Source organism: Schistocerca cancellata, chromosome 6 (assembly GCF_023864275.1).
Source record: "Schistocerca cancellata isolate TAMUIC-IGC-003103 chromosome 6, iqSchCanc2.1, whole genome shotgun sequence".
Classification (NCBI taxonomy): Eukaryota; Metazoa; Arthropoda; class Insecta; order Orthoptera; family Acrididae; genus Schistocerca; species Schistocerca cancellata.
The window spans coordinates 683319723-683463901 of record NC_064631.1 but is presented as its reverse complement, the minus strand read 5'-3'; the positions used below and the strand labels follow the sequence as shown (position 1 = coordinate 683463901).

The following is a 144179-nucleotide window of genomic DNA, read 5'->3' as shown; positions in this document are numbered from 1 at the left end:
TGTGAGACAAGGGTGACATTATATTGCAAATTTAGTGTAAAAAGTTCCATATTGTCTGAATTTGTCCTATACTGACAGGACATTCTAGTCCAGTCGATTTTCTTATGTGCAAAAGTACACTAGCCAATACCAGTTGCACAAAGGTAGTGCCACATTACAAACTATCCGGTAACAACAGAATTATTGGTGAACAATGTACAGTAAATAATATGTAATAACCTGAGAAATTCAAAAAGAAATAGAACAGTATTTGGAAAGAGAGTAACATTTTGAAAATAACAAATGACGCAAGTAGAGTTTTCAGTTTCTATGAAAGCTCACTTAATTTTTTCCCCCTCTCTCTTCTCCATTATCAAGGGAAAAATGTGATAACAAAAGTGCAAGAAAGTTGTGTACAATGTTGGAAATGATGAAAAAGAAAATCTCACTATGCTTCCTCCTCCATGTGAAGAGTATTCCTGTAATAATAGCTAATAGCATACCAAGAATGTGAGGGTGTCACAGTGAAGATTTGTTTTCTGGTACAGACATCTGATACAACTATTCCACAGCAAAATATACTTTCAATAGGTGTGGTACCAGTGCACTCCCATAGGATAACAGCATATTATGTCCTCCAGGAATCATATTGGGTACACCACATACAGCATAAACTGTACAGCAACTACAATGCTTTGTGAGCAAGTAATAAAAGTCAGTATCTTTAATTTTAACGTAACTCTTAACTCCCATAATTACCTGCTTAAAGGTGTGCTTGTACTACAGGTTATTGGTAAAGCAAATACTAATTGAATAGGTCTTCACACTTTTAATACTTAGCAGAAATTCTGAAAAAGTAAATTGTTTTATTACTTTATCACCTCTATGGCGAATGAAGAGGTACTGACTGGCTTCTTTGAACATTTAATAGATGCCTTCTTTTTACCTGTAATTGATAAAGAGCCATTCCAAGTTCTGTACAGAACAATCTCTCACATTTTTCATGAGGTTTGTTATTCTGTACACTAATATTTCTTCTTCTAAATGGTAAATAATGCAATCAGACAGTGTTGGTATTAAAGGTAATTCATGAAATAAATTATATTTAAACCAGAAAATTAAAGGTTCCACATGGCACATGAAAAGTACCATTCTACACACATGTATGTACAGATTCCAAAATGTCTGTGAATTTGAGTTACAAACTTTTTTAAATAGAAATATGAAGATCACAGTACTTTGGGTCTGCAATAACACAAACATAAAATACTTTAGTTCCATATGGGAAGCTTTGTTCTTTATGTGACTCGTGCAACTGCTTTCACTCTTAATGGAAAACTAAATGGTTTATGTTGAAGTTAACTAGCAAAGAGTGTAACCATTTTTGCACAATTTCTGTGAAGTAAGATTCCTTAATGTTATTTCCTTCCTTTGTCATCATAACTTCATAATTTCAGTTCCGTATGGGACATATGAACTAACAAAATGAAATGCTTTTATTACTATGATCAGACAAAATCTTTTTAACATATAGTACACAGTTCAAATCAGCAAAAAGTGTAACTGTATAATTAAGGTAAATGTTGATGAAAATTAGGCATGTAACACGAATACTGAAATGTCCTAGATTTCCAAGTGTACCTGTAATCACTATATTCTGTACTTTGTAGTGCTAGAAAGATATTTGCATTCTTCCTCCCCCCCCCCCCCTTCCTCAACACAGCAAAATATAATAGAAAGACATCCTAGCAGAATAAAGACAAAATTCAGAAAATTAGGTTCTAAAGTAATAAGAATGCTTACGATCAATTGGCACATTGTGTTCGTTCTAGGAAGTATTAAAACAAGAATTAACAGAGTAACAATTTTATTGCTCTTATGTTGCAGAGTATCCACAAACATTACTGTTTGAAACATAGGGCCACTGCATACTCCATTAGATCACACCCATCCTGTGATTAAACTGTTTTCTTACAGTGAAAAATTCAAGTTGACATAGCTATTGAGGGAAACATTTTGTCACACTTAAAGCCATCTGTCAAATACGTCTCAGAACATTTTTTTTTTCATTAATTTCACACAAATCACCTGTTTTTAATGCAAGTGCATATTTTGTAACACCAAACATCTTAATATAAGCTTGTATAATAAACAATTATAATTTTGTTACAATATCTACACAGGACATAAAGAGTTAATTTTACTTCAATGTGATTCATCTTTTGAAGTTCATCATTACACAACAACAAATCTATGGACAAAATAGTTCTAAAAAATCTGCCAAAATGTCACACCCATCTGCATAGAATGTCCCATTACATAATATTTTCCAATTTTAGCACTATACATGATTAAACAATATGAGTTTATTTAAATTCTGCCTTATACTTGATTTGTTGTTTAAAATTTTCTCAGCTGCTTTTTTTCCATATGTTTTTAAGCGTATGCAGGAGTATAGGGATGCAATCTTACAAACAAGTTGAGCCTCATGTACGTTCCTCAATCCTAATTTCACAATGGTAATCATGACCAAGAGCAGGAAATGGGTAATCTACAAATTTATTTTTAACACAATGCAAAATCTTGGCCTGTACATATTTCTGTCGCATATCCCGAGCAATCAGAAACATCTGAAACAGTTTCTGAGTATTCTACAACAGAGTACACACAGTCACTTGTTTTAACCAGTTTTCCCCGGTTAACAAAATTTACAAATGCATTTTTATTGGCCATATTGGGAAAAGCATAGAGAGAATCACATTCTAATGCAGATTTAACTACTGGTGGCTTCAGTATGTGAAGACAGTCTTTGCATGTGATCTGCCTTGAAAGGCGCAATGACACATACCCTGCAATATAATACAGTATGTTTTGCTTGTAAAATGAGAACTTAATCATCAACTTATCATCAAGAGGTGACACCACTTCTCTACTTCATTTTCTGCAGCACTTTCATCACTTTTTACTACATGCTTTCTTGCATAAAAATCATAAACAGGTGGCAAACAACACACATTAAAATTTGAGCAATTCCCATTCATTGCAGTGACACTGTTACCCAAGAGCAACTTTCTCATGGCACATTTGAACTGGTATGCATTTGTATTGTTCCAAACACCTCTGGACCGAATGCAGGAAAAAAAAAGGTCTATGTGGTCTTGTGATAGTTTATATGTTAGAAAATACTTCAGAGGAGATTCAACACAAAGCATACTTGTCAGAGCTATGTGCCTGACTGATTGCATATTGAAAATTATCCCAAAAGCAAAAGTATTTCTTGCATGGAGCAGTGACGGAACACCAATGATTTTTAAGCTTTTGATATAATTTTCAGTGTGTGTGAAAATAGCAAGCCAATAAGATTTGTTGTCATCCCTCAGGGGGCTCTTATACCCTTTACCTAATGGATTTCTGGAGTTCAGAATATCAAAAACCCTATCAATATTATACAAGAATTCTACTGTTGCTTCACTTCCTTTAAAATTTGAATCACCAACCCTCCTCAAAAACTTTATACTATCTGCCACACTAGAACTCAAAAGTCTGTGGAGCTAATGAAACAGTCATTTTTCTATTTACATAACTTATATGTTGTCCTGATAGTTTGTTGGCAAATGTCATACCTTCTTGTTGTACCTTGTTCAATTGCTGAATGAAATGCCAGTTGGAGAGTCAATAGCAGATACTTCTGCTAGAGCATTTCTGGCAAACAATCATATGACACATGTCCAAGATACAATAAACATTGTATTTTTCCACAGGATGAGGAAAGTAGCTTTTAAAATCACCCTTGGAAAAATTTAAAGTACAGCCAAGTGAACGTAAAGTGCTTATATTTACCTTGCAGCCATCACATGTAATACACCAAACCCTAATGCCAGAACTATGCAGCCTCTCTAAAGCAGATTTTATCAATGTGGCCTGATTATTTGCCTGTACACCGTTGATAAAGAAATAGGCAATCGGGCATTTAAATTTGCCTTTAATAGAGACAAGCATGAAAACCAGAGCCTAAGATGCCTCTATTACTTCTTTTGACTGAGGCACTTCCCTACCAAAGTCTAAAAAACCTGTGTATTGCTTAGTTCCTTGGTCCCAAAGTACTTGCTTCCCAATTGCCATACTGTCTACAATTAGACATGAATCGCGGAACTGCTCCCTTACAATTGGGTTCAAATCAATGTACTTAAAAACATCTTTTAAGAAGCCAGGTTCACAGTCTATACTTGCCACCCATTTGGAAATTAATGATTTATGGGGCAGAGGCATTAATTTTTGCAGGTATTCATATGCTTCTGGTGAATAAAAGTTCACAGTCATCGCAAACATTTTCACATTTGTTGTGTATCTATTACCCTTTGACAAGAGAGAGTTGTTCACTAAATTGCACACTAATTCCACTTGTGTTCCTTTCTGATGATTAAGGAAGTTATGTAACTTCTCAGGAATATGCCCCTTCTCCTTCAATGAACTTATGATGTCATCCTTGGAAAACACTTTCTTCTCTCTTCTTCGAAGTTTTTTACGGGCGCACTTCAGTTTACGTTTTAATTCATGCACACTGTCTGAGAAAAAATTGCAAGTTTCGGTCGCCTTGTCTTCCATTTCTACTTTCGACTGTATACCACAATCAATTACTTAAGAACCAACTGCACTCTGAAATAAACAAATAATTTCGTTATATATGATTGAAATAACTCAAGGCTTGATGAAAAAATATTATAAGAAAACTTTGGGGATGTGAAAACATCCTTATACTAACGTTTTCGACACAATTCGCAGCTTCTACATTGGATAAATGGGACATGCTTTCCACAGAAGAATTCTCATTGACAACATTCTCCACGCAATCAGTAGCTTCTGCAGTGGGCAAATCGAGCACGGATTCCAGGACAGAACGCTAAAAACAAAAATATGGACCTGTATTACAACACTGCTTAGACCTATGTAGCCCATTTGTGTCCGTACGAAATAAATTCACAAAAGTCAAAAAGCATACACATAGCAAGGAAATTCATTAGCTACCTCAAATGGAGAAGCATCGTTGTCACTCAAAATCCTAACAACATGTCGTCGTGGCTGTTTATTTGGTGGCATCAAATGTGCCGGAAAGTCAAAAACTGATGGCACTGCTTCGGGTCTGAAACGTTTCTTCCATGTTCCAGGGCTCACTACGTAATCACCTTGCCGGAAAAGGTTTCCGCAAAGAAAACTGCAAGACGTAGGATTAAAATCTTTCCACTTCATGGAAGTAATCCACTTCTTTAGCGGCTCGTATTGTATCGGTAGTCCTATTACCTGTGAAATGGTAAGTCACTTTCCTTACTCCATCGTTTCGTACAGTTGAAAGCGGAACAAGAAATCACCATTTCGATAATCCTTAATTCCTTATACACCGTACAGACCGAGAGAAACTTCTTGGCAAATTCGAATAGGGCGGGCAATACAGACGACAGTAATCAGCTGGTAGAGCCATCTATCGGTAGGTCAGGTAGTTGAGCATCCCTCATTTCGCTAGCTTTAGACGCCTGTGCGCTCCACGCGGCAGAGTTACCACTACCAAAGATCCTACACACTTTGATTCTTCACACGACCTATCGATGTAATCGTTCGATAGCGTAGTTTTCCCTAGGCAAGACCCAGCGTAAAAATACAAATAATATTAACAAAACAACCAATTATACATCGACATAAGTGCATAAATCTATATATACAAACAGTAAAACAATTACAATATTCAAAGAGACAGAAATGTCATATCTTGAGGTAACAAAGCAAGGAAAAAAAATAATAGTACAATAGATGGAAATAGGAGGATATGCATTTCCGGCGTTACAACTGTTTAATGATTTGAATATTTAGAAAAGAACAAAAATAATTGGGAGTTGTGTAGGTTAGACAGGGTTTTCATGTATTGGGGTGATTTTGGTTAAAGTTAATGCATATGTTGCTAGGTTTAGATCGAGGTTAGGTCAAGCTAGTTTTCATTCAAATCCAGGTTTAGGCCAGGTAATATGTGAAGGGTAATTATCTCCGCGAACAAATGAAGTTACATAATTGGTTTTTACGCATACATGTCTGGAGTTCTGTAATCATTGACATACTCGCCAGTGGCGTAGCGTGAGGGGAGACTTTGAGACTTAGTCTCCCCTGTATTCGTGCTTAAAAAAGATGCAATAACAATTCATAACAGAAATATAAATAACTTTCTACTAAGAGCACTAAATGTGCGAAGATATCATTGTAGGCCGCGCCGCCGCACCCTGAGTAATGGTGTATCTACCTGCTTGAGACTCGACTGCTCCCAGTCTCTGCCTCCCTTCCCTTACCTGGATGTGTGCGCCTGAGCGTTCTCGGCTCCCCTCCACTTCCCCTCTTCCATGAAGGCCGGTGCGCTGCACTTGCCAGCAGGTATCGAAACTAGGTAGCATTGGTAGATGGATAGAATCATATCTGCAAAACAGAAAACAGAAGGTGATAATTAATGGTGCCAATGATAGTCCCATTTCTTCTGATTGGGGCACATTAAAGTGTGGTGTGCCTCAGGGGTCCATCCTAGGACCTTTGCTTTTCCTTATCTTTATCAATGATCTCCCACTTTGCACAGACACCGAGTGTAAATTTACTCTTTTTGCCGATGACACCACTATTCTGCTTGAAAGTCGAACTAACAGTGACCTAGAAAATAAATGTAATGCTGTACTCGTTGACATCCTACACTGGTTTAAGTGCAACGGACTAACTCTAAACATTCAGAAAACTCAGTATATGCAATTTCACACATCTCAACAAGAAAATGAAGTATGCCACTTAAACTGTGGCAACCAAAATATACTACACTGTGAATCATCTAAGTTCTTGGGCATTCTAATTGATGGCAAGCTGAACTGGTCTGAGCATATCTTAGACCTACATAGAAGGCTCAGTGTGGCAACTTATGCTCTGCGTGTAATCACCCCCATTGGTGATGAGGACGCTACTAAAGCTGCCTACTTTGGTTATTTTCATTCTATCATGTCGTATGGCATAATATTTTGGGGCAACAAGCCTTTAGCCAAAAAAATATTTACTGCACAGAAGAGAGCTGTTAGAATCATGAGTGGTGTTCATCCAAGATATTTTTGCAGAAGTCTGTTTCATAAGTTACAAATATTAACACTTACCTCTCAATTCATATTTTCTTTGATGATTTTTGTTTCTAACAACCTATCTCTTTTTAAAACTAATAGTGAATGTCATGATCATAATACTAGGTCTAAAAATGATCTACACAGGGATCTGAAACATTTAAGTCTTGTTCAGAAAGGTGTTCATTATTCAGCCACAAAAATTTTCAACTCCCTTCCATCAGGTATTAAAGATCACATTAATGTCTTACCTACTTTTAAATGTAAATTGAGAGAATACCTAATGGTAAATTCCTTCTATTCTCTTGATGAGTATCTACAGATAAAGCAATGATTTTTTATACTGATAAAAATTTGTTTGCTATAGATCACATTAACTGTTTAATTTGGAAAATGTACTATATTTCCTTTTTAGGTATTGTTTTATATTACTTGAGCTATACCTTTGATTTGATTTTAACCTACAAACTTACTCATAGTCTTATGGTACATTTTTGTCATTTTATATATGTGTATTATTTGTTTAATTTGGAAAATGTACTATATTTCCTTTTTAGGTATTGTTTTATATTACTTGAGCTATACCTTTGATTTGATTTTAACCTACAAACTTATTCATAATCTTATGGTACATTTTTGTCATTTTATATATGTGTATTATATCTGTTGTATGTAATCATGACTCATTCCACATCCTTGTGATTTATCACAATACGGATTAATGGAATACGAAATAAATAAATAAATAAATAAATAAAATAAAATAGTCTCTGCAAAGTGAACAGTCGTGCGGTTTGTGTTCATAGTCATTCTTGGGTGATTTTAGTGCATATTTTAGTTTTGTCGCCAACATGAGGGAGCCAGCAATTGTACACCTTATAGAAGTTTTATTAAAAACGCCTTTTTCTACATTAACATACGAAAAAAAGTGCGAATTGAAGGACAAATGACCTACTCCTATACTCAGCGTACTTTTAAGTGAAGCCAAACAAAAACGCACTTTTCAGACAGCCTGGTACGAAAAGTATGCTTGGCTGACTACGAATGCAGTTAATAACAGATTATATTGTTATATATGTCTTCTGTTGGGTGGTGAAAATGAATGATGCAATGAGGGCATTTGTACAATAAATAACTTTGACAGGAAAGCACAAAAACATCAGACATCAAAACGTCACCTGCAGAACAAAGAATCATTTCAGTTATTCGGCAAAAGTAGAATTGAGCACGCCCTTTCTGAAGCCGCTGGTCTTACAGCAATAAAATACAATGAACAAGTTGCATACAACAGGAGAGTATTGGCTAGACTTATTCAGGCAATTGTATTTATTTGTAAACAAGAACTACCCTTTCGCGGCCATCGAGAAGACGAATCCTTCAGCAACAAAGGAAACTATCTGGAATTGTTGGATTTACTATCTCCAGGAGAGCAGTTAATCCGAGACCATCTGTCATCATGCTCAACCTTTAAAGTAACGTCTCCAGATATACAGAATGATGTAATAGAAATGATAACTCTGGCACTTAATAAGAAAATAAAATCTGAAATTCAGATCTGCAATTTCATTTCGATTCAGGCTGATGAAACATTAGACGTATCTTGTAAGAGTAAAATGAGTATAATATTCAGGTACTGTATTGCAGACAAAATTGAGGAAAGATTCGTTGGATTTTACGATGTCTCTGGAGATAAAACTGCTGAAAGTTTGTCAAACATTGTTCATGCAGTATTGAAAGAATGGAATGTGGAAGGAAAGGTGGTTAGTCAACCAAGCGCTTCAGTAATGGCGGGCAGAGGAAGAGGACTACATCAATGGTGAAGCAGTTCTGTCCCTATACGCTGTTTCTTCATTGTTACGCACACCAACTGAATGTGGTACTGTTACATTCCTCCAAAATCATATGACAAGTATGCATGTTTGTAAGTGATCTTGCTACATTCCATTCGTTTTTCAGCAAATCATCAAAACGAACTGTATTGCTAACTGAGACAGAATTTAAACTGCCACATGCAAGCAACACTCGCTGGAACTTTCGTTCCAGGGCAGTTTCAACATCTAGTCATTTCTCAGGACGATCTAGTGTTTTTTAATTATATATTTGATGTTACAGACTCTCAGTGGGACCCAGAATCTTTCAGCTGTGCTTTGGGAATGCAACGACAGATAGATGATCCTACGTTTGTCTACTTGCTTTGCTTCTACAGAGGGTGCTTTGTTTATGTTGATCATCTCTTTAATGTTATTCAGTCAAAATTTACAATGAAATGAACACCCTTAGCTGCTTACAGGCTGTGAAACCCACATTCTCAACGTATTGTCCCGCACTACATTCGTAGTGCCCCTGCCCATTATACTCATTACTCATCGCGCGTTGCTGACATGTCCGAAAAAACATCTTAGTCTATATATAGTATATATCTTAGTATATATATAGTTAAGGCTCACTGACCACTTGTCCATCTTCTTCTGTGCGAATGCACAGAGCCCGAACTCTTACGGGAATCGGCAACGCGCAGGAGGCGTGCCAGAGATAAATCCCTGCATTCGCGCTATCCTCTGTGTCCTCGGTTGTTCAAATGGATAGAGCATCTGCCATGTAAGCAGGAGATCCCGGGTTCGTGTCCCAGTCGGGGCACACATTTTCATCTGTCCCCGTTGACGTATGTCAACGCCTGTAAGCAGCTAAGGGTGTTCATTTCATTGTAATTTAATTCTAACGAGCTGCATGGTCTGAAAGAACAGATACCATCTTAGTATATATATCAGTCAAAATTTGTCAGTATAGCTGCTTGCCACGACGAAATACGAACTGTTTTGAGAAACTTACGACAATTAAGAACGGAAACATTCGTTGATGAATGCATTAAATGCAGCTTGTGTTTGAATGGCAACTTATCATTCCGTGACAGTCTAAAAGACATCTCTCAGGTCACTAACTTACGAGATACTGGATTTGCAAATTGTTCAGATGGAAAGAAGGTTTCAAGACTTTCCCCAAATTCAGTCTGTTGAACTTTTGAACGAAAAGTGTTTCCCGAACTATCAAAAAGAATTCCTAAAGTTGAAACTGCTTCAATTATTAGTACAGTACACTTTTTTCAAACAAGCTGAAAATGAAATGTGTAACATATATGCTGATGAGAAAAAACACTCATCTCGAAGAATCTTCTTAATGTACCTTGTCAACAATGATTTAGATTCCGTTTATGAAGAAACAACGAAAGTTCCTGAATTTGGTTTTGACCCTACCTGCAACTACAGCAAGCAGTGAACGAAGCATGAGTACTCTCAAATGAGTGAAGAATTATTTAAGGAATTCAATGTCCAACATGCGGCTGTCATGTTTGAGCACGTTAGCAATAGAAAAGTCACTACTTGGAGAGCTATTCAGTGATCAGATCTTTGTAGACCGAGTTATAGCCTTATTTGTGGAAAGAAAAGACAGACGCATTGCACTTGTGTACAAGAAAATGTACCGTATTTACTCGAATCTAAGCCGCACTTTTTTCCGGTTTTTGTAATCCAAAAAAACCACGTGCGGCTTAGAATCGAGTGCAAAGTAAGCGGAAGTTCTGAAAAATGTTGCTCGGTGCCGCCACAACTTGCTTCTGTCGTCTAATATATGTAGCACTACACAGGCGTGCTTTGCACGCACAACGATAAATACTGGCGCCAAAACCTATGCGTCAGCAAATAAATTAAAAGAAAAGGTAGAAGACTGTAAACATTATGCCATGTATTCTTTCGTGTTTGCTGCTATCATTTAAATCCTGTCTGTCTAATAAACTACGAAACTAGAGTGAGACAACAGCAAACGCGGAAGAATATACATGTAAGTCATGTTTATATTTGTATTATTCTTATGCTGAATAGTGATACAGTCAGGAATGAAGCATGATCTATGATGACTCTAATTTCTGTGCAGAATGTAATGTACTAAAGAGGTGTCTGCACAGATTTTCAAACGGAGAAAAATTTTCGCTAAATTCTCGTTCGGAATAAATTCTATCGTACGCAGGCTATTATTTGGTTCTTGTTAATCATTATCAAAGCAGTGCAAGTAACAACAAATAGCAGTCTCCTGCCGTTGTTTCGGTTATGAGACAATTCCTCTCTCTTTTTTTTTTTATTGTAAGCCGCGGTAGCGCGAACAAAAGCAATCCATGCCGCGAGCGGCAACACTCATTATCAGAATGCGACAAACAATGCATGCCACAGTACAATAATACGTTTTCAGCTTAGAGTGACGTAAACACCTATAACAAAGAGAACGGCACTTATCAGATCAAAGCAAAATAAGCAATTGATTCAAACCAGACGAAGCACTTGAAAAAGGAAGGGTACCCATATAAATACGGACGGAGCGCCAGACACATAGCAATGACTACTTGGTAAAGCTTAACTGTTAAGCTTACGACTCGAACCACACTGCTGTAGCTGTATCTTCATCCATTCAACCTCAATTATGTCTCATGTTACCATGGACCAACTTTGTTTCTACTTGGAGGGGTGGTCTAAAACTTTTCTCTCCTCTTGAATTTCGAGTCTCAAAATTTCAGGTGCGGCCTAAATTCGGGAAAAAATTTTTTCCTTGATTTCGAGTCTCATTTTTCAGGTGCGGCATAGATTCGAGTGCGGCTTAGATTCGAGTAAATACGGTAAGTGCTTCTTCTCTTGCTGCTGGATTTCTACAAATGTCATTGTTTCTTGAACAAGTTATTATTATTATCTTTCTTTCCTCAGACGTAATGTCTGGTCAAAAATGGAAAGTGACACGGACCTTGATGAAGCGTGACTTCCTTTTAACTGTACGGTATATGTTATATTGCATTTAGCAACTTTCGGGTAATTGAACATGTATCAATAATTACGGATTTCTGTAGTTGTATATATAAGTTTGGATGTAGCTGTATTGCATTGATGTACTGGTGGATATTGTGTGGTATGACTCCTGTAGTTGATAATATAATTGGTCTAATGTCAACTTTATCCTGATGCCACATGTCCTTGACTTCCTCAGCCAGTTGGATGTATTTTTCAATTTTTTCTCCTGTTTTCTTTTGTATATTTGTTGTATTGGGTATGGAAATTTCGATTAGTTGTGTTAATTTCTTCTTTTTATTTGTGAGTATGATGTCAGGTTTATTATGTGGTGTTGTTTTATCTGTTATAATGGTTCTGTTCCAGTATAATTTGTATTCATCATTCTCCAGTACATTTTGTGGTGCATACTTGTATGTGGGAACATGTTGTTTTATAAGTTTATGTTGTAAGGCAAGCTGTTGATGTATTATTTTTGCTACATTCTCATGTCTTCTGGGGTATTCTGTATTTGCTAGTATTATACATCCCCTTGTGATGTGATCCACTGTTTCTGTTTGTTGTTTGCCAAGTCTGCATTTATCTGTTGTGGTATTGGGATCTTTAATAATATGCTTGCTGTAATATCTGGTGTTTATTGTTTGATCCTGCATTGCAATCATGAATCCTTTCGTCTCACTGTATATATTGCCTTTTCTTAGCCATGTGTTGGATGTGTCTTGATCGATGTGTGGCTGTGTTAGATGATACGGGTGCTTGCCATGTAGTGTTTTCTTTTTCCAATTATTATTATTATTGTTATTATTTGTGGCGGTGGTAGTGGCAGTAGTAGTAGTAGTAGTAGTAGTAGTTGTTGTTGTTTTATTTTATGCGTTTTGTTTCATTTGTTCAAATTATTGTTTATTGTACTATTTTTTCTCCCTATAATAACTGCAGAGTCTCCCCAACCTTTCCAACCACGCTACGCCACTGCTATTTGGCTTTTAATAGCTCAAGTGCCTTATTTGTACCGGGTTAGCTACTTAAACCACATAAATACTGATCAATGATATTTGCAAAACTGTTTCACACACAATTCAGAGAGGTACATAACAATAAACAAGCCTGCAATAAACACATATTTAAACAAACAACTAATATTTATTGTTCCACAGATGAATAAATAAATAAATATAAATAAATAAATAATACGTTACTTGAAGTATACTTCACCAAAAAGCATTTTGCCACTGTTGCTGTGTCTGAAGGTTCCAGTCCATGTCTTTGTGAAACATTACAAAAGTCTTACAACATACAAATAAATCCCACATACTAATTAATCTGACAAGTCTGAAAGTCTGACAACATACAAATAAATTCCATTTACTAATTAATCTGACTCTAGCTACAACACTTTTTCCACTTTAGTTTGCAGCCATATTGCAATCCATTTCATTCTACAATATTAAATTTGGCAATGGTATGTAAAAAAAATCCTCTTTTTAAATGTAGTGGAGGGCAAGTTTCTTCCTGTTCCATTCCCACATTGGGCATGGGAAGAATGATTGTTAGAATGCCTCTGCGCCTGCAGTACTTATTCTAATCTTATCCTTATGCTCCCCATGTGAGCAATATACACAAGGATTGTAGTATATTCCCAGAGTCATTATTTAAAGCCGGTTCTTGAAACTTTGTTAACAGACTTTGTCAGCATAGTTTACATCTATCTTCAAGGGTCTTCCAGTTCAATTCCTTCAGTATCTCTGTGACACTCTCTCACAGATTAAACAAACCTGTGACCATTCGTCTGCCCTTCTCTGTATACTTTCAGTGTCCCCTGTTAGTCCTATTTGGTACAGGCTCCACACACTTGAGCAATATTCCAGGATGGGTCACAAGAGTGATTTGTAAGTAATCTAGTTTGTAGACTTACTGCACTTCCTCAGTATTTTACCAAACAATCGAAGTCTACCACCCGCTTTACCCACAACTAAGCCTATGTGATCATTCCATTCCATATCCCTACAAAGTGTAACATCCAGGTATTATATTCATAGGATACTACATTTTTTCCGTTTGGTGAAGTGCATAATTTTACAGTTTTGAACATTTAAAGCAATTTGCCAATCTTTGCACCACTTTTAAATCTAGCTTCTTTCAAATAGAACATCATTACGAATAACTGCATCATCTGCAAAAAGCGTGATGTTACTATTAATATTGTCTGCAAGATCGTCAGTGTACATCATGAACAGCAAGGATCCCAGCACACTTTCCTGGGACGCACCCGAAATTACTTCTACATCTGTCGATAATATGCTGTGGCCTCCCTATCAAAAAGTCTTCAATCCAGTAACAAATTCCACTTACCATATGACCATACTTTGGACAATAAGCGTAGGTATGGTACTGAGTGAAACACTTTTCGGAAGTCAAGAAATACTGCATCTACCTGACTACCTTTACCCAAAGCTTAAGAAAGAAAATTTTAAGAGAGGTTAGGACTGAGACAATTCTTCAGTTTGAGAAAGAAACCAAGAAACATAATTCTAGCTTATTACATCAGCATAAACAGCTACTGGTTAAGAATTTTCAACAATCAGCTGATATTTCAACTCTACCCAATTTTAACTCAGTCAATGTGAAATGTCAGCTATCTTTATTGCATCAAAATATTCAAGGACTGAGAAATAAAATTAATGAATTAATTATCTGCATAGCCTCTCTGAACATCATGTGACCACTGGTATAGAACTTTTAAGTGTTACAGGCTTCAGATTAGAATCTCACTTTTGTAGAGCAGAAATAGAGAAAGGAAGAGTTGCCACATTCATCAGGAACTATCATAAATTTAAGAACATAGACATTCATAAATTTTGCTTAGAACAGCATATGGAAGCATGTGCAACTCAAGTAGAATTTCACAAAAAATCCTTCATAATATTAAGCGTATATTGAGCACCTGCAGGTAACTTTGATCTGTTCATAAACCACCATGTACTGACCCATTTAATAATCAAAATCAAAGAAATAGTGGTTGCTGGTGACTTCAATGTAGAGTTCCTTAATAAAGACTCTCCCAATAAGAATTTATTTGAGTTAGTAACACTATCATTCAACTTAATTCCCACTGTAAAGTTCCCCAGTAGGGTAGCCAATTACTCACAAACAGCTATTGATAATATCTTTATAGAAAAGTCCAATGAACAAAATTATATTTGAAAACCAATAGTCAATGGCCTCTCAGACCATGACATGCAGTTCCTTCTGTTAAATGTTAATACTGAACATGATATAAACTCTGTTAAATCTGAGCTCAAGAGGGTAATCAATAAGCCAAAAATTGATTATTTTAGGACACTCCTCAGAGAAATTCACTGGAGTGATGTTTACAGTGCTCATTGCATGAATGAAAAATATAACACTTTTGCTAATAAAGTGCTTACCTTATTCGAGCACTGTTTTCCCCCAAAACTAACCAAGGTTAGAGCAAAGTCTACAAAGAAGCCATGGATTACTCAAGGAATAGGGGTATCTTGTAAAACAAAAAGAAAACTATATCTGTCAATCTGAAACAGTTCTGATGTTGATGCTATAGCACATTACAAGAAATACTGCAAAATATTAAAGACTGTAATATGAACATCAAAGCAAATATATTACAAGGAAAAGATAGTCATATCAAATAACAAAATAAAGAGTAAAGGGGTATAGAGTAAAGGGGGAGACTGGTAGAACCAGACATGAAGAGGGACAAATAGCATTAAGAGTAAACAATACACTGGTAATAGATGGGTATAGTTTTGCAGAACTTTTTAACAAACATTTTATAACTGTTACTGAAAAGATGGGGTTGTCAGGTTCTGTAGGTGCTGCCATGGGATACCTCAGGCCAGACATTTCAAGTAACTTCCATAATATGAATCTGATTCTCACTACCCCAGCAGAAGTAATGTCCATCATAAAAATCTTTAAAATCAAAAACATCTAGTGGGTATGATGAAATATCAACAAAGTTAATTAAAGAATGTGATTCTGAGTTAAGCAACATATTAAGCTATCAGTATAACCAGTTGTTTATCAGTGGAATATTTCCTGAATGGTTGAAATATGCAGAAGTTAAGCCACTGTTTAAGAAGGGAGATAAAGAAATAGCATCAAATTTCCGTCCAATTTCACTTTTGCGAGCATTCTTAAAAATTTTAGAAAAAGTAATGTACAATCAGCTTTATAACCATCTTATCTCAAATAACATACTGTCAAAGTCACAGTTCGAATTTATAAAGAGTTCTGATATTGAAAGGCTATCTACACTTACAGTGAAAATGTGCTTAATTCATTAGACAAAAAATTACAGGCGACTGGTATATTTTGTACTCTTTCAAAGGGATTTGACTGTGTAAATCACAATATCCTTTTAAGTAAATTAGAATATTATGGTGTAACAGGAAATGCTGAAAAATGGTTCAAATCTTATATCTCTGGCAGGAAACAAATGGCTCTGAGCACTATGGGACTTAACATCTATGGTCATCAGTCCCCTCTGGCAGGAAACAAAGGGTGTTATTAGGAAAGAGACATGTATTAAGCTATCACGCATCATCCAACTGGGACCTAATTACATGTGGGTTCCCACAAGGTTTTATTTTAGGGCCCTTACTTTTTCTTGTGTATATTAGTGACCTTTCATCAGTAACATTACCAGGTGCCAAGTTCGTTTTGTTTGCTGATGATACAAACATTGCAATAAATAGCAAATCAAGTGTAGTCTTTCGGATAATAAAATTTTTGTAGACATTAATCACTGGTTCCTAGCCAATTCTTTGTCACTAAGCTTTGAAAAAACACACTACATGCAGTTCAGAACTTGTAAGGGGTGTCCCATGAGTATATGCCTAACATATGATGACAAGCAGATAGAAGAAGTGGACAGTGTTAAATTCTTGGGATTACATCTTGATAATAAATTCAATTGGGAGGAGCACACCACAGGACTGCTGAAGCGTCTTACCAAATCTCTATTTGCAATGCGAATTGTGTCAGACATGGGGGGTATAAAAATGTAAAAGCTGGCATACTATGCTTACTTTCATTCCATAATGTCATATGGGATTGTTTTTTGGGGTAATTCATCATGCCAAGCTTAAGTTTTCCGGGCACAAAAACGAGCAGTAGGAGTTATATGTGGTGTGAACTCAAGAGCATCCTGCAGAAGCCTGTTAGGGACCTAGGGATACTAACTACTGCTTCCCAATACACTTATTCCTTAATGAAATTTGTCATTAAAAATATATCACTTTTTCAAACCAACAGCTCAATTCATGGAATCAATACTAGAAATAAGAATAATCTTTACAAGGATTTAAAGTCACTTACTCTTGTACAAAAAGGTGTGCATTATTCAGGAACGCATATTTTCAGTAACTTGCCAGCAGCCATAAAAAGCTAAACAACAAATGAAATTCAGATCACACTCTTCTACAGGTCCCAAGTGGAATGATCATCACTTTTTTTAATGAATACTATATGACATAAAAAACTTTTTTATTTTAAATTCATTGCATTAGTGTCTGTAAAATGATTCTTTCATATAGTGTTCATTAAAAAAAGTGACTATCATTCCACTTGGGACCTGTGGAAGGTACATTAGCTTATTTGTTTCAGTTGTAAATATATGTCATGTATTATTGTTTTTCTGACATGTTCTACATCCTGGAGGACCTCCTCACTATGGATCAATTGGAATGAAAGTTAATCTAATCTAATCTTTCAGTATGTCCTGTGACAAAAGTGCGAGTTGGGTCTGACATGATCAATGTTTTTGCAATCCATGCTGGCTGACATCAAGGAGGTCATTCTGTTCAAGATACCTCAATATTTTTGAGCTCAGAATACGTTCTAAGATTCTAAAACAATTCGATGTTAAGGATATTGGACGGAAATTTTGTGGATCAATTCTACTACCCTTCTTGTAGACACCGATGTATTTTTTCCAAGGACTGGGCACATTTTCTTGTTCGAGGGATTTATGACAGATCATAGTCAAAAGAGGGACCAACTCAGCTGCAAATTAAATATAGAATTTGATAGGGCCTCCATCAAGCTTGGAGCTTTGTTCAATTTTAATGATTTCAGCCGTTTCTCAACACCACTAATACTTATTTCATTCATATTTTCAGTGGTACAGGGATTAAATGGGGGAAATTCTCCTGGGTTTTTGCTTTTAAAGGAACATTTGGAAATGGAGGTAAGTGTTTCAGCTTTTGCTTTGCTACCCTCAGTTTGAAATACATTGCAAATGTAGAATGTTTTAAAGAGACATAATGTGATGGTCAGTGTGAATTGGCATTTAATTGCACAATTCTTTCACTTCTGTCACTATTATTCTCTGAGCCCCTCATAAACTGCTACTCTAACTACAAAAACCTGCAGCAATTTGCATGTGATGAACGATTTGTACGATAATTCGGAAGTAATATATCACTGAATGGTAAAATATTGTAACAACCAACACGATAAGGTGTGCAGTGGACTACATTTGGCTCAAGTGTCATATGATCACTTACTATTGTTTACCTCTGGTTTCTAATTAAGCCACACACAGTAAAAACTTCAAAACTGTCATTTTTGCCCTAAAGAGTTTACCTATGATGTCCCGAATTGCTCCGTCTTAGTGGTGGAATTGCAGTGTGATTAAATTGTGTAAGTTAAATTCAGTTGTGGCCATTGCAACACAGTGTTCCACACAAAAAATCACAATTCAATTGAAAACAGACATACTGATTCGCTTGGTTGTTACTGTACAACAATGGGTCACCTCAAAACTCCCAGTGTTTTGTAGGTAAATCGAAATTTGTTTGGGATAGAATGATGGAACCCAATTCATTTCATGAAATGACTGTGATGAACTTAAACACAATCACAATTCATCAGAAAATAAACATCTGAATCAATTTTTGATCACTAAATAATCGATTGACTTGGTTCACAATTTGACAGTCAGCTATCAGTCTACACGTGCATACATAGTAGCGAAATGAATTGGAATAGAAATTTGTTGCACAGACTTCGAAACAACACAACAGTAAGAACAAATGTAATTTTATTTTAATTTGGGCTGGAATGCGTATATCCAGATTTCTCTCCAGATCTTCTACGTTTTTCAGTTAAAAACATTCGATATAGTTATTTTCATCCTGGAATCAACCAAGTATGAGGGTTGTACCAAAAGTAAGGTTCCCAATGAGCTACAGCCTCGAGAGAAAGTGCTAGGATAAATCTGACTACAGTGCCATGTGCAGTGGTTCTGCCACTCTTGAGCCCATCCATCCACGGTTTGCTACCGTTTGCTACCATGTGGGTTTGGCAGCCGTCAGAGACGGAAGTGTTGATAGCCGCTCCTGCCAGTTGCGAGGTTTGAGCAGTAACCCGGTTTCTCCACTCAAGGAAGTTACCGCCCATGGATATTCATTGCCAACTGAGTGAGGTTTTTGGTGAAGAGTGCATGTCTGTTCAGCACATATGCAAATGGTGCAGGGCTTTTGCTGAGGGTTGCACCGATATTCACAATGAATGCGGTTGTCCAGAAGATCAACAGTGAGCTGCTCAAAGATCAGAGGGTCACTGTCTGTAAACTTGTTGAATGCATTCCTGAAGCTTCCCAAGCCACAACTGGAAGAACTGTAACAGAAATGTTGGGTTATCTCAAGGTGTGTGTTCGCTGGGTCCTCCGGATGCTGATGACAGACACAAGGAGCAACACCTTGACTGTGCTCACAAGTTTCTTCAACTGTGTGTGTGTGTAGGGGGGGGGGGGGGGGAGGCAACAAGGAGAAGTTGTTGGACTCATTCGTCATGGTACATGAAACATGGATGTTTCATCACATTCCTCAAAGAAAATAACAATCTCCTCAGTGGTGTCACTCCAGTTCACCGCCACCAAAGAAATTCAAACGCAGTCAGCAGGAAAGAGGAAAGGTTATGGCGACTGTGTTTTGGGATGGGAAGGGGATTTTCTTCATTGATTTCATGCAAGCTGGGACGACAGTAAACAGACAGATATTGTGAAACATTGACCAAACTCCGGCGAGCAATCCAGAATCACCAGAGAGGATGACTGATGGAGAGAGTAGTGCTTCTTCACGACAATGCTCGACCCCATGTCACTCGTCAAAAACAGGAGCTTTTGAAGAAATTTGGGTGGACTGTTGTGTCCCATTCCCCGAACAGCCTGGACTTAGCCCCCAGTGGTTATCAACTCTTCCCCACGCTAAAGGAACATTTAGATGGCAAACACTTCAAGAGCGATGATGAAGTCCGAGCAGAGGTCACACACTTCCTCAACAGGTTGGCGGGAGACTTCTTTGACTTAGGAATACAAAAGCTGGAGCACCATCTTCAAAAGTGTGTCGGAAAAAATAGTCAAAAGTGTAAGCTTTTCAACGATGTGTAAAGTAATAACAATAAGCAATGTTTTCTATCTGTAAAATATATGGAAACCTTACTTTTTGTACAATCCTTGTATGTTGTTTCCGTCATCAGGTTGTAGTGCTTCGAGAACTTCCACAAAATTTCCAGAACCACACGTCCTTCTGCCATCCTGAACACACAATATTTTAAAAATAAATGTGAGAGAATGTACATTCTGCACGACACATGTTTGTGTGTGCAGGTTTGAAAGGAGTCATGAGCACGAGGTAAGCGTGACGGTCGAATGGCATCGACAAGTGTTTGCCGCTCGCACCACAGAAGCCGTATTGGAGGAGCAAGAAGTAATCATGTCGTATCCCTTGCTGTTTTAGTGTCTTTAATTATTGTTAAAGAAAAATGAACAATTCATTATAGACATTTAATTGTACTTCTTGTGTAGGGCTTGCTAGAAGTAAGACATGTTCATAATTATGTGGTTGCAAAAACTACACAAAAAATGTATTTAATCAGATCTAATGCTAGACGAATCAGTTGACTTGCAAACATTTGAATATTTATGTGAGAAGTGGTGAATTTGTTCTTTGTGGACATTGAAATATACCAAGGCTAATCTAAAAGTATTCTGTGAGTATCCACTTATTTCAAGAGGGGGGTGAGAGAGAGAGAGAGAGAGAGAGAGTGTCTGATAAATTCCCATAACCAGCTTTATTCTTTGGAGAAGGAGGTTTTGCAGATCGACGCAGCCAGCTATCCAGAGAAGAAGGACGGCTGTGCATATCAGGTAGGTCAACTGATGTGAGGGAGGTGTGGGTTTTGCTTGCAATCCAAAGTCACACTGCTTCTTATCGTCACACAGCATTAGAAGGTATGATCAAGAGTGCATACAGAAATCATGATTTTTGCAGTTTGTCTGAAATTTCTAACTTCTGTTTGTAATTGTTCCCATCTTTTTTTCCTGAAAGCTTTTCCAGGGGTATAATGAAAAGAAAAGGAAAAAGAAAAAAAAAATTATGCATATCCATTGTTTGATGGAGGGCTATGCTGGTGGTAGCTTAGCTACCAGAAGGGTCACCAAAGCCGGACAGGCCAAAGGGGAGGACCCAGACAAAGTGTGTCCCACAATGCCTAATGCTCCCTCTTTCCTATCCCAAACCTGTCCTCACAATGCCCTTTTCCTGTCATTTCATGTTATATGTATAAGACCTCAAGGCAGTGACAGCAGAGAAAGAGTCTTTCAGAATGGTGAAGCTGGTGGAAGAGGTACCTTTTTCCTTAAGGTGCAAAAGGAGTACAAGTAGCGACTGTACCCCAGAAGGGTAGCTAAAGGCAGCGTCTGACTCATAGTAATCAGTTGATTTTAGGCTCGGCAACCTACTGCCAGTGGGGAAAGTAATGGGAAACTACCACATTACATTCCCAAGCAGCATATGGTATGTCTCTCCTTGTGAAAGATTCCGGAGTTAAAACTTCCCCTCAATCGGATCTTTGGGAGGGGAACACATTGAGAGCAGACATATTTGAAAGGAAGAAAGGGACAATGTAGGAAGGAAAGATAAGGATTGGAACATGGAATGTGAGGACACTACTGCAAGCAGGAAAGCTAGAGGATGCAAAACAGGAGATGCAAAGGAACAGATTAGATGCCCTTGGTTTGTGTGAAATCAGGTGGTGAGATAGAAAGTGGAGATAACAAGCCTTTTACTCAAAGGAAATCAAGAGTGGTGAAAACGGAGTAGGAATATTGATAGGCCTAAAGATGAAAAATAAGGTCATGAAGGTACAATACATTGATGGGAGACTTATGATGATGCGACTGAAGGGTAGTTCAAAAGATTTGGTGTTAATACAGGTATATACGCCAACCATACAGCATAGATATGAGGAAGTGGAAGAATATGAGAAAATACAAGAACTCATCGAGAAAGAAAATAGAAATGCCTGCATTATCAGCATGGGGGATTGGAATGCAGTGGTAACTGAAGGAAGAGATGAAGATACAGTAGGAAAATTTGGATTAGAAATAAGAAATGAAAGAGGTGAATGAGTAATTAGTTCCTGTATAGAAAATTCATTATCCATGGCTAACACATTGTTAGAACACCACAAAACGAGATGTTACACGAGAATATCAAATTTGAATAGGGGAAGATATCAATTGGACTATACTCTGCTACAGAAATAGTTTAGGAACTGTTTGAAGAATACCAAAGCTTATCCAGGAGCTGATATAAATTCAGACCACAACCTGGTGGTGGGGGAAATTCAAGTGAATTTGAAAAAAAGTCTGGAGAGGTAAACTAAAAGAAAGACTAAACATAGAAAGACTCAAGGAGGTAGGAAAGGCATCAGATTTGGAAAACACATTTATGGAAAAATGGGAAAGAGGTAATGCTGATAAAAGTGTTAATGACAAATGGATAAAAATGAGGGGAGGACTCATGGACGCTGCCAAAGAAGCACTAGGAATTAAAGTATCCCAAAGTACCAGGAAAGAATGGATATCAGAAAACATGTGAAAAAAGATAGAAGAGCAGAGAAAGTGGAAAATGTAGAAACTGAAGAAGGCAAAAGGAGGTACAGGAAACTGAATTAAGAAGAGAAACTGAAGAAGCAAGGGAAAAATGGATGAAACAGAAATGCAATGAAATAGAGAAAATGGGAAAGAGGGAAAGTATGAAATGATGTATAGACTGGCTAGTGAGATAGTTTTTGAATATAAAAGAAAAAGGAATAACATGTAAATAGAAGGAGTGGATGGTACTCTAGCAGAAGAACCACAGGAGGTTTTGAATATATTGAATGTCAGTAAAAGGGGATGAAATAAAAAGCAAAATTAAGGTTGAAGAGGAGCAATGTGGGTCGGAAGATGGAAAGGGATTCACCATCTTGTAATCAAAAGTAGAAAAGATGCTGAAGGAGATGAAGAATAGGAAGGTATGTGAAATTGATGATTTGCCAGCAGAACTGTTGAAGAGTCTGTAAAACAAGGCAAGAAAAGAAATAGTCTACCTCTGTAATGAGATGTATGACAAAGGGGAATGGCCTGAGGACTTCCTTTCAACAGATATGATACCAATAGAGAAAAAGAGAAACACTAAAAAATGTGAAGAGAATAGGACCATCAGTCTAATCTCTCATGCAGCTAAAGTGTTGCTGAGAGTGTTGAATAGAAGGCTATATGGCAAGCTGGATAGAGTGAGTGCAGAGGAGCAGTTCGTATTTAGAAGAGGAAAAGGAACAAGAGATGCTATTGGTCTGTTAAGAACTGTAGGGGAAAGATACACAGAAAAGGGTAGAGAAATCTTTGCTGTTTTTATAGATTTAGTAAAGGCTTTTGACAGAGTTCAGTGGAACAAGCTGATGGACATTCTGAAGAGGAGAAGAGTAGATTGGAAAGAGAGATGACTGGTAGAGAATCTATATTTGCACCAGAAAGTAAGGATAATGAAACATCAGAAGGAAGCAGCATTGGAAGAGGAGTTACGTAGACAAGGTTGTTGCCTTTCCCCACTGTTGTTTAATGCATACCTTGGAGAGATTATTACTAAAGGTCCAGAAGGGAAAAGAGGAATATGTATTGGTGGAAGGAGAATAGAATGTATAAGATTTGCTGATGACTTGGTATTAGTGGCAGAAAGTGAGTGGACAGTGAAGCTTGTGTGGAATATAGGATGCAAATAAACACAGCAAAAGCAAAGAGTATGGTCATCAGTACAAGACACAGACTGTCCAATATTAAAATAGGACAAGCTACCATTAGTCAAGTAAGTGCATTTAAATGTCTTAGAAGCAAAACAACTGAAGACTTAAGATGTCACCATGAGGTGAAAACTCGAATTGCCATAGTGAAGGACGCATTCAGCAGAAAGAGGAGACTGTTAAGTGGCAAATTAGACAAAGGTCTAAGGAAAAGACTTGGCAAATGTTTTGTCTGGAGTGTGGCACTATATGGGGCAGAAACTTGGACGCTGAGATGACAGCATGAAAAAAGGTTAGAAGCATTTGAGATGTGGATGTGGAGGAGAATTGAGAGGATAAGCTGGATGGAAACAGGGAGTAATGAAAAAGTATTGGAAAAAGTTGGTGAGAGAAGATGTCTGCTGAATGTTATAAGAGAAAGGAAAAAGAAGTGAGTGCTTGGTAGCAGATGCTTTGGAAGGACTGGTTTGTGGGAGAAGACTGAAAGGAAGAAGGAGGCACAAGATGATAGAACACATAAATGGAAGAGGAAATTACATGGACCTGAAGAGGATGGCAGAAGACCAGACAGCCTGGAGGACTACCATATGAAAACCTGCCTTTTGGCAGAACACTAATGATGATGATGATGATTTTTCAGATTGTTAGTTATGGTCTTGAGCATATGTATTCCAATCCTAACGATGGTATGGTAGAGGATGGAAATCAGCATTAAGCGATTCATTATCAAAAATTTTAATGAAACGTAGGAGCACAATCCAACTGATAATTGGTTCAAACCCGCGTCCGGCCACTCCGATTTACGTTTTCCGTGATTTCCCTAAAATCGCTCAAGGCAAATGCCGGGATGGTTCTTTTGAAAGGGCAGGGCCGACTTCCTTCCCCATCCATTTTGAATCTGATAGGACCAATGACGTTTCAATCAACCAACCAACCAAGTAAACAACTTGTAAAGGCACGTAAACACGAAGACAGCATAGTCAAAGATCATAATATCAAAGCTGAACTATAGTGTTCTAGTGGTCGATGGTTGCTACAAGTTCATGCAAAAATACCATAGATAAAAACAGTTTCAGATTTTCCCGAGTTTTCCAAGTAACTTTCCAAATTTTTATTTCTCTAAAAACTTTATTCAGACTATTACAAAAGTTAAAAACAAAAATAGCCAAATCAGTTTGGCCATTCACAGTTGATACAGTAACCAACTAACAGCATTTAATATTTATTTTTATAAACTGGGATAAGGTCATTTATTCAGACATGGACTAAGCGCTTACACAAATCATGGAATGCTGAAGAAGTATTAGCAAGGAAGTGTAGTGGAGACGTATTATCACCACTTACGGTCCTAGATGTGCGGTGAGCTGGCTTTACTGCTGCACCCATACGTTATGTCCAAGGAGGAGGCTTGGTGACTGGTACGTGACTGGAATTGATGAGAGTTATTTTGACAGTGATGTACATTTATTTTGCCATACCTCACTAGATATTACAAATAAATTCTTATCTTTTATGTCCATACTGGCATCTTGCACTGGTAGTATTGCTCGATCACTAATCCTGGAGGGTACACACTCTGGCGATAAGCACATTGGATGACCATGTGAACTGCACAAAACAAAGGTCACATCTCCAAACTGTTGGTTTCTGGGCAACCCACAGAGCAGGGGGCAGTCAAGCTGTTAGATGGAGGGTGGAGAGAGGAGGGGCAGCGGAAAAGGAGAGAAGTAAACTGTGTGTGTTGGTGAAATGGAGGGCTGTGTCGTGATGGAATGGGAACAGGGAAAAAGCTAGATGGACAAGGACAATGCCTAATGAAGGTTGAGGACAGCAGGGTTAAGGGAACATAGAATATATTGCAGGGAGCGTTTCCACCTGAGCAATTCAGAAAAGCTGGTATTGGTGGGGAGGACCTACTGTAGATGACACAGGCTGTGAAACAGTCATTGAAATGAAGACTGTCATGTTGGGTGACATGCTCAGCAACAGGGTGGTCCACTTGTTTCTTGACCACAATTTGTTGGTGGCCATTCATGGGGGCAGATAGCTTGTTGGTTGTCATGCCAACATAGAATGTAATACAGTGGTTACAGCTTAGCTTGTAAATCACATGATTGGTTTCACTGGTAGCCCTGCCTTGGATAGGATAGGTGATGTTTGTCACCAGATCGGATTAGGTGGTGGTGGGACGATGTACGGGACAGGTCTTGCATCTAGGTTTATTACAGGGATGAGGCAAAGGGTTGGGAGCAGGGGTTGGGTAGGGATGGACGAAGATACTATGTAGATTCGGTGGGCAGTGGAATACCACAGTGGGAGGGGTGAGAAGGATAGTTGGTAGGATATTTCTCACTTCAAGGTATGATGAGAGGTAGCTGAAACTCTGGTGGAGAATGTAATTCAGTTGCTCCAGTCCTGGGAGGTTGTGATTAACATGGGGAATGCTCCTGTGTGGCCAAGACAGTGAGCCTTTGGGACATGTTAGGTGATGGGATAGATAATGCATGGGATGTCAGTTTTTGTGCAAGGGTGGGAAAGTAATTACAGACTGTAAAGGCCTCAGTGAAACCTGTGGTATATTTGCTCATCACTGCAGATGCAATGGCCAAGGATGGTTAGGCTGCGTACAAGGGACTTCTTGACACGGAATTGGGGGGGGGGGGGGGGCAGCTGGTGGTTGGTAGGTTCCACATGGACAGAGGTACAGATGCAGCCATCTTTGAGGTGGAGGTCAACATAAATGAAGGTGGCTTTTTGGGTTAAGTAGGACCAGGTGAAACAATAGTGAGAGAAGGTGTTGAGGTTCTGGAGGAATGTGGATAGGATGTCCTCACCCTCAATCCAGATCATGAAGATGTCATCAGTGAATCAGAACCAGGTGAGGGATTTGCAATTCTGGGTGTTTAGGAAGCATTCCTCTAGATGGCCCATGAATAGGTTGGCATAGGATGGTGCCATGTGGGTACCCGTAACTGTACCCTGGATCTGTGTGTAGGTAATGCCTTCAAAGGAGAAGTTATTGTGAGTAAGGGTATAGTCGGCCACGGCAACTAGGAAGGATGTTGTTGACTTGGAATCTGTTGGCACTGGAAAAGGTAGTGTTCAATACCAGTAAGGCCACGAGCATTAGGGATGTTAGTGTTAAGGGAGGTGGCATCAAAGCGACAAGCAGGGAACGGTGTGGGAATGGAATGGGAACTGTGGAGAGTCAATGGAGAAACTGCTTGGTATCTTTTATATAGGAGGGTAGGTTGTGGGTAATAGGCTGAAGGTGTTGATTTATGAGAGCAGAGATTCTCTCAGTGGTTGCACAGTAACTGGCCACAATGGGGCATCCTGGATGGTTGGGTTTGTAGACTAAGGAAGCATGTAGAAGGTAGGAGTGGTAGGGGTTAGGAGAGAGATGGACCCAGGGAGAGGCTCTGGGATGGTCCCTAAAGATTTGAGGAGAGACTGAAGATGCTGCTGGATTTCTGGAATGGGGACACTGTGGTAGGGTTTGTTAGGTGGATGAATCTGACAGCTGGTGGAGTCCTTCTCCCAGTGTTGTGGTTCAAAATAACAGTTGTGGAGCCTTTGTCAGCAGATAGAATTATAAGGTTGGAATTAGTTTTTGGGTGCTGGACTGCAGTTCATAACTGTGGATGTAACACTAGTTTGCATGTTGAGGGATTTGGGAAATGATGGTGAGGCAACGTTTAATGTTTAGAAATTCTGGAAAGTTAACAGGGGGTGATTTGGGGCAGTGGGGATGGAACACGTTTGGATGGAGGATTGAACTGAATCAGGCAGGGTTCAACATTCATCTCTGCTTGAGTCTGATTGTTGATCCTTGCTTAGCAAGCTAAAATCATATTGGATCACCCGAGCTATTCTACAAATTCTCAAATCCTACCTAAATAACAGATGACTCATTGTACCAGTGCAAGGAGCAAACTCAGGTGAAATGAAGTTGAAACAGGGCGCCACAAGATCTGTAATAGGACCTCTGTTGTTCTTAATTTTCATTAATGACACAGGATTCAATGGGAATACCTTACAATTTGCTGTGATACAAATTTGTTCTCAAAAGGAGATAATGTATTTCAGGCTGTGCAACAAGCAGAACTCCTGCTCAGTGAGGCCAAGACCTGGTTTATCATAAACAAGGTGAGAATTAATTAAGACAAAATGCAGAGGATGATATGCAGCCTCATTGGTACTGCAGCACTGGGTGACACAGCAGCTGTTAAGCTCTTGGGCTTTTTCATTATACCAAGTTAATATGGCAACAACACATTAAACATGTATGTTCCAACTCTCATGAGTTCTATACCTCTTGAGGAATCTAAAAAGGATTATATCACAACAGTACCTACTAACAGTATACTATGCAACATTCCACAGCTACACCAGCTATGATCTGTTACTGTGGGGCCATTCTTCAGGTTGTAAGAATGTGCTTTTATTGCAGGAGAAAGCAATGTGGATCACTACCTCAAGCAAAAAAACTGACCATTTTAAACCAATTTGTTGCCAGATTAGGAGTTCTGACTGTTTTCATCCAATAATTTTCAGTTGCCTTTTTCGCACAAAGATGAATCATAAGACCTACAGGAAGAGAAATAAAGTTTATCAACACAGAACTCACTATAAAGACATCACTGACAGACCAATATGTCAATTAACTAAGACACAGAACATAATTCCAATGGTGGCCCTAAAATCACTTAATGTTCTACTTATGCATTATAGTTGTTACCAATTGAACAATTTAGAACTAAAGTTTTGTGTACATTAAAAGAGCAGCCTTTGTATAGTGTTGAAGAATACTGCTCTCGTGACAGAACAGGGTCTAACTGAGCAGCAGCCACAATGCCTATGAAGACAGCAGCAGCTCTTCTATTTTACTACATTGTGTTCCAATATTGATTGTCTTATTATTGTGAAGTATATTGTAATGTAGATCTTAAGTTTATGTTTTATAGTATCAATTTCAGTATCACAGTTTAAATTGCAATATTGTATTCATTTTATTGTAGTAATATTATTGTAAACTTCATGCTGTCTGTCCATTCCTGGCTGGTGAATGACATAGAACTGGTAATAAAGCAATAAGAAACCTTCTCTTGAGGAGTGTGTGGCATCGATAGGTCATATCGACCATAGACAACATTAATCTTTGGGACTCAGGTCGCTCATCTGAGCTGCCATGTTAATTCAGTCTGTTCTTATACCTTGTTCTGTGTGCACATGTATGACAATTGCCAAAATATATGTATGTGCTGTATTGATAATAGTAATTTTCCTAAGCCTGTCCCAAAAGTTGTAATCACCAGGCCTGTCACAGATGACAAAATTGTTCAGCTCTGTAAGTCCCTTGATGAGAGAGACTGGTTCAACCAATGTCATGGTGACACAAGTTATAGTCTTAGTGCTGATTTGTCAGGGAAACTATTATTTGAGAGATTTTTTAAAACATTTCTGGCACAATTTAATGACAACATCCCCATAAAGAAATGCAAATTAACTGACAAAGGCTTTACAAACAGGGCTACAAACAGACAAAATTCATGGTTCACTAAACAATTATCAAATATGAAAAACCAAGTTATGGTGTTGCACAATATATGTAGCAATCAGAAAACAGAACATGCCAGATTAGCCTATATAAAATGCAGGAATGAGTATAAAAAAGCCATTGTGGAAGCCAAAAAAGCACATAATTTCAATACCATTGATAATTCCACAAATAAGTGCAAAGCTGCATGGAAATTAATAAATGGTGTTGCTAAAGATGTGAGAAGCAAAAAAATTAATGTAAGTCCCCAAAAATTCAATGATTTCTTTATTAAATCTGTTGAAAATGTAGGAAATACTATAATCAAACCTGATATCAGTTCATCAGAGTTACTTTCTAAAAATGTTTGCAGAACACCAACAGACACAGGTACGTTTATGTTCTCCGAGGTCTCACCTAGTCATGTCCTAAGCATTGTAAAACGGATGAAATCTTCAGACAGTGTAGATATATATGACATATCCTGTAATTTACTAAAGAAAGTAATAGACTATATTGTGTACCCCTTAACATTCTGTATAAATAAATGCATATCTGAAGGATATTTTCCCGAAGAACTCAAAGTGGCTAGGGTAATTCCAATATATAAAAAGGGAGATATGGACTCACCTTCCAGTTACAGACCAATCTCCATAGTCCCAGCTTTTTCTAAAATACTGGAATGTGTAATTTACCAACAGCTATCTGTCTATTTTGAAAAATTAGGAATAATTAATGAATCTCAGTATGGTTTTAGGAAAAAGTTGTCTACTGTGGATGCTATAGACTTTGTAGTCAAATACTTACATCAAGTGTTTGAGGATAAGGGCTATGCTCAACTCACATTTTGTGATCTAAGCAAAGCTTTTGACTGTGTAAAGCATAAGCCACTCCTAGAAAAACTGGAATTCTATGGCATTAGACATAACAGCCTTAAATTAATAAAATCATATCTCCAGAATCGTAAGCAAGTTGTTTGTGTAGGGAGAGAAATGTCGAGTATAGAGCAAGTCAAGGTAGGTGTTCCGCAGGGATCTGTGCTGGGCCCCTTTTTGTTCCTGATAATGATAAATGATCTGCCGTCGTTTGTCAAGTCCACCACTGTGTTGTATGCAGATGATACAACATTTCTTCATGCTAGTGAGGATTTCAATAGCCTTAAAACTTGTGCAGAAAAGACAATTGACCAAGCATCCTATTGGTTCAAGGCAAATGGATTCCTCCTGAATGAAAACAAAACACAGCAGATGGTCTGTAGTCTTAGAGACAAGCTTCTGTCAGATGATCCAAGTTATGTCAAATTTTTGGGGGTATACATTGATGATAAATTATCTTGGGGTCAACATGTACAATATATTAGTGGTAAATTGTCAAGAGTTATTTACCTGTTAAGGCGACTTATGGATTGTGTTCCTGAAAAATATGTTAGAACATCCTACTTTTCCTTCTTTCAAAGTATAATAACATATGGAATTATTTTGTGGGGGAACTCTAGCAGTGTACATGACATATTAATACTGCAAAAAAAAGCTATTAGGATAATTACTGGTTCTGCATATAAGGCACACTGCAAACCATTGTTTTGTGAACAGAAAATCATGACTGTTATAAACTTGTACATATACTATGTTCTAATTTATACGAAGAAGAAATTACCAGAAACAAAAACCAGAGAAAATGTACACAGCCACAATACAAGAAGGAATAGGTGCCTCTATATTCCCTACCACAGATTGTCAAAGTCACTCAACAGCTACGAAATCATGGGGTACAAATTATTTAATAATCTTCCTCAATCTGTTCAAGAATTACCTGAACAATTATTCAAACAAACAATTCATGACTGGCTAGTCCTCCACCCATTCTATGACATAAGAGAATTTATCAACTGTAATATAATACTATAATGTTAACAAGAAACCTGTTGTTTCTTTCAAATTATTAATTGTATGTTAGTATGTATATGACGTTGTCTATTGCTGTAATGGCCGAATGACAATAAAATTATTATTATTATTATTATTATTATTATTATTATTAGTGGGGACAGTTTATTCTGTATACCGCTATTCGTATCATGTTCCCTTACTGTTGACCCCGAAGTTTCTACGTCTTCTGCGCTGGATGTTGTAAATCAACAGGTTATGCACACGCCACCATGGCCACCTCACCGAACATTTTTTTGAAGATTTGGAAGCCCGACTACGACTGCCGGGCCCCTTCAGTCCTTCGCCAATGGCCGGCTCTCCATTACTGCATAGTGATTCGTGATCTCCAACCACATTAACCTCAAACTTTGTTGTTCTACAATGGTTGAGTGCTACACCGTTAACTCAAACAATGGACTCGGGTTTAGTGTCGCCGGACTGTTCTCGCCAACATGTGAAATGTAAAGTGGATAATATTCAGAACTGTGTACCTACCGATCAATCGTATAATGTTCAAAGTGATCTACATTCGCACATCTACTTTGACTCTCAGTGGGCTGCAACAACAGTTACTGTCATGCTGTGTGCAATGCTGTCATTTGTGCAAAATGCACCCGACCACTATCAGTCACGACCTGTTCTGGTTTTGCCTCATTTGCAGACTAATGATGGACATTTTCATGCATAAAATTCTCCATGCTCACACCCCAGACCTGTTGCTCAACTTTTTGACCACGTGGGTCCAAGTACATCTTTCGGCGTTTCGCCTAGCCAGGGGCGTCTTACCACACCGCTGTGATCTTCAGCAAGTTCCACCGGTAATTTATAATCTGACCCAATGGGTGTGTTTTCAACGTGCATGGAGAGCTCACATTTTTCTCACGTGAGTTACCAAACCACCACCCCCCCTGCCCCTCCTCCCCCCCCCAACCCCCTCCACCCCACACATGCAGGGGGCCTCGGTTCTGACTGCTCAGCCGCTCGCCTCTCCCACAGCTCTTCCTGTGTCTGCCACACCAGCCTTCCGTGTTATTTCTGAGATGGGCAAATTCAAATCAGTACCTGTAACCAACAGTCCAGTTTATCATGCAACCACTTGTTCCCATGGTAACGACTGTGCAAGCCGCGCCGTGTTTTCACGACACGTCAAGGACAATGCAGCCCGCCATTGCTATAGATGTTCTTGCCAGTAACACACCCACACCTACTGTGCCGGCCTGCTGTATGGCCTCTCCTGCCATGGACCAGTCAGTTTTCCAAGGTACACCAACCAAAGCCACCTTTGTCCCCTGCCCCAGGTCATCTGCTGAAGCTGCCACCTTTATAAGAAGACAACCCTGTATCATGGTTTGCGCTTGTCGAGCATCTTTTCGAGTTGCATCACGTGTCCGATGACAACTCTAAATTCGTGTCTCATCATGCACCACCATGATCACTTGGACTTAATTTGCGGTCTACTCCTCTTGCCACTGCCTCCACCAAAGTACGAGTTCGTGAAGAAAACGATCATGGAACGACTCGCCTGCTCACCACAAGAATTAATCATCAAGATAAGTTTCCTTTAATTTCCGTCTATGGTCACAATTTTGTTCTGTTTGACAGATTACCGGTTTCGGTCTTTAATGACCATCATCAGATCTTTCATTCACGATTTCTGAATCTGCAGTGCTGCAATCAGATTTGAAGATCTAATTTGAATGTACAGTACACGCGATTAATAAGTTGGAGAGAAGCCTTAAAAATGAAGATGGAAATATATACATGTATACTTTTGGTAGAAAGAATATTTCCCGTGGTACAAATTTATGAGTTAAAGATTCAACTGCAGATTCAGAAATCGTGAATGAAAGATCTGATGATGGTCATTAAAGACCGAAACCGGTAATCTGTCAAACAGAACAAAATTGTGACCATAGATGGAAATTAAAGGTAACTTATTACATATACGGGTCACTGTGTTTTTTCGCGATGATGTCGCAGCTTGTGAATCATCAAGATCTTGCGCAAGGAACACCTGGGGGACCGAACTCCATCACAACTCTGGTGCCACCTTCAGTTACTTGTGAGTGGACCTACCATGCCAGACGTCACTTTGTGGGCGGTGTGGTCCGCCAAATTGCCTACCAATCTATCGGCTCTCGTCTCCACATCGCAGATCAGCTGTATTCATTGCTACGACAACACCAACCAGCTCACCACTCACCGCTAGTTGGCACAACTGCTCCTGCTTACCGGCCGTCCGCTCGCAGAGGCAGGGCTTACTCTGCCGGCATGTCTTCTACATCGCACGGCAGTATCCACTCGCTCCCTCCACCGTCAAGCACTCCAGGATCACCCACGCACCACGTGCCGGTATACATGCCACAACAAATCGATGAGGACAAGCCTCCTCCACTGCCGTAGTCACCACCACCACCACATCCGGCTCATCTGTACTGCTGGTACCACAAGATTTTCGGCGATAATGCCAAGAAATGCTGATTATCTTGCCAGCACCCAAATGCCGACCGCAGGACCTAAAAGACCCAAGTCCTGCGAGGAACCTCACAAGCGTCCTCATATATTGTACTACATCCACTCATCCGCCCGGCCAAGCGGTCGTTTGTACATGACTGACACTTTGTCACAGCTCGTTTTCCTAGTCGACACTTGTGCTGACGTGTCTATCGTACCCACATCAATGGCTCCCCCCCGTCTTTTCACCGACAAAGTCACTTCTACAAGCTGTCAATGCATCAACATTACAAACCTCACCTCTGTCAAAGTTATGTTGCACCTATCTCCTTCTCTGTGTTTTCTGTGGACTTTCTACATTGCTGACATTGATGAACCAATTCTCGCTATGGATTTGTTGTCCCATTACAAACTCTTTCTGTACACAGTTCATGGCTCAGTGCTACACCATCCCACTAACACTCAGATACTGTGCTCCCGCACTTATGTTCCACATTCTGTTTCTCTCGCGATATGAGAGTTGGTACGTGAGTGCTCCACCCTCGAGGGCGACATTGTGACCTGCATCACCAACCAACGGTCATAATAAAACTCAGCGGCACAACTCCACTGGGAAAACGACGAGCTGAAACAACAAATAGCACACACTTACAATGAGCTAGTCGTGTGTCGTACCTCGCTGCAGAATCTGCAGTCCACAGTCCCGCCACCTAATCGTGTTTCTCCAGCAGACAACAGCTCATGCACTCATCAGGTTAGTCCAAAAACATTAATTGCGTGTGACGATTTGCGACTGGTAGACTCTGCATTCCTGATGTGCTCACCATGTTTGCTGCCATATGTGTCAGACAGTGCTTCTAGTAACAGTTGCACGCATGATACAACCACGCCCACCATGTGGGCAGCCGCTACACATGTTGATAAACATTCCCCCTGTCTCACGCACCAGCCACACGACTCAGTGGCCGTCGCCCCTAGGTACCAAGTGCAAGCTTGACAGCAGACAGTCGGCGTGCATTCCGACCCGCTCCGCACTGTGTGCACAGCCACCCTCTCCAAACAAGCACACGATGTGCTCACGTACTAGACATGTGACTTTTGTGCTTCCTTTTCCCACTTGTACTAACAGCTATGCCTCGTCGCGCCCTACCCATGCAAAAACTTCGCATCAGGACATTGATCAGTCTCATGTGCAGTTCTCAGTTTCTTCTGTCACTGACAGAATGACACACAAGATAGTTACCATTGTCGGCCCTCCTATAAGGCACAAGGTTAGACGCCTTAACCCTTTGAAGTTGTGCGCAGCCCGGCAGCAAATTAACAAACTTTTGGAGGCAGGTATGCTGTAACCATCAGACAGCAACTGGTCTTCACTGATCCACCTCGTCCTCAAACATGATGGTTCTTTCCAAATGTGTGGCGACTACAGACATTTAAACACTCATACTGTCATGGACAATTATCCCGTGCCTAACATAAATGATTTCATGCATATGTTATCGGGTGCTACAATCTTCAGTGGTATTGACTGAAAACGTGCCTACCACCAGATTCCTGTAGTGCCGGATGACATCCCTGAAACAGCTATTATCACACCACTAGGTTTGTTCCAATGTGACTTCATGCCATTCGGCCTAAAAAAACGCGGTGGAAATGTGGCAGTGTTTCATTGACTCCATGTTACGACAGTTCAAGTTTTGCTTCGCATATCTGGACGACACACTCATTTTCAGCAAGTCAGCTGAGGAACATGAAAATCAATTATCCATGGTCCTCCAGACCTTGAACCCCAACAGCGTCAAGGTCAACAAAGAAAAATTTCAGCTGCGTCAGCCTTCCGTCAGCTTCTTGGATTACACCGTCTCCACCGATGGAATACAGCCTCCCAAATCTCGCGTGCACGCCATCACTTCACTGCCACCCCCGGTACTTACAAAGAACTCCGACATTTCCTGGGCACAATAAATTACTACCATCATCACCTGCCTTCTGCCGCTGCTGTGCAGGCCCCACTGACACAGTCACTGTTGGGTAAACAGACTTCAGCACTCAAACCCATTCGTTGGAATCCACCTATGCTGGAGGCTTTCGATGCATTAAAAACTTCTTTAGCTCATGCCGTGATACTTATCCACCCTGACCCCTCGGCCGAGTTGTTTATCACTACAGACGCCAGTGACATCGCAGTGGGAGCAGTACTACAGCAACACAAGGCAGACATGGTTTCCCCTCTTCATTTCTTTTCTAAAAAACTATCAACAGCTCAGAAGAAATACTCCACTTTCAATAGAGAACTCCTTGCAGTCTATGAGGCTGTCAAACACTTCTGCCCCAGTGTGGATTGACTTATCCAACCTGGCCTTGTGTTTACTAAAGCTAAATTCCTTGGGATTGTGGATGAGTTGTGGTGCGACTCTTTTACTGGTACCTTACGCCTGTTACTCTCACCCCCCCCCCCCCCCCCCCCCCTGCGCCGGCAGGCCTTCGACACTCTGCATAACCTCACTCACCCCAAAGTCCGCACCCCTACATGGCTCGTCTATGAGCGTTTCATTTGGAAAAATATAAAACAGGACTGTCAGACCTGGGCACGCAGCTGCGTCCCCTGCCAACACAGCTAAATTGGCTGCCACATCAGCTCACCACTGGGCAAGTTCGACGTCCCTCCAGGACGATTTTGTCACGTACATATCTATCTTATCAGTCCTCTCCCACTGTTGGAGGGCCACAGATACATTCTATCCACAATTTATTGCATGTCCCACTGGGTGGAGGCAGTCCCCTTACCTAACATCACTGCCGAGATTGTGGGGTTTTATCTCCTCATCGACTGCTAGGTTGACATGTCTGACCACAATCACCACCAACATGGGTTGGCAGTTTGAGTCTTCCCTGTTCACCATTTTATATAACATCTGCAGCATAAAGAAAATTCACACCACAGCCTACTACCCATAAAGCAATGGGTTAGTGGAACAGTGGTACCGCACTCTAAAAATGGTGCTCAAGTGCCACAACTGCCTCTGGTCCGAAGCACTTCCATGGATACTGCTCAGCCTCCATTCAGCTTTCAAGCCTGACTTACAGGGAACTATCTCAGAATTCGATTTTGGGGAGAACCCCGTCTTACCAGGGGAACTCATTCAGACTCAGGTACCTGAAGAATTCCCTCCCCTCCCTGGATTTCATAAGTCGCATGCACACCCACTACAAACATGGATGCCTGCACCCAACTATCAGCCACTCCCCACTGGACTCTTACATGCCAATCACTCTCAGCACTTGCTGAGAGATGATTCAGTCTGACAACCTCTGCAACCACCTTATCTCAAACCCTTTAAAGTCCTCCAGTGGGGCAATACAACTTTCGACATCATCATCAAAGACAGTCTGCAAACTGTTTCATTACACTGACTCAAACCAGCATTCGTGGACCCCAACGTCCCTCTGCTGGCTCAGTCTGATTCTCCTAATGACTCTCCTGCCAGTATCCCTCCCGCTGTGGAGTCCGACAATGTTTCTCCTCAGGCCACCATGCTGTTTTGTTCACCCAACGCCTCCCCATTGCCTTTCGCGGGTTTCTCAGACATGTCACCCTCCAACCCATGTGTGGGTTTCGCTGCTACCTCATCGATTACGGAGACATCCACTCCTGTAGTCATCCTGCTCTGCAACATACCCCCACTCCACATGGACGACATTCCAATTGTCACTCTTGATGAGTGAGTTCTCATTCTACTGACAGACACCGTGGCCCCACCACCCAATGACCAGTAAAACATCAGTGTTGTGCATAGTCTCACCCTCCCTCGTGAGGGTGACCCAACGACAATTCGCACCTTCATCTCACCAGACAGCTCAATTAGCATCCAGGCTTGCCACACCTACACCCCCCTCCCCCCCCTCCCCATCCGCCATTCAACCTGCCTGCTTTTGGGCTGGCCCTGCCACCACATTGTCTGTCCTTGCTGGCTCAGCGACTTTGAGGTGGACCTGCCTCCCGTCACTCCGTCTCCACACCCCACCCCTGTTGGGGTGGAGGATCCGGTCGTGTGTCTACCAGCTCGTACGACCACCAACAGCGTCAATGCCCACGTGGTCTTCCCTCAAGACTCACATGTGGTACTCTGTACTGCCGGGGAGGGGAGGGGGGGCTGGGTGGTGTCGATAGGTCATTTTGACCATAAACAACATTAATCTTTGGGACTCAGGTCGCTCTTCTGAGCCCCCGTGTTAATTCAGTCTGTTCTTATACCTTGTACTGTGTGCACATGTATGATAATTGTCGAAATATATGTACGTGCAGATTTTGGTGGGGACAGTTTATTCCGTATACTGCTGTTCGTTTTCTGTTCCCATAGGTGCATATAGAAGCATTGCCAATTTGTAACTATGTCTGATGGAAAGAATTTTGATGTAGTTCGTAAGTTCATTATTGAGATTTGAATGTTTTCGTTACTGCAGTTAATCATCTGAGGCAAACTGGGCATTAACTTTTTTCATTTCATGTATATAATGTAAGCAATATTGTATTTATTTTTTGTGTGTGCAGCAGCAGAAAAGTTGGAATTAAAAGTGATAATTGTTTAAGCAACAAGATATGTGTGTAAAGCTAAATAAAATATTTCACAGCTACTGAGGCTTTATTGTGGATAGTATCAGCAGCATTTTAGATTTTCAGATATTGATGATGGAGATTAGAGATGAATATGGTATTTCTTACACGGGAATCCAGCATTGCTGCACACTATACGGGTATTCACTGTATTTTAGTAGGTTATCATATGCATAATAATTGTTGGAAAGTATTCCAGTGAAGTGTAAGGTACACAAAGCTATATAATACAGATGTGATAAAAGAATTTAAATCCTCTGGAGAGTCTGCTACCTTTGCAGTTTAGGCAGAGTGATGACTGCCAGGTTCTGAGTTAATTGCTTCATTACTTCTTATTTAGCTTTCCATGGAGCAGTTTCTTCCTCTTCAGCTATTCTGTTATCTGTAATTTACATTCCTTTCTTACTGTGTTATCTTATGAAATAAGAGAAACAGGGGAAGCCTGTTGTTTGACACATAAAGAGCATATATTATTAAATAATGATTACTTTACAGGGTGTGACACTGAACATCTTCAATAATTTTTGTAAATTAAACCAAAATTTCTCAAGGGATTGACAAGGACTGTTTTGATACATTGCAAGAGGTGTTACTGAATATGACAAAGCAAACTATATATTTTTATCCCCCACACTTTTTTTTTTAATTTTTCACTGTTAATGTGCTCTCCATGGGATCACTTTGAACATGAAAACATTTACCTATTCTGTGGAAGTCATACCATTTAATGTTCAGTACCACCCCTATCATATGAAAGAGCATGGTATTTTGTATATAAATATAGTTTTGAAAGTAACTTATTAACAATACCTGACTATTATTTAGAAGTTTCCTGTAACCCACACAATATGAAGGGGATAGGTGGGTATTTTGTGTCTGCTTTTGATAATATTGCAATCCAGCCAGTTTCTTTATATTTAAAAATTTTGAAAAAAAATGTGTATTGTTTTTAATGGAGTCTTCTACCAGATTCCACATATGTTTTAAACTTTTTGGTTAAACTTACCCCAAAAATTTCAGTCTCAGTAGTAGATGTCACAACTTTCCTCAGTGAAGGCCCTATTCAAATTTCCAAGTCCAGGACCTTAGTTACACATCTATATCTCTTTAAAAAGTATGTTGAGAGCAAAAATCAACAACAGTGGACAAAATTAACATTTTTATACATATTTTGTGGTGGTCATAAGGTCGGTAGTACATGTTATTGAAGATGCATTGATAGTGCTAAGAGTGTGTTAAAAGGTATTATAATGTTCTGGACCCTGAATACTCATCTGTGCCTCTTTAAAAAAATATCTTGTCCATAAAATTCTACTACAATTGAAGAATTTTTTTTCTTTAGATTTTTTATGGTTGGGCTCAAAGTAACCCTCTACCCTCCCCAAGCCGCCCCCCCCTCTCCCCATCGTAATGCACAACATGGAAAATGCCTCCGTATTGCCAGGGTTAATAACCTGAAACTATTAATATGATTATGAGTTTATTTTTCTAGTATGGCAAAAGGTGTTAACCTACTTATAAAATGAGAAAATTATTCGAAATAGGCCTTTTTGAAACAATCTGCATGACTTTAATCAAACTAATTGAATTACATATCACATTTTAAAGAAACGAAATCAAACAATGGAACTCCAAGTTGGAATATCAACAATGTAGGAAAAGACAGATTGCTACTTACCATAAAGATGACATGTTAAGTTGCAGGCAGGCACAAGTAAAAGACACTTACACATAAGCTTTAGGCCACAGCCTTCATCAGAACAAGAAAGTGAAACACACACCATTCATTCACACAGCAAGCATTCCTCATGCATACCTGATGTGATGTTACAAAATAAAAGTGATGTTGCTATTCAATGGAAAGTTGGAAATTGAGATTTAGCTTACTGTTTTATCAATCACAATTGGCGTAAGAATCATGGATTGACCATTGTCATAAAATATTGCATTATGAGATGTGAATAGTTTTTACTTGCAGTTTCGCGTGGCTTGAGGCAGTCACAACTAGCGTGCCATTGATAAGAAATTGCGTTATCGTCTTTCTAATTACTTCATGATCGTAGATACGATCATACCCGGTTGTGAAGTTATTGTTATGACAAAACAATTTCCTAAGGGACCAGAAAGTTCTTAAGGGCGTAAAAACAACTGTAACATCACACAAAAGGGAAATTCAATATTAAAGCTGATGCAAGAAGACGATAAAACAGTTTTCTTTTTATCAATGTAACACGCACATTGGACTGCTGATCTTGGTGTCTGTATGTTGTTGTTGTGGTCTTCAGTCCTGAGACTGGTTTGATGCAGCTCTCCATGCTACTCTATCCTGTGCAAGCTTCTTCATCTCCCAGTATCTACTGCAACCTACATCCTTCTGAATCTGCTTAGTGTATTCATCTCTTGGTCTCCCTCTACGATTTTTACCCTCCACACTGCCCTCCAATGCTAAATTTGTGATCCCTTGATGCCTCAAAACATGTCCTACCAACCGATCCCTTCTTCTAGTCAAGTTGTGCCACAAACTTCTCTTCTCCCCAATCCTATTCAATACCTCCTCATTAGTTACGTGATCTACCCACCTTATCTTCAGCATTCTGTCTGTAATATTAGCAAAATGCATAATTAAAATGAAAATAATACTGAGGAGATAATAGGAATGAGCACTGCTAAATGATTCAGTATTCCCAGAACAAATATTTATTATAACTAAAACCTATATCGTACCTTAAGCTTAGTACTACAATGACGGTAGATTTTTATGTCCGTATCATGTCCATTGAGCGCTCTTTTATATAGCCATTGTCTTCTTTGAGTCGCTTGTGCATCGTCACGGTAAGTTATAACAGTTCTTTACACTTCACTCAAACTTAGACATAACACGTTTTTATACATTTAGTAAAAATTAGATCAGACTGCCACAAATCTGCGTCCGTCTTACTTGAGAAAAACAGTACAAGTCTTTAGGGCTCAAGGCTTCATTTGTTCTCCAGCGAACAAAATAGTGAAGGATTGCATATCTATCCGTATTTTTCTGTTTATATTGCCGCCCAAAGACGACGAATTACATTATTTAGAAAATTCCACCGTCGCCATGCGACGCCTCATTATACATTAATCATTATTTATAAACAAGTATTTGCCTTCTGGCTGAAAGTATTAACTACTCGTATTTGCTGTTTTAATGAAGTCAAAAATAGCGAATATCACACTGAGCACCAACTATGGCACCTCGGACCAGAACGCAACTTTCACATGGATGGAAGCAGCAATTTGCAGGGTGTGGGGATGGGGAAGTGATAGTGGTGTATGGGTGGGGGGAGAGAAGGGTGCTGTCTGGCAGATTGTGCAGAGACAAGACTGCCAACAGGCACAGTATCATGAGGTTGTGGGGCAGGGAGGTGGAGAAAATGGGGTGAAAAAGGAGAGGAGTGTGGAAAAATGTGTGAATGCATTGGCAGAGGACCACAAACAAAGAAAGTGAGAGGTGAGAGTGAGGAGGAGGTGATAAGATAGAAGGGGTGGGAACTCTTGGGTGGAGGGTGTATGTTACCATAGATTGAGGTAGGGATAATTATGGGAGCAGAAAATGTGTTTTAAGGCTAACTCCCATCCTCACAGTTCAGAGAAGCTGGTGGTGGACAGGAGGATCCAGATGACTCAGATAGTGAAAGAGCCATTGAAATCAAGCACGGTATGTTCAGCTGAATACTGTGCCACAGGGCAGTCTTACTTTGCTCTGGGCCACAGTTTCGCAGTGGTTGTTCATCCTGGTGGACAGCTAATTGTCAGTCATACCAATATCAAAAGTTGTGCAATGATTACAGCAAAACTCGTAAATGACGTGGCTGCTTTCACAGGTGGTCAGTACCTGATGACGCTGGATAAACCTGTGACAGAACTGGAATAGGAAGTGCTAGGTGGATGGATTGGGCAGGTCTTGCGTCTGGATCTTCTTGAGGGGTATGGTCTCTGTGGAAGGGGGTTGGGATTGGGGGTGGCATAGGGATAGACTAAGATATTGTGGAGGTTGGGTGGGTGATGGAACACCACTGTAGGAGGAGTGAAATGGGTCCTGGATAGGATGTCCCTCATTTCAGGGCACGATGCTAGGTAATCAAGCCCTGGCGAAGGATGAGTTTCACTTGTTCCAGTCCGGGGTGGTACTGGGTAATGAAGGGGACACTCCTATGTGGCTGTTCTTTGGGATGGTGGGAGGATTGGGGATGTGAGAGTAAATGGCATGGGAAGTCTGTTTGCAGACTAGAGCTGGGGGATAGTGCCTGTCCGTGAAGGCTTTGGTGGGACCCTCACCATATTGGACAAGGGAGTTCTTATTATTGCAGATACACTGTCCCCGGGTGGCTAGGCTGAATGGGAGGGATTTTTTTGTGTGAAAGGGATGACAGCTGTCAAAATGCAGATACTGTTGGTGGCTGATGGGTTTTATGTGGACAGAGGTGTGAATGGAGCCGTCAGAGAGGAGGAGGTCAACATCAAGGAAGATGGCACGCTTTGTTAGGCAGACCAGGTGAAGCAGATGGGAGGGAAGCTATTGAGGTTGAGAAGGATTGAAGACCAGGTGTCTTGGCCCTGAGTCCAGATCATGAAGACGTCATCAATTAACCTGAACCAGACTAGGGGTTTAACGTCCTGGGAGGCTAGGAAGGCCTCCTCTAGATGGCCTATAAACAGGTTGGCACAGGAGCAGGCCATGCAGGTGTCCATGGCTACACAGTGTATCTGTTTGTATACCTTCCCTTTAAAGAAGAAGTAGTTATGAGTTAGGATAAAATTAGTATGAGGAATGAGGTAGTGGTCTGGAGCCTAAACGATACTGGCAAAGGTAGTGATCAATAGCAGTAAGACCATGACCATGAGGGATGCTTGTGTATTGGGAGATGGCATCAACATCATGAGTAGGGATCCAGGAGATAAAGGAGTGACGATGGGTGGGTGATGCTGATGGAGAGTCAATGATCCCTTCCCCTTCCCCACCCCCTCCAGGTTTCTACTTCCATTCCATATGAAAGTTGCATTCTGGTCCAAGTTGCCGGAGGGCATGAGATGTGCTTGCTTGTGCGATTGAATGGTGTGATTCTTTTCCCTGTTCTGATGAAGGCTGTGACAAAAAGATTATGTGTAAGTGTCTTTTGATTGTGCCTGACTGAAAATTAATGTGTCATCTTTACAGTAAGTGCCATTCTGTCTTTCCCAACATTTTAAAGATATACATTTGTAAACACTCTACAGAAAGTGAAGTCACTGGGAATTAGTGTTCATTCTAGATGTCAGAGCAATTAAATATAATCCCAAATGAAGCCTTCCTTACAATCTAACTTGGTTTCAAGCATAATTTTACAAACATCATTTTTCACTTAACCGGACGCATCAGGAGCATTCACCTGTAAAATAAACTTCATTTGTATCCAGCCTAGAATTCCATATCATCAGAAATGTTATTTCATCATTACTAATAAGTTTTCCAACATAATATTTTACAGTTTTCTTTGTAGGAAACATCAGTAGAACAGTCTGCCCCGATAGCTGACTGGTCAGCGTGACTGATTGCCGTCCTATGGGCCCGGGTTCGATTTCTGTTTGGGTCGGAGATTTTCTCCGCTGAGGGACTCTGTGTTGTGTTGTCTTCATCATCATTTCATCCCCATCCGGCACACAGGTTGCCCAATGTGGCATCGAATGTAATAAGACCTGCACCAAGGCGGCCGGACCTGTCCTGTAAGGGGCATACCGGCCAATGATGCCAAACACTCATTTCCATTTCCATCAGTAGAACATATTTCCCTTGAAGCACACCAGTGTAACTTGCAGCATCTGAAACCTTGTGAGCTTGTCGTTCAGCTTCATACTTTTCAAGTACCATGCCCTTCTTCATTATCATCACTTCCACTTAGGTTTTTGAGCAGTTTGTCATTATTCAACTCATCATCACTTGACTCTGAAATTTATGTTTGTTTCTTCTTTTTATTTCTTCAGAAAGATGGGACAACAGCAGCTGTTTAAGTGGTGACCCTTTCCTTCTGACTTGCAATTAACTCATCTTGACTTGTTGCAACTTGCTCATCTTGACTTGTGGAAGGTTGTGCCAATTCATAGAAATCCTCTACACAAATGCTTTTATCAGCCTGGACTGCTAATTTTGTCCTATAGTCAGATGTCAATTTCTTCCTCTGATTCTATATCATCACCAACATAGATTCATTCAACTTCATTGAAAATTCTTCCAGATCAGTATTGACTTGGCATTCAGGAAGTTTCTTTGGCACTTCATGCTTATTCAGGGGTCGATGCCAGCAGCCCTGAATCCAATTATCAAGTTGGCAGCAGAAGTGGGATCAATTCCATGCGTATTTCAATAGGGAAGGAAACATATCTTTTGATAGATTGCTCTTTCAGAATGAGATATTCACTCTGCAGTGGAATGTGCGCTGATATGACTCTTCCTGGCAGATTAAAACTGTGTGCCAGACCGAGACTCAAATTCAGGACCATTGCCTTTTGCAGGCAAGTGGTCTGCCATCTGAGCTACCCAAGCACAGCTCATGCCCCATCCTCACAGGTTTACTTCCACCAGCACCTTGTCTCCTACCTTCTGAACTTGACAGAAGCTGTCCTTCAATACTTGCAGAACTAGCACTCTTTGAAGAAAGGATATTGTGGAGACACAAGTTTGCCACAGCCTGGGGGATGTTTCCAGAATGAGATTTTCACTCTCAGCGGAGTTTTGAAGGTAAGAGATGAGGTACTGGCAGAAGTAAAGGTGTGAGGACAGGCCATGAGCTGTGCTTGGGTAGCTCAGATGTAGAGCACTTGCCTGCGATATTCAAAGGTCCCGAGTTTGAGTCTCAGTCCGGCACACAGTTTTAAGCTGCCAGGAAGTTTCAGATTGCTGTTTGTCCCACACGCTTCTTTCCATTTTGTAAAATTATTTCTCCATTGGGCCTTTAAACGTCTAAAGAATTCCACATCAAATCAGTGCAGTTAGGTGGCAGGCAGATAAACCTAATATTATTGTCTTAAGCAGCTTGGACAACCTCAGTTTAAAAAAGGCTGTACAGATTTTCTCAAACAATCACCTTTGGACCAATCAGTTGTTTAGCATGAGATAATAAATAGTAAAAAACCCATCTTGAGAAGTTCGTACATCAAACCACCCACTTTTTGTGTTATTGTAACGGGTTCTTGAGGTCCATTGTGGCACTAGATACTCAGGTACTCCACACATTCTCAGCTTTGTGTGTGATGCAAGCAGCAGCAAAACACCAGAAGCTGTACCATAAAACATGACTGAATATCCAGTTTTGGAATGTGCCATTACCCTCTCAAGATATTTGCAGTCACATTTGATCAAAACATTCTTGCTCTGTGGATCATCAGAGAGGTTTGACTCATCAAAGATTGAAATACTAGGTCTTTCAGTGCTCTGTCAAAAACCTTAATGCATAATCATATCTTCCATTTCATCTTCATCTACGTCCTCTTCCATTTCCATAACATTGCCCTCAAGTACATTGCCCTTGTATAGACCCCCCCCATACACTCCTTCCACCTTCCTGCTTTCCCTTTTTTGCTTAGGATTGGTTTTCCATCTAGGCTCTTTATATTCATACAGGTGGTTCTCTTTTCACCAAAGATCTCTTTAATTTTCCTGTAGGTAACATCTATCCTACCCCTCGTGACATATGCTCCTGAATTCTTACATTTGTCCTCTAGCCACACGCTTCTCTCCATTTTGTAAAAGTATTTCTCCATTGAGCCTTTAAACGTCTAAAGAATTCCGCATCAAATCAGTGAGATGTTTGTATTCCTTTTCACCTGCTTCATTTACTGCATTTTTATATTTTCTCCTTTCATCAGTTAAATTCAGTATCTCTTCTATTACCCAAGGTTTTCTACTAGCCCTCTGCTGCCTTCACTATTTCATCTCTCAAAGTACCTATTCTTCTTCTATCATATTTATTTCCCATGTTCTTTTCAATCATGCTCTAATGCTCTGTCTGAAACTCTCTACGGGCTGTGGTTCTTTCAGTTTATCCAGATTCCATCTCTTTAAATTCCTACCTTTTTGCAGTTTCTTCAGCTTTAATTTACAGTTCATAACCAATAGATTGTGGTCAGAATCCACATCTGCTCCTGGAAATGCCTTACAATTTAAAACCTGGTTCCTAAATCTCTGTCTTACCATTGTACAACCTTTCTGAAACCTTGCAGTGTCTTCAGGCCTCATCCACATATACAACCTTCTTTCATGATTCTTAAACCAAGGGTTAGCCGTGATTAACTCATGCTCTGTGCAAAATTCTATCAGGCAGCTTCCTCTTGCATTTCTTACCCCCAGTCCACATTCACCAACTGCTTTTCCTTCTCTTCCTTTCCCTACTATCGAATTCCAATCCCCCATGACTATTAAATTTTCGTCTCCCGTAACTACCCAAATAATTTCTTTTATCGCATCATAGATTTCTTCAATCTCTTCATCATCTGTGGAACTAGTTGGCATATAAAGTTGTACTACTGTGATAGGCATGGGCTTTGTGTCTATCTTGGCTCCTATAATGCATTTACTATGTTGTTCACAGTAGCTTATCTGCACTTCTATTTTTTTATTCATTATTAAACCTACTCCTGCATTACCCCTATTTGATTTTGTATCTTGTTCCTCCTGCCACCGAACTTCACTAATTCCCTCTATATCTAGTTTTAACCTATACTTTTCCCTTTTAAAATTTTCTAACCTACCTGTCCAATTAAGGGATCTGACATTCCACACCCCGATCTGTAGGACACCAGTTTTCTTTCTCCTGATGATATCCTCCTGAGTAGTCCCCACCTGAAGATCTGAATGGGGGACTATTTTACCTCCAGAGTGTTTTTTAGAATTTCACTCAAGGGAGGGCCTGGTTACACTATTCCATTAACCTTAAACATAGTTTGCATGTTACACATGATACCATCTAGGCCCTTTCCATGACTCTGTGAGAGCACGTAATACCTTCTTTGTTCTTCTTACTTGCAGTTGTTATGTTCTCATGATATGTATATTCCCTGCAAGTTATAGTAGCGGTATTTACTTGCTTGTTATTACAAGAATTTTTACTTGACTGGTTTTTAATCTCTGCAATTGGTTAAAGTACTTCGTTTCTTTCGCTATTTTCACATCTTCTAGACTCATCACAAATTAAGAGTTCAAAATTATCTGCTACTGGGAGACTGAAGTTGTTCTCGTTATGGTTAACATGATTGAACTTTTTAGGCCATATGAAGTTATCATTTTGCCCATTTACAACACTTTCACTACACTCTGAATTGACTTCTATCACTTTTTCAAGCTTCTGTACATACAGTTTGGCTAACATAAGATCGTATTTTAATGAAGCAGTCACACAGTTTTCTCGCTACTCCTCCTGTAAACACAATGTATCACAATAACTACAGTGCACATTTCCACAGTCACAAGTCATGTTTCTTTCTTCTAAAGTATTTAAACATTGTCAGTGGATCCATTTTTGTGACCATGGGCATAATTTAACACCATTTCTCACCTTCTTACTACATTTTACACACACAGGATTTAAAAACTCGTAATTTTCCGCAGATCCGTTGATTAGTATGTCTATATGTGGTGCCACCATCAATAATAAACATTTCTTAAGTGTTGTAGAGGAAATAGGATCCAGCTATTCAATACTAAATGAAAGGCAGTGTATGGAAGAGGCAGTACCTATGCAATTTGATAAAATTGAAATTCAACCCACCTCTCCTACTGAAATCAGGAAAATAATAAATTCATTCACAGTAAAAGCTCACATGGAATTGACGGCATTTCCAACAGAGTACTAAAAGCTTGTACCCAACAAATAAGTAGGATTCTCAGCCACATATGTAGTTGCTCACTGAAACAGGGCATTTTTCCAGATAGACTGAAATACGCTATTGTTAAACCATTGCACAAAAAAGGGGATAGATGTAATGCTAACAACTACCGCCCAATCTCACTTCTGACAGCTTTATCCAGAATTCTTGAAAAAGTTGTGTGTTCAAGAGTAGCATCACATATTTGTAATGAAGTACTAACAAAATGTCAATTTGGTTTTCAGAAAGGCTTTTCAACAAAAAATGCTGTATATGCTTTCACTGATTGAATAGTAAATGCATTAAATGACTGAACATCACCCATTGGGATACCTTGTGATCTCTCAAAGGCTTTTCATTGTGTGAATCATGACATTCTTCTAGATAAGCTTAAGTATTGTGGTATGAGTGGGACAGTGCACAAATGGTTTAATTCATACTTAACTGGAATAATGCAGAAGGTTTAAATTAGCAGTACAGATAGTCTGCAAAAACCAGTAGTCCTCTAACTGGGGAGGTATCAAGAATGGTGTCCCACAGGTTTCAATCTTGTGTCCCTTATTGTTCTCAATATATATTAACGACTTGCCTCTCTATATTCATGCAGATGCAAAGCTAGTTCTTTTTGCTGATGATACAAGTATAGCAATCACATCCAATAAGCATGAATCAGCTGAGGAAATTGCAAATAATGTCTTTCAGAAAATTATAAAGTGGATCTCTGCATATGGACTCTCACTAAATTTTGAGAAAACACTGTTTATACAATTCTGTACAGTAAATGGCATAACACCATTGATAAATAAAGACTATGAACAGAAGTCTGTTGCTAAGGCAGAATATTCCAATTTTCTGGGTATGGTCATTGATGAGAAATTGAACTGGAAGAAACACATTGATGATCTGCTGAATGGTTAGGTTCAGCTACTTATGGTGTTAGGGTTATTGCAAATTCTGATGATAAACATATCAGGAAATTAGCCTACTGTGCCTATTTTCATTCATCGCTTTCAAAGGCTTCTTATTTTGGGGCAATTGATCATTAAGAGAGAAAGTATTCATCGCACAAAAGCGTGTAATCAGAATAATAGCTGAGCCTACCCAAGATCACCTTGCGAACATTTATTTAAGGAACTCAGGATATTCACAGTACCTTCACAATACATGTATTCACTTATGAAATTTCTGATTAATAACCCATTCCAATTCAAAAATAACAACAAAGTGAATAACTACAACACTAGGAGTAAGGATGATCTTCACTATTCTGGATTAAATCTCACTTTGGCACAGAGAGGGGTGAATTATGCTGCCACAAAATCTTTGGTCATTTGCCAAATAGTATTAAAAGTCTGACAGATAGCAAACCAACATTTAAAAGCAAATTAAAAGAATTTCTGAATGACAACTCCTTCTATTCAATAGTTGAATTCTAAGATATGAAGTAGTAACTGTAAAAAAATTAATTAATTAATTATTTTTGTGTAAAGAAAACTTATGTTAAAGTGACATGTTCCACATCATTACAAAATGTTGTATTCATGATCTATGGAACAAGGATTAATGTATGTAGGAAACGTCCCTCTTGTGACATGATGCACTCTGGAAGTCGTTGCCTAGGTAATGGTTGTAACCTATGAACCGAAATCCACCCACCACCCTCCCATCTCACAAATGCTTACTGAAGACGGTTTGGATTGATGGGTCAAATCACAGTGCTGAAACTCACCTCAAAGGATAGACAGTTTCCAAAAATTGTTTCCTTGGTCATACAGATGATCAACACAAACACACAATGATGCAGTATTTGCCTCTTCAGGGATGAATCTACTTTACTACACATGCCTCAGAACATGGACATGAGAAGAGCAGAGGAGAGAACATGCAATTCCTGCAAATTGATGTAGAATTGTGTTATGAAAATGCAGACATTCACTGGCAGTGCAATGAAAACTGTGAGACATTGATGGAAAATGAGGAACAGCAAGGTGTATTACATTGCACATTCAATGAGATCAGTTAATACGGGCAAAATACAAAAGGTGAATACAATGGTGAGTGATGTTCTTTATGAGATGGATACACAAGACAAAACATAGCTACAGAACAGCCGAGAATTCACATTGCTTTTATGTGTTCAGTGCATCAATGTTTGGTGCTGGAAAACAAAAGGAATACCAAGAAAAGGCCACTTATTCAACCTGGACCTATTTTCTTGGATAAACACTTCTCAGATAGAAGTTAAGGGATGAGACTTCCCTAACATTGTAAGGAGGAAAGAAAAAGTGAGAATTTCAAGGAACAATTAGTTAATTAATTTGATTTGTATTGTTTTAAACATAAAGTGGAGCTCAAAGATAAAAACAAAACAAAAATGTTGACTTTACTGCTGTCATTGTACACAAAAGTCACTGGAGTCAGGCCCTCTAGATCCAAAAAATGGTGTCACTAAGAAAGCATAGTAACAGTTTCATTTTATTGGTTTATGTTTAGTCTTAGGATAGCAGTTTCAAGTTTTATGCTTGAATCTTAAGATGTGTGTACCTGAAATGCTGGGGCCTGAAAAATGTTGTCTCACAATTAAGCCAACATAGTTGTTAGCCACCAGCATTTCGTACCAAGAGTTAAAAGAGTTGTATAAACTCGTGGTAGTGACTACCCGTAGCTCTATGCTACTACAATGCCCAAGCACTGACAGCTGTCTAAATGGGAATTCCTCAGAGTTCCAGGTAAACATTAAACTGAAATGCCTAGAACCTTTTCAGCAAACTCAGTGGAAAGTGGGCCACATGATATGAGGGCCACCAGGGAAGCAGTTTACACCACACTCCCCCCTCCCAGTTTGAGAGGACAACACATCCAGTGACGTTCACTGTCCACAGTCCATTGACCGTAAGTAAAAGTGTCAGGGCAGGGGTTGGGGAAAGGAAAGCATGCCAGGTAGGACCAGTATTAGTGTAATGTATGGTTTTTGGTGACAGCCAATGTGGCTTACTGAATCTAATATTAGTAGAGTGAAAGGAGAAAAGTATGCAAGACAAGTGAAGAAAATGGCTCTAAGAAAAAGTGCCATGGAATTATTCTTTTAAGGCCCTTCGGGATGACACAGTCATCCCAAGTTCTGATAGTAGGCTCGCAAAAACAAACTACTCACTGAAAAACAAATTTGTTTCATATAATGGTATTATATTAGAAATAAAAATTGTATCTAAGGTCTGTGGATAAATCCACACAATAGCAACCCAATTTCTAAGATATAACTAGATTAGTTGATAAGAATGATTTTATTGTCATATTGAGAAATTGAGAATATTGTTTTAAATACTTTCAGAGTTGATATGAGTTTTCAGAGAATGTCTGCAATTTTTCTTCATAATTTTATTCTATTATTGTTACCCATACTGATTACCCCAGAATCAAAAATGCTCTTATTGTAGCACAAAAAAATGTGAATATGTCCTGGGCAGAGTTAGGGATGTAAAAGAAGGGAACTAGCTTTTCAATTTATCTACCAACTTCAGATATTTAAATGAAAACTTTTTAACTGGTTAGCATTAGCACTCATGTCATGTAATTTAATGTATCATGTCAAGTAAAATAGCATGATAAATGATTTCATGTTGTATAACAAAACGCATGCAATCATGTCATCCAACATGGCATTTGTCATGTTGTGTACTATTACACAAAGTGTCATTAAAGTTTAGGATGCATACATCCTCTCTCCAATACTTCCTACTATAGATGCACCCCCATTCTCAAATACTTCCTATAGCAAATGTGTCCTACTCTCTATAAGCACATAAATTTGTGTTCTTATATCCTTACACCCCTCACCGCACATGTAACAGGAGTGGGCCTAAGAGAGCTCAGTGTGACGGAGAACTGGGGTTAACTCAGAAAAAGGCATGAATATGTCAAGATGTTTTGATTTAAATCTCTTTGAAGCTGCCACATCAGTCAAAAAGCTAGTTTCTCTTGTTTACACCCCTAAAACCAGGTGATGACTGATCTGGTATAGGTTTCTTTATTGTCTTTCAAACCATGTTGCTTACATCATGGCAAGAGATAAAGCTTTCACATAACAACAAGATGCCCATTAACTGCATGTATTTGTCAACCTTCCTACAAAATTTGAACTGATTTGCACAAGTTTGAAACACAGAAGGGACTTTCATTAAAAAAAAAAACCCTCATGAAAAATGTTTTTGTATGTAAAATCAGAATGAAGCAGATTTTTGAAAGTGAGTTTTCAATTTTATCTTAAGAAGGCATTTCTTATTTATGTGATTTGCTTTAAACTTCTTCCATGCATTCAATTTATGTAATAATGAATTTTATGTATTACATTTAGCTTGACTTTAAACCATCATATCTCAACAACAAATAAAGATTATTGGATGAAAAAAAATTGTTTTGACTTTATCCATTTATCTACCTTCATGCAAAGTTAGAACCAATTCACACAATTTAAAGTACAGAAGTAGTGGACTTCAAAGCCCTCCAAAAAAATGTGTTTTCTTACATGTGAAATCCAAACAAAGCATGATTTTCAAATAATTAAAACTTGTCTTGGTCCTAGGTCTGGTACACTGTAAGACCAATTTTGAACCATCATTCGCCCTCCACTACAGAGTTATTTAAGAGTAACTGTTTTTGCACATAAAATCTGAACAAAGGTACTGTGTTTGGACATAGAATCTGAACGGTGCATGTACAAATGGTGCCATTAGCTGAGCATTAATTTCAGACCAATCAAAATCTCTTGCAAAAGGAATTAATCAATTTGCACAATTTGCCTGGCTGCCAGCTCTGGTCTGTCATTCAAACCCTGCTTAAAATACTGTAAGAAAGCTACAATAAGATGGATGTTTGAAAGGCTATACAAATGGCCACTGGTTTGGGCTGCACCAAAAACTTTTTATTCGTGTTCATAGCTCAAATAGGAACTAAGCATCAAGACCCCCAAAACCATGGTTCCATACATGGCCTTTCAGACATATTTGTTACAGCATTTCCACACTGTAATCAAGGATTCTGTACCCGTAATAAGATCTGTCTGTCCATTCAGAATTCCTTGTGCCGGCATGGTAAAGGTGAGACCTTTCTCTAACCTACCGCATGGTGTGCAGGAGAAATGATAGCAATTTTGGCCATCTTTCTGACAAAGAAAGAGTGATTAAATAAAATGTAATTTACATTTTCATTCACAGATTTGGACTGTCCATAAAATCATGAATCGATTGACATAAGTCACTAGTTGATCTGAAGTAGGTTGCTGTTGTCACTAACATGGATGTTGCCACCATTTTAATGTCTTTTCTTGGTAGCAGCCATGGACTGCACAGCTCATATTTGTGCAGCTCTGATCAGTAATAGAGCCACAAGTATTTTGGCTGTGAGTTCATAGTGATGCAATGATTATTGTTCTGATCAGTAGGCCGTATAAAATTAATCATGCTTTCACTACAGGTAATTTGTGCTGCCCCCACCTAGAGTTAAGTTATCTCAATTCTATTGGTTATTAATTATTTTACTTGAACTCTCAGTGCACTCTCTCTCTCTCTCTAAATGGGAACTGGGTAAGTTATTCAGATGTTCATTTATGTTTCAGTTATTTGTTTTACTTGCTTTGACCAGCAGGCACATTTTTTTCATGTCAGGTTTGATTTAATTATTGGTGGAGTAATTGCTTTTATATTGTAACATGCTTCCTCGCATTTCATTGTGTTTCTGGAAAAATATGTATTTAAATTTTTACCATATCAGTTTGTCTTCTGATCTGCAGAATTCCCCTGTCGCTTCCTATAAATGCTCTTTTTTAGCTATCAGAAATCCCTGTTAGTCAAAACGGAGTCCTTTGCTGGCTACAGTAAGGACAACAGTAAATTAGCATGTGAAACTAAGTGTTCCAGCTAACTGGGAATCAGAGGTCAGATAATTTCATAATGCATCAGTCTTCTTGCTATGTGCAATTAGCAAAAACAACAGTATCTACGATAGGAGTGTTATCATGCGTCTACCATATGGTATCCACTAAAGTATATTTTATTAAAAAAATTCTTGATTGTAAATATTGTGTAAAACATTGACTTGTTCCATATTCTGGCAACTCTAATGCTATTGGAATCAACAAAATTTGTAATAAAATATGAAAAATAATAATAAATATAAAAAGCAATAATAAATGTAAATTTAAGGTGGAGAGGGGAAGAAAGAAGAGGAGAGGGGAGGGATCTTTGCTGACAGGTGCTCTGGGACATTACATGGAATCAGCAGCCATAAGTTAAAATGTGTACGAGACTGGGATTAGAACCCAGGATCTTCTGATTACTAGGCAGGTGCAGTAACCACTGTGCCATCCGGGACACAGTGTTATCACAACTGCATGGACTATCTCAGCTCACCTCAAGGCTGATCCACACTCCCATCGAGCGCCACCTATCTGCAGCCCCTGTCCATTTCCTCCATATTCAATCTTCCGAGATTCCCACACGAGGTTGGACATGTTTGTGCATCTACACTGAAGAAGGTAGATCCATCACCCAGCTAGGCCTATCAAATTGTATGAATGGTTTATCTGACCATGTTGCTCAAATGCAGACAACATAGCATGACAAATAGTTGATTCAGATCACAAAGAAAAATACTGTGTAACAGAATCATAACCCCAATCCCCACAGTTCTTAGAAAAAACTTATAGAGCATAAGTACATTTTTAGACAAAGCATGATACCTATGGAGACCACAACAATTATTAACTTAAAAGCATAACAGTATTATTTTTATTGTGATGGTGTAGAATAATGTTAAAATCTTGTTCTCATTTAAAAGGACTACCCTTGAGCTACCTTTATTAGTTTTTTCTTTAAAAAATATCTTTTAAAATTTAAACATACAACAGTATTCATAAAATCACAGCATATTTCAGTCATATAAGTTGCTCAAGAACCGCTGATTTATATAAAATCAACATTCAAACTGTGGCCTTTCCTGCTGCCATTTGCCCCAACTGAAATTAGCACTTATTCACTGCTAATAGACTGTTAATAGGGAGTGCCTATCAGAATTTTCATCTTGATTACTTCAGTGCCCTTCCAATTTCAGTGAATGGTTGCTCAAAACTACAAATGCCACTGGATAGGCAATAAAATATATAAATTTAGGAAGCTATGTTGTCACACAGGCACAGCTATGTTTTCCACCTCAGAGGATTCACCGCTAACTACAGACACACTTCACTATTTGTACAGATGTTTCAGAAGATTTTGAAAATACTGCTTACAGCAAAGTACTGATAAATTTTTCAGAAAAGAACTTATTAACTGCCTCTTAGTTTGGCTTTTGTAGAATGAACCCCTACAAGACTCATCCAATAAAAATTATGTTGGCATAGTCTGAGATGCTGCAGTATGTTCTCACTGTTTGGATCATACAAATGTACTATGCGAACTAAAATGTTTGCATGTATGGAAGCTAATATTCATAATATGAAGTTAATAGTCAGACAGACAAACTACATCATAGGAGGAAAAACGGAGTGAAGTGGCACAGTGGTTAGCACACTGGACTCACAGTCCAGAGGACAGTGGTTCAAATCTACATACAGCTGTCCAGATTTTATGTTTTCTGTGATTTCCCTAAATGCAAATATTGGGATGGTTCCTTTGACAGGACATGGCCGATTTCCTTCCCCATCTTTGAAACAATCTGAGCTTGTGCTCCAGCTCTAATGACCTCGATGTTGATGGAATGTTAAACACTGATCTTCCTTCCTTCCTGCATTGTAGGAGTAAAATCCAAATCCAAATGAGAAATTTATAAAATATGGAGTACTACATTGTTCAGTACTGGTACCTGATCCACTCCACTTCTAGATCTTCATAAAGGCTCTTTCAAAGACTTTAAGGAGCTGTCATTTCAACCAATATGCTGTGGCAACATATCATATTGTGATGTCTGCAGGACATATTCCCAGAATGACTAGAAGAGCCATTGCTAATGTAGTACTGTATGGTCCCATCATCCTTAGGAGAACCCTCACTGCATATGTTTTAGGGTGAAACTGTGTCATACCAGGCAGAGCCAGTGTGCCCAAGCACTTATTGCAAAGCCCACAATGACAATCAGTGTTACATTTTGGTACATTTTAACAGTCTCCAGGAATAAGTTGGCAGTTTTTTGCATGATTTTGGCAGCCTTTAGGCAGATCATACTTACATGAGCTGAGAACTTTTTTCTGTCATCAAGAAAAACTCCTAAATACCTGCATGTGGTGCTTCTTGTAACTGAGGTGTTTTCTAACTGCCCTTAATCAACATATATGTAGTTTTATTTGTAGCTATTGTTAAATTGTTTCTCCTGCACCATCACTGCATCTTTGAGAGCATGTTGTCTCCACATTCTTCAAGCTTGCATCTGGAACCTCCAGACACCATCACCAAGTTGTTATCTGCGTATGCCACAGCTACATTCACTTCAACTGTTCTACCCAGTAACAGTTCAATTGTTAGGTCTGAAAATATTGGTGGACATATAGAGCTTTGTGGATCTTTTTTATTACCTTATGCCAACCAGCAAGCCATTCGACTGTTTGACCATTACAGTAGTTCATGAAAAGGTATTTTGGTATCAAAACACTTCTTGGGCAGTTGGAAATCACAAGCCATCAGATATTACTGAATGTGCCCGTGATGTCAATCATAATTGCAGGACAATATTTATTTTTTTCCCTGACTATAATTTGAAGAGCCTAATTAATGGTGTCATCTATCGATTTACCTTTGCGGAAGACAATCTGATATATGCAGAGACTCTGGAACTACCTGTGCTCTTGAAGATGTCACTCCTGAACTTTTGGTAATGTCTTTATTAAACATATAAATCTATATCTCCTTGGCTGAGCAGGATCTTTATTGAGGCCTTTCTTTATGATAACTGCATGTGCAGATTTCCAAGTCTCTGGTACCCTGCACTGTCTCAACACCTCATTCAACAGAGTTGTTAATGATGGCATTATGAGTTGAGCTACTTTCTGTATCACTTTTGAACAGAGACCTTCTGGATCTGATGCCTTACCATGTTCAAGTGTGGCTATTGAAGTCTTGTTTCAGTTCTTCCATCACAAAGTGCTCCCAGTGATCCTTTTTAGTGTCTCAGACCTTTCTATATGTCTGTTTCAGAGGCCGGTACACATTTAGCCTTCTATCTCTTCCATCCCTCCCTAGTGAGGGCTGGTAATTGTTCCTTGTTTTATGGAATTTTCTGCTCCAAAGTGTGTTAGGATTAGCTGTATATTGCCTCTTCAAAATGTGATTTTCTTGTTCTCCCTGCAAGAGCTCAGTAAAGGCATGAGCCCAGATCTATGTTTTCAGGTAAATGATCTAGGTTGAAAGAAGCTATTTCAGCAATAACTACATGCCAATTAAAATCCCAGCCATCTGATTCTTTATTGCCTTCAGTATTTCTAGAGCTCACAGTTACTGCTCTGATACTGAAGGTTATGACACTATGGTCTATAGAGGTCATATGTTGTTTAACCCCCCTGGACATTAGCTGCTCCCCGATTTGCCAGTAAAATGTCTATATTGGTCTCTGCACTGCTACTATTTGCAAATTTGCTAGCCTGCCCTTCTTTGTTAATCACAGTGATGTTCATTTCTTAGATAAAGTTTTAGCAGCATTACACCTTGTCCATCTGTCACTCTGCTATGTTATTATGTGATAGGCATGACTGTACATTGCTTCAACTCTTAATTTGTCAAGATATTGATCAATCACATGGGAGAACTGCACATATATGCAAGTAATAATCTACTTGAATTAAGGAGTACATGTCTCTACTGTTACAACAACCTCACTGAATACTTGTGTGACTTTAGTGGTTAGGTATCTATGACTGAGAATGGTGTTTGCTGCCTTGGCATATAGTGCCCAACTATTGTGGTCATGTGTGCTGGGAAGTGCAGAAATTTCCTCTTCCCCGTGTATGGTTCCTGGACTGACGCGACATTGGCACACAGTTCCTTTATGATCTTTCACAGCTCACTCATTTCCATTGTGCAGTGCATAGTGCTGGTGTGTAGGAATCTAATGCTGCTAAACATGACTTGTGTGGACATAGCAATTAGGTGAAGGTAGGATGGAGTTGAAATAGACTAATCTATGGGCCTTTGGAAAATCTTTGTATGTCTGTTCACAATCAAAGACTTCATTCCAGTGTGAAAAGACTTGCCTAAGTAACTTGTGAAGGCCTGTAATATTTGTAGGGAGATTGTTACACTCAAACAAAATGTGGTATTGAAAAAAAAAATCTGTGCCTCCTTTTGGGTGCGCAATGTATGTTGAAAATCTCAAGAATTATTGAAACCTCCAGTCTATTTAGCCTGATGCTGCTTTCTGAATCTTCATTTACACACTTCAAAAAAAGTTTTGCAGAACCTTAGTCCTGAGAGTATCAGAACCTGACAGAAAATTGGAATACAGATCAACATAAACATCATTTCTGCCCTTTTTTTATTGCTCATGAAAACCACACATTGCATGTTGTGCCACCATGCAGAGAGACCTGCAGAGGTGGTGGTCCAGATTTCTGTACACACCGGTACCTCTAATACCCAGTAGCATGTTCTCTTGCACTGATGCATGCCTGTATTCATTGTGGCATACTATCCACAAGTTCACCAAGGCACTGTTGGTCCAGATTGTCCCACTCCTCAATGGCGATTCAGCGTAGATCCCTCAGAGTGGTTGGTGGGTCACGTCGTCCATAAACAGCCCTTTTCAATCTATCTCAGGCATGTTTGATAGGGTTCATGTCTGGAGAGCATGCTAGCCACTCTAGTCGAGCAGTGTCGTTATCCTAAAAGAAGTCATTCACAAGATGTGCACGATGTGGGAGCAAATTGTTGCCCATGAAGACGAATGCCTCGCCAATATTCTGTTGATATGGTTGCACTATCGGTCGGAGGATGGTATTCACGTATCGTGCAGCCATTACGGCACCTTCCATGACCACCAGCAGTGTACGTTGGCCCCACATAAAGCCACCCCAAAGCAGCAGGGAACCTCCACATTGTACACTCGCTGTATGTTGTGTCTAAGGCGTTGAGCCTGATCGGGTTGCCTCCAAACATGTCTCCAATGATTGTCTGGTTGAAGCCATATGCCACATTCATCCGTGAAGAGAACGTGATGCCATTTCTGAGCGGTCCATTTGGCATTTTGTTGGGCCCATCTGTACCACGCTGCATGGTGTTGTGGTTGCAAAGATGGACCTCGCCATGGATGTTAGGAGTGAAGTTACACATCAAGCAGCCTATTGCGCACAGTTAGAGTCGTAACATGACATCCTGTGGCTTCATGAAAAGCATTATTCAACATGATGGCGTTTCTGTCAGGCTTCCTCCGAGCCATATTCCATAGGTAGCGGTCATCCATTGCAGTAGTAGTCCTTGGGCGGCCTGAGTGAGGGTTGTCATTGACAGTTCCTGTCTCTCTGTATTTCCTCCATGTCCGAACAACATCACTGGTTCACTCTGAGAACCCTGGACACTTACCTTGTTGAGAGCCCTTCCTGGCACAAAGTAACAATGAGGATGCGATCAAACCTTGGTATTGACCGTCTAGGCATGGTTGAACTACACACAACACAAGCTGTGTACCTCCTTTCTGGTGGAATTACTGGAACTGATTGGCTGTCGGACCCCCTCCATCTAATAGGTGCTGCTAATGCATGGTTGTTTACATCTTTTGGCAGGTGTAGTGACATCTACGAACAGTCAAAGGGACTGTGTCTGTGATACAATATCCACAGTCAATGTCTATCTTCAGGAGTTCTGGGGACCGGAATGATGCAAAACTATTTTTGATGTGTGTGTTTGGTTCTGGTTTATTTATGTCACACTTGCAGTTTTGTTTGGATGTTGTGTTTGCATCTCTCATTGTGTGGCAAAGGTTCATCTGTTGCAGACCCTGATGTATTCTCAATTTGCCTGGAGGTTCTGTTGCTACAAGCCCAATCACTACCTCACAATACATGTCTCTACGTCATCAGTATCATGTGCCGCATGAACTCGCAGGCTCCTGTGCACATGCATCTGCTGCCCTTCCCTCCTAAATTCTTATCCCACACACCTGCAGCCTCTTTCCAAGCCCCTAGATGCCCCTCCTCCCCCTTCATGCCTCTTTCTCCCTCTACCCACCCCACCTAGTACAACCTCTCACTTCAGTCCATATGTTGAAATGCAGTCCCAGCACAATGTATTCAGTTGGCAAATGTAGCTAGAGAGAGGGAGGGAGGGAGTTCCTATTTTCTCTCAATAATGACTCGTAGTAATGTAACCTGGGGCAGTCCTTCAATTAGGAAGACAGAATTTGTCACACAGACATATTTAGTATAGATCACTTGTGGTATTCACTCTAGAAACCTTTGTGAGCAGACTGATACTTTCACAGTAAACTTACTACTTTATGACATTTGCTGTCCACTGTCAATACTGTTTGAAAATATAAAGGTAGGCTGTGAATGAAATACTCTATATTTTGCCTAGCTTTAATGTAGCCCCGAAAGTAGTGCTGCATGCTGTTATAAAAAGGTTTAACCACTTACCCACTAATGTGTAAAATTAACTTCAACCACATACTAAATGGGTACTTTCTTATCAGTTCCTTTACCTCCATAAAAGGATTCCTGATATGTTTGTGTTTGTGTGGAAATGCTACAGCACTCTGACGTCCAGTTCTACATCTACAACCATACACATCAGATCACTGTGAAATGCATGGATGATAGAACTTCCCATAGTACCACATATAAAGGTTTTTTCTCCTTACTTTCACATATGAAGTATAGAATAATGGCTGGTTAAATGTCTCTGTGTATGATGTAGTTAATCTTTTTTTAGTGGTCCCTATGACAGCAATGTGTAGAAGGCTTTAGTGCATTTCAAAATCACCACCTAATAAGGTACTTCAAAGATTATATGTTAGCTGTCACAGGATACATGACATTTATCTTTAAGTGGCTGCCAGTTTAGGTTTTTCAGCATTTCCATGATGTTCTTCTGTGAGACAAACATACCTGTGAGCATTCATGTCACCCATTTTTATATGACTATGTTTAATATTCTCCGTCTTATTTTGCAGGAGTCCCACCCTCATGAGCAAAACTCTGTATGTGGTGCACAAGTGTTTTGTAAGTCATCTTATTTATAGACTGATTGTATTTTTTCAGTATCCTACAATTGAACTGAAGTCTGCCATTTACCTTATCTACAACTGACACAATGAAATTGTTCCATTTCATAGCCCCACAACTAGTAACACACATGTACTTGTATGAGTTGATATGTACTGTATTGATATTTGCATTATGTATGGTGCACAATTTTAGCTTTCTAACTATTTAAAGTGAGATGCCAATCTCTGTACCCCTTTGAAGTCTTACCAAGCACTGGATGGAAAGTTGTACAGACTGTTTCAGGTAGTACTTCATTGGAGATAACTGATCATTTGTGGAGAAAAAAAGTACAGCAAGAGCCTCAGCACACCAGCTACTCTTCCATACAAGATAACGTGTTGCATCATCCCTAACAAGAAATCCTAATTTGACTATCAAATTTAATTTGATATTGCTTAAGATTTTACTTTCATTTAATAAGCACTTGTGTGGTAACAAGTCATATTATTTTCAGAGGTCAAGGAAAACTGCATCTACTTGACTGCCATGATCCATGGCCTTACAGAATATCATCCGAGTAAAGCAACATTGAGTTTTGCATTACCTAAGTTTTCAGAATATTGCAGAAGTATTTCTGTTCAAGGTACTTCATAATGTTGGAGCTTAGAGTATGTTATAGTATTTTGCGGTATAAACGTCAAATACACTGGAGTGTAATTTTCTGTATCACTTAGCTACTCTTCTGTAGATGGGTGTGACCTGTGCTTTCTTCCAACCACTAAAACTAAACTAAACTCCGTCTGGACAGGCTTTGGAATGCCCAACGGTACCATCCAGCTGCCGTGTCATCCTCAGCCCACAGGCGTCACTGGATGCAGATTTGGCGGGGGAGCATGTGGTCAGCACACTGCTCTCATGGCCGTATCTCAGTTTCCGAGACAGGAGCCACTACTTCTCAATCAAGTAGCTCATCAATTTGTCTCACAAGGCCTGAGCGCACCCCACCTGCCAACACTGCTCAGCAGACCAGATGGTCACCCATCCAAGTGCTAGCCCCAGCCCGACAGCACTTAACTTCAGTGATCTGACAGGAACCGGTGTTACCACTGCGGCAAGGCCGTTGGCCTTCTTCCAACCAGTAGCCACAAATTTTTGTTCAAGAAATCTATGATACATTACAGTTAAAAGAAGTTCTAACTCAGGTCCCAATTTTTTACTGAATCTGATTGGGATTCCATTGAGTTCTGAGCCTTTTCCCTCAATTTTAGCAATTTCAGTTATTTATAGCAATCGCGTTTGCAGAGGTGTGACGATTAATATGTGGCTCAGTCCTGGACTTTGAAAGACAACATCTGAAATGCATTTCTGATTTTACTTTGCTAGCCTCAATCCTGGTTTCTACGTTATAAATGAGATTCTAGACGCTTAACTTGCGTGCCACTTACAGCCTTTACACAAGACTACAATTTCTTCGGGTTTTCTAAGGTCTTCCTACAAGATTCTGCCACAATTGTTTTTGAGGGATTCACATATTGTTCTTTCCACAATAAAATGTGTGTGATTTTCGATGTATTTGTGAATCTACTGCGAAGCTTGGTTTAAAAGTTAACTCTTTTGAGTAGTTATTTCTCGGTGTTCATTATCTTTGACGCCATTGGCGCTAGTAGACGTCCAATTTCACGATTTGGCATTAATGGATCTCGTTAAATATTGTTAGAAAACTAACGCCATTTACTTTTTAACATGTCATCGTGAACCTAACTTCGATTACTGATACAAAATAACCCAAAAAGTTATTCTAATAGAAAAAGTTTGCTTGTACTTCTCATCAGTTACACCAAACTATGAAATGATTTTGCTTTTACTGAACCCTACATACAATGTGTCTTACAGTCTCGTATGCAATTTAAAGACAAGTAGCAGCTCTGTCACCTCATTTTTCTATAAAGCATTTTTCTAAAACGAAGCTCCTGGCAGAATTTGGCTAACCTCTGCATGTTTTCCTGGTGTCCATGTCAACTGTGATAATGGATACAAGCAAACTCTCTCTTCCTACTTTTGTCTTACAAAGTGTACGTAACAGATGCGCCTCGTTCTCTAGAAATTCAAATTTTCTTCTTAATTCATTACTCGAAAAGGATGAAGTACCTCGTAATTTGCATTTGTCATTTGTTATCCAGAATGGTATTGGATGTGATAGTCTTTGGTGATATGACAGTACGCTGAAGTAAGATGTAGTCAACAAAGTTGTATATGCCCCCTCAAGCGACGGGATTATGCGAATGAAATTAGCTAGAATTGTGACTTTTTTTGTAGTGATCTTGAACGTAATAGTGCTATTTTGTATATGGAAATTATTATCAACGCTTGACAGAGGACTTTATGATTTTAATCAAAAAACTGATCTTCCTCCAAAGTCTACCAATATATTTTCAGACGATAGTATTGTCACTTTAGTAATACGAAGATTCGAAAATTTTGACAACGATGTTGTTGGAACTGTTGAATCGTTTCTACATCTTTTTCCAAATCTCAAGGTGGTTGTCATTAGCGACGTTCTTCCTTATCCACCCTTCGATTTCCGGCACTTCAATCTCTCTTCGAAAGTAAAGTTGCTGGATTTGGAACTAAGATTAACTGACAAATTTGGTGGAAGAAACCCTTTGCTACAAATTGACACAAAGTATGTTCTTTTCGCCCCGGATTCAACGCGCTTCAAAAGTAAGAGGACATTGTCCAGACTTATTCAAGAACTTAAAAGTGGTATCTACAAAGTATCTGCGGCGTCATTCTCGTCAAGGAAACCCGCAGAATGTTTGAAAGTAAGAGTAAATGTGCGGCAGTGGTATATTCACTATGCACCGTCAACAGACAACGTATGTGAAGCAGTTACCGGTAAGCACGTATTGTTGATCGACAGGCAGTTGCTCGAAAATCTGCCAGCACCGTTCTTGCTTCCATTTCCCGAGGCGCTGTACATCCAGTCTTCTGCCAGGAACGTAAAGGCAAGTCCTTATTGCTGTCAAATAGCCGCAAATGTGTCTTTAAACAAAAGATTGTGACAAATGCTCAAGCATAATTGGAAAAAAGTTTAATATTTATTGTACTTTCTTCATAGTAGCCCAAGACCTGAGCTTTGTATGTGTAATTAAATGAGCGAATGAGTTGACGTTTGTAGTGTGGTGAGAAATAGAGCTAGTTATGTTTTTCCATAGCAGCTTTCTTGTTATTATTTATTATATTTTGGTTTGCAATTATCATCTCAGTGGCCAATTACCTACACTCTGCCTTTACAATCACCTGCCAATAGTAACACAGGTTTGTAGATAATGCAGTTATCACACACTTTTGTAGATAATGCAGTTTGTGCAGTGAAGTACTATCTAGAATAGCTGCATAAATATTCTGCCTGATCATGTCAAGATTTAAATGTAGTGTAGACACTGGCAACTTGCTTTAAATATTTAGAAACGTAAAATATACCCTTCACAGAATGCTGAAAAGTAGCATCCTATGACTAAAACATCAGTGAGATGCAGTTGTGATCATTTAACTTGCACAGATATTTGAGTGTAAGTTTGCAGGCGTATGAAATGTAATGGTTTCGTAGTACCAAGCGAAGGTCGAGCAGGTGGCAGGATTTAGTGACATACTGGGAACATGGAGTCGTCATAAAATGAAGCTTGCTTATAAATCACTTGTGCATCCCTACTGGTCATTTTGTGACCACAACCAGATTTTCTGCTTTATCATTCATTTGCTTTACAACTCAACCAGATTGTCACCTTCCAATCTGACACACACTTTGGACTTTGCTACCAATCAGCCTGTCACTGCAACCATGATTTCAGGGGGTGTCCAACTCATAACATTAGCTGAACCAACAGGGTTTATTGATCATATACACAGAAGGGTTGGACGAGGTAACAGGTTTGTTTGGCTCATAAGAGCATCACAGAAATGCTGAAAAATCTGAACTGGCATACTCTCGAAGATAAATGCCAGTTATTTTATGAAAGCCTACATACAGAGTTTTAAGAGCCAGTATTAAGTGAAGAATATACACACATTTGTCATGGGGACCTCAAGAGAGAGACTAACTGCAGAATGCATTCAGGCAATCATTTTATCACATTCCTTATGCAATTAGAATGACAACTATCCTCAGTTGTATACCTCACACTGGTAAACAAAATATGTAGATGTAGATTACCAGTACAGCCTGTAAATCATTTCTTGTGATTTTGGCTCCTTATTACTAAACTGTCAAGAATGAGAGAACTTGAGACTGTTATTTTGTCAGTTGTTACTAACTGCAAAGGTCAAACAAACCTATGTGCAGTAGCATTGTTGGAGCAACTGATGAATTTGTGTCCTTTGTTCAGCCACTTTGTGGTAGAGTGTATGCTGTAGTTCCTAGTCCATGGTAGGCAAAAGGTGACTTCATCACAGAAAAGATAGTTCACTCCCCACATTAAGGGTAGATCCTCAGTTTGAAGAACAAACCAAAGGTGTTGTGGATCCACTGAATATGGAAGGTGCAGCCTGCTGTCTCCACAGGGCTACTCTCCACTTGGCATTCTGTAAGGGGATGCATCTCGTTTTCAATCCTCCTTTATATTAACATCTAAGTACCTATGCTCAGTTTCTGTGGTGACAAGCAGCTTCTTACAATGCAGTCTTTAGCAATACTGCAGGACTCTGTTATAGGGAATAATTTCTCCATCCTAATGGCCCACTTAATTTTGTGAGAAATATTGAATCTGCCAATATCACTCCCCTGCTTTGACCTGTGACAGCATTTAAATGGCGGATGTGTACCATTCATCAAAATCCAACAATGGAAAATCCAGGATGGAATGTAACAATATTAGAGAAGGAAAGTTGCTACTCACCATATAGCAGAGATGCTGAGTCGCGATAAGCACAACAAAGATTCACACAAGTATAGCTTTCGGCCATTAAGGTCTTTGTCAGCAATAGGCACACGTGTATACACACACACACACACACACACACACACACACACACGTGACTTGCACCCATGTCTGCAGTCTCAGGTAACTGAAACGGCACCGTGAGCAGCAGCACCAGTGCATCATGGGAGTGATGGCTGGGTGGGGGTAAGGAGGCGGCTGGGGCGGGGAGGGGGAGGGATAGTATGGTGGGGGTGATGGACAGTGAAGTGCTGCAGTTTAGACGAAGGGCATGAGTGAGGGTGGGGAGGGGGCGGAGTGTAAGTAGTGGAAAGGAGAGAAATAAAAAGAAATTAAAAGACTGGGTGTGGCAGTGAAATTCTGGCTGTGTAGTGCTGGAATGGGTACAGGGAGGGGGATGGATGAGTGAGGACAGTGACTAACGAAGGTTGAGGCCAGGAGGGTTATGGGAACGTAGGATATATTGCAGGGAAAGTTCCCACCTGCACAATTCCGGAAAGCTGGTGCTGGTGGGAAGGATCCATACGACACAGGCTGTGAAGCAGTCATTGAGATGAGGGATATCATTTTTGGCAGTGTATTCAGCAACAGGGTGGTCCACTTGTTTCTTGGCCACAGTTTGTCGGGGGACATTCATGCGGACAGACAGCTTGTTGGTTGTCATGCCTACATAAAATGCAGCTCAGTGGTTACAGCTTAGCTTTTAAATCACATGACTGGTTTCACAGGTAGCCCTGCCATTGGTGGGATAGGTGATGTCAGTGACCAGACTGGAATAGGTGGTGGTAGGAGGATGTATAGGGCAGGTCTTGCATCTAGGTCTATTACAGGGGTATGATCCATGAGGTAAGGGATTGGGAGTAGGGGTTGTTTAAGGATGGACGAGTATATTGTGAAGAGTTGCTCGATGGCAGAATACCACTGTAGGAGGGGTGGGAAGGATAGTGGGCAGGACATTTCTCATTTCAGGATACGATGAGAGGTAATCGAAGCCCTGGCAGAGAATGTAATTACATTACAACCAACAAGCTGCCTGTCTGCATGCATGGCCACCGACAAACTATGGGAGGTGGGAAGTTTCCTTGCAATACATCCTACGTTCCCATATCCCTCCTGGCCTCAACTTTTATTAGTCAATGTCATCAACCATACAGCCCCCTCCCTGTACCCATTCCAGTACTACACAACCATCATGTCTTTTAATTTCTTTTTATTTATCTCCTTTCCACTACTAACCCCCACCCCCATCCCCACCTTCTCTCCTGCCCTCCATCTAAACTGCAGTACTTCACTGTCCGCCACCCCAACCATACTATCCCTCCCCCAGCCTCTTTCTTACCCCCATCCAGTCGCCACTCCCATCATGCACTGGTGCTGCTGATCCCATTGTGGTTTCAGTTATCTGAGACTGCAGGTGTGTGTGTGTGTGTGTGTGTGTGTGTGTGTGTGTGTGTGTGTGTGTGTGTGTGTGTGCGCGTGTGCATGTGCGGGCGCGCGCGCACGCGTCTGTATGTGTGTCTATTGCTGACAAAGGCCTTAATGGCCGTAAGCTATAATTTTGTGAATATTTTTGTTGTGCCTATCGCGCCTCAGCATCTCCGCTGTATTGTGAGTAGTAACTTTCCTTCTCTAATATTGTTACATTTATCAAAATCCGGTGTATGTTAAATAAGGAGCGTAACAAGACTTATTGGCTCAGTTGAACCTGTTTATGCCAAACATTGACTTATGATGTAGTTTGGCATCTGACGTAACATGTCCTCAGATCTAGAACAAAACCATGACATTATTTATTTCGACTGTATTATTATTTGGACTGTAGATTGTGAAGACAGACTGATCATTACAATAGTTTGGTTGTGAGATGGAAAAGCCAATGAGTATGAAATATTAATTGCAATGACATGCTGATCTCTAGCATGCCTTAAGGTCTGATTTACATTAACAGGTAACAGTTTGGTTTGGAGAATTAGTCACTGAATGTGGCGCTGTGAGGACAATTCAGGTCAGTCGAAACACACAGGCGAGAGTCTTAAAATCCAATGCAAAACTGCTGAAGCATCTTCAACAAAGTGTTAGTTTGAAGCGCTCATGAAAAACAGTGAAGCTCCCAAATATTAAGTACAGATAGGTGATTGAAGCCTGAAATTAATAGCAGTGAGATTTTTGGGGAAGATTTAAGTATGTATTGAAAGGATAGGCAAATGGGAAATGGAGGTGGTGTGTTTGTTCCAGTAGACAAGAAACTCAAATCCATTGGCAGGCCGCTCTACAAAAAGGTGGACACCACAGATGTTAATAATTTCGGCCAGTATCCTTGCTTACAGAAGTTTCAAAAATCTTCGAGAAAGTAATGTACTCAAGAATGGTTAGCCATCTCAACATTAATGGGATACTTAGTAAATCACAGTTCGGATTTCAAAAATGTTGTTCCACTGAGACAGCAATATACAATTTCACTGTCCATGTAATAGTCTTTAAATAGTAAAATGTCACCAATAGGAGTTTTCGGTTCGACAGAAGCGTCCAATCCCATGCGTTGGCTTTGACCCGTGACGTAAGGGTGTTGTCGTGTGTGACGTCATGATGGCGCGGAGTTTGGTTTGTGAGTGGCGTGTTTGTAGATGTTGTCGTGTTGTGGTTTGTTGTGCTCTTGGGTGGTGTATTCAGGGTTTTCGTTTGTGTGGTGTAATGGGCTCAGTTTGCTTTTGCTCATTATCAAGAATTGTTAGTGTGTTGGCTGTGTTTGTACTGGAATTCATTTCAGTGAATTAACGATTTTGTGTGAAGGTTAATTTAGTGTTGTTCGCTGTACGTCGTGTGGTAATTTTAGTAAAATTAATCGGTTGTTGTTTTTGTTCAGGAATGGATATGACGGATAAAATTAACACTGCACAGGTCAAGGGAAGTGTTAGATCCCAATGTGTGGCTGTGTGTGTTGGTATAGGTATCGGGAGATGGTTTTTAGCTATATAGGCCAAAGGAAGTGTTTGATCCTAATTTATGGGATCAGAAGCTGCTGTTGAGCTATATAGGTCAAGGGAAGTGTCCGATTCCAGATGATATTGTGTTTAGTGGTATTTGGGGAGTTTTGCAATGTCGGTTTTTTCCGTCGTTTTGTGTGGTTTTGTATGGGGATGGGTGTCTAAATTTGTTTATATTTAGTTTGCCCCCACCCAAAAACACCCCATTTCCCGCACTTGTCCCATTAGTGTCATTAGGCTTTTTTGGAAAGTGTGTGTGTTTGTTTTTCGATGTATTTTCGTCCTCTTATGTGTACGTAACGACTTTATATGTGCCATATTGGAATCGTGGTTTATGGGTGTTTCTGCCATATTTGTGACGTCGTGGGTCAAATCAGACGGGCGGGATCGGACGCTTCCGTATTTCTGAATTTTCTGTGACTTGTCCAAAGTATTTGAAGGTGTGAATCATGACATTATGTTGCAGAAATTACAGTTCTATGGTATAAATGGAATAGCATATGAGTGTTTTAAGTCGTACCTACAGAACAGGATGCAAAAAGTTTCCCTAGATGGGTCAAGTGACTCTCCTCCAGTAGAATGTTCGCAGCCTTCAATCCAACAAAGAGGGCTTGTGGCTTCTCTTAGAATAGCAGCGTCCACTTGTACTCTGCCTCCAGGAAATAAAACTGCAACCTCACGATCCCTCTTAGCTCTTACTTTTCTTTCTGGTCTACTTTGACCTGCCCCCCTCCCAGGACAGCATTCCATCTCATGGGGGAGTTGTGCTGCTCATCTGGGATGATGCTGATAGTCAACCCATCTCCCCTACTTCCTGGCTTCAATCTGCTGCAGTCCGCATTTTTCTTCCTCACTTGACCTTTTCCCTTTGTACCATTTACATCCCTTTGTCATTCGGTGTCACCAGGACAGACTTCCTCCAGCTTTTGGGCAATTCCCACACACATTTCTGCTGCTTGGTGACTTTAATGTGTTCCATTCCCTTTGGGGCTCACCCAGAACCTATCAGAGAGGTGCCCTCTTGGATGACCTTCTCAGTCACCTTAACCTCATCTTCCTTAACGTGGGAGCACCCACGTTCCTTTCAGACTCCACACATACCTGTTCCCATTTGGACCTCTCCGTGTGCACTGCCCAGCTTGCCTATCATCACAAATGGTCCATTCTCTCTGATGTGTATTCAGGTGACCATTTCCTATGTGCCATCCAATTGCTGACTTGTCCCCCACTTATGTGCACACTCAAATGGCAGCTTTATAATGTCAACTGGAGGCTTTACTATTCCCTGGTGACCTTCGATGAAAAACATTCTCCCAGTTGCAATGACCAGTTAGAATATCTTAACAATGTTATCGTTACTGCCACAGAATGTTCCATTCCTCACACTTCGTCTGTACCGTGCTGTGACACAGTCCTTTGGTGGACTGAGGCATGCTGCGACACCATCCACACGCGGAGACATGCTCTCCACAATTTTAATCATCATCCTACAATGGCAGACTGCATTCATTATGAACGGTTGCGTGCACAGTATCATTGCGTTCTTCGGGATTAAAAAAAAAAGCTAGCTGGATTTCATTTACTAGTTGTTTTAACAATTCCACTCCCTCTTCCGTCATGTGGGCCAACTTCTGACTGCTCTCTGGGACCAAGGTCCATTCCCCAATTTCTGGCCTGACAGTAGCAGATGATGTCATCATGGACCCTATTGCTACTTCCAACACTTAGGGCTGCCATTTTGTGGAGAGTGAGCGCCTCCCACTATCACCCTGCCTCTCTCCATCAGAAACAAGCGGAGGTGGCTCGAGCGATCCCTTCTCTTCCCAGAATAGTCAGTGCTACAATGCCGCCATTACTATGAGGGAACTAGATCATGCTCTCGCTTCATCCCAATCCTCTGCCCTAGGGCCAGACAGTGTTAACATTCAGAAGTTGCAGCACCTTTCTCTTGCGGGCAAGCACTTCCTGCTTCACACGTACAACTGCGTCTTGGCAAGAGGCACATTACCCAGATGCTGGCGTGAAGCCACTGTCATACCTATACCTAAACCCAGTAAGGACAAACACCTTCCTTCTAGCTACCACCTCATTTCTCTCACCAGGTGTGTTTGCAAGGTGATAGAACACATGATTCATGTCCATCTGGTATGGTGGCTCGAGTCTCGCAATTCACTAACCACTGCATGGTTTTCTGCAGAAATCCCAGACTGTGGCTGAGTTTTATGTCGGAGAAAGCCTACGACACCTGCAGGAGGACTGGTATCCTCTGTACTCTCTACACATGGGCTTCTGTGGCTGCATGCTCTGTTTCCTTTAGAAATTTTTAAAAGACCGAGTTTTCATTGTATGTGTGGATTCTGTCTGGTTGGACACCTTTATCCAGGAAAACAGTGTGCCTCAGGGTTCCACGCTGAGTGTCGTCATCGTTGCTATCGCCACTAACCCTATAATGGCCTGTCTCCCACTGGGCATCTTTGGCTCCCTTTTCACTGACAAATTTGCCATTTATTGCAGTTCTTTATGGACCTTTCTCACCGAGTGGTGTCTTCAGCGATGTCTCGATTATCTTTACTGATTCTGACATGCGTGGCAGTATGCTGTATGCAGTCCCTCATTGTCCTGCGTGCCCTCAGTAGTACTTCCCGGGGAGCAATTTGAACCATGCTCTTCTGTTTGTACCGGTCCTGTGTACAATCGAATCTCAAATATGGGTGTTTCGTTTGTGCATCTGCACATCTGTCCCTCTTAAGCCATCTCAATACTATCCACCATCGTGGCAACCCTTTGGCCACTGGCATCTTTTACGCTAGTCCAGTTGAGAGTCTGTATGAAGCTGGCGAACTACCACTGTCTTACCGCCGTGACTTTCTCCTCAGTAGATGTGCATGCAGTCGTTTGTCTACCATGCATGGCCACCCATCCTGTGCCACCTCCTTCAATGACTCCTGTGATCATCAGTATGGGGCATGTCCCTGTGTTCTATTACCTCCCGGAATTCGCTTTCAGCTCTCACACCAGCAGCTTAACTTCACACTACCTGCCACTTTCGCGATGGATGTGAACTGTTCACCATCTTGGTTGGCTTCCTGTGGCGGCTGGTGTTCACCTTGGCTTTCATTCTTTTCCTAAGGACACTACTTCATCCTCACCCTATTGCCTTCAGTTTCATGACTTTTGTCTAGAACTTTGCAACAGCACCTTTGTGTACACTGATGGTTCGTGGACTGACCATGGTGTTGGGCGTGCGTTTGTCATTTGCGCCAAAGTTTTTCACTGTCGGCTTCCGGAACACTGCTCAGTATTCACAGTAGAGCTCTTCACCCTGTATCAGGCTACGCAGTACATCCGGTGACACAGGTTTTTCAATTGCATCATCTACTCTGACTCTCTCAGTGCCCATCAAAGCCTGTATTTGCTGTACCCTGTCCATCCCTTGTTGCAACGGATCCAAGAAAGCTGTCACTTGCTCACTCCTGATGGGCCCACTGTGATGCTTATGCGAGTTCCTGGACATGTCGATCTGACAGGAAGCGAGGCCGCTGATGCTGCTGCCAAGACTGCAGTCCCCATACCTCTGCCCACTAGTTCTTACATTCCCTCCAGTGATCTCTGTGTTGCCGGCTGTCAGCAGGTGGTGTCACTTTGGCATCCCCACTGGCCCTCCGTTCATGGGAACAAGACCCATGTTATTAAGCCTCTCCCAGCAGCTCCTCTTAGCCCCTTCGCCAGGAGTAGATCATTTTAGCTAGGTAGCATTTCTGTCACTGTCTTTTTAGCCATTGCCGTTTGTTAAGTGGTGCTCCCGCACCATTTTGTACTCATTGCCATCAACTTTTGATGGTTTGCCATTTCCTGACTGAACGCCCTTTTTGTGACCACTTAGGTTTACATTTGTTCTTGCCGTCTGAGTTACTGCCTGTTTTAGCAAACGATACGCGGCAGTCAACTGCGTTTTACTTTTTATTCATCGTAACAATATGGCGAAGAACATTTAATCTTTAGTTCAGAACCTCCATTTCTACATGGCGTATTTCATAGACCTTTCTCCACGTCCCTGTTTTTAGCTGTATTCTCTTCTGTCAATTGGGATTAATGTGTAGTTATTTTTAACTCCTATCTATTTCTTCGTGTTCTACAGTTCTGACCTGGGTACATATGACCCTAGTTGCTTTTGTGCCATAAAACATAACAAACAGTCTAAGACTGGTCTTGATGTCGGATGCTCCTTTGTCATTGGCTTTCCGTCCTCTGTCAGGCCACCCTGTACATCTGATGACACAGGCTCCTCAGTTGTGTATTATGTTTAGAGTCACCTAATACACTCCAGAATCTCTGTGTGCTATACACGTACCACCCTGTAGTACAGCAAAGCCAATATATGATGATAGAGCAAGTGTTGTGCTCACATGGGTCCCTGGTCCTGTCAGAGTGTCTTTCAATGAAGCTGCCAATGCTGCTGCCAGTCTGCAGTCAGACTACATTGGCCTTTTAGCTATTATGTGCCTCCAGATGATCTCTGTATTGCCACACATAGGAACATTGTGTCACTCTGGCATGAACAGTTGTCTTTTCTATATGGGAACAAATTCCGGGAAATTAAAAACCCCTAATGGCTTGGATGACTTCCTCTTGCCCCTCTTGGTGCGAGGAGATTCTTTTAGCTAGGCTGCATATTAGGCACTGTCATTTCAGTCACTATCATTTTAAGTGGAAACCCTACACCACTCTGCAACAAACCTTGTCGGTGCGCTATTTTCTGACCATATGCCGATTTATCATTTTGTTTTAATGTATGTTTGCCACCTGAATTATTAGATCTTTTAGCAGATACAGCATGAGCTATAGCTCGCATTTTACTTTTTATTTGTCGTAGTAATATGGTGAAGGAAATTTAATTTTCAACTGTTTGGGCAGCTTCCTCAAAGGGGAAGTGATTGTTTTTAACTATCCCCATGCTCCAGTCGATTAGGCTCTGAGTATTGTCGACTTCAGATTCTTGCAGTAATTGACCATTTTAAGTTATGTCATGGGCCGTTATGATCTCAGCTGTTTTGTGCCCTGAAGCAACAACAAACAAACAAATTACACCACTTTGAGCCCTCTAAATGACTTGTTTCATTCTTTTTATTCTTTATTCCGCCCTTTTCAGCATTTCACTAATGTGTGGTCCCAAAAGTGAAGGTTAATTGAGATTTTACAGTGTTGCAAAAGGACAAAGTGACTGTTCACCTTCTTGATGTTGTGGTTAAAGCTAACAGCTGGTATCGACCATTTCAGTATTTTCTACAGTGACTGCTTCTTAGAATAGAAAGTCAGAGTGCGACTATTAAGTTCGAACTTGATGAAGAAATGGATATTTGTCAGTCTCAGAACTCGTGCAAAATCAACCTAACTGGGAACTATAACAGAAACAAATCCTTTTGTTGCTCATGCGGGAGGAGTGTGCCTATTGCACAAATTGGGTTGGCGTCTTTGGAGGAGTCAGAGCAGTAAGTTTTCTAAAATCAGCCACTGAAAAAAGGCCCATGGTTCCTAAAATGGAACAGAGATCACACTTACGTAGGCAGTGTTAGAGGGGAGACGTGTTGTGTGGCCACCTCCATGATGGATGATGAGCTTCTGCTTCTGATGCTGGGTCCATGTGGTACTGAGGTTTCTGTTGCCACAGCTACACATGTGGCAGTTCGAAAGTAAATCCGTGTGTAGCAAAATCCTGACTCAATTGTTGCTCTGGTTGTCCCTCACTCATTGAATTTCTGTGCCCTTTAATCACTATAGCTTATGCATTGAAATGCATTAATTCGGGCGTATTATAGTATTTGAGAGTTGTAGCATCGCACTTTAGTACCTGAATAGTGTAAAATCGCGTAGTCTCCTTCTGCTGCCGAGCAGTGTGTCAGCAGTGCGCAAGTAGCAGCATTACTGCGTTTACTACGCAACCTTGTATTTTAATAACCGTTTAAATTTTGTGTCGATTTGTTTGTGCTCCGTAGATTAGTTCAGACGTTCTTTGCACAACAGTTTTTAGCATGGATAGGGACTGTGACTGCTGTGTTCGAATCCGGGCTGAGTTGGCATCCCTTCGCTCCCAGCTTCAGGCAGTGTTTGCTTCGGTCACGCAGCTTTAAGTGGTTGCCAATGGGCATCACTGTGGGGGTCCGGATGGGGGTTTGTCGGGAACGGCCAGCTCGTCCCACGCATCCCCCGATTGGACTACGGCTGTGGCTGCCCGGGATACTGCTCACATTGAGGCTGACCCCTCACCCGTGGTAGAGTGGGAGGTCGTCTCGAGGTGTGGCAGGGGGCGAAAGACGTTCCGGAGGGCTGAACGGAAGGCGTCTCGAGTTTGTGTGACAGAACCAGTTTCAGGCTCTGTCTCTGGCTGATACTGATCTTCGGCCAGATATGGCTGCTTGTCCTGTTCCAGAAGTTGCCCCCTCGGTCTGCAAGATCTGGGCGGTCGCAGAGGGTGGGCTTACTGGTAGTTGGGAGCTCCAACGTCAGGCGTGTAATGGGGCCCCTTAGGGATATGGCAGCAAGAGAGGGGAAGAAAACCAATGTGCATTCCGTGTGTATACCGGGGGGAGTCATTCTTGATGTGGGAAGGGTCCTTCCGGATGCCATGAAGGGTACAGGGTGCACCCATCTGCAGGTGGTCTCTCATGTTGGCACCAATGATGTGTGTCACTATGGATCGGAGGAAATCCTCTCTGGCTTCCGGCGGCTATCTAATTTGGTGAAGACTGCCAGTCTTGCTAGCGGGATGAAAGCAGAGCTCACCATCTGCAGCATCGTCGACAGGACTGACTGCGGACCTTTGGTACAGAGCCGAGTGGAGGGTCTGAATCAGAGGCTGAGACGGTTCTGCGACTGTGTGGGCTGCAGATTCCTCGACTTGCGCCATAGGGTGGTGGGGTTTCGGGTTCCGCTGGATAGGTCAGGAGTCCACTACACACAGCAGGCGGCTACACGGGTAGCAGGGGTTGTGTGGTGTGGACTGGGCGGTTTTTTATGTTAGATGGCCTTGGGCAAGTACAGAAAGGGCAACAGCCTCAAAGGGTACGGGGCAAAGTCAGGCCATGCGGGGACCAAGCAGCAATTGGTATTGTAATTGTAAACTGTCGAAGCTGCATTGGTAAAGTACCGGAACTTCAAGCGCTGATAGAAAGCACCGAAGCTGAAATTGTTATAGGTACGGAAAGCTGGCTTAAGCCAGGGATAAATTCTGCCGAAATTTTTACAAAGGCACAGACGGTGTTTAGAAAGGATAGATTGCATGCTACTGGTGGTGGCGTGTTTGTCGCTGTTAGTAGTAGTTTATCCTGTAGTGAAGTAGAAGTGGATAGTTCCTGTGAATTATTATGGGTGGAGGTTACACGCAACAACCAAGCTAGGTTAATAATTGGATCCTTTTACCGACCTCCCGACTCAGCAGCATTAGTGGCACAACAGCTGAGAGAAAATCTGGAATACATTTCACATAAAATTTCTCAGCATGTTGTTGTCTTGTGTGGAGATTTCAATTTACCAGATATAGACTCAGATGTTTAGGACGGGTGGTAGGGACAGAGCATCAAGTGACATTATACTGAGTGCACTATCCGAAAATTACCTCGAGCAATTAAACAGAGAACCGACTCATGGAGACATCTTGGACCTACTGATAACAAACAGACCCAAACTTTTCGACTCTGTAAGCGCGGAACAGGGAATCGGTGATCATAAGGCCGTTGCAGCATCCCTGAATATAGAAGTAAATAGGAATATAAAAAAAGGGAGGAAGATTTATCTGTTTAGCAAGAGTAATAGAAGGCAGATTTCAGACTACCAAATAGATCAAAACAAAAATTTCTGTTCCGACACTGACAATGTTGAGTGTTTATGGAAAAAGTTCAAGGCAATCGTAAAATGCGTTTGACAGATACGTGCCAAGTAAAACTGTGAGTGACAGGAAAAACCCACCGTGGTTCAACAACAAAGTTTAGGAAACTACTGCGAAAGCAAAGAGAGCTTCACTGCAAGTTTAAATGCAGCCAAAACCTCTTAGACAAACAGAAGCTAAACGATGTCAAAGTTAGCGTAAGCGTTCAGTGAATTCGAAAGTAAAATTCTATGTACCGACTTGACAGAAAATCCTAGGAAGTTCTGGCCTTACGTTAAATCAGTAAGTGGCTCGAAACAGCATATCCAGACACTCCGGGATGATGATGGCATTGAATCAGAGGATGACACGCATAAAGCTGAAATACTAAACACCTTTTTTCAAAGCTGTTTCACAGAAGAAGACCGCACTGCAGTTCCTTCTCTAAATCCTCGCACAAGCGAAAAAATGGCTGACATCGAAATAAGTGTCCAAGGAATAGAAAAGCAACTGGAATCACTCAACAGAGGAAAGTCCACTGGACCTGATGGGGTACCCATTCGATTCTACACAGAGTATGCGAAAGAGCTTGCCCCCCTTCTAACAGCCGTGTACCGCAAGTCTCTAGAGTAATGGAAGGTTCCAAATGATTGGAAAAGAGCACAGGTAGTCCCAGTCTTCAAGAAGGGTCGTCGAGCAGGAGCACAAAACTATAGACCTATATCTCTGACATCGATCTGTTGTAGAATTTTAGAACATGTTTTTTGCTCGCGTATCATGTCGTTTCTGGAAACCCAGAATCTACTCTGTAGGAATCAACGTGGATTCTAGAAACAGCGATCGTGTGAGACCCAACTCGCTTTATTTGTTCATGAGACCCAGAAAATATTAGATACAGGCTCCCAGGTAGATGCTATTTTCCTTGACTTCCGGAAGGCGTTCGATACAGTTCCGCACTGTCGCCTGATAAACAAAGTAAGAGCCTGCGGAACATCAGACCAGCTGTGTGGCTGGATTGAAGAGTTTTTAGCAAACAGAACACAGCATGTTGTTCTCAATGGAGACACGTCTACAGAATTTAAGGCAACCTCTGGCGTGCCACAGGGGAGTGTTATGGGACCATTGCTTTTCACAATATATATAAATGACCTAGTAGATAGTGTCGGAAGTTCCATGCGGCTTTTTGCGGATGATGCTGTAGTATACAGAGAAGTTGCAGCATTAGAAAATTGCAGCGAAATGCAGGAAGATCTGCAGCGGATAGGCACTTGGTGCAGGGAGTGGCAACTGACCCTTAACATAGACAAATGTAATGTATTGCGAATACATAGAAAGAAGGATCCTTTATTGTATGATAGCGGAAGAAACACTGGTAGCAGTTAAGTCTGTAAAATATCTGGGAGTATGCGTGCGGAACAATTTTAAGTGGAATGATCATATAAAATTAATTGTTAGTAAGGTGGGTGCCAGGTTGAGATTCATTGGGAGAGTCCTTAGAAAATGTAGTCCATCAACAAAGGAGGTGGGGGGGGGGGGGGAGAACTGTGAAAGTGCTGCTGTACAGTCGCACAGTACCCTACTTAATTTTATACTTCATTTCTCAAGAACAAAGGCCACAAACAAAACAAATTTTCAGTATTATTTAATTATTTTTATGCGCTGAAGACACAATATAATCTTTATCTGTTACAGACTGTTGGTATATGGACAGACACAGACAAGTTTCAGAGTTTGCACTCAAGTTGCCATGTAATCATGACTTATTTAGTTTCACAATTGAGAAAAAGGTCTTTCACACAAATTTGTCAATCAGAATGTTGTAGCACTTTTGCAACCTCATTGTGGAGACTTGGAAGCAATTCTTGAGGAAAGCAATGTAGGCATCCTGGACAGTTTTATCATAAAAAAAAGCCATGAAAATGGGAATTACCTTGCAGGTCAGTCAGTTACAGAGGTGCTTTCAACTGAAATGGCAAATGGTCTCGAAAACAGCTTGGAAACAGATATAAGATTGACAGTGTCCTCATAATCTTTATAATACTACCCGTGTAATTCATTCAAGGCCGCAATGAATTCTTCAAACCTTGCATTATATTTAGTGCTAATGAGCTGAGGGAACTGGACTGTCTTGTAAGAATGTATCCCTTCTACAATGCGGTTTCCTCTTTAAATGCATCCCTGTCAAATGAGTGAGAAATTACCTTGCAGTGTCTCTGTTGGCAATGTGCAGTCAAGTTGACTTAAAATTGCCAGTCTGCACTCCATTCTGGATGTTCTAATTTTTGTTCCTGCACTGCCTTTTCCTTCATAAATTTGACAGTGAGTTTTAAATCAAAAAATTGTTCCAGGTATGCCCCTCACTTAACCAAAAAGTTTTGCAGTAATATATAAAGTCTCCACATTCTTTGTTCTGTTCCATTAAAAATGTGAACACGTCTTTTTGTGCAAACAGCCACTATATTTGTGAACATTCTTCATAACCACGAACAATTTCTTCATACCCACGAACAATTGGCAGACGTTAAACAGTGCAGACAGCACAATGCTGCTGAACTCAAGAGTTGTGCTGTCTGAAAAATGCTGCAATGTAATACTAAATGAAATGTCACGCTGTTCCGGTGTGCTTCAGAGAAGGACCAAGCAAAGCCAAATGACAGGCTGGGCCTTGGCCTGCCCATGGTCCACACATGCTGCCCACATGAAGTTCGACACTCTGTGGCTGGCCCTGGTATAGACTTTCAACAAAGAAAGAAATCCCAGAAGAGTGGGGAACGGGTCACACTATCCCGATATTTAAGAAAGGTGATAATAAGAAATGTAATAACTACATAAGAATCATCCCTACTGCACTTGTAACTAAAATCTTGCATATATTCTGAGAAACATACAATACAAGAAATACATAAGCAAATGATAACCAGCTTTGTAATCTGTAAAAGCCAGATCAGTATTAGTCAGTCTTCTGCCAACCAGTTTGGAAATGAAAGTAATAAATTTATATTTTCCACCAAAACAAGTCATTATTTTCAGTCATTCTCCTTGTGTACTGTATACTATCATTCCAATGGTTACAACCAGCAGAAACAAATTACTATTAGCATGTATTGAAAGAGCCACTGTCATCATAAGTATCCACCTCCACCCCAGGGGGCTCTCCACTCTTTGGCGGGTTTGTGCTTGGCTACCACGGGGCCCTACTGGTAGTCTTTATAGCATCTTCTCCTTTTCATGCTGCATGTCTATCCTCTTGCTGTTCTTTTTCCCCTCCCTTGGGGAATATGTCTTGTGTATTATGGGATTGATTTGATTTTGACAGGGAAGCTAAAACAGCTTAGGTCTAATGCACCAATGCCCTTTACTAGTTCAAGGAGTCCCTTCACCAGTTTTTTGTTAGACACAATTTCTTCAGGTCTAATTGTCCTGAAGATTCTGTATGTTTTGCTCTTCAATGCCATGCATTTGAAGATTAAGTTTGATGCAGTTTCTTCACCCTCATCACAGATCCTACATTTAGGGTCTTCTTCCATTATACCCATTGTGTGTAGAGACTCACAGTAGGTTTACCCTATTGCTTCCCCGTGTCTCCACCAGAGCCCTGCGGCATTCTGCAACAATCTTAGATCTCGTTGCAGGCACTGCCAGTGATTTAACAGCTTCCTGGCTGTCTGAATAGATGTAGATGCTACGGTCCTTGTAGCACCCATGCATATTCTCCTACACACATGCCCTGATTGCTGTAATTTCAGCTTGGAATACCAAGGCCTTTCCTAGAGAGATAATGTCCTCCAGCCTTGGCTGAACTCCGTGCACCCCTGCCCTGTCTTCGTCTGATTACAAACCATTGGTGAACCAAACAATGTCCCCCGCACAGTGGCGAACTGTTTTTTCCCCACTGCTCCCTGCTTCCAATTATTATATCGTAAGGCTGTTGAAGCAGTTGGGAATTATTCTAAAGTCGGCCGGCATTTCCCCAGCCATTCCTAAATTTACCTCACTCACTATCTTAGTGTTTAACTCTGGATATCCTGATGAGATCCAGTTTTTACCAGTTTCAAGTCTGTATGCCCCAGTTGTTGCCTCCATCTTGACCCAAAGGTGTAGTGGAGGCATGGCTAGCATGGCTTCCATCCCAGCAGTTGGTGTGCTGTTAATTCCGCCTGTTATGGCTAAACAGGCCAGTCTCTGCACCTTAGCAAGCTCCTTAGCTGCAACCTGCTGTTCTACCTTCTTCCACCATACTACGGCCCGATAGGAAATCCTAGGTCTAACCACTGTGGTGTATATCCAGTACATACCTCTGGAGCTTAGGCCCCAGTTTTTATCACAATTCATTCTGGTACTCACTAAAGTACTTTTTGCCTTGGAGCACATGCTCTTAATGTGAGGGTCCCATGTTAGTTTCTCATCTAAGGTTACCCCTAGATATTTCACTATCCCCTTCACAGGTAGAGTTTCATCGAAGAGCTTTAGGTTCCAACTTAAGTGTTGGATATGCCTCTTTGTGAATGGCACCACAACAGTCGTCTTAGGATTAACCCTTAGATCCTGTTTAATGCACCATTCTTGCACAATGTCCAATCTTCCTTGTGCCATATTTCTAACTGTGTCAGTAAATTTGCCGAGTATTACTATTACAAGGTCATCTGCGTATCCTTGGCAGAAGCATCGTCTGGAATTTAGTTCCTCAATGAGTTTGTTCACAGCTAGATTCCACAATAAAGGGGACAGAACTCCTCCTTGTGGGCAACTTCTAATGGTGTTAATTACCATCTTTTCATTCATCATGGTAGCCTCTGCCATCCTTCCACTAAGCATGGTGCTAGTCCACCTACATATAGTGGTCCCTAGATCATGCACCTGTGCTGTCCTTACCATGGAATCGAAGGTCGTGTTACTGAAGTTGCCCTCGATATCCAGGAAGATGCGGAGGGCTATTTCTTGGAAGTGAAGTGCTTTCTCCACCCTCCCAACTAGTTGATGGAAGCTGTCTCACATGATTGACCTGGTTGACCATGTGTGTTGGTTTGAATGTAGAGGGCCCCTAATTAGCCTCCTCTCCCCAACATATACATTAACCAGTTTTTCCAATGTTTTGAGAATGGAGGAGGACAGACTGATTGGTCTCATATCCTTGGCCTTGGTATGATCAGTTCTCCCTGGCTTTGGAATGAAGACAACCTTCTCTGCCGTCCAAGCATTGGGAATGATTCCTACTGCTAGGCTAACCCTGAATAATGTGCATAGGACTCTTATGATATCCTCTCCTGCCTGTTGTAGGAGAGCTGGAAAGATTCCATCTGGGCCAGGTGACATGAACGGTTGGAATGTTCCCACTGCCCATTGGATTTTATTGAAGCCCACACACCCCTTGGCCGATTCCCAGTCCTCTCTTCAAGTGCCTGAGAACCATTCTCTCTCCGGAATCACATTCTGGTCTGTCTTGTCCGGCAGAGCATATTGAGGAAAGTGAGTTTTGAGGAGCAGTTCCAGTGTCTCATGTGCTGCATTTGTATATTCCCCATCCTCCTTCCTCAACGTACCTCCTGGATTGGTTGGTACTCTAGTGAGGATTCTGTGGAGTCTGGCTTGAGCAGCCGTGTTTTCCACTTCTTCACAGAATGCCTTCCAGGATGCCTCCTTTGCTTGTCTGACTGCAAGGTTGTAGTTGACAAGGGCCTCACAATGTTTTGCCCATTGTCCTTTACATCTCGCAATGTTAAACAGTCTTCATACCTGTTTTCTTTGCGTTTCCAAGTTGTTATTCCACCAAGGCACACTCCTATTTGTGCACTTCATGGTGATTGTGCAGTTGTCCAGATATGAGGTCACTCTGCTACTTCCTCAAAATCTACTGGATTCTTTATCAAGGTTTTAATTTCCGATAAGCCTAAGTCAACATTCCTCCTATATGTCTCGCAGTCTGTTTTCCTGGGATTCCTATAGGTCATGGTCTCTCTGATTCCCATTTCAACCTTGAATTTAATGTACATGTGGTCCGATGAGGATGGCTCTAATGCTAATGCTATTGTTTGACATTGCTGCCCATCATCATGGAACCAAAGGTTATGTCAATTACTTCTTCCCTTCTGCTATTCCCGAATGTAGGTTCATTGCCTCTATTTGGGACCTCCAAGTTGTTAGCTAAAAGAAATCCGAGAAGGTACTCACCTCTACTGTTGGTGTCCTTGCTGCCCCAGCAAGGACACCAACAGTAGAGGTGAGTAGGTTGTGGGCATTAGCGTCACATCTCACCAACAGTTGGTCACCTTGTCGGTGGCAAGCTTCTACCAGTCTCCTCAACTCCAAAGGAGAGGAGAGCTGTCTTCATAAAGAAGGTATGCTAAGGCCAAAACAATTTCCTTCGTGATACCTTCCTCACATTGCTGCATTCTAATGGTCACTAGGGCCCTGGAGCAGAAATCCATCATTGGCATGAAACAAATTCCATGTCTTACATAAATGCATGTTCTGGAGTTTCTTAATTTTTAGCACAAATGAACTTACCTCCAGTGCCACCAAGGCTCGATATGCCCCCTTTATATAAGTAGGGTTCTTGAATCAGGGCCACGTCCACTTCCTGCCTCCCCAGGGCAACAGAGGCCCCTTTACCGTGCTGCAGATTAATCTGCAGCACCTCCAGTCTCCGTCTTGCTGCCATTATTGGCTTTGAGGTCTTTGATAACCCTGATGGTGACCTGTGAGAACCCTAAAATCAATTTCAGGCCTTGGTCTCGCAACGCCTTCAGGGACTTGTCTCCAACCTCCACCACCAGGGTTTGTCCTTCCGGTAAACCTTGTGGTTGAACTCTCTCCAGTCTTCTGTCGAGACTTTTGGGTTCTGGGCCCCTATTTTCTCGAACAGTCTTATAGGGGAGATATCCTTAAGGATCTTTGGTACTCATATTGATACCTTTGCGGACTTAAGGAGCTCCACTGCCATCTTGACCAGCAGCTTTGCATCTTCCCACGGGGATATCATGGGCAACTTGTCCTTAAGCCATTCCACCGTGTGCACCCCCTCACAGACAAAAATGGGGCACCACGATCTAGATAGACCCTCCTGAAGTTGGGTCCTGGACCAGCATCCTCCCCAATCTTTTCAAAGAGGGCCGTCTAAAAGTTTCTCCTGCTGCGAGATAATGGCTACCAGTGGACAGACTTCCTGGACAACTGCTATCTTAAAAACTGAGACTGCAGTACTATAGGTCTATTTCCATATTTCATGCCTCAGTTTTTTCTGGGCTTGCTTACCCAGGGAGCAGGAGTCTGAAATTTCTCCCTTATCCTCTAGCTGCTTATCTTCAACGTTGTGGGGGGGGGTCTGCCTACCCTCTTCAACCTGAGACAGTTTTTTCTTGGGGGGTCTTAGATTCAAGCCCCTTTATTCCCTCCACTTGTCTTAAGGAAGCCATTCTTTCCCTTCCTTTTTCCTCTGCTCCATGACTAGTTTCCTCCTCTGCGCCCCAGACAAGGCTTTAATCTTGATCTGGTCCAACTTCTCGGTTACAGTTCCCACTTCTGGCTCAGGTCTAGACCCTGATTCAGTAGTGGGAATGCCTTCCATTGGTCCTGACTCCGATGTTTGGGTGTCTGAGGTCTCAATTTGCCCCTCAGTTTTTTTTAAATTTTTTTTTTTTTAGTTGTGTCCATATTGGTCCCACGAGATTTGGGGATCTGCACGGTCCACACCACGAATACCCTGCACAGTGTAAGGCTAATTACTCAGGAAGGTCACTCGGTATCCCTGAGGCTCCGTTCGCGACACATCTTCCCATGCGCCACACACCCCTCAGCATGGATCACATCACACCTTGGGTTGGGAAAAGGGAATTGGCTAAGGACCAGGAGTGGATAGGGAAGATGGAACATTGTGGGACACTCTTAGTGTGATCAGTCAGCTGAGGCCTTTCTGGCAGTGGGTCCTCTACCTTCAGCTGCAGCATAGCCCTCAGCTTCACGTGGATATGCAAGCCTCTCCACCCACAAGGACAGTGCTTCGTCAAGGTGGTTTCCCCTGAAGAGGTATTGTGGGAAATGTTGTGAAATGTCCATTGCTGACATAAGAACTGTCTCACCACTGTTTTTTGTTCCCTTTTCCTTTCTTTCTTTCCCTTCTCCTCTTGTTCCTCCGCTTTGGCATTTGAGGTTCCTCTTTTTATTCTTCCTCCTTGTGTGCTCCTGATGACTGGCACATGCGCCTGATGCGTAAGAGGTGACTGGGTAATGCGTACTTCCCAGTCCTGGGTCGACAGGTAGGGTTCGCACGAACCCCCTGGTACAGGCCAGGTGCAGAGAGGGGAAATTGCCTGAGCTGCTACTTCCCAAATTGCCGATTGGTCCCTCTGTCAGGTGTTCAGGAGATGTGAGCTGAGGAGTGAACAATCACTTAAGGCGGGTGTGCCCCCAATTGGAAGGAGCGCACCATCGGAGACACTGGCAATTATGGAGATTTTCGTACAATGAGCCAATCATCTTCACAGTCGATGCCTACAAAACGTAAATGGAATGAGGCTAATGGTTCAAAGACCCTTCCAGCTGCACCACAGTTCCTCGTGGTCTCATGTACTGAAGACGGTCAATCCTTCGCAATGGTAAATCCATTCATTATTCAGAAAGGTGTTGATGCCATTGCTGGCCCTGTGAAATCCTGCTCTCATTTACAGAATGGCACTTTGCTTTTGGAGGATACTTCTGATTCTCAAGCACAACTGCTTGCAGCTTTGCTTCTCCACGGATGTCCTGTTTGTGTCGAGGCCCATAGAACTCTGAATTGTTCCTGTGATGTTATTTACACAAGGCTGCTTGATGGTCTAACGAGACTGAAATTCAATCTTACCTCTCTGATCAGGGTATCACTGGCATCCATCAGGTGATGAAAAAGGTAGATTCCTCCTTAGTGGCCACCCGGACTCTTTTTCTCACCTTTGATTGAGTGGTGCGTCCATCCAAGATCAAAGCAGGCAATGAAATTATCACAGTCCAACCGTACTTCCCGAACCCGCTGCATTGCTACCAGTGTCATTGTTTCAGCCACACTAGCACATCTTGTCGACATCCAGCCAAATGAGTAACCTGTGGTAGGGATGTGCATGAGGGCGATTGCCAGGCAGCTGCACCTCCCCGCTGTATCAACTGCAATAGGGGTCATGCCGCCTCCTCTCGAAATTGTCCAGTGTATCTTGATGAGCGGGCTGTGCAAGAGATCTGGGTAAAGGAAAAAGTGCCTTACCCAGTCGCTTGTAAGTTATACGCTAATCGCAAAACCAGTGTTCTCCCATCTGGCACTTACAGTTCTGGTCTTGTTACCTCTTGCTCCATGAAGGGCATGGCCATGCAAATGTGTGACCTCAAATTCAGCTCTGAGGTTGTGAAAGAAATCACCCAGTGTCAAGTTAGCATCGCCATCCCCCACCCCGTGCCCCCCAATCCAGCTGTGCAACAAACCATAAAACTCTCGCCCCAAGGAGCGAAGCCACCAGCTACACAACCGGAAGGCCAGAAAGGACAGGAGGAGTACTCCTGTGAAGACTTCCTACATCCCTCCAGCCAAACAATACCGGAGTCTTCCCCTACTAACTGGAAAGGCTTGAAGTCCAACAAAGGCAAATGGTCTTCTTCTTCACTGACTCGAAGATCCTCTTCGACGGTGTTGCCACGTGATACCTTAGCCTGGTCAGCCTATGTGTCGCCGGTGTGCACCACCAACCATTTTTCTGCAGTGGACTCCACAGACCAACAGCACAAGCAAGCCGATGCTTCTGTGCACTTCATGGAGCAGGATCCTCCTCCTTCTGTGGCCTGTAGCAGCGAGTCTTCGCAGGCTGTCACTCGGCAGCCGCCGAGGTGACACCCCCTTCCTTTCTTCATTATCATGACTCTCCTCCTTCGGCCCCACAAAGAGGATTTATGGCTGCTTTTAGTATGGTAGTGTCCGCTTATACTCTACCTTAAGGAAAAACAGTTGCTTTCTCATGACCGCTTTGAGCTTTCACAATTCTTCCCAGATTGTTTTGATCTTTCCCCTGAGGTCGGCATTCCATCTCATGGGGGCGTCATGTTGCTCATACGGCATCAGGATCATCAGCATCAACTTCAACCACAGATTGCCCTACCACATTCATTGGCAGCATATCTGATTTGGATTCTGAAGAAATTATCTTCATGGAATGATGCTAAAATGTAAATAATAATATAAAAATAAATATCTAATCAATTAAATACGTTGCAACCTGACAGGATCAGTGACACAACTCAAAAATGCAATACTTGAGAAAATACTTTTAAAGAATTATACGAAACTTATAATGAAGTAGTATAAGTTTCTTTTACATTTAATGTAAGTATATAACGGCAGTATAGTCTGTTATATTATATACAAAAGTAGTACTGTAATTGAATTCCTTATTTCTCAGTGACGTAAACTCAAAACTGCAATTTTTGACTTGTCACTTTTCTTGCTGGGGTATGTGTTTCAGCACTGTTGATATAACTCGATTACCTTTACATAATCCTTCAGTCCTTCAACCAAAGCTTCACAAACTTCCGGAACTGTCTGAGATATGGCTAGCTTTGAAATGTGAAATAAATATGCAAGGCTTTGATAGGAGTCTCCTGATGCCAGAAAACAGAGTAACAGCAAGTCTTTGCTTCAAAGGGATTTGCCCCCCTGCGGGTTCGGGGGTTAGAATAGGCCCGCGGTATTCCTGCCTGTCGTAAGAGGCGACTAAAAGGAGTCTCACATGTTTTGGCCTTATGTGATGGTCCCCTCTCGGGTTTGACCTCCATCTTTCTAAATTATTCCGAAGAGCGAGCGAATTGGGGAAGGGCGCCTTACATGGTGCACTGTATCCGTCGTGCAATTAGACCTTTAGCCGGCTTTCACGTCGTTGCAATGGTGTCCCGCTCGTTTTCGATCTTTAGGGCGGGGATACGTCCCTGGGTGCGATTACCACGCTGCCCTCTGCAGTGTTTCTTTTAACTGCGACGACGACCTTGGACAGTTTTGCACCTAAGATCCAGCATGGTAGCCAGTCCGTTGTGGTGGGGCCGCCATGTACCCTCTTGGTTGTAGCCCCCTGACAACACAGGGATCGCTCTACTGATGCCTGCGCCGTTAACTCCCCACGTATGCCAAGGAGTAGATGCCTATCCTCCTGGGGTATCAGGACTCCCGGCAATGGCCATCCTGCCAGGTGGCCTTTGCTGTGGCTGGGTGGCGCCCGTGGGGAGGGCCCTTGGTCGGAGTAGGTGGCATCAGGGCGGATGACCCGCAATGAAGCGTGGTACATCATCTCTCGCTGGCGGCCAGCCACCAGCAGTCTCTAAGCGTTCTCGGGCTCAATTTAATGCTCAGAAGTACGATCCGAAAACGTTCCCCTCCCTGGCCACGCCGTGGGAAGAGCATAAGTCCCAGGATGGAGGTAACAGTTATTCGCCCCGATTCTTAGTTTGCACGAGAGCTGATGGGGAGTCTTTTCTCTCCACAAAGCCTCAGTTCTTCGTCGAGCATTTAGAGGACAAGTTTGGGGAGGTGGAGGGCTTGTCTAAAGTGCGCTCTGGCTCAGTACTGATACAAACGGCATCCTCCGCCCAGTCACGCAGGTTACTTGCTTGTGACAAGTTGGGGGATGTTAACGTTACTATTACTCCACATAAGAGTTTAAATATGGTCCAGGGTGTTATTTTCCATAGGGACCTCCTTTTGCAGTCTGATGACGAGCTGCGCACCAACTTAGAACGTAGAGGTGTTCATTTCGTCCGGCGCGTTCATCGGGGTCCGAGGGACAATCAGGTTGCTACCGGTGCCTTCATCTTGGCCTTCGAGGGTGATACGTTACCGGAAAAGGTCAAGGTGATGGTCTACCGATGTGACATCAAGCCCTATATCCCTCCCCCGATGCGGTGCTTCAAGTGCTGGAAGTTCGGCCATATGTCTTCCCGCTGCACTTCCAGCCTCACATGTCGAGATTGCGGACGCCCATCTCATCCCGATACTCCATGTGCCCCGCCTCCCATCTGCGTCAACTGCGGGGAGCACCATTCATCTTGCTCGCCAGACTGCAGAATATTCCAGAAAGAGCGCAAAATCATGGAATATAAGACCCTGGACCGACTGACTTATACTGAGGCCAAACGGAAATACGACCGATTACATCCCGTGCGAATGACAACTTCCTACGCCGCTGCTACAACACCTGTGCTAGCCCCATCAGTTTCGCGCCTTCCGGCCGGATCGACGAGTGGTACAACTCCTCCTGCCCCCTTGCCAGTGGGGGGCTCTACCCCCCGGGTTGCTCCTGTGCCACCTACCTCAGGAGCAACACCATCCCCCCCATCGGGGACGTCGGTCCCCGCTTCTAAGCCGGAGAAGTGTCCAACTTCTTCGGCTTCTCACGCTCGCAAGGGGTCCCTTGGGTCCCTCCCTTCCCAGGTTTCCACCGGCGGGAAGGCTGACGATAGACAGTGGCGTAAGTGCCCACAATCTGCAGGTCGAAGGGCTTCCCGATCCTCCTCAGTCCCGGAGACTGAATCGGTGAAGCCCTCCCAGCCAGTTAAACCCAAGGAGCAGCGTGAGAAATCAAAGAAGAGCAGCTCTAAGCCCAAGGAACGCGCGGTGGTAGCCACCCCATCGCTACCTTCTAGCTTTGCGTCTGAGGACGAGGTGGAGATTCTGGCGTCCGCTGAGGACCTCGATCTCGCCGGTCCCTCAGACGCCGTGAATAGCAATAGCACTAGCACGGGTGCTCAATCGGAGGCAGCAGGTGACTCAGCGGCGTAATCTGCCGTCCCAGTCCCGGCACGCCTTTCTCAGCCATGGACAAAACCATCCTCCAGTGGAACTGCAGCGGTTTCTTCCACCATCTAGCTGAGCTCCGCCAACTTATCAGCCTTCACCCTTTCCTCTGCATTGCTCTGCAGGAAACTTGGTTTCCAGCAATGCGCACCCCCGCCCTCCGTGGCTATCGGGGTTGTTATAAGAACCGAGCAGCTTATGAAAGGGTGTCTGGTGGCATCTGCATCTATGTCCTTAACTCTCTTCACAGCGAGTCTGTCCCTCTACAAACAGCTTTAGAGGCTGTCGCTGTTAGGGTGTGGACGCCGCAGGCTCTTACCGTCTGCAGTCTTTACCTTCCACCGGAGGGTGATGTCGCGCAGCATGTCCTGGCTGCGCTGATAGCCCAATTGCCGCCACCTTTCTTATTACTGGTCGACTTTAATGCCCATAACCCTCTGTGGGGTGGGTCAGTGGCAACAGGTCGAGGCGCCACCGTTGAGCATTTATTGTCGCAGCTCGATCTCTCGATTTTGAATGATGGTGCCTCCACACACTTCAGTGTGGCGCATGGCACCTACTCCGCCATTGACCTTTCAATCTGTAGCCCTAGCCTCTTACCATCTGTCCACTGGAGTGTGCATGACGACCTGTGTGGTAGTGACCACTTTCCGATTTTTCTGTCACTACCACAGCGTCACTCTTCTGGGCGCCCTAGCAGATGGGCTATGAATAAGGCTGACTGGGACTTGTTCTCCTCCACTGCCGCTATTGAGCCTCTCTCAACTGATGCCATTGATGCGGTGGTTACATCGGTCACCGCCGGCATCGTCACTGCCGCCGAGTCTGCCATTCCCCGTTCTTCTGGGTCCCCTCGGCGGAGGGCTGTGCCTTGGTGGTCGCCTGAGATCGCTGAAGCGATTAAAGATCGCCGGCGGGCGCTCCAGCGTCACAAGCGACATCCCTCCATGGACCACCTTATCGCCTTCAAACGGGTGCGTGCGCGGGCCCGCCTCCTTATCCCCAAGGCAAGGAGGAGTGCTGGGAGCCACCATTGGACTCCATGTCACTCCATCGCAGGTCTGGGCCAAGATTCGATGGGTCTTCGGCTATCGGACCCCTGCCAGCGTCCCTGCGCTCTCACTGAATGGAGCAGTTTGTACTGACTCCGACGTCATTGCAAACCGCTTAGCAGAGCATTTTGCTATGAGTTCCGCTTCTGCGAATTACCCCCAGGCCTTCCGCTCCATTAAAGAGCGGATGGAACGTCGGAGCCTTTCTTTTCGCACCAACGCTTCTGAACCCTACAACGCTCCATTCAGTGAGTGGGAATTTCAGAGTGCCCTTGCCGCTTGCCCTGATACCGCTCCCGGGCCAGATCGCATCCACTGTCAGATGCTGAAACACCTTTCAGTGGACTGCAAGCGACGCCTCCTCGACCTTTACAACCGTCTCTGGGTCGAGGGTGAGTTTCCGTCGCAATGGCGGGAAAGTATTGTCATCCCCATTTTGAAACCTGGAAAGAACCCTCTGGAGGTGGACAGCTACCGTCCCATTAGTCTCACCAACGTTCTTTGCAAGTTGCTTGAACGGATGGTGAGCCGGCGCTTAAATTGGGTGCTGGAGTCTCGGGGCCTTCTGGCTCCGTCTCAGGGTGGGTTCCGTAAAGGCCGCTCCGCCACCGACAATCTGGTGAGCCTTGAGTCGGCCATCCGTACAGCCTTTGCCCGCCGTCAGCACCTGGTCGCTGTCTTTTTCGACATGCGGAAGGCGTACGATACGACATGGCGTCATCACATCCTTTCTACGCTTCATGGATGGGGTCTTCGGGGCCCTCTGCCGATCTTTATCAGAAATTTTCTGTCGTATCGTACCTTCCGCGTGCAAGTCGCGGCCTCGTATAGTTCCTCCCTCGTCCAGGAGAACGGGGTACCCCAGGGCTCTGTCCTCAGTGTCTGCCTGTTTTTAATTGCAATAAACGGTCTCGCTGCGGCAGTAGGAAATTCTGTCTCCGCTTCCCTGTATGCTGACGGCTTCTGTCTTTACTATAGTTCTATTAGCATTGCAGCAGCTGAACGTCAGCTACAGGGCGCAATCCGCAAGGCGCAGTCTTGGGCTGTAGCGCGTGGTTTTCAGTTTTCGGCTGCCAAGACCCGCGTTATGCATTTCTGCCGGCGCCGAACGGTCCATCCTGAGCCGCGGCTTTATCTTGCCGACGAACTTCTTGCTGTGGTGGAGACCCACAGGTTTTTGGGTGTCCTTTTTGATGCCCGGTTGACTTGGCTGCCTCATATCTGGCAGCTTAAACAAGCGTGTTGGCGGCATCTCAACGCCCTGCGTTGTTTGAGCCACACCCGCTGGGGCGCCGACCGCTCTACCCTGTTGCGGCTCTACCAGGCGTTCATCCAGTCTCGCCTGGATTATGGGTGCCTAGCTTATGGCTCAGCATCCCCATCTGCGTTGCGGGTGCTGGACCCAATTCTCCACAGCGGGATACGCCTTGCCACTGGTGCTTTCCGCACCAGCCCTGTGGACAGCGTCCTAGTGGAGGCAGGTGTACCTCCACTGCGGTTCCGACGCCAACGTTTGCTGGCTGCTTATGCTGCCCATGTTTTTAGCTTGCCCGGGCATCCAAATTATCGTGTCCTGTTCCCGCAGTCAGTCGTCCATCTGCCTTACCGTCGGCCCCGGTCGGGTTGTCCGATCGCCGTACGCATCAAGGAGCTTCTCTGCGGGCTTGGGTTTTTCCCAGTTCCACCTCCTTTCCGGGCGCCTCTGCGTACACCCCCGTGGTGTGTTCCTCGCCCTTGCCTTCGGCTCGACTTGGCACAGGGCTCGAAGGACTCGGTCCCTCCAGAGGCCTTCCGCCGCCGCTTTTATTCCATCCTGGCCACGTATCAGGGCTCTGGAATTGTTTACACCGACGGTTCGATGGTTGCTGGTCGTGTCGGGTATGCGCTAACTCTAGGGGACCATTCCGAACAACGGTCCTTGGCGGCTGGCTGCAGCGTTTACACTGCTGAGCTAGTCGCCATCTTTCGTGCCCTAGAGTATATCCGCTCCTGCTCAGGTGAGTCCTTCGTTATCTGTAGCGATTCCCTGAGCGGTTTACGAGCTCTCGACCAGTGTTTTCCTCGTTCTCGTCTGGTGATGGCTATCCATGAGTCCCTGCATACTCTTGCGCGTTGCGGCCGCTCTGTGGTCTTTGTGTGGACCCCCGGTCATGTCGGTATCCCGGGCAATGAACATGTTGACCGCCTGGCGAAAGAGGCCACGAGTAAACGGTCTCTGGACGTTGGCCTCCCAGAGACTGATTTGCGGGCAGTCTTCCGCCGAAAAGTTTTTGCGCTTTGGAACGCTGAATGGCGCGATCGGATCATGCCCAATAAACTCCGTGCCATCAAGGAGACGACGACTGTGTGGCGGTCATCCCTGCGAGCCAACCGCAGGGACTCTGTCGTCCTTTGTCGGCTCCGCATTGGCCACTCCTACCTGACACACAGTTATTTACTGCGCCGGGAGGACCCTCCTGTATGTCGCTGCGGGGCGGCTTTGACAGTGGCCCACATTTTGTTGGCCTGCCCCCTTTTAGCTGTGGTCAGGCAGACATTTGCGCTGCCTGATACGCTCCCTGCCCTCTTATGTGATGACCCTGGTATGGCTGACTTAGTTTTCCGTTTTATTCGGGCAGGGGGTTTTTATTATTTACTCTGAGTGTTTGTTCTGTTCTTTTGTGTTGATTCTGGCCATTGGCCTACGATTTTACGCTGAGTTTTTAATGTGTTCTCGATGGTTGGCTTTTCCTTTTTATCTCTATGGTCGGCCAACCACTGTCACACTCTGTGTGATTTTAATTTGTTTCGTCTGATCTCTGTAGGAGTATTTCTTGTCCTGTGTCGTCTGACGTCTTTCCTGTTGTTCGTTTTTTTTATTCTCTTTGGGTGGTTTTACTTTTTTTTGGAAAAAGGGACCGATGACCGTCGCAGTCTGGTCCCTTTAATCCCCCCCAAACCAACCTTCAAAGGGATTTGTGTCTTTCTTTGAAGCAACTAGTCCTAAAATATTCAAAAACATTTCAAAATCTGGCAGCGACATCCCAGTGAAATTACAAAAGCCAGGACTGTCTTCCAAATTCAGCTCACAAAGCATGTCATTCCTACAATGTCTTCTATAGTATGTTTTGGTCCACCAGCTACGACTACGTCGTTTTCTTCGTCTGTTCATTTTTTTGAGTATTATTAATTCAGCACCAAATGTCATTAATTCTTCCTCTTCACTTGACATAGTGTATCTCTTGATGTGAATACACAAAGTAAAATGTTTGCTATCAGTTCACTGTAGCAGACTATACAAACACATACATAGAAATGTTGGTCGCTAGTGTAAACAGGAACATGAACAACGAACATGTTAAGGGAACAAGTTGCGTACAATGTTGTGAACAAAAATGTGATCTGAGCTTAGTGTAAACGCGCAATAAAATACACACACACACAAAATACGCCAACTCCAGCATCTTTGGCCAGAATGTAAAATCACATGGGAGCATGCAGTGATGTCAAGGGGAAGGGAAAGGGGTAGGATAGTATTGTACGGGTGGGGAGAGAGACAGTCACTGTCCGGTGGAGTGTGCAGGGACTAGACTACCAACAGGTGCAGCGTTGGGAGGTTGTGGGGTAAGGAGGTGGGGAAAAAGGAACAAAAGCAGAGAGGAGCTGGGAAAGATGGGCGGGTGTGTTGGCAGAGGATTGCAAATAAATGGGGTGGGAGATGAGAATGAGGAAGAGATAATAGTAGGACAGAGGGGATAGAAACTGTTGGGTGGAGGGTGTGGGGACAGTATGTTACCGTAGGTTGAGGCCGGGATAGTTATGGGTTGTAAGGATAACAATCATCTGCCCAGCTCAGAAAAACTGGTGGCAGAGGGAAGGATCCAGATGGCTTGGGGATTGAAGCAGCCATTGAAATCAAGTGTGTTGTGTTCAGCAGCATGCTGTGCTACAGGGTGGCCGTTCATCCTGGTGAACAGCTCATTGGTAGTCATACCAACATAAAAAGCTGTGCAGTGATTGCAGCAGAGCTGGTAAATTACGTAGCCGCTTTCATAGGTGGCCTGGCCCCTGATGGGATAGGATAAACCTGTGACAGGACTCGAATAGGAAGTACTGGGTGGGTGAATTTGGCAAGATTGGGCAGATTTTCCACCTGTGTCTTCCAAAAGGCTGTGATCCTTGTGGCAAAGGGTTGGGATTGGGAATGGCATAGGAATGGACTAAGATGTGGCAGTAGAGCGGGTGAAGGAACACCACTTTAGGAGGGGTGGGAAGTATCTCTCGTAGGATGTCCCTCATTTCAGGGCACGATGATAAGTAATCAAAGCCCTGGCAAAGGATGTGGTTCAGTTTTTCCAGTCTGGGATGGTACAGGGTGACAGAGGGGACACTCCTTTATGGCTGGTTTTTGGGGATGGTGGGAGGACTAAGGTTCTGAGGGGCAATGGCATAGGAGATCTGTTTGCGGACTGGGTCTGGGGGATAGTGCCTGTCTGTGTAGGCTTTGCTGAGGCCCTCTGTATACTGAGCAAAGGAGTTTTTGTCACTGCAGATACATCGTAGCCAGGCTACATGGAAGGGATTTTTTTGTGTGAAAGGGATTACAGCTGTCAAAATGCAGATACTGTTTGTGGTTGATGGGTTTAATGTGGACAGAGGTGTGAATGGAGCGATGAGAGCCCTTTTTGCTCCTTTTACCCCACCTCCCTGCCCCACAACCTCCTGACGCTGCACCTGTTGGCACTCTAGTCCCAGCGCACTCCACCAGACAGTGTTCGTCTCTCTCCCTACCTGTACACTGCTATTCCTACTCCTTCCCCCTCCAGATTTCTGGTTGCATCCCACATGATGTTGCATTTCGGCCTGAGATGCTCTCTTTTTTACTGACATCGGCTTAGCCGAAAGCTATATGTGAGTGTCACATAATTGTGCCTGTCTGCAACTTGATGTATCTTCTTTATTGTAATTAGCAATCTGTCTTTTCCTACATTGTTGACAGGAATCAGTCACGTTAGTTACCTCATGCACCTCTCATCATGATTTTTCTTCAGAGTAGAGGCAAATTGATACTAACATTCCACAGGGTTCAATTCTGGCACCACACCTGCTCATAATGACCTGTTTTACAGTGATAAAGCAGAAATTGTCCTTTTTGCTGATGATGCAAGCAGCATAATGAAACCCAAAAGAACTGTAACAACATAATGAACGATAAACGAAACACTCAGAAGTATTGTTGACTGGTTCTCAGTAAATGGTCTATCATTGAACTTACAAAAAATAAATTTCATTCATGTCTGCTTAAGGCAATACATACCATTATAAATAACAGTACAGCATGGCAATATAAAATATGTAAAAGCTTATTGTTCAAAATTCCTTTGTGTACATATTGATCAGAATTTGAATCTGAAAACACCCCTTATATCCCCCTACGGGTTTGGGGGTTAGAATAGGCCCGCGGTATTCCTGCCTATCGTAAGATGCGACTAAAAGGAGTCTCAAACGTTTCGGCATATAGGTGATGGTCCCCTCTCAGGTTTGACCTCCATATTTCCAAATTCTTCCAAAGAGCGAGCCAGTTGGGGAAGGGCGCCTTACGTGGTGCATTGTGTCCATTGTGCATTGAGACCTTTAGCCAGCTTTCACGTAGTCACATTGCCGTCCCTCTCGTTCTCCTTCTCTTGGGTGAGGATACGTTCCTGGGCGTGATATCCACCATGCACTGTGCAGTGTTGCTTTTTGCGGAGACGAAGACCATGGACTTCCTTGCACCTAATGTCCAGCACGGTAGCCAGTCCATTGTGGTGGGGCCGCCATGTAGCCTGTTGGTTGTAGCCCCCTGGCAACACAGGGATCGCTCGGCTGATGCCTGCACCGTTAACTCCCCACGTATGCCAAGGAGTAGATGCCTATCTCCCTGGGGCATCAGGACTCCTGGCAATGGCCATCCCGCCAGATGGCCCTTGCTGAGGCTGGGTGGCGCCTGAGAGGAGGGCCCTTGGTCGGAGTGGGCGGCATCAGGGCAGATGACCCGCAATGAAGCGTGGTACATCATATCTTGCTGGTGGCCAGTCACCAGCAGTCTCGAAGTGCTCTCAGGCTCAATTCAATGCTCAGAAATATGATCCCAAATCGTTCCCCTCCATGGCCACACCATGGGAGGAGCATAAGGCTCAGGATGGCAGTGACACTTATTCACCCTGGTTCCTAGTTTGTACAAAAGCTGATGGGGGTCTTTCATGTCAACAAAGCCTCAATTCTTTGTAGAGCATTTAGAGGAGAAGTTTGGGGAGGTGGAGGGCTTGTCCAAAATGCGCTCTGGGTCAGTACTGATAAAAACGGCATCCTCTGCCCAGTCACGAAGGTTACTTGCTTGAGACAAGTTTGGGGGATGTTTTAGTTACCATCACACCCCATAAGAGTTTAAATATGGTCCGGGGTATTACTTTCCATAGGGACCTTCTTTTGCAGTCTGATGACGAGCTGTGCGCCAATTTACAGCGTCGAGGTGTTCATTTTAGAGATGGGGGATCCGCTCTTGAACTAAGTCATAGAGTTCAATCTTTCAAAGGAGTGAACAATCAGTGATTCAGAAAAAAAGAACGGTAGCTCCAAACGTTTCCCACGGCAGAGAGAGAGAGAGAGAGAGAGAGAGAGAGAGAGAGAGAGAGACGGAGCATATCAGCAGCGCCTCTGCTGGTCACAGCACAGTGCACGCCACACAACACAGCCGGCGCCGGCCTCTGCCCTGCTTCTACCTTGGCTGCCTGCATTGCGCAGTGCCCCATTGGATTTTGTGTTTGACATATGCCGTGGCGTCTCTGTGCGTCGTCTGCCGCGCCATTCACATCGCACTCTGTCGGCGATCGTTTCAGTCGCACGTCCTGCCCTCTGGGCAGTTGATGCGAGCAACAGGACAGAGAGCCACCTAGCGGATAACATAGGAACTACTTGCAAAAACCCGCTCGCAAGGGAACGAACTATTTGTCTCGGAGCGGGTGAGTTCACCGCTACCCCCTCCCTCGGAACTCGCCCGCTCAACGCTCGCCCCACCGTCTCGACTCTAGCCAGAGCGTCGAGCAAAGCGACTCAGGTGTCACTGTGGTCTCTGCGGTCTCAGCTCACGCAGTAATACAGCTCGCGGCTCGACCTGCTCGACTCAGCGCCTCTGCATCGGAGTTCGTCCCCACTGGATATTGTTCTTCGTAGTAATGCCGCTATGTATATTACATTATTATGTTATGTATACATCAATTGTTTTTATTTTATTTTTATTTGTTTAAACTGATTAGATTAGGTTCCTGATGACTCCTCTTACTATAGGATTTTTATTATACACACTCGAATTTACGCTTTAATTACGAGCGAACCGATAAACGTATCGCAAAATGTGATACACCAATATTTTCCTTGTTTTATTCTGCATAACGCTATATGCAGCACTTTCGTTTTACAGTCAAATTTATATATTTTTTTCTTATTCTGGTACGGATTTTGCGATTTTAGGCGTCTTCGAAAGGAAACGTTCACTTTAAAAATATATGGCTTGCGATGTATTTGTATGAGGTTAATGAAATTTTAATACGTTATAGCCAAATATATTGTTAATGTAAATCTCAAGTTACAACATTTTCCGATCACCCAAAAAACCACGATAGTGCAAAATAAATCAATAATCAAAAACTTTGTCATATCGTGGAAATTTCAATAAACAATACAAAATTCTTACTCATTATCTGTGTTACTTCAAAATAGGATCAAATAAGATCAAAATACAGGTATAGTACTGGAATAAACCAAGTTTAAAGGGCAATGTGCCTTCCATTTATTTTATATTGTAAATGAGTGGTGAGTCATGAAAAAGAGCTAATTCATTTCAGGGAGTGAACAGTTCTGATCCAATCTCTGAAAAGAACAGTTTTGCCCATCTCTAGTTCATTTCATCCGGCGCATTCATCGGGGTCCGTTGGATAATCAGATTGCTACTGGTGCCTTCATCTTGGCCTTCGAGGGTGATACAATACCGGAGAAGGTCAAGGTGATGGTCTACTGCTGTCCCCACTTCTAAGCCGGAGAAGCGTCCAACTTCTTCGGCTCCTCTCGTTTGCGAGGGGTCCCTTGGGAAGGATGATGCCCAGCGGAGTCCAAGAAGAAGACCTCTAAGCTGAAGGAACTTGCGGTGGTACCCACCCCACCGCAACCTATAAGCTCTGCTTCTGAGGGTGAGGTAGAGATTCTGGCATCTGCTGAGGACCTATATCTCGCCGGACTCTGACACAATGGATGTCACTCGCACAGGTACTCACTTGGTGGCAGCAGGTGACCCAGCGGCGTGATCTGCCTCCTCGGTCCCTTCACACCTTTCTCGGCCACGGACAATGTCATCCGCCAGTGGAACTGCAGCAGTTTTTTCCACCATCTTGCTGAGCTCCGACAACTTCTCAGCCTTTACCCTTTCCTGTGCATTGCTCTTCAGGAAACTTGGTTTCCAGCGATGTGAACCCCTGCCCCCCGTGGCTATTGGGGTTACTATAGGAACAGCTTATGAGCGGGTATCTGGTGGCATCTGCATCTACGTCCTTCACTCCATTTACAGCGAGTGTGTCCCTCTACAAACACTTTTAGAGGCTGTCGCTGTTCGGGTGTAGACGCCTCAGGCTGTTACTGTCTGCAGTCTCTATCTTCCATCGAATGGTGATGTCCCACAGCATGTCCTGGCTGCACTGATAGCCCAATTGCCGCCACCTTTTCTGTTACTGGGCGACTTCAACACCCTTAACCCTCTGTGCGATGGATCAGTGGCAACAGGCCGAGGCAGCATCGTTGAGCAAGTATTGGCACAGCTCGACCTTTCTCTTTCAAATAATGGTGCCTTCACACATTTCAGTGTGGCTCGTGGCACGTACTCAGCCATCGACCTATCGATCTGCAGCCGTAGCCTGTTACCATCTGTCCAATGTAGTGTGCGTGACGACTTGTGCGGTAGTGACCACTTTACAATCTTTCTGTCACTGCCACAGCATCACTCTTCTGGCCGCCCCTGCAGATGAGCTATGAATCAGGCTGACTGGGACTTGTTCACCTCCATTGCCACTATTGAGCCTTTTTCCAATGACGCCATTGATGTGGTGGTTCACTCGGTCACCACCGGCATCGTTACTGCCGCAGAATCTGCCAGTCCCTGTTCTTCTGGATCTCCTCTGTGGAGGACTGTGCCTTGGTGGTCGCCCGAGATCGCTGAGGCGATTAAAGATGGCCGGCGGGCACTCCAGCATAACAAACGGCATCCCTCGTTGGAACACCTCATCACCTTTAAATGGCTCTGTGCGCGAGCCCGCTGCCTCATTCACCAATGCAAGCAGGAGTGCTGGGAAAGGTGTGTCTCCACCATTGGCCTCCGTACCTCTCCATCACAGGTTTGGGCCGAGATTAGGTGACTCTATGGCTATCAGACCCCCGTCAGCGTACCTGCACTTTCACTGAGTGGAGCAGTCTGTACCGACTCCGACACAATTGCAAACCACTTAGCGGAGCATTTTGCTCGGAGTTCCGCTTCTGCACATTACCCACTGGCCTGCTGCTCCCTTAAAGAGCGGTTGAAATGTCGGAGCCTTTCATTTCGCACGTGCCACCCTGAATCGTACAGTACTCCGCTCTGTGAGTGGGAATTCCAAAGTGCCCTAGCCGCTTGCCCTGATACGACTCCCGGACCAGATCTCATCCACTGTCAGATGCTCAAACACCTCTCGGTGGACTGCCAGTGATGCCTCTTAGACCTTTTCAACCCTATCTGGTTTGAGGGTGAGTTCCCATCGCAATGATGGGAAAGCATCGTAATCCTCGTGTTGAAACCTGGCAAGAATCCACTGGAGGTGGACAGCTACCACCCCATTAGCCTCACCAATGTTCTTTGCAAGTTGCTCGAATGCATGGTGAACTGGAGGTTGAGTTGGCTACTTGAGTCTTGGGGCCTTCTGGCTCCGTCTCAGGGTGGCCTCCGTAAGGGCTGCTCTGCCGCCGATAATCTGGTGTGCCTGGAGTCTGCCACCCGTACGGCCTTTGCCCGCCGTTAGCACCTTGTCACAGTCTTTTTTTGACATGCGGAAGGTGTACGATATGACGTGGCGACATTACATCCTCTCTACATTTCATGGTTGGGGTCTTCGGGGTCTGCTCCCGATTTTCATACAAAATTTTCTGTCACTTCATTCCTTCCGTGTGCAAGTTGCGGTCTCCCGTAGTTCCTCCAGAGTTCAGGAGAATGGGGTACCGCAAGGATCTGTCTTAAGTGTCTGCCTCTTTTTGATTGCAATTAATGGGTTCGCTGTGGCGGTGGGAACGTCTGTCTCATCTTCCTTGTATGCTGATGACTTCTGCCTATACTATGGCTCCACTGGCATTGCAGCTGCAGGGCGCTATCCAAAAGGCTCAGTCTTGGGCTGTAGCGCATGGCTCCCAGTTTTCGGCTGCCAATACCTATGTTATGCATTTCTGCCAGCGATGCACTGTTCACCCTGAGCGATGGCTTTATCTTGACGGCGAACCTCTTGCTGTGATGGAAACGCATCGGTTTTTGGGATTGGTTTTCGATACCCGGTTGACTTGGCTGCCTCATATTCGGCAGCTTAAACAAACGTGCTGGTGGCATCGTAACGCTCTTTGTTGCTTGAGTCACACCAGCTGGGGTGCCGATCGGTCTACCCTTCTACGGCTGTACCAGCCGTTAATTCAATCCTGTCTAGTTTATGGGAGCCTGGCTTACGATTTGGCACCCCCTTCTGCATTGCAGTTGCCGGACCCCATCCTTAACAGCGGGATCCGACTCGCCACTGGAGCTTTCCGGACAAGCCCTGTCAGCAGCATACTTGTGGAGGCAGGTGTCCCTCCATTGCGGTTCCAGCACCAACAATTACTGGCCGCTTATGCTACACACGTTTGTAGCTTGCCCGGGCATCCCAATTATCACCTCCTGTTCCCTCAGTCGGTCGTCCATCTTCCAGAACGGAGTCCCCAGTCAGGATGTACGATCACTGTTTGTGTCAGAGCTATTCTCTCTGGGCTTGAGGTTTTCTGCCTTCCACCTCTTTTCCAGGCCCCTCTGCATATACCCCCATGGTGTGTGCCCTGCCCATGCCTTTGGCTCGATTAGGCACAGGGCCCGAAGGACTCTGTCCCTCCTGAAGCCCTCCGCCGCCGCTTGCTTTCAATTCTTGCCGCTTTCAAGGCTCTGACGTTGTCTATACTGATGGTTCAATTGGCTGCTCATGTCGGTTATGCTCTTACTCTAGGGGATCATTATGAACAACACTCTTTGCCGGCTGGTTGCAATGTTTTCACTGCCGAGCTGGTCCCCATCTCTTGTGCCTTAGAGTATATCCGCTCCTGCTCAGGTGAGTCCTTCGTTATCTGTAGTGACTCTTTGTAGCTTTATGAGCTATCGACCAGTGTTTCCCTCATTCTCATCTGGTGATGGCTATCCAGGAGTCGCTCCATACTCTTGCCAGTTGCGGCCGTTCTGTGGTCTTTGTGTGGACGCTGGGTCATGTCGGCATCCTGGGAAATGAATGTGTTGACAAGCTGGGCAAACAGGCTGTCGGTGCACCAGCCTTGGAGATAGGCCTTTCGGAGAGTGACCTAGGGCCAGTTTTGCGGCTGAAGGTACATCGCACCTAGGGTGAAGAATGGTGCACCCTTCCTTCAACCAACAAACTTCGCGCCATCAAGGAGGCTACCGGTGCGTGGCATTCCTCCTTGCGGGTCTCTCACAAGGACTCTGTTGTCCTCTGCCGGCTACGCATTAGCCACACTTGGATAACACACAGCTATTTATTGCGCCGCGAGGACCCACCTTTATGTTGCTGCGGCTCAGCTTTGATGGCAGTCCACATCTTGTTGGACTGCCCATTTTTAACTCCGCTCAGGCTGATGTTTGCGCTGCCTGATACGCTTCCTGCACTTTTATCAGATGACATTGCGATGGCAGTTTTAGTTTTGAGTTTTATTCGTGCAGGGGGTTTCTATCGCTTGATCTAAGTGTTTGTCCTTTTTTGTGTTGAGTCTGGCCTTTGGCTTACGATTTTAGACTGGGGTTTTTAGTGCGTTTCTTGGTGGTTGGCTTTTCCTTTTTTGTTCCTATGGTCGGCCAACCACTGTCACACTCAGTGTGATTTTAATTCCTTTTGTCTGTGTCTTTCTTGTCCTGTGCCACCTCTTGTCATCTCCATTGTTTGTTTTTATTCCTTGTGGGAGTTTAAAGTTCATGGAAAAAGGGACCAATGGCCCTAGTAGTCTGGTCTCTTCAATCCCACAAACCAACCAACCAACCAACCTGTTATAGACGGTAGAGTCCAGCAACATTTACTCTTAAATGAAACTGTTCTGACCATCAGAAAGTTAGCTTGCTTTAGCATACTTTCTTCCCTTTATATCATATGGAACAATTTGCACTGATTTGACAGATGGCATGCTAGATGCACACTGTTTTGACAGTTGATGCCACAGGGAAAGTGTCTCAGCGCAGATGAACATACCTAGCGGGGAGGTTGCATGTGAAGTTATCTTTCAAATAGCAGATGACACATTCTAGTGCAAAATAAATTGCATAACAATAAGTGTAGTGATGGTAGTGGATAACAGACTACAATAGGTATCTGTAAAAGTTTGACTCCCCTATTTCTTAAAATAGGGAATAATAAATATTCCTAGTTTTGAGCATTTCACTGAATAAGATGTAAATAACCCAAAAACAAAGGATCTGAGCTGAAGTGTAATGTCACTGTGTAAAAGCTGGTGAAATTCTTGCCCTGATTCATGTGTAGTACTTGCATTAGTGACAAATGTAATAAAATTTTTATTCCTTACAAAGTTCACGTGCAACCAACGGCAGACTAGATTTTCCAATTTTGCTAGATTTTTCCAATAAAAAGACAGCGAAACTGGTACTTTTAATAGCTTAAGGGAATCAGCGTGCAAGCAAAAGTCATACAAAATGTTTAAATATAGAGTGTAATTTTATGGGTTTTTGAGTGACATATGGAAGCTATACAAAAGTGGTGGCCATATTGGCGTGGGTCAGCATCACTTTGAGAAGTCAGTGATTCAAAATGTATGCTGAAGATCAGCGTGTTAGTTGTGTTTAAAGTGTTTAAAATTTTGCAGATGACAACTCTAAGGCCTTACAGAATATCTGCAGCAGTTCGAGAACTTTGAAAATTTTTAGAGTTTCATATTCAGGGACTTAAACACTGCACTGCAGTGTTGCGTTTAAAGGATTTTGAATTTTAGCATAGGTTTGTGGGCTTTGAGAAGTTATTCACAACCAACTTTTCTGAACTTTTAACAGTGATGTGGTGAACACGACTTAGTGCATTTTTGATCGAGCTTGTGAGTCAATCTGTACTCACAGTATTAATCAGGGGCTCATTAGAACATTTTAATTATTGAACAGTATCCAGCTTGTGTTAAGAACATTTATTCATTTTGCAAACCGCAGACTTGCATACGGTTTAATGAAATTATAGTAACAGGATGATAGGGCGAGTGTGTGCCCATCCCTGAGACACATCTTAAGCCAATAAACTTAAAAAAAATGGGCACACACTGAATTAAGCACTTTTACACAAAGAGATAGTGGGTAAGAAAGTTTGGTGTGTCACAGAGTTCACACTTAAAAGAAAGTTTCAAATCCCCATCCAGCCTCTTAATGTTGCCAGCATTAGGAGGCAAAATGTTAGGAACAGACAAAGATCACACCACAATGCCTGTAAAATGTAGATCACCAAGGACCACAATCACAATGTTCAGAAGCTTAATTTGTCCAGTTTCTAGCTTTTATGCCACACTTCAGTGGCAAGACAAAATCTTGGAACTGCATGATTTGCAGGGTAAGCCATCACATTCACACTGCTGTGATCAGCAGATTATTTCATCAGGTTTCACTTAATGTTTGATGACATGTTATACAATGATGTAAGCTCTGCATCTATGAGTTGTTCACTGTCCTGCAACTAATGAATAGGTTAAGACTTGAGTTATAGAGCAAAAGTAGTGAAATGAAGAACATCACAGAAGTGAGCCACAGAGAAACAGAACTGTAAATTTGTTTGTTTGAGGAACAACCTGGTGTGTGCTGCCACCTTAAAAGATTTAAGCTTGTTTGATTTTTCTGTCTTGAATTATTTTTGTAGATCTGAAGCTCCTCATCTTCTTTCTGCAAATCTTGTGGTAAAGCTTTTGTTCACAATGTCCTTTTTATTCATGAGTACAGACAATACTTCCCTTAAAAAAAAAAAAATAATAATAATAATGCACACAACTGAACTTTCAACAGTGTGATGAGATCTACATAGCAAGATGGACATCAAGAGACTGATAAATAATTTATATTTTTTTATGGAGGTTGTCTTAGAGTCTTGTGAAAACCTTGCTAGTGTGACCTGCTCTCTGGTTCATTGACCCGCCAATTTCTCCAGGTCGTGTGGTTCTATTCCCTTGTCCAGAAGTCTCCAAATGGAGGGGGAAATCCCACCAAAAGAGTGTCAAGTTCATAAATACGATTCTGTATACCTAATAATATAAACATAATAGAGGGAAACATTCCACGTGGGAAAAATATATCTAAAAACAAAGATGATGTGACTTACCAAACGAAAACGCTGGCAGGTTGATAGACACACAAACATACACACAAAATTCAAGCTGTAGCAACCAACGGTTGCTTCATCAGGAAAGAGGGAAGGAGAGGGAAAGACGAAAGGATGTGGATTTTAAGGGAGAGGGTAAGGAGTCATTCCAATCCCGGGAGCGGAAAGACTTACCTTAGGGGGGAAAAAAAGGACAGGTATACACTCACACACACACACACACACACACACACACACACACACACACACACACACACACACACACACACACACACACACACACACGCACATGTGTATGTACGGAAGGATGTGTGTGTGTGTGTGTGTGTGTGTGTGTGTGTGTGTGTGTGTGTGTGTGTGTGTGCGCAAGTGTATACCTGTCCTTTTTTTCCCCCGAAGGTAAGTCTTTCCGCTCCCGGGATTGGAATGACTCCTTACCCTCTCCCTTAAAACCCACATCCTTTCGTCTTTCCCTCTCCTTCCCTCTTTCCTGATGAAGCAACCGTTGGTTGCGAAAGCTTGAATTTTGTGTGTATGTTTGTGTGTCTATCAACCTGCCAGCACTTTCGTTTGGTAAGTCACATCATCTTTGTTTTTAGATATATTAATATAAAAATATTGTTGTTATGCATGTATGACTCAATTACAGGAGCTGCTGCAGCACTTGCATTGAAATTTTAGCACATAATTTTATACCAGTGGTGCAGAATGTGGATCAACAGCATGCACCATTATAAAAGTGCCTATAGTTAATGAATCACCTTGGTTCAGAAATGTCAGGGGACACATGATTACTACTATAGGTGATATATCAAACTAGTTTTTTTTTTTTTTTTTTTTTTTTGCATATTTAACAAACTAGTTTATTCTGCATATTTCCATCCACTGATGAGCTAAGGAATCATTTTCTGGGGAGATTCAGATTACAGGGTAATATTTACAGACTAAAGAAGTAGGGGACTGATGACCATAGATGTTAAGTCCCATAGTGCTTAGAGCCATTTGAACCAACTAAAGAAGTGTGATATAATAATTACATCTGTTGTTAATTCAAGAACATCCTGCAGATACCTTTTAAAAAACTAGGTATTTTGACAATTGCTTCACAATAAATATATTCATTAATGTCCTTTGTCGTTTCCAATATTTCTTATTTCACAAAAAATAGTGGAAAGCATGAATATAACACTAGGACTGAAAACATCATCAGCATTGACAATGAGGGGTGAACATTAGAACAGAAAAGATTGAAAGACATAGGTGCATATGTATTCAACGACCTACCAGAGCACATTAAGTGGCAAGTAGATAATATAGTAGAGATTAAGACTGATTTAAAGAACTTTCTATTGGGCAACTTCTACTTTAATGAGTATATTCATAGAAGTACGTAAATTTAATGTATAATTATAATTAGAACTTTAATACAGTAATGTTTTGTCATTTGAGTGCATTGCACAAATATACATCTTTTAACTTCTTTCTACAACCCAGGGAGCACACACTATGGGATCCATGGAACATGGTTAGTGTAATATAATTCTAAAAAACAAGCAACAATGGAGGCATTCACAAGAAGTAGACAATGTAGTGAGGACCTAAAAGTTGTCTCTTCCCTGTGGACTTAAATAATTAGCTTGCTAGACCCCCTCCCCCAGTCCCCCGCCCCAACCACCCCATACCCCGTTCCCACTGTGTCTTGGCAATGGTTAGCAATCTCTTGAAGAGAGAAAACATTTAATCAGCCTTTAGACTGTTGAAACACTTCTATCATGGCATAAACAAGTATTTTCTGATAAATTTCTGTGCTTGCAGGTGAAACTCATACATGGAGAGACTGTCACTGATGGCAAACCACTCTTTAGGAGTCAGCATTTATTACAGAAGGTTGAACAATTGGAAGCTGCAAGGCGCCAGCAGATGTTTCGACAGTTTGGTATAAAACAGGTACCGTAGTTGGTAAAAAGCAGTATATAGCCTTCAGTTACTTTTTATTGCTTTACTTTCATTAGACATAGTGCTGTTATGTGTGTAGTTATTGATAAATGTGACAAGGAAAAGAGGTTTGTGTTGCTTCAGCAGATAAGTTAATTAATGGCCATCTGCTTCCCTAAGCAAAATAAAAAGTCTACATACTTTTTGTAAGAAAATGGAACACAGAGTTGATAGGATGTTTAAGCTCTGCTCGTATTAATCTCTCATTTTTTACTTTGTTTCCCATTTGTTAACTTAGTAACATAATTACTTTCCTAACTATATTTGAACTTTGCTGCGCTAATTTAAGTACAAAAGATTGATGATTGGATCTGGCAACACATTTCTCCTAAAAGACTTAATACATCCAGGTATTCCAGATATAAAGTTAAACTACCTCATGTATTGTCTACCACTCAATATCGTCAGTTACTGTGTTCTCAAAATAAGTGAAGTGTGTTAAAGAAAGTCAAACAGTGGAAAATCCAGGATGGACTGTAACAGTATTATGAATCACACAAATGCAACTCACACACACGTGACCACAGTCACTGGCTGCTGAGGCCAGACTGTGAGCAGGAGCACATGGTGGGAGAGGCAACTGGGTGGTGGGGGTAAGAAGGAGGATGGGCAGGGAGGGGCAGATAGCAGGTAGGGGTAGAGGCGGTAAAGTGCTGCTTGTGGGAGCATACAGGGATGAAGTGGAGAGAGGGTAGGGCAGCTAGGTGCAGTCGGTAAGTTAAGAGGGGGAGGGGGGGGAGGAGTGGAAAAGGAGACAAGTAAAAATACTGTGTATGCATTGTTGGAATAGGTAGCTAAGTAGTGCTGGAATGGCAACAGGGAACGGATATATTGCAGGGAGAGTTGTCACCTGTGCAGTTCAAGAAAGCTGGTGTTGATGGGAAAAATCCAGATGGGAGAGGCTGTCATTGAAATGGAGAATGTCATGTTGGGTGGTGTGCTCAGCAACTTTCTTGGCCACAGTTTGTTGGTGGCCATTCATGCGGACAGACAGCTTGTTGGTTGTCATGTTCATGTAAAAAGCAAAACAGCGATTGCAGCTCCTGCGAAAGTCTATTAACAAAGTTTTAAGAACCGGCTTTAAATGATTACTCTAGGGATATATTAAAAACCCCTACATATCACTCACACAGGGATCATAGGGATAAAATTAGAGTAATTACTGCATGCTCAGAGGCATTCAGTCAATCATTCTTCCCATGCTCCAAACGTGAATGGAACAGGAAGAAACCCTAATGACTGGTACAATGGGATGTACCTTGCAGTGGATTGCAAAGTATAGATGTAGGTGTAGATGGGATAGGTGATGCTTATGACTTGACTGGAGTAGTAGTAGGTGGTGGTGGTGGTGGTGGGGGGGGGGGGGATGGGAGGACGTGTGGGATAGGTCTTCCATCTAGGTCTCTTACAGAAATATGAGCCCTGAGACGAGGGGTTTGGGAGTAGGGGTTGTGTAGCGAGGGACAAGGATGTTGTGTAAGTTCAATGGGTGGTGGAATACCACTGTTGGAGGAATGGGAAGGATAGTGGGTAGGACAGTATTCATTTCAGGACATGGTGCAAGGTAGTTGAAACCTTGGTGTAGAATGTGATTCAGTTGTTCCAGTCATAGGTGGTATTGGGTCAGAAGGGGAATACTGCACTGTGGCCGGATGGTGGAACTTCGGTGTTGGTGGTCTGGAGGGATAAGACAAAGGAGATCTGTTTTTGTACAAGATTGGAAAGTAATTACAGTCTGTGAAGGCCTCAGTGAGACCCTCGGTATATTTCAAGAGGGTCAAAGTGGATGTATTGCTGGTGGTTGGTAGGATTGATATGGGTGGATGTACTGATGTAGCCATCTTTGTGGTGGAGGTCAACATCAAGGAAGGTGGCTTGTTGGGGTGAGCAGAACCATTGGGTGGGGGTGGGGGGGGGGGGGGGGGCAGCTGTCAAAGTGGAGATATTGTTGGTGGTTGGTAGGTTCCATATGGACAGAGGTACTGATGTAGCCATCTTTGAGGTGGAGGTCAACATAATTAATGAAGGTGGCTTTTTGGGTTGAGTAGGACCAGGTGAAACAATTGGGAGAGAAGGTGTTAAGGTTCTGGAGGAATGTGGATAGGGTGTCCTTACCCTTTGTCCAGATCATGAAAAAGTCATCAGTGAATCTGAATCAGGTGAAGGGTTTAGGATTTGCATTTTTAAGAAGGTAGAAGCAATAGGTTGGCATAGGATGATGCCATGCGGGTGCCCATAGCCATACCCTGGATTTGTTTGTAGGTAATGTCTTGAAAGGAGAAGTAATTGTTAATTGTGGGTGAGCACGTAGTTGGTCATGGCAACTAGGAGGAGGTTGTAGGTTTGGAATCCATTGGGTGTTGGGAAAGGTATTAAAGGAAGCAACATAACCTGGAGGTACTAAAGGCTTTGTAGGTTGTGTGTTTATTGTTTGCAGATGTAAAGTGATTAGGGGACCTTGTAACAACATGGAAAAAAATTTCTGCATGAGAATGAGTATTTGAGAACCACTGATAATGTGCAGGACACAGAAAGACAAAAAGGTTATGGGAATATAGATTATGCTACGTGACTGTTTAGTTTCAAAATTTAATGACCAATTTTAAATAAAAAGAAATAAACTGTTGTTTTTGAAAAAAATTAAAGCAAGACAGTCATAAGAAAAGAGCCAATAATCTAATATAAGGAACTGCATTAAAACAAATAAGAAAAAAGGAGTTAGTATTTCTGTAAGACAAAAATTCAGACCACAGGAAAAATAGGAGCTACTAGAACATGTCAGATTACACTGATGACCAGAAACATTACAACCACCTGCTTAATAGCTTGTTTGTCCGTCTCTGGAACAAAGTACGCTACCAATTACGCATATCAGGGATGGAGGTATGTGACATTAGATGTCTACATACAGGTCATTTAATTTGCGTAAATAACAGGCTGCTGGTTTGTGTATCTGGTGATGACACCCTATATCAACCCTGATGGATTCCATAGGATTTACATCAGACAAATTTGGTCGCTGAGACATCGTGAGCTTACTATAATGCTCCTCAAACCAATGCAGCATGGTTCTGGCTCAGAGACAATCAGTTTTACTGCAGAAAATATGGCGTCAGGGAAGACATCAAGCTTGAAAAGTTGCAGGTGGTTCGCAGCTGTCATGGTGTCTTCAATTGCTACCACAGTTCCCATGCAAGCACCAGAGAATGTCTCCCATAGCATAATACTTGCCCCCACCAGCCAACGTTTGTAGTGGACTGCACTTTTCAAGCTGGCCTTCACCTCGATGATGAAGTTTGTGGAGACAACCATTGACCTACTGTAGCAAAAATGTGATTCACCCAAATAGCTGACACGTTTTCATTGATCGACAGTTGAATCTTGATGCTTCAGTGTCCAAGACAATTTTGTTGGGTCAACGTGTGGACACGTAGAGCTACATGTTGAACAATGTATGATGAACAGTGTGCTCTAAAACACTTGTGCATGCACCAGCATTGTGCTCTTTTGGCAGAGATGTCACAGATCACCATCTATCCTACTTGACAGAGCAGACAAGGTTCGATCCCCATGTTCTATGAAAAGTCGTGGACATCCAACCGTGGTAGTAGCACTGTTCTTCTGCCTCTTTCTGTAGATGCTTATGACAATAGCACATGAACATTTGACCAACTTCGGTGTTTTTAGATACTGGTTCACAGGCTCTGTGTAATAATAATCTACCCTTTGTCAGAGTCACTTATCTTAGTGGATTTCCCTGTTTTCAGCCCATATCATTGCTATGGTGATTCCCCATCTATGTCTGCTCTGCTTACACACTTCTGTTAACATGCTATGTGCCCAAAATGCCACAAAGTGGCATCCAACATTGTGATTGACATATCAGTGTATAAATAAATACAGAAAAGTAGGAGACGAGACAGTACAGGAAGTGAAATGGCTGCAACTAGTGAAATGGCTGCAATTGGTAAGAAGTAAACTAATTTGTATTTTCATTACATTTTTTTATCCAGAAATGTAATTGATGTGTGTAGAAAAATCCCACCACTGGGCTTCAGGCATTTTTTGCAACCAGACAGTGAACAAATTGATTTAAGTAAAAACCATCTCTAGACTTTTCCAACCGTAGTGAGATTTCAGTGATGCCATTGAGATGTTATTTCATTCTTTTCTCCACTTTTGGAATCCAGCAAAGAACTTCCTCGATCCATCTACTATTTGTTTGCCAAGCTCCATGTCCCACACACTTCCATCTCATTTTCATTACTTTGATAGCTGCATCTTCCAGTTCAGATTGCCATCCTGACCTATTTATTTGTTTTGCTTCCACTTTCAGTAATTCCCAACATCCATCTGTTCATTGCTCACTGAAAACATTTAGTTTTTAAACAGTTTGTGCATTAATGTTTCACTACCACATGCCAAGCTGGTCATACACACTAATTACATATCAGATTATAATAAAATTAATATTACCACTTCTCTCATTGTAGTCATTTTACTGTATTACACTTAAATAAAATGCAGGTCATTGTCTCTTTTTCGAATCTCAGAAGTCCTCCTCTGCAGAAACTATGGAATGTGGTTCCTATGTAGTACATTGTTGCCTTCATCATGAAAACTGTTTTGTTTACCAGAAATTTTCCAGACAGTTTTATTCTTCTGCTCATACATCCCCAACTGGTTCTCCAATTTCATTATTCACATTTGCAATCTTCACTTCAGTATGTCCATTTGTATTATTCCCTAATTGTTATGGTTAATTTTCTAGTCTACTTTCAAACTTGTTATATTAAATTCATCTGTTTTTTGTTGGAGTATATCTGCACCAGAGGTGAACATGACAGTGTTGTCAGCAAATTTTTGGTGGTTCACATATGTTTCATTAATTAGAATTCTTCCTTTCTTTTCCCTGTTCAAGGATCCAAGAACTACTTTTAGATTTTCTGCTGATAATTATTTTGGTGTTACAGTATGCCTTTTTCTCTCTAGGTCTGTTAGCATAGATTTTGTTGAAATTGAGCCAGATGCTTTCATAAATCTATGAGTCCCAGACAGAGACAATTCAAGATCCTTGTTGTACTATAATATATTTCACAAAATTTGTAGTGTGCATGTGAAGAACCGACTTCTAAAGCCAGCTTATTCCTTTTTTCATGAAAATCAAATATATTTTTGATGTGTGGTTGGTGTTCATTTTAGTGAATATACATAGAACTGATTTTTTTGATCCTGTCTATTTTGTGAAGTAGAATAACTGCCACATTGTTCTAGCTTTGTGAATCTTTCTTCCTCTGCAGACACTCTGTAAATAAATTTGAAAGTTCCTAGTGCATCAATATCTATCCAATTCTAACAGTTTCTATTGAAACATTGTCATCTCCAGCTATCATTCATTCTTTCATTAGATGGCTTTATACACCTCATCAGTCATACTTATAAATTGATATGTCATTTTAACACTGAATTTTTGATTCTTCTCCTAAACCATACGGATATGTAAGGGGCTCTTTGGGTGCTTGTACAATTTTCTTGCCGTTGTTAGTGTGCCATCTGCAATTGTGCCATGTGCCCTTTGCTTTCTTAATTGGCTAAATGTAATGTCTATCCGACAGAAGTTTGTTTTTCCAATGTTTCTCATGCTAAACTGTCATTGTATATTCTCACATTCCCTCAAAGATAGTTATGAATAACTGCTTCATTCCGTGAGATATAGTTTTTTCTTTTGCATTTTCCACGTGTGGAACATTTTTTACTGTTTACCTTTGAGGATAACATAGGTTATATTGAAAGACAATAGCAGAAGTTTTCTGTAGTATCTAAATAGTAAAACACGGTGTATACAACCTGGGACAACCGGGAGGTCTGGGAAAAACCTGGGAATTTTTTCATGCAGGAGAAAACCGGAAAAAACCCGGGACTTATTAGAATTCCAGAAATTTTTCATTGTTGTAGTTTTCAGTTAGATTTTTGTAATGTTGACTGATACGCGCCAATATTCTAACAAAGGATATTACTGTATCCTGGCACTGCAGACTAATACTGCAGCAATAAAACATGAACGAGAGAAAAAAGACGAAAATAAAACTTAAGTTGCAAATGAAATGCTTTATACACAACAACAAAACACAGTGCTCATACACATGTCTGCCAACAGCAAAATGTGTCAAAGGCTTTAGGAAGACTATGCAATGCTTCAGAACAACAAATTGCCTGTGATGATCGTGACGTCACAACTGTTTACATTAGATTCGTTTGAGCAGTTGCGAGCGGGCTGATGTACATGCGCAGTTGAGTTGCATATGTGTAGTATCTCCTTACACTTCTGGCTACAGAAATGTGGCTGTTAGCTGTATAGGCAATAGCAGCAACCGGCAAGATGCTACCCGGAAAAATTTTACTGGCGCGCCCAAGCTACCAGCTTCACGCATGCGCAAAAGGCTTGGATCTACGGGGCGGAGGCAAACCGGATGGCAATTCAAGGTTGGGGGGGGGGGGGGGGGGCAGCAAATTCATATTCTTGAGGAAAAACATCCCTTGTTTCACAAAGTGCCTAGCATCCCGCACACATTTTTCTATTGTTTATTCATATGATTTTGAAATGCATCCCTGTTAGTTTTTGAACACATTCTAAGTTGATTTATGAATAAATCATAAGTTGATTTTTGAAAGCGTGCACAGTGTACATGATGTCTTTACCAGGGGAATCCCCGTCACATCTGGAAGTAACCTTTCCTGTAGACAAAGGGCGACAGGGCTATGCGTGCGGAGTGGAATAAAGCCGAATGGGTGCCAATCGCTGTTTATGTGGTTGACTGAGTCTGCGAATGATGAGCGTTGTTATAAATACTAGCGAAAGCCATAGATTCAAACTACCAGAGGGGAAATAAACGACTAACAGGCATAACAGGTAAGAGAGGTTATGTGTTGTCTTCTCGGTGTATTCAAGAAAATAAAATTTTGACAAAGTTTTTAGCCAGACCACTACACTAGTAAGGTCCAGTTGTACAGTCCCCAGCTAGCAGGTGCTGAAGTGCTATTCTGGGAATAGCGCGGAAAACGCATTGTACGAGGGGCGTTTGAAAAGTCTGTGCAAAGTCCAAGAGATGGCACCACCGGCGTGTATCGAGGTCATGTTTAGTTAGTAGCATCTTTGGAAAGAACGTTCACCAAGTTTCAGCCATATTGGTCTATTTCTTTGTATTTGGCATTCATGTGAATCAAGGAAGTCAAGTGATTGTCAAAAAATGGACGAAAAATAATTTCGTGTAGTGATTAAACATTACTTTATGAAAGGCAGAATGCCTCAAGAGACTAAAGAGAAGCTTAATAAACATTACGGTGACTCTGCACCTTCGATTAGAACAGTTTATAAGTGGCTTCAAAATTTTAGGAGTGGCCATATGGGCACAAGTGACGCTGAACGTTCTGGATGCCCTGTGGAGGTTACGACTCCAGAAATCATTGATAAAATCCATGATATGGTGATGGATGACAGAAGAGTTAAGGTGCGTGAGATTGCTAGCACTGCAGGCATCTCGAATGAATGGGTACATAATATTTTGCATAAGCATTAGGACATGAGAAAGCTATCTGCAAGATGGGTTCTGCGATTGCTCACGCCTGACCAAAAATGGAATGGTGTGAAGTGTTGCAAGGATTGTTTGCAGCTCTTCAGGAAGAATCCGCAGGACTTTAAGCGTTGTTTCGTCACTGTGGATGAAACATGGATACATTACTACACCCCTGGGACCAAACAGCAATCTAAACAATGGGTTACCAAGGGAGAATCTGCACCAAGGCTGGAAAGGTTATGGCGACTGTATTTTGGGATTTGTGAGGGATAATCCTCATAGACTATCTGGAAAAGGATAAAACTAGTACAGGTGCATATTATTCATTGTTACTGGACTGTTTGAAAACCGAGCTGCAAGAAAAATGCCGGCGATTGGACCACAAAAAAGTCATTTTCCATCATGACAATGCACCAGCACACACCTCAGCAGTTGTGGTCGCAAAATGATTGGAAATAGGAGTCCAACTCATTTTACATCCCCCCTGTTCTCCAGACTTGGCTCCCTCGGACTACTATTTGTTCCCCAATTTGAAGAAATGGCTGGTGGGACAAAGATTTCATTCGAACGAGGAGGTGATTGCAGCAACTAATAGCTATTTTGCGGACTTGGATAATTTCTATTATTCGGAAGGGATCAACAAATTAGAACAGCATAGGATGAAGTGTATAAGTCTAAATGGAGACTATGTCGAAAAATAAAAAAGGTTTACCCCAAACATGTAAGTAGTTTTTATTTTTGCATGGACTTTTCAAATGCCCCTTGTACGAACGTGTAATAACGCATAACCAGAGAATAAACGCTGGATAACTAAACCAGTGATTGTGTGTGAAATATCGTAGATCCGGGACTGATACGTAGAGCAGTCTGCGTTGTAGTGGGGAGGTGAGTAGTCTCCACTTGCCTCGTATTTACGTTTAGTGATTTTGCTGTTTCCTTATTGTTTATTGCTTTCATGTCAAATGAAAACAAAACAGATTTCTGTGGCCGGGAACTATCAAGTGAATTAAAATACATTCACACAATTATGGAAGGCTATTTCCACCTTTCTCACAGACAAGCCTTAATCGCATAGCAGAACAATTGTTATTTTTGCTGGTTTCCTAAAAAAAAAGACTTTTATTAATCAGTCCATTAATTTGAAACAATGTGTTTATAATTCCACACCATTGGCAGGTTTCAACTGTTCACAGCATTTCAAGTGCACATTTTCGTCTTCTACCACGTACGGCATTATGCCATAATAAAGAACCAAACAGATAACACAGTACTGGTACCCGCAGAAAATTTACATCCGAATCCGGACATATGAATGTGCAATTTAAGCTGAATTATGCATTTCAGTATGTTTCACAGAATTCTGATGCTCGTGGGGTATCCTCTGATGTTTCTTTTATGATCTAAGATATTTTAATGTTTTACACGTACGAACATATGGTCTTCCCGCGTCGTCGTAGCTGCACAAGTGCAGTGGCACCTGTTATCTGGTGCTCTGTGGCAACTGCTGAAATGAACATATATCTAACAGTTGCGGGAAAATATTGCAAATGGTGATTTGAAAAGCATTACTTTCAGAGTAAATTTCCTTTTACACAAGATGAACTGTGTTCAAGAATGTACGATGAATTTCTTATATCACAGAAAGTTTGACTCTCATTTAAAAATTAACTCACTGTGAAGAATTTAGAGCCCAGATGATTAGACATTTATTTCATTATTAAAAATTTTACTAGCACATTTGTGTGATATGTCTTAAAGTATAACACGCGCAAAACAGATCAACATTATATGTGAAAACTTAGATTCTCTTGCAGCTTATTAATCTTAGAGACCAATATTATGTGTGAAAGCTTTGCTTTTCTTGTAACACCATGTATATTGATTTAAACCATTAACTTTTCCAATTTGTGTGGTGATGCTACTGATCAAAGATGTTGCTATTGACTGACTACATCATGTGTCCTGTGCTCTGAATATCGGCCGTCATTGGTTGGCGAGATCACGTGACATGAGCTATGACTGGCAACACATCTTAATCTCAATTTCAATGCTTCGGACAGTAACGTGCTGTGTTTCATGGAATTTGAATTTATACTTTTGTCATACGAAAATATGCAGCCTACATGTTGCTGCACATTACAGATCTTTCGAAAATGTGTTTTTTTCCCCCTAAGTTTCGTTTAGTAAATTGCCAGGAAATTCAACACAGATGTATAAAACCGTAATGATTCAATGGTTGATAAGTTTTACATTTCTGAGGGAAAGTATACTGTCACTTAAACTGTATTTTCACCCGGGAGAAAGGGTATTTGTAACTGGGAAATCGGGGAATTTTTTTTTTTTTTTCTTGTCCACGTATGCACCCAGTAAAAAAATCCCATCCCATCTCCACTCCACACACACACACACACACACACACACACACACACACACACACACACACACACACACACACACACAACTTTTCATAATACTGGTTACTTGCCTTTTAACTGTGATATAATCTTTTGTTTTATAGTGCTCATTGACCAAGCCCGAGATGCATTCTCACTGGTTTCATTTCTGGTGTGTTCGTGTTTAAGCACCTGGTTTCCATTGTCCTTTTAATAGTGTGAAAGCTTAGTTCAGTTGTTTTCTATGGTTAAGCTGTCTTCAGTTTATCACAATGTTTCGCATCTTCGTTCCACTTGTTTTAGGCATGTGAAGAAGCTGACTACCTATCGCATGACTTTGCTGCATCCCATATTTTTATTGTAGACCACAAATACTGAGCAAAAATAGATTAATTAGCTTGCTTTTAGCATTTGAGATGTCATTAATTGCAATAGATTTGAACTTAATATATACTGAGCATGTTATTATATTAAATTGAAATCTGCTATAATTAGGTTACATTTATAATTGATTCAATATTCACTTTACAGATGTTATTTTTAGCAACCTCAGATTTAACATTTTCTTTAAATTTCACGATATCTATTCTTGTTGGAGGATTCCCTTTATACCTGAGAACTACATAAAGGAAAGAGGTGGACAGTTTGCAGTTTAATATGGTTGCCAAATTGGGTCACCTGTTGAATAAAACAGATATATTTAGGAATGTAACTATATATGACGGTAGTATCTGTTCCTGAAAGAACAGTTACCATGGATGACCATGCAGCTTTGCTAGAAATGAAATGATAATTAAATGGACACCCTAGCTGCAAACAGGCGTTGATGTACTTCATTAGGTACATGTTGAAAATGTGTGCCCCGACCGGGACTCGAACCCGGCATCTCCTACTTACATGGCAGACGCTCAATTCATCTGAGCCACCGCGGGCACAGAGGATAGTGCGTCTGCAGGGACTTATCCCTTGCACGCTCCCCGTGAGATCCACATTCCCAACATGTCCACACCACTATTAGGCGCACTACGAATGTAGTGGTGTGGACATGTTGGGAATGTGGATCTCACGGGGAGCGTGCAAGGGATAAGTCCCTGCAGACGCACTATCCTCTGTGCCCGCGGTGCCTCAGATGGATAGAGCGTCTGCCATGTAAGCAGGAGATCCCGGGTTCGAGTCCCGGTCAGAGTACACATTTTCAACATGTACCCAATGAAGTACATCAACGCCTGTTTGCAACTAGGGTGTCCGTTTAATTATCATTTTATTTAGGAATGCCTGCCTATAAAAATAAAGCTCTCTTCTACTGTTCATGGTTCCTGTCATCCTCTCAGTTTTCATTTCTTTAACAGTTGTAATTTATTTTCTTCCCTTCTACTGTGTGCAGGTGATTCGTGAAACTGGTGTGACGGAGTGGTATGGATGTACTCGTGAAACGCCTCGCTGCTTTGGCACAGTTGTCAATGATATGCCAGAATACTTGTGGCAAGGTCGTTGGACACCCCCCTGCTGCCTGGCTGGCTTACGTCGTACTGCACACCACGTTTTCAAACGTCTTGAACAAGACGGTGTACGTTACTGGTTAGAAGGTGGAACTTTGCTTGGTGCTATGCGTTCTGGTGATATATTGCCATGGGATTATGATGTTGACATTGGAGTGTTGCGTGATGACTTGCATCTTAGTCCATGGCTTTCAGGTGCACGTTTGCAGCCAGTTATTGACGAAGATGGCTTTGTGTGGGAGAAAGCACGTGAAGGAGACTTCTTCAGAGTACAGTATAGCCCTGTCAATCATTTGCATGTAGATATCTTCCCTTTCTACTCAAAAAATGGAACAATGACGAAAGATACTTGGTTTCCCACTCACAAGCAAGACAGAGAATTCCCTGAACATTTCTTGAAGCCACTTTCGACAATTGAATTTATTGGGCGTAAGGTGTCTGCCCCAAATAACATAAGGGATTTTCTAGAATTAAAATTTGGGAAAGGAGCTGTGGAAAACCCGGAATACCCTGATCCAAAACGGCTAAAGTTTTCACTTAATGAAGAACAAAATTACTTAACAGTTCCAGAAAACTGACTGAAAGCTCCTATTCATTTACACATTATATGTTCTGTATTAATAATTAGAACAATGTGTCCTACATTTTGCACAAAGCTGGAAAAGCTCATACTTAAAGTAAAAGGACTATGCTCTTTGCTGAAAGTGTGTTGCAGTGTCTTTGTTCCAGTATGAAACAAACTGTGATAAATATCTTGCAGTATTACTTTTTCTCTTCACTTAGGAGAAGGGAGGTTAATGTTTGTTATATGTATATTTAATAATGTTAGCTACGATGTCTGTAACAAGTTAACAAGTACTCTTTCCATCAGTATTAATTCTTTGAATTTTTAAATGTCGATAATTAAGTAGCTGCTAAAACTATACATCATATTACCTTATACAATTCCCTTACTCGAGCTATTTGAATTTATATTTTGTTATGAGAGAAATTCACTAAAGTGTATAAAATTAAATTATTTTGTGAAAGCTACATGGGACAAAACTTCAGATATTTTAATTTTTGTAGAATTCCATACTCTAGTTCCTCCATTGGTTTGAATCTAGAATGAAAGAGGTCTTTTTTTAATATGTAGTTTTACTTTCAAATGTTGATGCAGTGGGTTGGGTCATCTATTTTTTGAAACTTTTGCTCCTAACCACCCCCCAACCCTTAGCTCCTCTCTCAGTTCAATCTTCACTGCTTTGTAATTTACTAATTTTATAGCACATAGAATTGACATGGGGTGCTTATTTCTAAGTTTCAAGGATCCAGTAGTTTCAACTTTTTTGCTCAGTTTTTCTCTGAACTTAATCTCTGGAAAATTTTTGCATGTGTATAAAAAAAGGCAAGTCACATCATTGTTTTGATCTTAAATTAAATTTGAGATCACTCCATACCTGCCTGGGCGAGTCGGTTCATAAATGAGAGGAAAGTAAGCATTTTGTTTATATACTGGCAACTGTACATGGGCATATACTAAAATGGATTGACTTTATAGGAACATATGTATTATTTACATGTTTTCACATTAGCACTGATGCCCACAAAATACGATGACCACAGTTTAGTCTTACATGTTGGTTCCTTATTGATCCTTGAAAGTTACCCACATTAACATTTGTGAAAATGTAATTGTATATAGTGAATCACTATCAGTCGTGTTCCATACAAACCTAAACACTGAAGAGAGAATAGTGGTTTTTGTTAGAGATTTGAAACTCCATGTTTTATGAGGAATGTTATCTCCTACTGAAGTTTGTTGCACCCTTTCACTCCTCTAGAATTAAGATCCAGATTCCATTACTTTTGTTTTCTTTCTTTTGCTTGTGTGTGTGATGATAGTTGATAGTTAGAATCTGTTTTAAAACACTAATAATTCCCATTGTATGCACAATACAGGCAAGTTACACATTTCGAAGAAGAAGAATTAACTCCTCAAGAAGCAATTTGTCACTTTGTTATTTTGCAAACTGCTCATATTTTAAGTTCAGGCCTGTCTTGAAGATTTGATTGCCAGTTGCCCCCACTGAAAAATTTTATAATTTTTGACAGAACGGTAGTAGGCGAGGTAGGTACATCAGTGCTTTACATTCATTATGTAAAACGTTCGTTGCTGCATCGTCTGTATGTGGATGACTGGCAAGCTTCTGTGGAGGCCCTTTCACCCGCATGTGGGTGACACTCTCCTTTTTCAAGTTACAGTTTTTGCAGTTGGAATTTTCAAAGTAACGTAATGTAGTAAGCACTGAAATGTAACTATAGGATATACAACATAAACATACAAACAATGTACCTACTCACTGTGGCATATAACAATCTGGTCACTTCTGTCAGTGCCAGGTTTTCCATTAGTATATGCTAGTATCACCAAAGGCTGTTTCGGAGGACGACCTCTTGCGTGACATTGTAATAGGTGCATGTTTTGTGGATAACATACTAAAATTGTCAACATCTCTCCCTTTTAGCTCCACGATACCATTATCATGTTTTGCTATCATTTCATCTCTCTTCAATGGGTATGACCTTACAAAATGTAGCATAAACCTTTTGTTGTACTGTACAGTTCCAGTGATTTGAATTTTGACTTTTAGACATTGGCTACTAATTCGTAACTCTTGTAAAAGTTACCAACAAAATTCTTCCTTCATTTTATCTGTGAGTTCACTGCAAGCATTTTCAGCTGTGCCATCTTGCTTTCTTCCAATGGTGTCTCATCAAGAATATACTTTCACACACTGTGTGTACCCTTCATGGGGCACTGTTTGAAAAGTTTTTCAGCATACTTACACAATTTTGTTGGTATGTACTGCCTGAACTTCAGTCGTTCGCTCCAAGGAACCATGGTCTTGTCAACTACAGTATCTTCAACTGGTGAAAAGACTTTCTCTGTCAACATGTTTAGGAATGGTAAAACTTTTCTAAGTCTGATACTCTCATCTTTAGTTTCATTATTTGTGAAATGCAAGTTTGCTAACAGTAATTCAAAATGATTACCGGACATCCTGCTGCAAGGAAATGGAAAGTTGTAAATAGGGTCCATTGACCAACATCTTATGAATGGTGCCTGTACTAGATCCATCCAAATAATCAGTCCTATGAAATTTGTAATTTCCTCAGTCTGTTCAGTTGAGCATGTTTAGTCATTTCAGTTTGTGCTCTGCATATTTATTAGACTCTCTGACTAAAAGGCTTATCACTTTGTCATCTAAGAGTAGCAAAAGCACTTCACCTAAGCTAATGTCACATAGCATATCCAATCAGAAGCCCACCTTTTCCAGTGAACGGAAATGACTATTGCCTGTTAGTGAATTTGTTCCATAGAGTTCAGTTCCTCTTCTTCATCTGCAGCAAGTTCTTCCAACATGTCATTGAGATCTTCACTAGCATATAATTGCTCCAAATAAGAATCTGAACTCGATGAAATTCTATTCATCACTTTTTCTGTATAATGTACTACTATGTCATCATACTCTCCTCCCTTTGACTCAGTCTTTTATGCTGTCCAGGGTACTTGAAGATGCAAAGGTCACTGGTGTGTGTCTCACAGCATGCTTCTTGACTCGATGACAAATCTGTGATAACTGCAGTGAGATCACAGGCAGTCCTCTAGCCAAAGTGAGTATTGCTTCCCACATTTTGGAACTGAGAACTTTCTTCTTTGTAATGAATCAAAGGCTGTGGGGCATTAGGTCACCGGCAACTTATTGCCCTATTTGAGTTACATCGTTGCTATTCCCACTTACTGCTTTGTTTACTTTCCAGCATTCCAACTGTTGGCTTTGGGCCCTGCGCGAAACTCAACTGAATCGCGCCAGGCGACGAATGTGGTAAACTGGAGTTTATGTAGGTGTAATACGCAGCCAGTCACTTTTTGAATTTGATTTGGCATCTTGTACCATTAACAACAATAATGGAAATTCCTGGATGGAAAAATACATAAAATAGGGGAAAGGCAACCATTTACCTATGAGAATTGTGTGCCATGCATCAGAAATACTGTAATAGAAAACATTGAACACTAGCTTTCAAGCTCTTGCTCAACACTAGCTTTCAAGCTCTTGCTCTTTTTCTAGTAGGAATACTCACATTCACACACAAACTTTTAATGTGTGTACTCATACTAGATAAGAGCAAGTGTGTGAAAGCCAGTGTTAAGCATTTTCTGTTACACATATCTGTGTGCCACAAACCAATCCTCTGTAGATAAGTGGTTGGCTTTCCCTTATTCATTTATTGTCCAATTTTATTTAATTTGCAAGTATAAACATCCCCCCCCCCCCCCCCCCCCCACACACACACACATGTAAACTCAGTCATGTTATTGTTGAGTCTTATTTAATTTACTTTCGATAAAGAATAATTCTCTGTAGTTTAACGGAATAGTAAATTATGCTAAGAAAGCTGAGGGTGCAAACAACAAATGAAAATTGCCAACAGGCAATCAGTGACCTGAATACAAATGATGGGTGGCCCTCTGAAACCCTTAATTGTTCATGTTATAATAATATGGCTCTGAATGGTAAAAGCTGTGGTGATCTAGTGGGTAGGGCACTTAAGTCTGGCTCTTTCAGGTCCTACGTTCAATCCTGAGTAGGACAATATTTTGGAGCAGTTCGTCTCATGATCATCAAATGTCATGCTGAAAATTATTGGACCTTATTGTAGGATTCAGCACTTTTTTCCTATTCGTATATGAATGTATATGCCTTGCTGTAGTTCATATTTAATTCATTGTTTAGACCCACAAAATCTAACCATGGATAATTTCTTTATGGTATTGTCCATTTTTTTACATAACTTTATTATTCTGTATACCACTGTTCAGCATATTGTGATGGATTCTGACTAGAAGTATTTTTCTTCATTCATTCATGGATGCTTTGCAGAAAAAAGGTTACTTACTTGAATATTCACTGACATGTCTATCTTTGAAATTCTGATTCTTATGCAGCACGACTGCAGTACAAATAACATATACAAGAGGAACTATTGTGTTGTGCGCATTAAAAGACAGTAATAATTGGGAAGACAAACAAAGAAAATAAGGAAATAAACTAACTGGTAACAAAATAAGATGAAGTATTTTCACTTTTTTAGAGTTTATTGGTAATTTCAGTCACTGTCTTCATAAAAATCTCAGAGCCTTTCACATAGGACATGAGGAGAGACTGAGCTCCACATCTTTTTTGTGACTTATCTGATTTAGTATTGTATAAATTTACCGTGTAATCCCTAGCAACAGTGCTTTTCCAAGCTCCCAGCTGTGAATAACAATTACTGTAGACAATATACTTCTAAGTGTCGAGTAGAGTTGATGCTTCAATTTTTATCCACAGTATTTCAATGACTGAGTCTGCCTTCACTGTCTGATACTGCAAGCATATGTCTTTCGTATTAACTCATCTAAAACAATTGTTAATAGGTGCTAATAAAATGAATGTCACTCATTAAAATATTATGCAGAAAAATGGAGATGTCAACTCTGATGCACAATATGAAATAAAGTTTACAGCCACATGGAGAAAACTGCAGAAATCAGAATAACTTTCATCATTATATAATGACTTTGCAGTAAGCAATGGAAGTTATTATGTTTTGCCGTTTATGATGCTCTTGCCTTACATTTCACTTTTTTAATCCACAAAAATGTATAGTATTTCAAATTTAATCTCCATTATATTAATGCCAGTCTTGTTGTTGAATGTTTTTCTGTTCATTCTTTAACCACTGCAGATATTTGTCATCGTAACTCTAGACAGAAAAGTAAGAAGAAACAAAATATTCAAGCTAAAATTCATATGCAGTATAGAAATAAGTTTTTTATTTTATTGGTGCTGTCTTGGTGTAGTGTTCTATGGTTATTACCTTTGTCACTTTCTGTGAATTTTCAGTAACTGTTTCCTCTGAGTGTTAATGATGTTCCTGATTAATATTCCTGGTCATGGTAACCGAGGAAAAATGCAGTGGCTTTACTGGATCTGTAATAGTACCATGTTTATCTATGTATAAAAACCATGAGTGTTCACAATTATTTCTCCATACTAATTATACATTAACAGATGTATACATAAGTAATGTTTTCACTTTTTTGCTCACCTACAAACCCAAAAAACTACTTTTTTCAAAGAGGAATGAATATTTAAGTATTTCCTGAAACTCTTTGTACAAATTTTACCCAAGCCAAGGATGCTAGTGTACTGTTGTGTGCCATCTTTGTTGAAGTGCCAAAACTGTGTCTAATTAATGTATATTGTAAATATAGTGCTGTTATGTACAGAGATGTATCAGAATATTAAAATAAAATTACTAAACTTTGTTATTAAAATATTTTATTTTATAATAAAGGCTCATTTTGGGGCAAAATGGTTATACTGTGGCAAGTGGTGTGTGTGTGTGTGTGTGTGTGTGTGTGTGTGTGTGTGTGTGTGTGTGTGTTGAACTCAAAATCAATATTAAGAGCTATGGATCAAACCAAAACAAAAAGGCTGTACAAGAATTGCTTTTATTATATTTTTGTTAACAAATAGGAATGTGCAGCAGTATTGGATACAAAAATAGATTGAATGGGTTTGTACATAAATATGTTTTCCCTCATAGTAAAAAATATGAATAGGCTGGATGAGAGTGTGGACGTGTGCACAATTAATTATTATATAAATTCTTATCTATAAATAGGTTACAACAGGTCATACAGATATATTATAGATTGGACATACTGAGAAATTAATGTGAGTGGTTGTCAAGGCTTTTGAAAAAGTTGTTTGTGCCTGTTTCACTATTGTTGTTCAATAGATGTTCCCCAAGTTTCTTTCTATGGATACAGATTCCTAGTTCTTCATAAAAAGACATTGTGTTATTTGTTCAGTGTATGCAGTATTTTAAGGTGACTTTCTACATTTTCAAATGGATGTCCTGTTATATCATTGGGAGGATATTGCAGATTTGTGCAGTGTGTGTATTGGGAGGTGTTGATTTGTTCTTTTTAATCTGGTGTGGGAGTTACAGCCTGTGTGAACTATGCACTGACTTGAGCATTTACTACATGTGATTTAGTATATGGCCTAGGATGAAAATTTATCTTGACTGCTTTTTAGGTTATGAAGTAGTCTTTGGCAAATTTTATGTTTGGAATGCATTTATTAGTTTGTGCCACTTTAAGAGGGTAGCAATTTTTTGGGACATATTAGTGAGGAAAACTGTGCATGCTGTTAGTGTATTGTACTGGTTCTTGATGGTTATTTTGCTCATTTTATTTTTTATTTTTTTAAACTAAATTGTCTATTAGTGAAGCTTGTGTTTGAAAATAACTACGCAATAATGAATAGCCTCTCATTTGGTAGTGATCTGAAAGACATACAGAGTGCTAACAAATGTCAACTGATCCTTTCAGATGTAACAAATTTGTATACTAACATCTTCATTTGTGATGCTTTAGCTGTTAGTAAATAGAATCTAATAAAATAAAAGATGATCTCCTGGGCACAAAACACAGAATTCATTAACCTTCTAGAATTGATATTGAAACATAATTGTCTTTCAATGGAAAAAATCTACAAACAAACGAATGGACTAGCTACATGTGCTAGCATATCAAGAACTATAGCAGAAAAATTCCTCAACCACTGAGAGTACAAGATTTTCACAAAAAAAAGCTAACATGCATTCAATAAGTTCATTTCTACTGAAGGTATGTAGATGATACTTTTCTTATCATTGATGGGGAAATCGATGATGATGATGATGATGATGATGATGATGATGATGATGATGCTCTCCGAACATTCAACAAAATGCTCAAGAATATTAGATTTACCTGTGAGCAAGAAATAAATATGTAAACTTCCTTGATTTAACCATTTACAAACAAGATAACAAATATGTCCCCCAAATTTACAGGAAACAAACCACCACAGACATAAATATACATGGTCCCTCCTGCCACCAAACATGCATGGATTAGCAGCATGCCACTCAATGATTCATAGAGCTCCAAAAATACCACTGAGTGATGAGAATCTCCAGAATGAAATAAAAAATCGTGAAACTAATGGCTGCAGCTAATGGGTATAAACCCTCAATAATAGACAATTTAGTTACAGAAATAAAAATGAAAATGAACAAAATAACCTTCAAGAAACAGGAAAATACACTAACAACATGTATCCCCTTCATTGATGATATCTCCCAAAAAAATTACCAAAATCTTCAAGTGACATAAAATTAGAATCGCGTTCCAACAAAATTTGCCAGTGACTATCTCATAACATAAAAAGCAGTCAATATAAATTTTCATCTTTTGGCATACATAAAATTGAATGTAGAAAATTTACAGGTCATTACATCAGTCAAACAGGCGGTAACTTTCACACCAGATTTGAACACCTTCCAATGCAACACACTACACAAATCTGCAATGATTTCCCATATAAAAGATACAAGACAGCTGTTTGACATTAAAGAAAGCAGACTTAAAATACTGCAAACACTGATCAAAGGACACACAATGTCTCTGTATGAGGAACTAGAAATTTATATCCACAGAGAGAAACTTGGGAATCATCTAGTCAACAATAATAGTGAAACAAGTTAAACCAACTTTTGAAAAAGTTTTGTAAAAGTACTTAAAGAATTCTCATAATCCAGTTCAATGCACAGCCATTAATGTAACCACTCCCATTCATTTCTCGATGATTCTATTGAAACACTACTCATTGAAACAACCTCATCACACCAATCTCTAAACTTTCCTGATGCAAGACACTATATGTCTATCCTGTTGTAGCTGAAATTAATATTGTAGTTACCTACATGGATATTGTGGAAGTGGACCATAAAGAATTATGTGAAAAATGGAAAAACAGGGGTGTCACAGAGGTGCAGAACTGTATGAGGAAAGTAAATGGAAAATTGGAGAACTGTCAGCACTCCAGAATGACCTGGAGGCCTATATTAGTCTTTAGGTTTGAGTGTTTGTCCCCAACCTAATGTGATGATTCAAATGCCAAACTGCTGGTCGTATCACTCTGGCATGTAATTTTAGAGCAACATTTGGGAACTGAGGAAGCCTAGCTCATGAACGGGGTGACTCTTGTTCGCTTACTCCAAAGTATATAAACTGCTCTGCTGATCACCCGGTGTGGAGTAGAAAGTGCAGTGTTTATAGTGAGGAAAGAAAAATTTAGGAACTTAAAATTACCTGATGATGCATCCCATACAGTGAAGCTAAGAAAGGTTTTAAAGCAATGCAGCATACAGTGTTTCATTGCTTCTTTTCCATCAGCCCTCAAGAAGCCAAAAGTTGTGCCCCAAACACAATCACAGATCTCAAACTCAAGTATGACTGCACACACAGTGTACCCACTGGAGAAAAGCTGCACGTGACTCTGAAACCATTCAGAAATCATCTCCAAAGAATATGAAACTTCTGCCACATACCAAGTCACACACCAGTAGGAGTCCAATAAGCTGCTCCCTTTACCCGTGCAACCAAGCTGGGATAACGCCAAATAAATAAATAATAATTGAAGGAAAATTCCATGTGTTCACTAAGACTGTTATAATGGGAGAGAGTAGAAGACATAATGAGACATATGAGTATTTGACCTAAAATCACTCTCTGAGTAAAAATAAGTCGTAGAACATCACTCTGAAATCGGGATGCTGTGATTGATAATAAGATATTGTGGGTTAGCACAAGTTTTCACCGTGAATTTGACAACGCCATCCAACAAGTTGCTACATAACATCTATTCATTCCTTTTGTTTCTGAACTTGCATAACTCGTAGTACATTTCATCACATAAAAAAAACAACAAATATATTGATGTCATCGCTGTAGGTAGAAACTGTTAAAACATTTTCCTCTTTCATTTGAATAGATAGTTTTTCATTTCTTTTTATGTTTCAGTATTTAAGCATATTAGATTAACTTGCACAATCTGTTTGACGACTGATCAGTGAAAAGGTAGACCTCATTTCAGGGAGTCAGATGACAGGTTGGTAGACAGTTTCACTTAGGGGAATGGGATCCAGGAGATGAGTTCCTTGTCTATACTGTTCCTGGATATCAAGATTCGACAAGGACATCATTAAGGTAGTCGCCGAACATTCTACATATGCTTGGATCATGAAGCAATTGTATAACTGAATCAGTAACACTTTGCACAATGCAAAACAGTTGTGCTGAAATAAACATTTTAAAATACAAAGGGTACAAGATTTCTATTTCTAGAACAACAAGAAAATATTTAGCAACACACATTTATGTATATATTGATAAATCCTAAGTGATTTTAATAAATTCTACAACATCCTTAGAGATCGGTTCAGTTTTATTCAGGGTTGCAAGTTTCTTTTAAACAGAGAGCATAAGAAATGAACAGACAAAGTAACAGTTACAAAAATTTACATTAGACACAGCCATCTCTATATTAAAATTGCATTTGGTGTTTTTGAATTTTCATAACATTGTCACATAGCCAATAGCCTCTCTCGACACCTAAGTCTGCATTACATAACTGGAATTATCATAAGGTTTGCGCCACACAGACTTGACGAACAGTTCATTGGAACTGCTGTAAAGTGGATAACATGCTCACATGGTCATGTTTGTATGGAATGCTTTGAAAGACCTTCCAAGGACATCCCTCATCCACAAATTAAACCATAGCCAGCCAGAACTCACAGGATGAAGTCCAGGTAAGCAAAATGTTCACCTTCTTCTTTCTTTACAAATATAGTGTTTCATGTAATGATTCACAGGACCTCTGGGTCACATAGTAATTTGTTATGTAAATGAAAGCAATATTCACTACATCAACAATATCTGTAAATATTACAGCAAAATGTTTTTACACATAGTAACACTTGCCAGACGTGGGATTTCACTTACACTTTGTCCTTAGTATGTTGTTTACCTCAGCTACACACACACTTAATGGTTCCTTTTTTTAAGATGTTATAACTTCACTGTAACTTAAGCCAAGTGTTTCTAATTTAGAACTTTGTCACTTACACTACACAGTTAAGAAGTTGCAACTCAGCCTTGTGTCTCTTGCTGTTAGTCATGAAATCAAAACATATTTACATAAACAAGTGAGTATCTTACACTTATTTCTCAATATTCTCCTTGTCCTGTACAAAAATATTTTCATTTGACTTTAAAATTAGTGAACAAATGTCAGGTTAGGCCGACTTTGCTTTGAAGTTTTCTACTACGTGGTTTTGTCATATTATGATTTGGGCAACAGGCATCCCCTAGACCACAAAGCAGAAGCATCTGCACACAGCAGACCAGAGACATGCATACATGCAAAAATACACACAAAGCAAACCGTAAAGAGAGAATATCTCAAACTAGGGAGCATTGTGTCTTAGCATAATTACATCATATGTAAATATTCACCAGTCGCTCATTATTTACAAGTACTTACCTACTTAAAGCTAATGAATTAGTGCCTAATCTACACTAGAGGATTTCATTTTGCAAATGTAGATTGCTAGAACATAGTGCATCTACACTGGGTCACCAGGAAAATTTATATTTCAGTGTCGGTACTCTTCTTGAGCTTATACTAGTTTTCCAGTTCAAGGTCATGGTTAAGTGACAATTACTTTTCATAATAGAACTTCATTAGGCTTTGTCTGAAGAAAAAACGAGTCCTTTCACAGATACACTCTCCAGCTTGATACCTCAATACTTTTCATCTGAGTTTTCTGTTAATTCCATATTAAGCACATTTTACCTACAGTAAGATAAATTATAGTTTCTTTACAAATATAGTGTTTCATGTAATGATTCACGGGACCTCTGGGTCACATAATAATTTGTTAAGTAAGTGAAAGCAATATTCGCTACATCAACAAAATCTGCATATATTACAGCGTGATTAACTTAAGTAGTGATCCATTCTTTTGTACTTTGCTTAAATATATTTAATTAATCTAGAATTCACAGTATACAAGTATAGGTTTCATTCTCTGTGTTATTTCAGTTTTTACACACGTCATCTGTAAAGGAGTTAGTATATCTAATGCTTTTTCAGGTCAGAGAACAAGATCACTGCTGCTGTTACACGTGTAGACTTCTTTTCAGATCCTGGAGGCAAAGTTGTTTAATTTTACCAGATTTAGGAAAGGCCAAAAGATAACTACCTGGTTGTGGTACACTGACTATTCGATAGGATCCTGTATAGAGTAATTGGCATTTGCTGTTTCTTTTATGTAAAGCATATGATCTCAGATGAGATTGAAGCAGTACTGTTTTTTTCAACTAAATACACTGGTGGGAAAAAAATCATAACACCAAGCAGGAGCTGTGCAACATAAACAAAAGTTGGTAGGTGTGTTTCTGCATCTGAAAGAGGATGTCTATTCAAGTTTTGCACCAAACACATTAAGAGTGGCACCACTATGAGGACGGAATTAGGTTTGCTTTAAGTACATGCTGTAACAGTTGTGAGTGTTAGTTATCTTTGAGACTGGTTGTGATGAGCTGATATTAGTTATGAATGCCTTTAAGGTGATGAAGATGCCACTATCAACACATCACTCAGTTTAAGTGGGCTCACATAATAGAGCTACAAGAAGCTGGATGTTCCATCTGTAATATTGCAGCAAGACTTGGCAGGAATATAGCCACTGTACATGACTGCTGGCAGCAGTGATTATGAGAATGTATGGTCACAAGATGATCTGGCTCCAGACAGCCATGTGGCACTGCCGAGAGGGAAGACCATTGTGTTTGGCGTATGGCTCTGGCACATTGAACTGCAGAAATTTGAGGAGCAATTGGCACCACAGTGACACAACAAACGATAACTAATTGGTTACTTCAAGGACAGCTCTGTGCCAGAAGACGCCAAACCACTACCATTTGTGATTTCATTTGTGTCGGGCAAGAGTTCATTGGAGGGCAGGGTGGAGGTCTCTGTGTTTTCTGATGAAAGCAGGTTCTGCCTCCGTGTGTTGGTTATAAGGAGGCACTTGAGGACATGCAACAACCTGTCTGCATGCTAGACACACTGGACCTATATGTGCAGCGCAATTTCCTATGACAGCAGGAGCACTCCGTGGTTATCCCACACGTCCTGACTGCAAATTTGGATGTCAGTCTGGTGATTTGACATGTTGTGCTGCCATTTGTGAACAGCATTCCAGGAAGTGTTTACCGATAGGATAAGGCTCGCCCACATACCACTGTTGTAACCCAACATGCTCTGCAGAGTGTCAACATATTGCTCATCATCATATCTGTCTCTAACTGAGCACGTATGGGCATCATTAGATGACAATTCCAGCATCGTCCACAAACTGCATTAACATTGGCTGACCAAGTGCAACAGGCATGGAACTCCATCCTACAGACAGACAACAGAAATCTGTACAACACAGTGCATGCAGATTTGCATGCTTGCATTCAACTTTCTGGCAGTTACACCAATTATTAATGTACCAGCATTTCACATTTGCAATGGTATATCTCGTGTTTATATTAATTTGTGATCTTGCAATATTAATCACTTAAATATGTTACCTAGACAAATGTATTTCTGAAATTTCATTGCTCTTCATTAATTATTTTTTGGTGCTGTAATTTTTTTCTGTCATTGTATTTCTGAACATGACGTAACCTTTTGTCGTACGTGTTTTTCTAATTTTGGCATGATCAGTGAGTGCAACAAATGTGTTCTTTACCTTGTTCTCTAGACATGTGTGGCAATGAACTTATCCACTATTTGGTTTCGTTATGTTTATTAAGTAATTTTGAACATCTGTATGGTGTTGTGTAAAAAAGTTAAATTACACTGAAGAGCCAAAGAAACTGATACACCTGCCTAATATCGTGAAGGACCCCTGCAGGCACGCAGTAGTGCTGCAACACAACATGGCGTGTACTCGACTAATGTCTGAAGTAGTTCTGGAGGGAATTCACACCATGAATGCTGCAGGGCTGTCCATAAACCTGTAAGAGGATGAGGAGGGTGAAGATCTCTTTTGAACAGCACATTGCAAGGCATCCCAGATATGCCCAATAATGTTGATGTCTGGGGAGTTTGGTGGCCAGTGGAAGTATTTAAACTTAGAAGGGGTCTCCTGGAGCCACTCTGTAGCAATTCTGGACATGTGGGGTGTTGCATTGTCCTGGTGGAATTGCCCAAGCCCGTCAGAATGCACAATGGACGTGAATGGATGCAGGTGATCAGACAGGTTACTTTCATACGTGTTACCTGTCAGATTCATATCTAGATGTATCAGGGGTCCCATATCACTCCAACTGCAGATGCCTCACACCATTACAGAACCTCCACCAACTTGAAAAGTCCACAGCTTACATGCAGGGTCCATGGATTCATGAGGTTGTCTCCATACCCGTACATATCCATCTACTCGACATAATTTGAAATGTGACTTGTCTGACCAGGCCACATGTTTCCAGTCATCAACATTCCAATGTCAGCATAGATGGGCCCAGCAGCAAGACGTAAAGCTTTGTGTCGTGCAGACATCAAGGGGACACGAGTGGGCCTTCGGCTCCAAAAGCCCATATCGATGTTGTTTCATTGAATAGTTCACACGCTGGCACTTGTTGATGGTCCAGCATAGAAATCTGCAGCAATATGTGGAAAGGTTGCACTTCTGTCATGCTGAACAATCCTCTTCAGTCATTGTTGCGTCCGTTCTTCCAGGATCTTTTTCTGACTGCAGCAGTGTCCAAGATTTGACGTTTTACCAGATTCCTGATATTCATGGTAAACTCATGGAATGATCATGTGGGAAAAATCCCCACTTCATTGCTACCTCGGAGGTGCCATGTCCTATTGCTCATGTGCCATAACACCATGTCCAAACTCACTTAAATCTTGATAACCTGCCATTGTAGTGGCAGTAGCTGTCTAACAAACGCGCCAGACACTTGTGTTATATAGGTGTTGCCGACTGCAGCACCGCATTCCGACTGTTTACGTATCTCTGTATTTGAATACGCATGCCTATTATACCAGTTTCGTTGGTGCTTTATTGTATTTACTGTATTTTCAAACAGTTCAATAAATTCTGTCCCTCATGTGTGTTGTTCACTAGCTGAAGTTCTTATAAATCAATTGAATTGTCTGACAACGCATTCAACCGAGTTACTTTGAAGGTGCTACGAGGATATCAAAATGTGCTTAATTCTATTGTCTTGTAAAAAACTTCCATTTCTTGCACATATGATTTGACACACTGTCTGTGAGGAATGTGACAGCCTCGTCAACTGTTGGTATGTAATGTTTGAGGATCCTCCTAACAGTAGTAGATCCAGCTGTCTATCTTATAGCATATAGCTTGACATGTTTTGAGAAAAGCTCCTACAGAGCTACTAAATATTCAACACCCCCTCTTCCAAAGGGCCTTAGCAGCCTGCTGGCTTCAAGAGAGAGAATTTGTAGTGGCTGTGTTGGTAAAATAGAGCATAATTCTGTATAGTGACACTTGGCTTTGCTTTGTGACACAGTACACAAGTTTTAATAGCTGTACAAAATACTTCGCATATTTGGAAAGTGCAGTTTCCTTAAACATTTTGCGGTACCATAACGACTCCAAACATATGAGTATGCCAAACTAAGTATCTGGAATGTACACATGCAAGTTGTCACCAGAAACATTACTTCTGTTGAATAAAATGGTGTTCTGAGTTTTGTAATGCTGTGAAATTTCTCAGCTGCATTTTGTGTAAGGAGAGTTTATTGTATGCCATCTTGTATCTTCATCTTGTAGTTAGCCATGTTGTTATACAGATCTAAATAGTATTATAACAGTGTCGGCTTCCATGGCCAGAGTTTTATGACTATCATATTGCGTCATAATATCATACCTCATCAATAGACCCACAAGGTGGCCACTGTAATCATGGACAAAACCTTTGGTTTCTCCAGTACACTTTTTTTTCTTTTTTTTTTTTTACATTATGTTGTGGGACAACACTAAGAAAACTTGTCATCTAAATAGCTTTGTTGATAATGTGTGTCTTTCATTCTGTAATCAGTTATTTGTGCTATTATATCTGAAAGATCAGGCAGTCTTTGCAGTGGATGTGACACAGTGTCAGCTACAACATTGTTCTTGCATTTTATATGCATTATCTCAAAACTATATTCCTTTAGAAAATCTGTGCACCTCATAATCCTCGGATGTAGTTGCTTACAGGTTAATAAAACCTGAGCATGGTGGTCACAAAATACCTTAATGTGTTTTCCAAGAACTGCACTTCTTAAATGTACATATTATGGCCACAGCTTCTAACTCAGTAGCAGAATATCCAAGTTCACACTCTGAAAGGATTCTACTAGCAACAGTAACCATCTTAGCTTCAACCATAAGCCAGTTTGTTGCTTTTGATTTTTTGATTTTACTTGTACTATCACTCACCTAAAGTTGGCAGCAGCCGTTCTGGTGTGGCCGCCGTGCTGTGTATTTTGACGAGCCACCTCCTAGTTGTGAGCCAAGGTGCTCATGGACAGTCAGCCCAGGAAGCCAAACAGTTAAGTCCTGCCCCATGGCTGTGACTTATTGTCAGCAGCAGTCAATGTTTATCTGTGGAGCTGTGCACTCAGTCCGTAAGGAGAGGAGGCGCAGCCCTGGTAACGCTGAGGCACAAGTCTGCTAAGGCAAAGGGCAAACCTCATTCTCACTCAGCTATGAGCAGCCTGTGTAACCTTGTGCCAGGCATAACTCATGAATTACAGCATGCAATGGTGCCTCAGTAGAGCTGAGTCATTTTTTGGACGTCGAATGTACTTGCGTATTTTGGGATGAGCTGTGACCTGATATAATCTGCAGTACGGTGGCCACAAATTGTTGATCCAAACTGCTGGATGCATTGTTTGGCAGGGTGCTGTTTGGAAAAGGTGAGCATCATGCGTGTTTGATGTTTGAGCTGTTTCCTTGAAAACGAACTGTTTACCTGGGCCACTTTGTCTGCATGTTATTGTGATAATGATCTACCTTGACTACCATCTGTATATTTTATTGTGGTTTTAATTAGTTTCTGATGGCCATTTGTTCTCTATTTAACTTATAAGTTGAACACTAGTCTTACTATGAACTATAAGTTGTGGAACTCAGATTTCTTGTTTACATCATTGTGAACTGTTGAGCACTATCACAAGTGCCTAAGCTATTTGATATAAATCATTTGTCTGCTGTGGTGCAACAACAGGGTTATTGAGTTTGCTGTAAAGTTTATTTAAATGTTCCTAAAGAATTCATTATCTACAGTTAAGATCAAAAATCTTAAATTGTTGCTGAGTTTTTTTAAGATTTCTAGTTTTAAAGATTTTTTAATTATCTACATCTACATTTATACTCCACAAGCCACACAATGGTGTTTGCCAGAGAGCACTTTGCGTGCCACTGTCATTACCTCCCTTTTCTGTTCCAGTTGTGTATGGTTCGAGGGAAGAACGACTGCCGGAAAGCCTCCGTGCATGCTCGAATCTCTCTAATTTTACATTCGTGATCTCCTTGGGAGGTATAAATAGGGGGAAGCAATATATTCGATACCTCATCCAGAAACGCACCCTCCCGGAACCTGGACTGCGAGCTACACCGCGATGCAGAGCACCTCTCTTGCAGAGTCTGTCACTTGAGTTTGCTAAACATCTCCATAATGCTATCACGCTTGCCAAGTAACCCTGTGACGAAACATGCCGCTCTTCTTTGGATCTTCTCTATCTCCTCTGTCAACCCGACCTGGTATGGATCCCACACTGATGAGCAATACTCAAGTATAGGTCGAATGAGTGTTTTGTAAGCCATCTCCTTTGTTGATGGACTACATCTAGAGCTACTTAATACTTAAAAAGTGAAGGTTATTGCTGTACAGTTTGTTTAACTCTCTGCCTTCTGGGATCTGCATCTTGCAGTGCCAACATGTTCTTATACATCTCAAGATAGTAACACTGATGTGCGAAATCTTTCATCAAAGAAATCTTGTAATCCATCACCTTTTCTACAAGCCTGGTGAACTCAGGCAACCCCTGTGGCAACCTGGAAAAGTGCATCTGCAATCACATCCTCATTGCCCTTATTGTACATAATTTCAAAATTGTATTCTTGCAAGAAAAGAAACCACTTAGTTAGTCATGGAAGAAGACCAAGTGAGAATAAAGCGCAATACTTCGTGGTAACAATAAACTTCAATATGAGGACTGTAAATGTATTAATTAAATTTCCTAAAAGAATATATGATAGCCAAGGCCTCCAACACTGTCACCAAGTATATCCTTTTGCACTCGGGTAACACTCTAGTTACAAAGTTGATGTTAATTTCGCTTTTGCCATCCATTTTTACTATCTGAAACAGACAGGCACCAAGTCCAAAACAGGATGCGTCTCATGTGACACAAAGTCACTTTCCGTATCTGGATGGTGAAGTATATTTGAACATACCAAAGCTCATGTGATTTTCTTAAAAACTCCCTGGCACTGTGGTATCCATATCCTAGGAGCATTCTTCTTCAATAGGCCTAACAGTTCTTGACTGTTGAGGAGCTCTTTGCGAACAAATTCTCGAAAGAATGATGCCAAACTGTAAAATGCCTTCAACTGTTTCTTCATTACAGGAGGGAACTTGAACATGGCCTAAGAATTTTATACATTCCTCCACAAACTTTGATTTTTCAAGGTTTAGGATCCTCCGACAAGGCCACCTACCTTAAGATGGCTCAAATCAGTGGTAGTTAGATATTTTGCTCCATGATATCTCTGAAGCTGCTCCGTGAGCACTTCAGTCAGGTCCTAAGACAGACAATGATTTTATTTATAGCCTGGGCATCAAGTTCTAGGCTCACCCCTTCTCCTGTCTTCAATACTGCTAATAGCAGACTGTTGAATGGGGACAAGGAAGTTTTGGACATAGGCTCATCACATTGATAGTAAGGTAACCGTCTGGCCTACTGCAGTTACCATTATCATCCTGTGTATGTTATGGTCCGCAAAATTTCAGTTTCCAATGGTTTCTGTTATTTGGAGGGTCCCAGTACCCCTTATTTCATATATTTGTACCTGTCTGATATCCAGAATGATACGATGTTGATTATTTTTGTTTTGCATCTGATTATGACTATTTTCATTTCTAGGGCCAGTTGGAGGCGGAGCACCGCTGCTGCAAGCAGCAACATGATTCTGGCCATTGTTGCTGTGGTTCAGGAAATGCTGTCACAGCATCAGCATTGCAGTTATTACGCTTGTCATCATCGTGAATCAAATTGAGTAAATCTGCAAAAATTTTCTACTGTGTCTTCCATGAATCAATTTTTTGCAAATGCTGATCAGCAGTTTGGCCTTCAGAATTAAAATGTCATCTTTTTGTGCAATCACGTTGTCCCTGTAGCACATTTTTCTTAAATACTTCTCAAAATATTTTCTAAGACTGCCCTATTTCAGGTTGTATGTTTCAGGAGTGAACATTTCATGTTGTAACTGATCCTAGACATGCACTGACCAATACTTTACAAGGAAAACCTGTCCAAACTGATCGTACCTTCCATTTGCATGTGTCAGTGTAGCCATTGTCTCATGCGGTGACATCTTAATCATATCCAGTTCCCATTTCAAGTCACAGACCTACGCATTAACAGTGTCATGCCAGTCAGGTAAGTCGTGGATTAAAATCTGTCTTACCTCATCAAGTTCATTTTGTATCATCTCACCTGAAGTCCCCAGTTCAGACAGGACTTCCACAACAGTGGACTATGCTGCAGCACGAATTTCCTTTTTGGCTTTTTCAAGAATGTCAGTGTTTTTCTCTGAAATCCTGTGATTAAAAGTTTGTTAAACTGTTCACAGGGTTTGGTATATTCTATGGTCTCGTTCAAGTGACAGATTGTTAACTTGGTGCATCAATTTTGATATATTATTTTCAATTATAGTCTGAGTGCTTTTTAATTCTTTTTAACATCCTCAGATAATTCAGCTACTACACGTGGTATTGTATGGTATGCTTCTGTGTGACCTGTCTGTGAGACCTGATGTTTCATTTTTCACTGAATCGAAAGTGGTGGTAATCTGATTATTTATAAATTTTAACTGCACTGTCAAACATTTTGCCCATCCTGATGTACTTTTTTTTTTTTTTTTTTTTTTTTTTTTTTTTTTTTTTTGCAATGTGAGGAGAATTTTCAACCACTATACTAACATTGGTTCAGTCAATTTTTCAAATAAACTCTCAAACCATATGAGAGAGAAGGTAGAACTTCAACACAAACTTGTGGTTGTAAGTCAGGATCCTCAGACGAACCACTAACATTAGCCACTGTGGATTCTGAAGTGTAAATATCTGAATCTCCTTTTTCCAATGACAATGTTGCTACCATCAACATGGATTTGTTTCTCTGTATCATGTTCCAATTCCATCTTTTCTGGTTTCCCAAATTTTATCTAATTAAATCTCACAGAATCTCATAATATTTAAAAACATAGTTGGAGTTCATACATTTAATAACTATGTGCTGCAAAAATTATTAACTAATACAGATAAACAAGAATGATACTCGTTTTACTAACAGAAGAACATACAGCACTCCATCTTGCTGGTGCATAGTGCAGTACAGTGGCTGCTCATGAGTATACATTCTAAGTGTTAACAAATCTTTGGATTCAGATAAACATTAGAGTGTGAAATTAATAGCATCTATTGTATAACAGTTATGCTTATCAACAAATTTATACAACTACAGCCACTACCTATAATAATAATAATAATGATATGCTTAACTTGTCTACCAAAAGAAAGGATTGTTTTGTGGAATTTTGTTGTTTGTCACAAAATTAAGTACAGTTCAGGGCAGGAATGAAATAACATGTAAGCTTTTGCTATTTGTGTAAGTGGTAGTTTTCATGCTTTTTTATTTTTTCAGACAAATGTACAAGATCCGTAACTCATGTATTAGTCCATGAATTAACTTCCAGACTGAAATTCAGACATTCTTACCTTACACCAACTTACACTATTGCACACTTCCTTGTTAAATGTTTCCTTGTACTGATGCTTATTTGATTTCGTCAGTTTCTCCATCAAAGGATCTGGTCTGGAAGGCCCTAGTTCCTTTGCAGCTAACTTATCCTGATAATTTTCTTTTCTGCTAGCACTTGAAAACAGATTCAACAGATTACATGTTGACACTGCACACAAAAGCCGATTCCTGCACAGTAAACAACTAACTCTGAACACAAACAGCTGTTAGTGGAAATGGTTAAATTCGTGTAGTAATGTCTACCAACAAGGTCTCTTGACTAGAATAGAAATGAGGCACTGAGAACAATAAGGGCCAAAAGCACACTGCCGTTGATACCACATTTAATTGAATATCAAAGAAACCAGTGAGACAGTTTTTTGTGAATGTTCATATATGGAATAAGGGCCAACAGGACAGATAAACCTGACCCACCAAAAGGTCAACAGATGTCAGAAGTGTAAATAAATGCTACAGTTTCACAATTATGATGTACTTTATGGGTCTCAATGCCTCAAATGGATTACTGTATGATAAAACCCAAACCTTAATATACTGTAACAAATACACAAACCCACAAATTATGGTTTTCTATCAGTATAATTGTAACATATACTGATGTCCGATCTAATTTTACTATGTAGTGAGTGAATTGGCATATTTGAGGAGTGTGCTGCCACCTAGCACTATTTATGCCAAGCGACCAGGGATAAAGGTCTGTTGCAGCATGCTACCACCTAGTGACATTGACGTAAACTTATAGTTGAGTGGTAATAGGTAGCTGAGTGTGCCGTGAACCATGCACATTGTTTATCAAATCCATATGTAGGCAATGACGTGAACACCAGTTGCACATACGCAAAAGCTCCAAACGTGCAAAACTGAAGATGTAGTCACAACCCTGATGCCAAGTTTTACGTAGTCTAGAGGAGGAGCAGCACAGTGTGCTGTGTATTTCAGATTACCCCATCTATGTTACATTTAAAAGCATTCGAAGAAAAATAACCAACACATCTGTAAGGTGTCAAAAGTTAGGGTGTTCACATGCTCTTACACAGCAGCTGCCACTGGTGCAGTAGCGGCCATGTTTGATAACCTGTACAGCAATATGCAGAAATGAAATTACAGATAGTAAAGTTTATCGCTCAAAATCCAAAATGAGCCAAGAGTTATTTAAGAAAAATTCAAGGTAGTTGTCAAACACATAAAGTTGTCAAACACATCGCTGGCATCACTTAAGATTTCCTTACGATTTTGCATCACATCATAAAAAATTTTCCTCGTCCAAAAATTTCATCGGATTTTACTACTGGTTGACCTTTTGCTTTGGTTTACAAAATCAGTATTTCCTATGGGTGGGTGGATAAAATACATAAAGCTGAATAGGACTGTTATGTAACCCACATACAATTATTTTTTGCCATGTCCCATGTTGGATGGTAGAATGACATATTGCATTTTAATTTATCCTTATAATTTCACAGGAAGACAACACATTATTGTTAGATAGTGGACCACTTGATCATTAAACAGGGGATAGTGTCTGATATGGTCAAAGACTGACAGAAACATTGTTCGGGGATGAATGACCAAATCATTCACATGTCTCTTGCATGAAATGAATGCAAGATACATTAAAGTGGTCAGACTTTAGCCTCAGAGTCGCTGATTGCTCTGAGGAAGACAAATTAATGACTGAATACAATATGTGTTCCGTCATAATGCCTCTTCACAATGATTTCACAACACCGCAGCATCCTGTCTGTAACAAATAACACAATAGCAAATAATCATGTAATTATCCACACTGAGAGTAGATAGGAAATAATTACAAAAGTCCTAAACAGATACCATATTTAATTACTTTAACCAGTAAACATTATAATCTAAACGCAACTTACACAGAATGTTTCCTCGCTTTGACAAACTACCAGAGAAATAAAAAAAAAAGAGTGAATGGGCTCACACTCTCAACACAAAAACAAGAGAAAATTGTTCCTAATTCTGTTGTTTCAGCAATAGGTCATTTAATATTGTTAACCATTGATACATTTTGACTATGGTGTTACAGAATACAACAATAAATATTATTATTACTATCATTACTACTACTAGCACTACATTCCAATGAACAACTAAACATTGTGTGGGATTTTTCTTCTTCCTTATGCAGAAACTATTAAAGGAAAAATGTACACATACTAGACTGGCTCTTGACAAAATTAATGAAAATATATTCTTCCTCAAACAAATAACACTTTAAGCTTTATGCTGAAATTCTTCGATTTTATATACTTTTATTGCTTACCTGAGGCTCTATGCCATTATTAACTATGTATTAAATGGTCAGTTAAACATAAAGGAGAGATTTTGAACTACATGATGAATAAAGTAAGCAGCGCCTTTGGTTGGTAAGTGTCAGCTGTTAGGTTAAACAAATTAAAGATGACTGCTGGGGCTGTGAGCATAATGCATAACCAGTAGTCATCTCTGGAGTGCATTGATTACTTTATATTATTCTAATTCAAATGCAATGTGTCCATAATTAAATCTCCAATTTCAAAATGCTGTAGAAAGGGAACCGCTGCTCAAAATGATGTGAAATTGGAATAGCATATTATTGATGCAGGAGAAAACATTATGAAACAAATAATAATAATAATAATAATAATAATAATAATAACAATAACAGTTAACAAAAATTTCGCTAATAGATGGCACTGTAAGCATCTTAACATAAATGGGGTGAGCTACAAATGACAGATGAATTGCAATACTGTTCAGTGAACATGGCTTCACAAGTTCAGCAGTGAACAGTTGTGGCAAGGTTAGTCAGGTAAGCCCCTCAACCATGGCAAGGTCATACCACGTCAGATGGGAAAAATCAGTTCTTAACTGTCCTGGGGGCAAAAACCACATAAAAAGCAAAGTGACATAAGTTTTTAACTGTCCTGGGACCAAAAACAGATTAAAAAGCGAAATGACATTGGTTGTTAATTGTCATGAGACTGTCACAAGACATGTTCAATATGCTGTCTGCCATTTTCTGCCACAAGTTGAAATAGAGAAACAGCATGTTCCACAACAGACCAGAGTGTCTCAGGGGTCACATAAAGAATGTGTTGTGCAATGTGTGCCTTCAATTCAGCTCTGTCCATAATTGCAGCACTAAACACATCTTTCAGATAACCCCACAGCCAAAAGTCGCGTGGGTTAATATCAGGTGACCTGGATGGCCAGGCTGTAGGGAAACGATGGCCGATAAATCTGGCATTTCCAATATTCCTCAGCAACAACCACTTCACTGGCTGTGGAATGTGCAGAAGAGTGCCATCTTGCATATCTACACATCCACATTTTCAAAGGGTTGGAATGACATTCTCATAGCATTTACCAGTGACAGTATAGGTAATACGACTTGCAGGAATTGTCTCCTCGAAAGAAACATGGCCCTACGATAAATGATGCCGTCCCTCCATCACACGGTCACCTTTGTAGAATGAAGTGGTACCAGATGGTGTGTGTGTGTGCAGATTTTCCATTGCCTATGTTCTGCAGTTCTGCGTATTAACATGCCCTTGAAGATGGAAGTGAGCCTCATCTGTTCACAGAATCTTCCATGGCCATTCATTGTCCATGTCCATGCAAGCAAGAAATTCCAGAGTGAAATGTTTGTCTTGCTGGCACATCAGTAGGAAGCAACTCTTGAACATGGGTGATTTTGTATGGATAGCAATATAGGATGTTTCATAGGATTTTATGCATTGTGTTCCAAGGCATGTCCAATGGTCGAGCAATTCCACTTGCAC

General features: G+C 41.2%; 1 protein-coding gene across 1 annotated transcript; it reads left to right on the top strand.

The window, feature by feature from the left end:
• Positions 1 to 63849: 63849 nt before the first annotated feature.
• LOC126190992 (ribitol 5-phosphate transferase FKRP) lies at positions 63850 to 121671 on the top strand. Its single transcript, XM_049931669.1, has 3 exons — positions 63850 to 64628; positions 107690 to 107821; positions 119221 to 121671. The coding sequence occupies exons 1-3, from the start codon at positions 63900 to 63902 to the stop codon at positions 119911 to 119913; spliced, it is 1554 nt and encodes a 517-aa protein (XP_049787626.1). The 5' UTR covers positions 63850 to 63899; the 3' UTR covers positions 119914 to 121671.
• The last annotated feature ends 22508 nt before the right edge of the window (positions 121672 to 144179 follow it).

Coding starts and splice junctions, on each gene's coding strand:
- LOC126190992 (XM_049931669.1), top strand. CDS start 63,900: ATGCGAATGAAATTAGCTAGAATTGTGACTTTTTTTGTAGTGATCTTG. Junction 64,629..107,689: donor CTTCTGCCAGGAACGTAAAG/GCAAGTCCTTAT, acceptor CTGTGCTTGCAG/GTGAAACTCATACATGGAGA. Junction 107,822..119,220: donor GACAGTTTGGTATAAAACAG/GTACCGTAGTTG, acceptor TACTGTGTGCAG/GTGATTCGTGAAACTGGTGT.